Source organism: Rhea pennata, chromosome 7 (assembly GCF_028389875.1).
Source record: "Rhea pennata isolate bPtePen1 chromosome 7, bPtePen1.pri, whole genome shotgun sequence".
Lineage (NCBI taxonomy): Eukaryota > Metazoa > Chordata > Aves > Rheiformes > Rheidae > Rhea > Rhea pennata.
This window is the reverse complement of record NC_084669.1, coordinates 37,644,035-37,788,213: the sequence shown is the minus strand read 5'-3', so window position 1 is coordinate 37,788,213 and position 144,179 is coordinate 37,644,035.

Here is a 144,179-nt window from a genome sequence, read left to right as displayed (position 1 = left end):
ACATTACCATGAAGATTTAATCAAAGACACGCTGGTTATTTATTTTTCCTATTTCAGAAATACAGCCAGTAAGTGTAAGGGGAACCAGAGCTATCTAGTTTTTCGAAGGCACCTGGAGTACGCTCGTTGGAAAAGGCTTCTCCAAATCATTCTTATATTTTATGCCACCTAGTTCTTGAGGTAAGCAAAACCCAATGCATTTTTATTTAAAAGCTCATGCATTTTGTTGCTTCAACAAACCATTTCATCTACCAGTAGAGCTGATCTCGCAGCCAAACCAGCCTTCCTCAGGGTCTGGAACTACCAAGAGCACCGAGTTACTATTTAAACAGAACAATTTATAAATGCAACTCAAGGCTTTGAAGTTGTCCATAAAAGAAACAGGAGTGCTACTTGCTGAACATACGAGTGTTACTGAAATTGCAGTGATCAAACCAATCCTGAGCTGACAGTGTCACATGAGAGGATACTGATGAGAGATTAGGTCTTGGATCTAATTTGCTCTACATAAACAGTAATTCGACATTGCTGAGAGCATGGTAAATGATTTCCTAGGTCATTTATTTAAAAGGTCTTGGCTAGGATTGCTAGCTGCTTCTATTAAACTTTGGAAGGACTAAAACAAAATATATAAGAATTCAAAAGGATCAAAGAGCTACTATAAACGTTTAGGGGGAGGAAAGGGAGCAGTGAGCTAAACCTGCCCAACTGGCAGAGGGAAGGGTTGACTCAGGACTGACATCCACGTAACGGGAATAATTCTTACTTTCTGAGACCAACCGACCTGCTTTTGCACCACGTCGTGCAGAGCGTAAGCGAGAGAGCGTCTGCGTTCCCAGGGAAGCGCCTGCTGTCCGAGGCACGGGCAGGGAGCAGGGCTCTGCTCCCCGGCCCCGAGGAGCCCGTAGCAGCGGCTCTGCAGCTGGCGCGAGCCAGCGAGGCGCGAGCCAGAGCCGCGGACGAAGCGGGGACCTGCCTACGCAGGAAAAGTTAGCGGTACAGGACTTCCCTAAGCTAATTTCAGTTCAGACCCTTCTGCTCTGGGGCGGAAGTCGGTAAGACTCGAGACAACCCCGAATGGTTGCAGTGTGCACCTACGGCAGAGCGACTCCTGGGCGCCCGAGCCCGAGCCTTCCAGTTTTGCCGACGATGGCCAAAACTATCCAGGCAGGTGGCAGTAAATGAGGACAAGCCTCTACACTGCCCAATATGTGATTTGTGCTGCTCTTCTGGAAACCTTTGGGCCCAGTCTAAAACATATTAACCTGTGACTTCTGATGACATGTGATCACCATCTGCTGGAGATGAATGAACATCTTCAGCCCCTTTTTTTTGTTGCAAACATTTTTACATATATGAATTACAATGTACGTTCTACATTAAATACTATACTTTACTGTTTGTGCAGTTTAACAGTCAAGCCATATGGTACATTTCGACTTGAAAATATCCTATAAAAATTATGGCTTAATCAAAACTACTTCCTAAGTAACCAAGATCCAACCCTGGAAAATCCCAGCTATTTAAAGATGCCCCAAGCAAAGGATTAACTGCTTCAGTGTTTAGAGGGACCACAGGGTAGATGATCACTGGCCCTCAGCTACTGCTGAGGTAGCCCTGATGGTATTTAATTGGACTTTTTGTTTTTCCCAAAGTGATTTGAATAGTTGCCTTGCAACATTTCTCCTTCCAGTCATACCAGGAAAAATTCATAGTATTCAAGTCAAGAAACTGAGATCTAATTGGGAATAAGTGATGCCAAAATCAGGTCCAATGAAGCTGCTGCCCACTAAAGCACTACATCCTTCTTCCCTGCCTGCATGGAGAACAATAACAGTTCAACTCCCTGTTCCAACAAGAGATGCCCGAGAAGGAACTTGGCTTTGCTTCAACATAAGGCTGAATTAATGGTTTTATATTAAAAAAAAATCAGTTGGCTTCTGTAATAGAAGCTTAGTATGAATTCAGTGATTCAATGATTTTTAATCATACTTCTAGAGAAAAAGAAAACAACCTGAAACTGAATTTTTAAAGGGACAAATATTTTAACTTCTTAAATCTGATTATCAAAGCAGAAAATCTCCACGAGGATCTGAAACACAAAACCTGGTCCTCCAGCAGGAGTGGTCTCAGCAGAAAAGAATGAGGTAAGAAATGGCATCTGGTTGACATGACTACCCCCTGCACTCAGGACGAGCCGTGCTACCACAACAATCAATAAGAATGTATCAGTAAGAATAAATAAATAAATGTATACTAAAAAAAAAAAAAACAAAAAAAAAAAAAACTCAGAGATTGCTCTCTGTATTCGCCACACCTGGCAATTCCTTAACTAGCAGGAATTGAAGAGGATTGGCTTTTACGGAAAGAGTGAAGCAGCAAGCCAGTTCACTTTAAAAATACCAATAATTCAAGACATGAACAATAATGGAGATTTTTCAGTAAGAGGTAGGCAGGCACCCAACATGGCTTTTCAGATTTAAACTCCTCTGAAAACCCCAGACATATTTAATTCCACCTGTCAACAAGAAAGTCCTATCCAAGGAAACTGCTTTAACTTTTCTACGAGAATTTTTAAGAAATTTTATAGTTTTCCCCTTTAGAAAGGTGACTCTAGCAAAATATCCTGTTGATAGCATACTGTTGTATAAAACCACCATTGCAGAAAATCAAAGAGAAGACCAGCGACAACACGGCAGTTCCCACGGACTCCACTGTGGTCAACTACTCTGAAGTACGGATTTGGAAATCATCCCCAGTAGTAAAAAAAACTGGGAGGACACTACAACGAAGCACAACAAAATTTACTGCATCGTAAATAATCACATATTCCTGAAAGCAGCAAGCTCTGGAAATGACAGAGAATGAGCACTGTGCTCTACTTTATTTATACAATTATTTAGCACATTTTGAGCAGGGGCTAACTAAAAGCAGTCTCAAAGCGATCATTCCTTAGCTCTCTCCACATATTCAGCATCATATCTGTGTAGTCTAGTAAAAATATAATTGGCATTTTGCCACATTTTACTTTTCTTCCTGGAGAACCAGCACAAACGTGAGTGAAGAACTGGGTGAAAAATTACAACTGCAGAGTGAAAAACCGCACAGTTCCTGCAATATCAGCTTGTGAAAGCAGACGTGTCACACTCAAGCTAGCCCGAAACTTGCAGAGAATTTAGCAGGGCTCCTTATTAGGGAATATGCCAACTCCCAGATGGCATTTACAAGCTAGTAGATGGAAATTTTTCCTTTCATTAAAATCTGAGACCTACGTAAGTGACAAGGGGCACAGAAAGCTACAGAGAACAAGAACACCAATATTCTACTTGGCATGAGTATTCTGTGTTTCAGCTCCAAGCACCATCCAGCACTAAGCAATATGTGCCCTGATATTTTCCAGCGATATTTTGAAGTATATTTTTTCAATACATACATACATCAGCGACTTGATCTATATTTTAGTAATGGCAAAATTGAGAAACATAGCTTTCACTTTGATAGGAAAGTCATCTAACAATTTAAGAGAATTAACTCTCCTCCTTTCTTCTCATGGCACATGGCCACGCTTAGATTGCCAAATACCCGCCACATTTTGAAGTCAGCAAGTTTCAGCGTCAGACCTATTTGCTTCGCCCCATCTGAAGTTCCCAGAATTAATACAAAAGGATTGTTTTGGCTCTCAGCTCAGACACAGGGGCCAAAGGCATGAGGTGTTGCCGTATCTCTATAGCTTGATAGTGTTAATCCTCAATACAGGTTAAATACTAGAATGTAATATTTTAGTGAGTTGATATGTTAACTTTACCCTCTGGAATTTAAGAAGTTTCAAGGGAGAGTGGTTGCAGACCATATTTCTTCAGATGCTGAAAGGACTGTCCCTGAGGCTCCATCAGCACTGTGCCCTGAGTTTAGCAGATATCAAGATCTCTTCTCCAATCTTTTTTCACTTAAATCTCTCTCTTTTTTTTTCCTTCTCTTCTTATTTAGATTTTTTTTTTTTAATGCCTATGTACGTTCTTCTCTGGAGCTTCACAAACAAGTCAGGACAGTTTTCAAAGTACAGTTTTATTTTGAGCTTTCTCCTGTGTCATGTAAAAGGAGACCAAAGATGAATGGGAAAAGGGTTGCACAAGGAGAAAACAGCAAAACCCAGACTGATCAAAACAGGTTAAAATCTCCATTCTTCAGATGCTTTATATTGGCAGTCAGCAGTAATCTTCTATCAAAAAAAGCAGCATTCTGGTCACATCAAGCACAGAGCAAGGCAGAAAATCTCCATCAAACCCAGTTTATTCAGAAAAGACCAATTACCAGGAGCAAAAACGTTTTGTGGCACCTTCCTGGTTTTGATAGTTTTTTTTTCACCCCAAGACACAGCCGCGCTGACGGATTCCTACTTGCTAAATCCCCCATCAGAAACCTGTCAGGTTGCCTGACAACACGCAGAGAAAATGCCAAGAGCCAGGGAGCTGCGAGAGCCCTGGAAACGGGGTTTAGGCCTGCTTTCCTGCCTGCTTCCGCAGCAGGAAACAAGGCAGCTGCAGGCTCGATGCAGGGACAAAGCCCAAGCTTGATCCATGTTTCCCAGAGTTTCCAGATCCTCTTGGAGATGGAGCTCCAGCCACTCGTGGAGATGCAGGAAGACCACCAGCGCCCCCCGCGCTGGACACAGCGAGAAGCCCCGCGATGCCCGCGCCGAGCTAGGACTCTCCCGGCAGCCGGGCCGTACGCCCAGGTCGGGCTCCCACCAGCTTCCAGCCCTGGACCTGAGGCAGCGGAGCGGCTGGCCCGCGCCGTCTGCCCCGGAGCGCCCCTTCTCGATTTCGTTGTCGTTAGAAGCCATGACGATTACGCCCGTGGCATTAACTACTTTTCAGCTAAGTGTCTGGTTAATCGCTTGCTCCACAACAATCTTTTCCTCATTCATGCATTGCTCATGAGGCGTTTCACTGACTTCTTGCTTATTGCGATCTCATTTACTTGATTATACTCTCATCTATCGTTTACATGGAAAAAAGTGTTCTTCACAGTTGCTACTGAGCCTCAGCCATTAGTTGTTGCTGCTTCTAAATATCTATCTCCTTTTGCATTTTTATTTTACAAAGCCTTTTTTTTTTTTTTTTTTGCAAATTATCTATGACAGATTTGTAATATTTGCTTTGGATTATAAAGTAGAATGCTTGCAGAGGGCTATGTACAGATGAAAATACAGGAAAACAAATATCAGAACTAAAGGTACTGTGGTTTATGATACATGTACTGGTCTCTTAATTTGGCTTGCAGCTTAAAGAAATCACACAGATGGACAGATATAAAATCAGTGCTGAGCAAAATCCATGTTTTGAGGGCAAGCATATGAATAATAAAAATCATCTTAGGTTCCACCAAAGCAGAACATTCATCCGGTTTTCTAGGAAACGATGTGTTCTGAGTCAACCTAAGCATTTGATTACCTGAAACAAGGAATGTTTTCTTCTTTCTAAAAATATAGTTCAATTATGAAACTAAATGTTTCTGTTTTTTTCATTGAGTACCATTCCTGCAGCTTTCTCTCTACGTATAGTGAAATGGCAATTTCCATTACAATGTTCCTCTCATTCTTAACGTTTTCTGAAGAATGCTGGGGGAAAATGTTTTAAGTGCAATTATACGGTACATCTCGCTGTAGCTAGATGAAGGACGTCGAGCTGAGGATGCAGGAAGTCTTGCTAAGTGGCGAACACCTGACCTTGCAGCTGCGGTGGTCTCAAAGAGGCGTTTTCATGCAATTTCCTCCTTGCGGATAGAGATGTATTCTGAGGGATGTCACAACGCAAAGGATTTGTATGTTAATCGCTAAGTGGCTGTTTCTGTATTTCACCCCAGAGGGGACCAAACAGTGCTGCAGAAGTAAATGAAGCAGTCGGTATACACATGCAGATTATAAAGCTGTCTGGTTGAATATTGTTAAGGTGGTATCCTGAAGACACAAAGTAGCCCTCTGTGACTTTTCACAAGAAGAGGTTGACTTGCACCGCCAAGTTTTACTTCATTCAATCTAACCAAACAGGCAAAAAACACCTCCCGCCCACCACGCGGTTACAGATCCCAAGAGCCTGTATTGATGTAACTTCTCCTACCTGGTAAAGGAGGTGATGAACTCCACTAGCATAAAGCACCTTCACAATGATACAAGTGCATCCACACCAAGGCTTGTGTGTCCAGCTGCAGAATTATACCCACAAAACAGCACACACAGACACAAGCTTGAGTCTGTGGCAGAAAGGATCCATAAGATTCAGGTGAGTAAATGCAAAGGTTCTTACTCCAGTAAGATCTAACTCCTGGAAACCACAAAACACCAGCCAGGCCTGATACAATTTAACATATACTTTGCACACCACAGCAAGTGAGTCAGTACAGCCTGAAGGACAGAGCATCCACTACCTGCTAAATCACTTTAGGACCATTCCTAGAGAAAATTAAGGAAAACAGCTAGCTGAATTTATTCCCACAATATTTAAATCATAGCTTTGATGTGAATGGGGAATGCCTACCCTTTGGAAGCCAGTGCCAATGATGGTAGCTGGGATCTCCTCATTCCCTCTCTGGAGGAAAGTGCCCTCCACCAGCACCACCCCTCCATCATCACAGACTAACCCCCTTTGCTAGGGGCTTCATGTCTTGGCTAGCTTTGGGAGGGGCGATGCCCTGCAGCTGAGCGCTGGGTTACAAAATCCACATGCAAGAGATCGGATTTCTTCCCCGCATCCCTATCTTCCTTTAACCCACATTTCCATTGCGCTATCCAGACAGAATGTTCCTCCTAGCTTCAAGGTGGCATTTCCCATTTCTGACATTTTGCAAGGCTGTCACAAGACCTTACAAATTACATATAATTAACAGCATTAATTCTACTTCTGTCTTACTGACTTCTTCATTTCCATATTACAATGAATTTTGAATAGCAGCCACAGGTGACATTACTAATATCATCACCAGATAAAGCATGTAGGGTACTAATTTCCAATTTTTTTCCCCTACTCAGTTTCCTTCTCCTCTCTTTGCCTCTACAGTTCTTAACAGAATGGAGATTCCTTCATCACAAATCTAGGTGGATCTGAAAGCAAAAAAATCCATTACTGGAATAACTAATGCTGTTCTCGTATTTCATGTGAATAACTGTATTACCTAGCTGTCTAAAATACAGTCAGGGTAGAGTCAAGTACAGTATATCCTGAATTCTGTAACTCTGTTTCACAGTTAAAAACAAAAGAAAACAACCCCCCTGAAAGCCCACTTCCATAGTTGTTCTTTTCTCTACAGCTCATCTTAGCAGATAACGGTCTTAATTCTTAAGTCCCAGATCTCCATGTTAGAGAATGTCTGAGTTTTAAGTTAAAGCAAGAAAACCTCTAGGGTATGATTATCTGTGAGAATTAATACTATTAGCTATGGAAAATGAGCCAGCAACACCATAACACTGTCTTTCATTCTAGAAAAAAAAAAACTGTCGTCTGATTTTTGTCCCCTTTATTACACTTGCATCCAAGTTCGTAATTTCCTACCTACTAGCTATTAGTAATTAAAGAGGTCTCCTAATTACTCTGCATTTAAGGGAGCTCTTGAAAACAAATCTATAGTTAGTCTGGCGGAGAGAATCAAAATGTTACGTTTACAAAGACATTCTTTTTTGCTAAGGTAAAATTTAGTATTTTGCAAAACAAATAGTTTGCCAACACAGTTTGTGACTTACGTTCTGGGCTGACATTAGCCTATGTTAAACCTACATCCCATCGCGGGTTCATGTTTTTTGCTGCACTACATCTTGTTGAAAGTCTATTTTTTGATCTAAGTCAGGTTGGTAGGATGCAATACATAAATACAATGTTCTGCCCCAAGAGCAGAAGTTGACAAAGAACTGACTATGTTTTGAATGCAAAAGTGTTTATTCCGTGCAGGACACAACTGCTGTTTAAGGCAAATTGCCACTTCCATAACACTGCTCAGGACACCTGTGCTTGGGAAACCCTCAGGGTTCTTCCATTTACAAACACTACCCTCTGGCAGAAACAGTGATTGCAAATTATTATTTTAATAGACGTGCACTATAAGCATATGCATAGGTAATGTTGCAAAATACGTCTGTAATGTCCTAATGTCTGTAAAGCATTTGCAGCAAGAGCAATGTCTATCATGATCCCAGGAGCACCGTGAAGGGGGGCAATAATGGACTTGGAAGGATAAGGTGGAGGAGTTAAAGGAGGCAAAATTTAATTTTTCAGAGTCACTTAATTTGCAGCCACCTTGTAAAAGTTTCTTCCATTTTATAAGGTTTTACTGGAGTGACACTCCCCACTTTGAATATGAAGATCAGTAGCAAAACGGTAATACCTTTCAATTCAGAAAACATGATAGGAGTGCCTGTTTTACATCAAGTAAAAAGCTCCTGCAACGCTCAGGAAATACAAGATTCCTCAATACTCAGAGAGAGAAGGAAACCGTCGAGATGAAGAGAGCGTCTGTGTTTCCAAACCCAAGCAGACTGGGAGTGGACCGCAGCGGGCTCCTGACGGAGATGCCCATAAGCAAGGCAGCACTGAGCAATCAGGAGTGCGTAGCTCTTTAGGAAACACAGTATTGCCACGGGTCGTACCTGGCCACGGGGTAACTTTGCAGGGCCTCGAGACCGCGGCTCATCAGGCTTGCCTTCTCTGGGCTTCTCCTGGCCTGCCTGGAGCTTTGTTTCAGCTTGCTAAACTGTCACAGCAAAACTTTAAAGACCAGGTGGCTATGTATTTTTTGCTTAGCTTTGCGTACTCGTGGGGTACAACCATAATTTTGATACGGATACTACTAGCAAGTTCTGTGCAGGACGAACCGCTGTTGGTGCCAGCCTAAAGGTGCGGCGTGGAGGAATTTGGGCACAGGGTGACAGCTGGCACCTTGAAAATGGAGACCCCAGGGCTAAGAACAACTCGTTTATGGCCAGCTACTGAAAGCTAAACGAATGCAAAGGAGCTGGGCAAAACTGGGTTTTGGGGTAACAAGAATAACCAGGAACAAGTATCTAACATATGTAGCACCTCCACAGTAACTTTGGTTGTAGAGTGGTGTTGCAGACCATTGGAAAAAAGAGTAGTGTGTAAAACCGTGTTAGAAATTGAACAAAAATAGCCCCAAGTGGGCCCCAGGTTAAGAAGGAAGAAAACATCAACCTTAACCTCATGCTGCTGCCGGCGAAGAGGAAGAAGAAACCATCACAATCAGCATCGTTCTCCACTGGGAATCTTTTCCCACCGCACTGGGAAAGGACTTACGGCACGCTGTGACCATCCCTGCAGACTGAAACCAGCATCCAGACGGAGAATGCAGCAGTGAGCATAACAGCAGAGAACAGAAACAGATTATAAAGTCTTTGTGTAACAATTTTTAGCAGATTTTTCCTTCTGTTAATCACATGATTTGGATAATGAGTTACAGTAGCATCACTGTAACTGCAGTAACCACAATAACTGTCCGCTATAGATTGGTAAAATTTTCACCTGACTAATAATAAATTCTTGACTTTGCATATATAGCGTGTTTTCTTTGCATAACAAGATTTTGAATGTAACAAGCAGAAGTGACCATTTACATCTAAATCTGTAGCAAGGTACCCCAGGCTTTTTTCTTCTCTGGGCACATCCTCCATGTGTAGCTCTGAGCCTTGTCAGGTCTGCGGTCAAGTCTTGCCGGATAGATTTTATATGCCTGCCACTTTGTCCAGCTTTTCACAATTTCCTCGGAAAGAGGAACTGTGACTTTTTTTCATCGAGAAACCTGGTGCGTCTGGCCACAAAGGTCAGCAGAAGGGTGGAAAGATGAGCAATGGCTGCTGGCCACCGCTGGGAGCATGGAGGGGGCAGGGGCAGCCGCAGGATTTTCAGAAGCAAATAGGAATCAAATTGCTGGAGGCAAGTTGCTAGGTGTCTCTGTGTGGGGGCCTGCGGCAGCCAGGAAAGGAAGGAGAGAGGGAGTCAGCGAGAGGCTGAGAACAGGAGGAGGGTGAGAGACTTGCAGGCTCAAGAAAGGATTAGTGAGGAAGGGGAGGCAGTTCTTCTGGGCAATGGACAATGTGTCCAAGAAGGACAGAGCTGTGGGACAGGAGAATTTGGGAGAGGGACATGGAGTTGGGAAGCATGAGCAGGTCATGGGTAGTTTATGGAGGCACTAGACTTAAGCAGGAAAGAGCTGAGGTCTCTGGAGTGAGACAAGTCCGTGGGGCCCCTGCATTGGCACCTGCTGCTGCTCTGAAGATGGAGATACCCAGGGATGATTCTTCCCGGATCTCCTCCGTTCAGCCTACAGCGTCCTTGCTTTTGCCATTTTATGACGGTGGAAGCCTTCAGTCTGTGACTAAACAAACACCAGCAAAACCTCAGTACAGCACAGTACCTCCCTTTTGAATATGCATGTGCTTGCACACAGAGAATGCGACTTTTACTTTCCTTTTAATGTCCAAGCTCCACATCTCCTTGCCTGGGGCACTGAAGCACTGAAAGCTCGCTCTGCCTATGATTGCTAACGTTTCCCAGGGAATGCTGACAAGGGCTTTTCCTGGTGCGGACACCTCCCCTGTAGGTATGGCACTGACCCTTCCAATTTATTTCACGTGGGACACCCAAAAGTCATCAAATGGCAACAACTTTTTGTTAGCAAATGGTGTGATACAGACACCAGACAAATAGGCTCTGCATAGTCTATTCTTTCCTGACATCCTTTCTCAACTGTCTCTGTTGATAGAGCTTAGCAACAGCCACTGGCATCCTTTAAGAAATGCACATAAAGAATCTAAACATCCCATTTTCTTCTGTTTTCAACATTTTCCAGAAGTGTGCTGAAGCTGAAAAATGTAATCAAGCTATCTTCTTTGTCTAATAGCTTTTCTGGACCAGTGAGTCTATCCAGTCCTGCTGACTTCTTTGTGTAACAATATGTCGCAGTGCAGAGAAGCTGATGATTCCACGGACTCCTCTGCTAGCAAGTAATTCCCCCAAAGTAGTTATAAAGGTACATTTCTAGAAACCTTTTATATTACTTAATGTCTTTGCTCTGCAAAATCAATGGTGATGTGAAAGAGTTATTCAGTATCCCAAGAAAATGGTTCAAAAATCATTTCAAACAGAAATTTCTTAGTTCTTCTTTACTTCCAAATACTAATTGCATGGGGAATGAGATGCCCTCACCGAATTTTCTTATACACCTGGTTTCATTTATTTTTCCAACTGGAAAACGTAAGATCTTCATATCCTACATATCTATCTGTAACATGTGAGTAAACACGTCCCTTTCCATTGGAAAAGGCTGCTGCCCAAAAGCTCGTTTATAACTTTTCCAGCGCTAATAGGAAATCACCCAAACGATTTAAGAATTTTTTACTCTCATAATCCTCTCCGTTTTCTTCTTCGAGTCACACACACACACACTGTTCCTTGGTTTGGGTTCTGTGCAGCAAATACCAAAACGCAGCCAGCCCAGCGGGCCCCCGCAGGGAGCCCGTTCAGCTCGTGTCACTCTTGGATCCAGCCTTCCGCACAGCTTTCGCAGTGTGGCTGCATCAACAGGCGTGCGGGGAGCTTACCGTTTAAACACAATTACAGCCAGGGAAACTGGAGAGTGCACGAGGAGGCCGAAGTCTTTTTCATTTTAGGTATTAATGTCTGAGGATTATTTACAGGGAAGACCAAAAGGCCTGTGGATTGGTCAATTAAGAGTCGGAAAGCTCCAATGTAGAGATAACAGCATAGAAAAAATGAAGGCATAGGAAAGGGAAACGGTGGCAAAGGCAATGTCTGCGATTCCTGCATCCTCACTGGTGGTCTTCAGTCTCCACGAGCACCTCCTCAGTGCTGCCTTATGACACCGGGCAGGTACTCCCGTATCAGTCCACATGCTCCCTCCAGCCAACATCCTCTGACTAAACTTTCTTTTGTGGTCAATCAAAGAAACAATTTTTCTCAGCCTTTATTATTAGTCCTGCTTGCTTGTATCCCAGCAGGATTTGGTCCTCTAGACACCATAATTTTTCAGCTTAACTTCTTAGGAGGATCGTATCTGAGGGCTAGTAATTTTAAACTCCTCTCCAGCAGTTTATTTCTAGGGTTAACCTTTTCCTTAAACGTCATTTGTAGACAATTTTCTATCTGTTTCTAATTTATAAATACCAATTCAAAATACACTTGCAGAACTCCACATTTAAAACTGTTTCACCGCTTCTGTCTTTCAAACTGCAATTTACTTTCTGGGTTCTCTGCCCAGACGCACACCATGAGAAGTTGCAATAACCACTTCTTGGCAGCTCACTATGGGGAAGAAAAAAAGAAAAATTGGATGGAGTTCAGAAAATAACAACAAAAGGATAAAGGGCTAGAAAGACACACTAATGGGGAAACACTTTAAAAAGCAAGTATGTACAGCTTAACGGAACAGTGAGAAAAGGGGCTGCGATCAACTGGGAACAGGTGAAGGCTGTAAACACCAGAGGTGAGTGATACATCGCTCCAAGCTGCTCTAAGGGGCTATGACTGCAAAGACGGGCCGGAAACTCTTCCCAGTTAGGCAGAAGTCAGCCAGAGAACAGCAAAAAGAACATCATAGCAGCTACCCGTCAGGGAGAAGTGTTCGCGCAGTCCTCTCCTTAGTAAAGCACCGAGTGCTACGAACAGGATGGACAAGCGGCGGCGATGAGTGGGGTGGGGAGACCTGATCTGGAGCAGGCGAAGGGGGGTGGCCTAGGTAGCACCTAGAGGCCTTTTCTAGCCCTGTCACTCTCCAGCAAGAGAAGTTGCTTTGGTCCCTTGCCGACGTTTGATCAAGATGCTGCCAATTCATCAGCCTCAGGCTCCCGCCCCCCATCTTTCGGACGCAGACAGAGCCTGGAGTGAGAACCGGACACAGTTCCCTCAAGTGAAAACATTCTCTCTTGAAACAGGAATAAACAAAACTCCACTGACCCAAGCATTCTTCTGTGTAATCTTGTCCAACAACTTCCTTGAATTTAAGAACTGCAGAACAACTCGCTCTTTGATAGTCTTTTCCATAGCACACAGAAGTATGGAACTTCCTCTGTTCTGTCTTCTTTGCCTCCAGACCCAAGCCCAGGAGCCCACGGAGTCCGTGAAGCGTTCGCTCCCTCTCAACCCAAGTGCTACGGTCTTCTCCTGCACTGCTAACTTTCCTTTCATCTACTTCCAAACCTACAAAAAAGTGCCTAGCGTCTAAATGCACTTCCTAGCCCCTGTGCTATAGAAAGTGTTTTCTCTGATACAGATTTCTTCTTCTCTGTATTCCTTTTTTGTTCTTATTCTGGCCACGCTCCCTTGCTGCCTAAATTTTCTAACTGTTCAGCAGGAGATAACTCACCTCCCATCTGACTCGGCAGCAGCCCGTTTCACTCCAGGGGAAACGGTGCAATATCCTCTAAAAGAACCAGTTACTGTACGACATGGCCCTATCGATCTCATGCATGCTTAAATGCAGAGCCACGAAGATACCGATATAATTATATCCTAACTCACATTCCTAAAGTTCTTTGCTAACCTGGCCCATTCCTCTCTAAAGCAAGTTTCATAAAGCAGAAAACAATCACGAGGAAGACTCAAGAGGACAAACGTCAGCACTTAAATGAATATTAGGAATCGATTAACTTTATTGGGAGCTAATAAAAAAAAAGATTATAAATCACAGTAGACAGTGGTGGTAAAACAACGTCTTTACCCTGACAAGTACTTAGGAATCTTGCCAGGTATGAATTGATAAGAACTGCTCAGGATAATGCTGTAGCTAAGATCATTTAAAAAATAACCAGAGGAATATCAGGTAGAAATAAGGAAGCGTACTACTTCTCCATGAGGTATTAAAGAGATTGTTAATGAAATATTGCTCCCTTTTCTCAGTCTGCAATTCAGAAAGAACACTAAAAAAAAATAGAAAGCCTTCACAAGAGCAGTGTGTCAACGAAACAAGCTTTGGCAATCATAACAGTGAGACTCCTGTGAAGCTCAGTCTATTTTAGTTTGTTGAAGAAAGGTCAAGGAGATGACTTGATTATGGTTTACAACAGCTAACAATACATTACACAGGAAAATACCTCCTGATTTAAGGAAGCTTTCCTGTAAAAATAATATGAAAAGCACCAGTTGTTGGAGACTGAATCTAATTGCAACTATCAGGAACTTTTTTTAATGAGAAGTGGAACTGAACACTAGAAAAAACTTCTCATGTAGATGTGTTGACTGTTTATCACTTAGAGACTTCAAAACAGGATCAAATGTCTGTGTTAAGAGATGCTCTAGCCCACACAAAAGTCACAAGTTTAGTTCAGAAGCAGCTGAATGAAAATACTTGGCCTACTTAAAATCCTAACAGTCCTTATGCCCCTAAGTTTAATTAATCTATACATCATTTTTGGGTTGCATCGGGAAGAAATCAAATTAAATTAGTGGCCATGCACTCTATGGTATTTCCTCCAATAATTCATGGCTTCTTTCTTAATGAGTTAGCCGGGCAAAAAAGGCAAATACTATAATCACCATTTTCATCTCTTCAAGATTCATGGTTTATAGCAGCATAACTCAGCTACCAGAAGGAATCAAAACATAGAGCAGCGAGCTCCATAAGCTACAGAACCGAACCAGAAGCATACACCATGCAGGCTTAACTTTCCCAGAGGTCCCCTAACTTCTCCAGAATAAAATTAAAAAACCAGGTCCTTACCAAAACGGTTCCAGGCACTGAGTTCACAAGATAGCTCTTCATCACTAGAAAACCATCAAGAAGACCCACTTTTAGCCTACGGGGTGTACGGCACTGCGTTTTCAGCAGCACTAGCAGGAATTTCATAGAGCAAACCGGAGGCAGAAACGTGGAGATTTGCCGCACACTCCTTCCTGTTTATCTACAGACTCCTGATGTGTGCAGTAAATTCTAAAGTTTTGCCTGTCTTAAAAATATCCAAATGACATATTATTCGTATATTAAATGACATATTATTAGTATTGCCCCCTAGAACAGGTGCTCGGCTCTGTCATTTTTTCCCGGGGAGGCGCAGGAAGGCCACAGCAGGTGGACAATACTAGTTCACCCTTTGGTCAAATAGCATATTTCCCTATCCCGAAACTTCTGCATTAATGTTGCACTTTCTAGTGCTTTGTACAGGTCGTTTTTAAAATTCTTGGTATGCTCTGTGTCTTTCTGATGACTATTAACCCATTTCACGTGACAGTCTAATTTTAAGAGGTAAAGTCTGAGTGATGCTTTTACTTCCAGGTTACAGTCTTAAGGAGCTGGAACATCAGAAAAATCTCTCCCCGTGGACCTTCATAGTTTGGGGAGATACTATGACATACTGTAGACTTACTAATTCCTAGATTTACAGAGACATTTTTCCTCTTGAGGATATCACAGGTGTAATATCTGCTTAAGCCATCTAACCATCTTGGAGATGTGCTATGTTCATCATCTGCTTGCAAACTTTCTCCCTAGGTTCGTTAGGTCAAAATTTTACGTGAACACATCTCACCATACTACCTCCATTTTTTTTTTTTTGACCAGAACTACTATTTCAAATACCTGCGTTTTGTAAGTTGCCATCTGCGCCGTCTTCAGGGTCACACAGCATTTTATCTACTCCCTTAGCAGGTAGATGTAATTTACAGAAGGAATTTATGCGATATCTATGCAAGCAGACTCAAATTCATACTCGTACTCTTCGGAACACTTTTGCCACTAACATTTCATCCAACAGGAATTCAGTTTTTCATCCAAGAAATTGAATCTGAGTGTTTAAACACTGTTTAAGCTAATCAATGGAGCTGAATGCTCATATGGCGTAAATACACCCATTTCAATAGAAGTGTGCCAATTTATTTCAGCTGAACATCTGCCTGTTGCTGCTTTATTTGGATAAATGTTAGCGGTATCTTTCCAATGTTTATATAATCTACTTAGCAAGAGAGGTAAACTGAGGGTTAAACGAAACTGCTACAAACTACACGCTGCAAAAAAAGACAACATATTTCTGCCTAAGATCTCGCATTAGAATTGCCTGAGAGCAAACGTCCAAGCTCTGAGTTTCAAGAGCCCTTGAAGCAGAAGTGGAAAATCAGCTTAGGAAGTCAGGCGGATAAGGGTAATTTTTGTTCTTAGGGTATAATAGAAGATGTAATATCATTATTAGCATTGAAGAAAGATATAAGAAGAAATATACATTGAGAGTACACAAGGATAAGAGGTGTAATAGAAATGTTCAACTGTGAAAGGTATTGTGGAAAGCCTTCAGTTCAAGAAATTATCTAGATACCTATCAGATGCAAAAAACCTTTTCTCCAGCTGCAGGAGCAAAGACCTGGATGTTCTTCAGATTTAAAACGTATTTGTATGTGCAAAGGTGGGTGGATGTGTACAAAGGCTCTGATGTGCTTTATTTTGGTTTCATATATGATTCATCAACTTAATATTCTTCCACTTTATGCATTTCTACTGATGATTCACACCTTCAGAAAATCGTATTAGACACAAAATCCATTGTGTTCTTTAGGATTTACTACTGCTGTTTTACCACTGAAAACACCACTCTGCTTGTGAACAGAAAAGTTCCTATTCTCTTGGGAATTTACCAGAGTTTGCACAAAACTTCTAGTTTCAATTATTAAAATGCCTTGAATCAGCTGGCAGAACATGTACCAATATTTTTTTTTTTTTGATCTCCCTGCAAATCTTTTTATAAGCTCATTTTCCCATAACTCGCTTCCGGTGTGAAGCAGTAGGAGATATCTCACTGGTAGCACATCTGGGATACAGGCAACTGCCTGTCCAAGGAAGCAAAAAAAGCTTGTGAGCAGCAAAAACCCAAACATAGACCGTTCTTAACAGTAAGGCCCAACATATTTTCACGGGGTGAATGTTACTTACAGGATCTGTGGAGTTCAAAGGTATAATCAGAAGAGCCTGAAAAAGGAAAAAAAAATATGTCAGTATCTCTAAATTCTAGAGAAAAACATACAGAAATATGAAAAAAAACCCTTGCTCTAAGCTGTAAGAGCATTACTAGGGATACACTAATGTTTGAGCTTTTTTTCAGCTGGAGGGAAAAGGAGGAGAGCGGACTGCCTTGTCCTGGGTTTTAATCCAGGCGTGGTATATAGGGGAAAAGAGGGCTTGAGGGACTGTAGCCACCTCAAAGCATTTAAACTAGGAAAGGTTAAAAGCAGGGTCAGCATGTGTGGACCTAAGAGGAGAACGCAGCTCCTGAAAATGTAAAATTTGATACGAGTTTGATTTCAAAGCGGAAAGAAAGACCAGGGCAGCTGCTCTGGGCCCCTCAGCGGGGCGCCAGTGATTTCGCAGCACGGCTGAGGCTTCGCGTACCCGTTGCCTTCTTATTCCTGTAATCGCGTCGGGCGGGCGACGTGGACCAGCGCTGTGCGCGGACCTAGAAACGGAGAGCCACGAAAATCCCAGCAAAGGGTTTGCCATGTCTCTACGAGAGGGCACGGTGCCTCACGGCTGAGCTCACCTCCCCGCCTGCTCGCTCACCCTGGAGTCGTGCCGCCGAACCGCTTATTTTGGTGGAAACGACAGAGAGCGCGGTACGAAAATAAAACCACCTCAGAGCTAAGAGCATTCTCAGTGATTTAAAGCCGCTGTAAAGGGCGCTCAGAAGCTACGAGCAAATTTGTTGTCTTAATTACAATCTCATACACATAGAGGTGGGAACAACTGCTGGATTTAACAGCTTTTGAAACCATCAGCATTCCTGCTGAGGGCCGGTTTTGTGATCTCCCTTCTCACCCCGAGCGCAGCAGGCAGATCAAAGAGAGTCCGTCTGTCCTGATGCTGTGAGTGCCTGCTCGCCCCTCGACCTCAATCCCCAAATTTTCGCACCCTAGCAAGCTCAAATACATGCAATTTATTCTATAATGCTGATTTTGCTTTACTTCTTTGTAAGACAACCTTTTGCTGTGACGAGACAAGAAGAGATTAAACTATTTTTACAGTTAAGCTCACTTTGTCGCTGTTTCACTGTTCTTGTTTGGAGTAATGATTTGCTATTTTAATATATTACACAATGATTCTATAATACTGAACTTAAAGCTTTCTGTATCATCAGATATTTCCTGACTTTTCTGCCCTCAAATTATTGGAAATTTTCAAGTCTTTAAATAATGCAAGCATGCAGCATAAAATATAACATTCGCTGGGAGCTGAGAGTTCAGTACAGTCTAATATGTGTAATAATTGGCTTTATGGAGGTGGAAAAACAACCTTATTCTTAAGGGATTTTGATGCTGGCACATACTTAGCATGCAAATACAAATCCATGCACACTGTTAATTTTTCTGCCTCACCATTTGCTTCACATTATTAAATCACTCCCATTAAACAGACCCCGGCAGGTTGCTAACAGCACTTCCTTCCGAGAAAGCTGTTAATAGATAGATATTCTTGAAAAGCTTCCAGCAGTCTCCCAGCTATATTGGCATTTCCAGAATATTCACATGCGCGTAACAATTCGGTATTGGATGCAGCTCAAGACACAATTAACATCTTCAGCATTGAAATTCAAATTGCATAAGGTGCAACTGTGTTCCTCCGGTGAAATGGGGATGCCTCCTTCCAGCTCCGAAAATCACTTCTCCCTCCAGAAGCGCCTCTGTGTGGAAGAACCTCAGTAATCGGGAATCAAGGTTTTTATGGAAAAAAATAAGCAAATTCTACATATATATATCCTATATATATATATATATATATATATATATATAGTTATAGGGTTAGTTCTGGTTGGAATGAAATGTCCATTTGCCACATATGCACAAGAATGGATAAAAAATCAGAAAGCTGAAAGAATGGAGCCTGGTTAAGCTGAAGAGGAGAGCGAGGAGAGGTCATTACAGCAGCTCCGCACTACGTAACAGGCTGCTGCGACGAGAAAAAGAATAACCCCTTCTCCACACCCGTGATGGACGGGATGAGCATCTGCTGAAGGCAGATGCTAGGGAAAAACTCTCTAACACTAAGAATAGGAGAACGATTTCCATGGCCCAAAGCCCCGGGCTGGAAGAGTGGGAAGGAAGGACTGATCTGGTCCTTGATTTTTATCTCCTTTTGGTTTGCCACCGTGCTTTGCACTCTGCTTGTGCTTAGCTTGACGGTTGCTCTTCCCCTTCTTCCTCCGATCTGAAAGCCCATCACTGTTGGCCACCGCATCCCAGCCCCAGCTCCTTGGTCGGGTTACTGTCGGTCTGCCCACAAGTACAATCGGATCCACTAGATCCTCGGCGATCCCTTCCAGCCACATTCTTCTATGACTCCACAAATTTATTACAGCTTTTGTTCAAGATTCTAAAATCAAACAAGAAATCTAGCAGGCATTCTCAATAAAAGTAAATTATTACAATTAAAGGGTATTACGGGGCTAATGCCTTTGATCACTCTTGCGGCTAACTTAGGAATATTTATCAGGCTGACATGGTTCATGAAATTAGCTTTATCTTTGAGTAAAAATACTATTGCCATGCAAAATATCTCATTTTTACCCAAAACAACTCCCAAACATTTTCATTAGTTTCTCACAGCCCTTTGTTTCATGCATGATTAATGACAGCAACCTAATGAGGTTTTTTTCCCAAAAGAGATGCACTTTAGTTTTCTTTCTTACTGTCAAAAGAATCACCAGCTATTGACTTTAAAACATATCTTCTACATAACAGAACCAAGGTGATCGACCTTTTTGCAATATATTTTCAAATAATTTTTAAATATTATCAATCTGAGTAAGAGCTATAGGAAACACTAAAGTAATTTTTCATAGGATATAAAAAAACTCAATAAAACAGCACACTAGCAAAAAAGGCAAAAACTATAACGGACCATGAGTAACACGGATCATTGACTTACTAGAGTATATTACGGCCATTTGTTGGCTTTTAATGTCAAAAGGCTTAGAGAAGGAGAAGCAGTTTTGCTTAACTGCCAATTATAACAGCACTTTTCCAAAGTTAATGTCCTTTTTAAAGGACGAAAGTAAAACGAAATGTTCGGACTATACTTGTCAGTAGCTCAGTGGATGAACGAAGGAAGACACTTCAGGAAGACACCAGTGCTCAGCCGATACCTCTGCTAGTAACGTTCAGCGCTATTCAGTTCCCCGAAGGACTGGATGGCAAATAACTATTACCATCTGCAACAAACCGGCAATGAGAAGGGCAGAAAAATCGTATCATAATATCAATCATATTGTAATCAACTCCCATCAGATCTTAAGTGAAGCTGATATTCTGGTTTTTACCACCTCATTGAGTTCTGAAGCAAAGCTCATGCTAGCACGTGTTTAACCAGCATGGGAAGCCTGGAGAATTTCAAGACAAGAAATATCTTTATTCTTAGGTTTTAACTTCCTCTACTTTTGAATAATAATTTAAAGGGAGAAAAATATCACCGGAATTTTTAGCATGAACAATGACAATGAGATGAAGGCTTTCAATAATACATAGCATAATTTGCACTTTTAAGTGAGTATCAGCTATGGTTAATATTTGCCTCTTGTGCCAAAAGCCACCTGAACTGGTATCTGCATGTACGCATTATACTCATTTTATAGAGAGACTTAGGGGTTAAGTTATACGTGCCCTCCAGGAAGTGATGCCAGCCTTCCTGATTCACTCCTCTTTAAAAACAGTATTTGGAACTGGGGTATCCTCCAAGCAAAAATGAAGGTAATAATATTATTCCAAGGAAAAGCCTGATCTGAAAGAATTCATTAAGTGCCGCATTTTATCTGCCCAGAAACCCAGAACGAGCACGCAGCTTTCTCACTGATTCTGGGAGCGTGGGCGAGGGACAGGGCATAACCCCGCCAGGCTCTTGCACCTCCTCCGCCAGCTTGCACACGCAGCCCTGCAGGAGCAGGGCGTACAAGTGAAAAGCCACTAGCAATATGGCCCATGCTATGCACAGGAATAGAAAGTACTGCACACGAAAAAGGGAAAGGGTAACTGTGAAAATAATGGATGTTTCATCAAAAAAAAAAAAAAAAAAAAAAAGGAAAGTTTTGGAAGTACTGTCACCAACTCACAGCCCTAATTTGGCTGACACTTGCAGTGAGATTCCTCTTCCTAACAAAAAAAACCTGATGATTTTCATTGCATAGGCTACGATTTTCTTGCTGATCTTTCTGAGATTTCATACTGGGTGAGACATGCAGGGTAGTGCAGAGGAAGGTAGAACTGGAAGGCCCTTACTCAGAGACACAGACTCCTGTTCAGAAAAATCACAACCACTGCATCCACACTGATATTTTGCCCAATATAACTTCAAATGTGACAGTTGATGCCCTGATCTCCACGCATGCATTAACCTTATTAACCAAATGAGTATTTGCAGATTACAAAGCAAGCTCATCTGACACAGACGACTGCAATTCCTTAGGCGAAGCGCTAGCAGCTCCCTTTGGAAAGGCAACCGTACCGAGATATTACAGCATCATTCCCCTGGAGAAGACCCGCGGGCACCAAAACCGCAACGCTGCAACAGTGAACGGTTTGTCCGGCTCGCGAGGAAGGACCTGGCTCCCCTCTCTGCCGTTTTCTCCTTCCGCGCCGTACCTCCTCGGGCTCCCGCCCCGCCACCCGCGTCCCCTGGGCTGCCACAGGCAGCACGGGCTGCCCGGCGGGGCGGCTGCCGTCCGTACGGGTATGGACGTTCCTTGGGTATGGAAAACCAATCATATCCAAAGCTGCATTTCCATATAATTAACCAGATTCAGTGTATTACGAAAAAAATTGAGATACTACAATAAATGTAATATAATCTATGCCTTCTCTATGTTTTTTTTTTTTTCATGGGCTTCTGTGTCTCAGGACAAGAGCTTGTCGTAAAAGAGGATTTCCATTCAATGAAAAACTGCCATTTCCACGTTTGTTTCAGCTCTCTGGAATAAAATGTTGTCGCTGTTGCAGAACAGAACATTTAAAACAGCCTAAAAATCATTGGGAAGTGCGCAATAAGGACCCTTTATTTCACTACCTTTGAAGCAAGTTATACTTTCGAAGGCTAAAAATTACAATTAATATTTCCTAATTATGTACAGCAACGCAAGTAAAACAAGCGCAGTGGGTCAGTATCCACAATTTGGACAGAGTGAAATTTGCTTCCTTTCTGAGGCCTGAAGGTTCACAAGAATTTTCAGCCATTTTCCTTTTAAATGGTTAGGTTTCAGCCTTCTTAGGGCAGGTTTTTAAAGGACACAAGCTAATGAGAAACCTAAGAGGCTTCTCAAAATTGCCTTTGGACTTTGATAAATGAGGAACTACTATTTGCGGGCATTTCTCTTCCTTGTAGGCTAGCAAGAGCTTTTCTTTAACTTCACTCTTTCTAAACCAACCGGCCGGCCGACACCAGACCCTGCAAGTGCTCTTCTTACTGCTGAAATCTGGGGGATTTTTCCTTTTTAGCTCAACAGCAGAACCTGTAACATCCCATTCCCTTTGCCTTTCGTGTGCAGACACTGCGTCTTAGGGCACTGCTGGCGCTTCGGGGGTATCTCCTCTGAAAGGGAAAACCGCGCTGAGCTCCTCTTGGAAACCACATCAGCGAGAGAGAAACGGAGCCCCGTCCTCGGGCACACGTCAGGCTGCAGTTTTCCTTCATCCATATGCACAAATGCAGCCACGTAAATGGCAACGTTAGACCCGAACTAAGTAAGACCTGAGAATCCTTAACCTGGGAAATAAAACCAAGATTTCAGTGTGTCTTTTCCCTCAGCCTGTTGTTTCCACTGTCCAAACCCAAGGTGGTACCGATGTTTCCATTTTTTGAGATGTCCATGTGGAAGGAGCATTTTACCGCACTCAGTCTGGCTCCGTATTTCACCCCCAGGGATGGGCAAGACCCACTAGGACCTTCGTCCTCGCGAGGAAGAGGTTGCAAATTTCTGATTGTGAGAACTGAAAATTGGAACGGAAACTCTCCCTTCCTAGGACAGCGACCTTAGATGCACGGTGACATAATTTAACTCTAGATTTGAAATTGCCTATATAGATGCTTATTTGGAAATGACACTTTTCAGTTTTAGGGAAAAAAAAGAACAGCCAAAGGAGAAAAGAGTGCCTGCACCATTTCAAACAAACCAGCCCTCATACCTGTAATTCCTGATGCCTACTGCCACGGGGAATTCACGTAGGCAAATCTGACGAAATAATAAACCTCCACCACGTGGAGTTCTGCCCCATGTGATTTCTTCAGATATGGGAATTAATTACGGGCCTCCAAGTTATCCCCTATTTGCAGGGGTAAAACTCTTCTATAGTCAGTGGCTCCAAGCGAAAGCGTGCACGTGCTCTAACCAAACAGACGCTTCGGAGAGACCGACTTGCCGAGGGACGGCTGCTTTAGAGATCAGCTTCACCCATGCTGCCATTCCACTGGTATTTTTCTTCTCCCAGTGCACAACGCTATTAAAAATAATGGTTTAGAACATCAATAATATATTAAAAACAGCCTCTGCAACATGGCTGGATTGGCAGAGTAATAAAATCCATCGTTCTTTGAACATTTACAACCATACATCGTGCAGTTAATGATGTGGTGCAACTCCATGATCGAGAAATGAGGGAAGGAAGGAGTCAGAAGTTGAAAGCACGAAGCCATAAAAGCTCAAAACTGAGCCCAGAAAAATCAGAAAGCGCTCTAAAGTGTACGGCTTCCTACCCAGAAGTGCAAGGAAGTGCAAGTTTTCTTACCTGGATACATGAGTTTACCAAGAGAGAAGCTGCAACGCTGCCGGAGGAAGCTTGGCCTCAATGCTCATTTGAAAATCTGCCCGACAGCTGAGAAGCCGACACGAGGCCCTGCAGCAGGGAGACGACGGGATTCACCTGCCCTCGCTTTAACCATGCCAGATCAGCCAGTTAGGCTAAGCCCCATCTCTTTGCTTTTCCAGCGGAGAGAAACAGGAGCCTCCAGAAAATCACCTACCTTCCTTAAAGCCTTTCCTTAAAGCCTCACAGCTTTAAACCCAGACGCTGCTCTGTAAACCTGCCTCTGCTGGCAGCCACCGTTTCCATTAGCAGCACGGCAGGATCAGTCAGCCGCTGCGACCTCGTCGTGTGGCAGGAAGCAGAGTCGAGAACCAAGCCGTGGAAATCGCTTGCCTCAAGAGAAGGGAAAATCCTTCACTCCCTAACGGAGCCAGGAATGAAGAGCAGCACTGTCCTCAGCAAAAGGGGGCCCGATCCAGCACCGATCTCCATAAGGCTGGGAAAACAATCGGGAATAGTATGGTTGGACTAAAATATTCCAAAGATCTTTTAAAATTGTAAAAGTTGTTAATGACTCATTTTTGCAGATTTGAAACTTTTTTCCTCTGATATTGATGAAGATTTGACTAAGACTAGATTCATACGTATTCAAGAATGAGAAAAATCTCAATTTTTCCCTCTATGACAAAGTTATCCGATTAAAAAAAACAGTCTAAATAGTACTTCAGTTTCAGGGAAATCTAAACTGGGCCAACTGATATATCTTGAGATTTAAGTGTTCCAAAGAGATCCGTTTTGATTTCTTCTAACAGTTTGGCAAGTTCATATACTTGAATTTATTTTTAATTGCTATAATTCTTGTATATGTCAGTATTCCAAAAGCAATACAAAAATTGCATAACATATATTCAGTTCTCATACTAAAGATACGATGGCACTGTTTAAAGTATGACTTCACATTGACTCATTTAACTTGGGCTTCTGATGTGTGTTTAGCACAAGAAATCACGTTGGACAGATTGTATGATGATGATTGGTACTGAAGCATCTCAGGGAGAATTTCATTAGGAAAAAACATAAGTAAGAGAGAAATAGTTGTTTAAAACACTAAGAGAAGAGGAATATGCTATACGAATTTTCAACTTACTAGCTTTCTCAGGTCCTAAGAGATTGTATTTTTATTCTTTGAATTTGTAAGAACAGATCTGTGGGCCATGTGGCCTAATCCAGGCACTTACTGTTCTTCTGCATATGAACTATAGTGATAAAAGAGCCATTAACTTCAAATAAGAGTCTGTTCTTCTTAAGAGCTTCAGCTTAAAACTGCATTACAAGAAAAGAAATAACAGTATGTTGGTGACTTGGTACCTCCAAAATATCACTTCTGTGGTAGTACATCAAATAATACATTACAACTTCAGGTGCATTTCACACCCACCCTAAATTTATTTCAACACAGACCTTAGCAGAAGACCACAGAGAAGAGCTAGTTTAGCCGCCTTCTCTAGCTGCTAGCACTACGCTGGGTTAGACAAACAATGTGCAAACATCCTTTTCTTCTTCTTTCTTTTGTCCATAACTGTGGGAGCTGCGAAACAAATCTAAAAAATACAACTCTATCTTGGTAGTTTTGAAACAAATGGAAACGCCAAGCTAACCTCTGGCGCTGCCGCTGAGACAGAGCTCGCCTGGGCCCATCAGTGCGAAGGCATTCAGCAAACTCGGCTGCACGGGCCGGTTCGGGCTCCTCCCAGGCGTGGCTCCTTCACAGCCTCGAGGAAGCTGGAGCCAAGATTTATGCCACCCTGGAGGAGCTGGTGCTCCCCTTCAGCTTCTTCTCTGGCGGTGCTGCTGCTCCCACACATACAGAAGGAAGAGAGAGGTGCAACGGCAGAGGAGAAAGGCCTGGAGAACTCACCACGGGAAGAAAACGCGTGCATAGGCCTATCTTTACCTTCTCATTTCAAATTCACTGACTACTTTTAACGGATAAACAACTTAGGAAACTTGCCAAGGGTGAAATACTGAAAGAACAGTCAATAAAACCAATAGCAAAACTAGTTTGCAACCATGACTGGTCCAATTGACTAAAAATATCATTACGGGATCTACTCCATCTTACATAAAGCAATTAACCTGTGATGTAGGTAGACCATTGCTTGTGAATTTGGACATTGATTTTGGCTCTGGGTTTTATTTATGCAAATGTTGCTAAGGCATATTAGAACCACTTAGAGTATGCTATGCGGCCACAAGACACTTTCCCTCTGATTATGTCCTAACTTGCAGAGTTTGTTGTGATCTCTTAATTGCTGTAAAAGGCGCCAGAACAACTATAAACTTACCGCACGCGTATGTGCTTTGTTCCTTTACTTCCTATACTTTTTATTTCCTAAATAAACATGATCACATTTGTAGGGCTATAAAGGTTTCACAGAGACAGGTCAGATCAGAGCTGCAACAGGTTGGTTGGTTGGCTAGGTGAGATGCTTGCTGAAGCCTTTTCCTGAACTACTTCACTTAACTCTTCAGTCTAGAAAATGTACTCAAATCTTTAGAACAGGATTTTTTTGAAATGATTCCTATTGCTCTGTGACTCTGAAAGGACCAGAAATTAAGGAAGAGTTTCTGTCTTTTAAGATTCGTTTTTCTGGTCTAAGGATATTATGAGATTATGAATAAGAATGTGAGAAATAAACACCATATTCAAACTCTCAAAGTCAGGTTTTCTTTGAATTATCTATACGGATTTATATCAGCAATTTGCATGAGGTGGCTCTCATTTGACTTACTAAGGCAAGGCTTTCCCTCCTGATACCAAGTTACGAACAGGCCCTTCCATTACATCCATGTTTCTGCTTACAACTCTGTTCAAAGCATTTGTGCCATACTAAATCAAAACAGAACCAAAATTGTGTATGCCAGGCAACCTAGCAGTTCCTGGAAAAAGGCACAGGATCTAATATCTAAGATCTAAAGGCAATGGCCAGAACCAGTGCCACCTTTCTAACACGGAAGGCTAACAGCATCTTTTCCTCTTTACTTCTGTAACTTTGCTGTGCTGCAAAGAGACTAATCTGTTTGCCTTCTGCTTTAAAATATTGACTTAATCACCAATAAAACTTAAAAATCTACAGATTTGCTGAGAAAATCATAATAAAAGTGAGAGAGGAAAAGGGAGGGAAAATATCAAAGCAAATCTTTACTTAAGACCCCGGTCTATACATGTCTTACTACTTTTGCCCTATAGAGACCGGGCTGATATTTTGTTAAGGATCGTCTTCCTCCATAACATTTTTACTTTTTGTCCATGTTACACCTCCTTTTTCAAGCAGCAAGAGCGCTGCAAGGCAGAAGCAGCACGGTGCGGGGCAATCCCTGTCAATGCGTCCCCGTTCAAACAAGGAAGCTCCAGCTAGCTACGGGAAGAGATTAACAAAACAAGCAGCTAGGAAGCAAATTTGCTGGGAGTATTTCCGTTTTCTGAACACCGCGTATCCAAGCGCCCAGCCGGCATGAATTAACATTAATCCTGTGATTTCTGAGATCCCCCGAGGATTCGACCTGTGCTAAACGCTCCTGAACACGATTTCCGCAGTCCTTCTCTCCGCGCGCAGCTCTCCGGTTGACTGCAAAGCTCCCCGGGGCGAAGCCACGTGTTCAGCTCCACAGAAGGCGGAAAGCAGTGAGACCAGAAAAGTCGCCTAGCGAGCACGGAGCCAGGGGAACGCAGGAGGTGCAGCGGCCCCTCCGGTCTTCTCCGCAGCCTGCCATCGAGGTACGCCTGGCTGCAGGCTCAAGTCTTCCTGACTTCTCCAGGCCACTGCACACAAACACACACACAAATACACGCGCAGAAGAAATTTTCCGTAAGGAGAGAAATCCTACTGGCACCGAGGATCTCAAGTTATTACCTCCATCACAAAAGTCATTTCTACATTTTAAGACCTGAAAATTTCAGATTGATGAAAGTCAGAGATAACACTAGGACAACAGAAATAACTTCCCCCGAGCTGCAGAGCGAAAGCTGGTGTGTCTTACTGCCTCCAAATTTCAAGGCTGCTTCAGATCTGGTGAAAAGGTATTTTCAATAGCAAACGAAACGATGTGGTGGCAAGAAGAAGAACTCCCACCTTTCTTAGTACTTGCAAAAGTTTCTGTGTCCCTGTGAACTGATATTTACATAAAGGTAACGTAGGGTCATTTCACCCTTTGAAAATATACAGATACGGAAAAAAATCAGTGCATCAGAAAGCATAGTTACTTTTCAGATAGTATTAGGAATGAAGCCATTATTATTTTTTCCTTAAAAAAGCAAAAATCATCACTTTCTTAAAACATAGTTTCAAGACTTTTTAGCACATGTAAGAGGATCCAAGAACTTTATTGTGCCAGGGAGGCTTTTATTATTGTTTTATAAGAGGTTGTTTGGATTCCCAAGCATCTTTTGAGTTCGCTAAAAGCTGTTGGGTAGAGGATTTTGTTGATTTATAAAGTCACAACCATTCCTCCTGTCTCTGATGTTTACAACACCTTGTTGGAAAACAATGCTGGCTCTGCAGAAGCAGCAGGAGATTAGAGCAGCTCAGCCTGCGGTATTATTTTCTGGGAAGGAATAAGGCAAAAGAAAGAAAACTGTTCCAGAGAGAAAGCAACAGGGAAGGGTTAGGAAGATGGTTTTGGTCAAAATTTATCTCTCACAGCAACAAAACTTGAGGTTCACCTCAGTGAAATCAGTATCTGCTGAATTTAAGTATCGCAGCTCCTTGGCTCGGTTCACTTCGTCCTGTTTCTAGGATCCCACTTCAGTGCCTAAGATTTCAAACTCGATCATCACCCCCCCAAAACCGCCACCTCAACAACAGCTGCCCTTCGCTGAGCACCATCTCCCTCAGCGCTAGAGACAGGCAGCCCCCTGTCTGCCTGCGTCTGTCCGGCTGCCCCCTGCTCGGCGACGGGCTCGGCTCTCGGGTGGCACGTCCACGGCAGTGCAGCCTTCACGACTAATGCATCTCTCCTGGGTTTTGCAAGCTCTCCAGTTACTATCTAGAGAGGGAATCAAAGCAAGGGAGTCTCACCGCTGCAGCGGTAAATGTTACACGTTGGGCGGGGGGCACGCTCTCGAGCTGGATTTTCTGTAGCACCAAACCTTTATCTAAGCCACTGAAAGGGGCAAGGATGCCCGAGGATTTGCAGGAGCGCAGCCAAAAATAAGGCAAGAAGGATTAACAGGAATGTTGCTCTCCTAAAGAGCATCTGATAGATACTGGAAAAAAATGTTTGGCTTCTTAATTTCCTTGCTAATGCCTGGCTCCTTGTATGGGGAGAGTCCTCATGAGACTTTTTTCTTCCCCTTACCTCTGCCCCTGAGTGTTTTGCTAGCTCCTCTCACACCAGGAAGCTCACTTTAGCCTTTAACCTTCATCTCTCCTTCTTCCTTTGCAAAGTATTGCAGGAAACCTGTTTTCAGGTTTGCTAAAGCAAAGGATGTTTTGGCTGCCAAACTGCATCAAGAGAAAAGAAAGAATGTGCTTTCATTTGGCCTTATCTCAGAACTGATAATAACGTTATTATATATGCAAAGAACTCCATACTTGTTTATCTGCAACAACAGAATGACACATGCAAATATAAATATGAAAGGCCTGAATATCTCAAGCTGCCTATAGTTCAATCAAGAATATTCTATGCTCAAAATACAAACCCAATTATTTATTTATGTCAAGTTTACTAATACCTTCCTGATAATTTTCTGTTTTCCTGCCAACAAACCCCGTCAGGCTCACTCTTTGAATTTTAGGAAAATAATCTGAGAAAGAAAGACTCACTAAATACTTTGAAACCTTGATAACGGGAAGCCTAGTACAGCCTGGGATTGTTTATTATTTGCTGTGCTGTAGCCCTTCTACTCAGTTGTACTTTAAATGTCATCCAGCCTGTAAAATATTTCATCCTCATACCTTTTTATGCCGAAATAAAAAGTTTCAACAACACGAGCTGGTATTTAAATGCATATATCATCAAATCATGCCCCAGTAGAATTGTTTCCCATCGAGCACCTGAAGAAATGCAACTGTCTCATAACCAAAATTTGTTTTGTTTTGCTTTCAAGTTCCTAATTTTACTCCTTTTCTTTTTACCTTTGCCAGTACCTTCTGCTCACAGTGTGCATTACCTACAGCAAGCGCTTAGAGTATTCTCCACACGTATGCTTTTTTAGGACTCGGTCCGCTAGCAGATCGAGTCATTGCTCACACGGCAGAATAAACACAAAACCTCAGATACTGTTGAGAAGTCAATCCCATCTGAATTTCTCCTGTAGATATTTCACTGGACCATTTACATTCCTATTATCTCTCCTATCAAGTACAATTCCTCCAGCCATCCTGCGGCTGGATTTGGATAAAATACACTTAGATAATTAGGAGATTCCTAGAGCAGTGGGGTTGTCCTAATATAATCATCCATAAGCAAGGTGTCCCTACGCAATTTCCGGTAAATAGTCACACTTCAAATAGCATGGAAGAAAAAAATTACAATCCAAGTTTCAATTTCCTTCTGGTTCAACACGAGCCATTCAGACATGCTCCTGAGTCAGATCCATTTTTTTTGTGTTCACCAAGAAACGCTGCTGGCACCTAACAGAGGGCAAAACTTCTCACTGTGGCTGTAGCCCCTGGTGGAGCTCCCTGGTCCTCTTCGCAGAAGACCCTGACCCCAAAACATCCACCCGCCCAGGGACACCCTCGGAAGGGGGGTCCCAATGTAGAAAAGAGGAACACCAGCAAACAGGACAGGAGAAGCACCACCAGCATCTCCTGGAAGCTAACACCAAAGAAATACAGCAAGGGGAGGCAATTCATCTCATCAGGCTTCAACTGTCTAAAAGTCACCCATAAGAGGAGCAACTCAGGCACCTAACCAGCCTAAGCACACGTGTCGAGGGCCATCTGATACCCTGAAGGTTTCTGGGACACCCACGCAGGGCATGACACAACCACGCAGGACACCCATGCTCCCTGGAGCATCTTGAATAACACTAGGTACCGTGTTTACCCGTTTTTATCTGACTTTATCCGTGTTTATCTGAGTAAATTCAGGCCTCCACATTGAGGATGCTTTGCCAAAGTTGGAGTTTCCGAGCAGCTCGGCTCCCTGGGGCAGACGTCCTAATCCTCCTCTCAGTGAGTGGTAGGCACTGAGGCCTTCATCCAGCAGATGAAGATGAGCAGTGTGCCCGCCTTTAGACAAGAGCTTGCATGTTGGCACTGTACACAGTCCCCAGGGACGGAGCCCAAACACTGATGAACCAAAGCTGTATGTTAGGACTGCATTTAATCAACGGAGCCACCCCCAGGGACAACGGCAACTTTCCAGGCTCCCTCTGCACTCGGAGGGAGAGACAGGCACCTCCAGACAGTGAGAAGCCACATCTTAAATCCAGTTGGATAAATCTCTTTCCAGATGTGCCTGCCTCTTTCCTCTGTCTGAAAAGGGAGCCATGAGAACTACCTTGGCACTAGAGGCTTGGCTTTTAGTTAGCTAACGTGAAGTGAGCTGAATTTGGGACAGACTGTCAAAATGGTAAGCAATTCATTATTTATATGCTGAAAGCTGATGCCAGGGTTACAAAGCACGAAGTCTACACAGGACGGAGCTGGACAGCCTCCAGGACATAACATTACCTTATTTTTCTCTGGCTCCCAGTGATACTCTTCTGTGTTTCAGCCATGTCCTTCGTATTATAACTATTAAAGTGGGTGATTGGCAGGGTATGGCTCCACAGGACATGATAAGATGATGCATCAGCCCTGTAGCCAAAAAGGAGAGCCCCCCTCCCATCTCCCTCCTCCTGCCTATTCACTGCTGCTGCTACCTTCTGCTGGCTCTGGCTCTCAGCAAAGCCCTGCTTGAATGTACTAACGTGACGGCAAACAAAAATCAGGCAAAAGAAAAAGGGGAGGGGCAGATAATTTTCTACTATTTTATTGAACTGGCTCATGGAAGGTTGCACTGGGAGGCCTGGGCCAGTGCAAGGGGGGGGAAAGTTGTCTGTGGGAGAAGAGGAGGGAAGGAGCACAGGGCAGTAGGGCAAACACCAGCTCTCCCTCTCGGCAGCAGCAAATCTTCAGATTAGCTCTGCTGCATTAGCTTCCACCAACCCAACATATCCAGTTGAGTGGTTCCTAATTAATAGCTTGACTGATCACTATTTATTTGGTAGCTGCAGTTGGAGAAAATCAAGAGCAGGAACATATGGACACAACCGGCCTAGAGAGAATAGCGTGACATTTGGGGAGGCCAAGGCTGGTCTCTGCTTTCCTGGAGCTGCTCTACCTCGTACGAGTTGCAATATTAATTGGGCAAGAGAGGCTTTGCAAGAGGTGCTTGGTCTTGTAGAGAAACCCCAGACTCCTGCTGAGTGCGACTCAACTGCGTTGCCAGCTCCTCACAGCTTGGAGATGGACATCGGCTCTTCTCGGTAAACCTTCTCACTTTGCCCCCAAGCTCTGTCCTGAACCCCAAACAAGCCTTACCGTCGGCCCAGTTAAAATGGACACATGCCATTAAAAGCTTAGGCTCTGATCATGAGCTCTGACACGGGCAGGGGTGCAGCCACCGCTTTGCCCAACGTCCCACAGGAAACCGTGAGCGGTCAGAAACTGAGTTCAGCTCCCTTGGGTGCAAGGCCAGTGGCTTAACGAAAAGCTATTTTTTTCTCTTCAGAGCAGAGCGCTGTTAGGGTCAGCTTACGTTTGTGTTTCTCTCAGTACGGGATTGGGCCTTTTCCAGGAAACATCAGTATTTTGGGGCCTGATCTGAAGCAATCCACAATTACACATGTCTATAGTTTTCTCATGCAGTTATTTTCCTTTTCCTTGATTTTCTCTTCTTTCCTTCTCCTCCAGTTTGTGAATACTTTTGTTTTCCTCACTCTGTTAACAATCCCTTTTACTTACTCTGCTGTATTTTTTATTTCTCCCTGCTGTACCTAAGTAGGTTTGTAGCCATATACTACAACAACATTATTTGTTAACTGTGAGCTATCCCTCACCAATTACTTTGGTGGGATTTTACTACCCTGTCACTATTTTATCTCCAACAATGTGCTGCAACTTTTGGTTGGAAAGAGAAGAAACAAAATGCTGTATGGCTACTTTACTGATATATGCCCACCTGCACTCGGCTTCCTGCCCTTGGTACCCCGAATAAAGAAAAGCAGAATGACTTCCAACCAACACACTGCGATTTTTTTTTTCTCTCTACAGCATATTACTTTCAGTCATCATTACGTCTGGAGAAGAGTTGCAGAGCGTGGCATTTCCATCGCTCCCTTCTGTCGTTTCCCCCTCTCCCCTAGACGGGTACCCAGGTTGGCACCACGTCACCTCTCTGGAGCACCAGCATCCATTTTGCAGAACAGGGTCCAATTTCTTCTTTAGCATCTCCATCCAATCCCAGCTACCCCTGCATCGAACCCGCTCCTAAAAAGATGTCCACTGACAATTTTTCCAGCAATTTGGCTGTAAACACTTGAGCCAGCTGAGAAGTGCCCTTCCACTGATGCACTTTATAAAGGAATTGGCAATTTCCTTGTTCAAATGAGGAAAATTTTGAAACTTAAATAAATTAATTTTCTTGTAGGGAGGGGGGAGGGAGGCAGGAGGAAGCCACAGTTACCTCCTGCAAGGCAGCCAAGTCCTAGATTTCTAGGCCGCCTTTCATGTATTAAATATAACATCTGTTCCTGTGCTCTTTTCCATATGGAGCCAGGTTGCAAGGGGTATGGCTTCATCACTATAAAGCTTAAGAAAACACAGTGCTTATACAAATCCTGAACAGATGACAGTGGGCAGGGAGGAGAAAGGAGCACTGTCACCTCCTCGCTTAAGTGCGGATGATGCAGCAAGAGCAGAAAGTGTTTGCTCTTTCAGAGCAAGCCCCGAAAAACTGAGCAAAATTGCTTGTTTGCCCTAAGTGTGTGTTCTGACTGGTGACTCTTTCAAATCCCTTAATGTTGCTAAATCAAACCGATTAAGGCAAACCTAACGTGTTATATTTGTTATTTGGTGCTGCAAAATTAATCCAGGTTGAGATTAATTTCAGAACAATACAAAAACAAACATTAAAGGAATTGCAAAGAGGGCTTAATGCTGTGCCAATTCATAGCCCTACTTCTGGGGGAGAAGATCGATCAGCTTACAGTGCAACACCAGTACCATGCTGCATTTTATTAGGGGTCTTCTAGTGGGGGGTGAGAGTGAAGGAGGAAAGAAGCTGGTTTTGGTGCATTTGATAGTCAGCAAAGGCACAATTTCTTACTCTCCCCTGTCTCAGTAATGTTCTTGTGCAACAGGAAGAAAAATGGAATTTATATACTACAGCTTCTTTCAGATTCAGGGTAATCAAAGCATTTTACAAGCATTTGACTCACCATGCAACAACTGGGCAGGCGAACGCAGCATCCATTATGCATGCAGTAATAGTTAACGCAGCCTGGAAGATTTAAATATATTTTATCAAAGCAGGGAACGTTGGCTTAGAGAGGACACAGGCATTGCCTGAAATCTTTAATGAAATGACAAGGGCTCCGCAGAGTAAAAGGGGCTGAAAGGACGGCTTTCTGGTCGCGTGCCTATCGCGGGGGAGCAGCCTTGCCCGCACCTCCCTACCAACAACATGCGACGGAAATCCTGCGGCCCTTCCCAAGCGCTCGAGCCTGAAAGTAAAGAGTAAAAACTGGCACAAAACCCGAGGTGCGGCAGGGGAGCTTAGTAAGGACAAGTCTTCTCAGGATAGGAGATGCTGGGATGAAGTTCCCTCTCTGTATTCCCCACAGTGCTTTTGAGCATCAGCACTTTTTCAGTTTAATGAACTTCTCTTTCCCCTCCCAAGCAGGCAAGGCTATATGCATGAAAACAGAGTCACCTGTAACGCCGCAGGGCGCAGAGACAGTGCGGGGCTGCGAGGCAAACCCAAACCCGGCCCAGTCGCCGGAGCTAGGCAGGGCTGCTCTCCTGAGATGGGACGCAGGAGACCCGACTCTGGCCGGGCTCCCAGGCAGCATATCCACATTTTCCATCCTGCTGCCCGGGATCCTCTACAACAGACTTAGCAGAAGCTAGAAAACGGCTACTCCTTTCGCTCTGTTCTGTCTCTTCCCTCCGGCTCCTCTTTAATCGAATCTTGATGATCCCTATCTCCTTCCAGGCTGACTTGGCCTTTTCTTTCAGCTTTTCTCCCAAAACAGTTTTCAAAACTACTTAAAAGAGCTGCAAGTACCTACACGAGCGTGCTGTGAGCAAGGTATTGCAGTGTAAACCACCGCGCACCGTTTGATACCAGCTGAAAACCTGGCCTAGCTTTTTAATGAATGAAACCGAAACAACAGCATGGCAAGCTTTTGACAGAGTATTTAAGAAAGAAAGGCAGAGCACACGAGAACGCAAACCTCCCCGAGATATTAAACTCTGAATTACTCCACGTCAAAACACAACAACTTAGACCTGACGCTCATGGATTTTCCTCAGTTGATTTCCTGCTTCTGCAAAAGCGCAGCATTCGGTTATGAAATATTTGGGAAGCATCACATCTGCTCAAATTCGAAAGCAATTTGTGTTAATGCGAGCAGCCTGCGCTTTCGAAACAGCCAGTTACTTTTAGTGACCGCCCGAAACACAGGTGGCCAGAAGCAGGGCGCAGCACACGACGAGAGATCTCTGTTCCAGGGAGCCTCCCGGCTGCGTTTCAGTGCTGGCAGTTTCCGTGGTGTATCCCCCCAAAAGGTGTCTGCTGGACTCACTGGTATCAGGTGGAGAACAAGCAAAAATGACTTTTTGTATACATTTCCTCGGGAATGTTTGACAGCTGTGGCCTGATCATCTGGTATATACTCGGTTCCCTTGATCTGGCACCACTTTAAAGATATTTCTCAAATGAAGCTGCTGCTCCTGAATTCAACAGGGAGAAAGCAAATGTCTTTAATAAAGATTTTGTTCCTGTTTTCAAATATTTGCATTAAGGCAACTAATTCCTTTCTACAGGATTTGAAATACTACTTAAGTTTCATTAGTAACAATAATATGGGTTGCAGCATTTCACAAGGGAGCATAACTGAGAAAAACTACTCAGATAAACCTGCCCTAGTTTGGGCAGGAATAATTTAAGGAACCAGCTCTGCTCAAGTCTTTGGGGCTACTTGAAAGCTCTAACTGCCCGCGAGCCGCTAAGCCACAGGTGGAGGAGCACGGAACCGCAGATCTCCGCAGAGAGGGGTGTGCTTTTGTGAAACAGCTTAATATTGAAATAAACAATTACATGCTTATTTAGAATCAAATTACTGAAGGCTCAACCTCCTTTTGAAGGGGGGAGGCTTCCCATTGAAATAGATAACCACGTTTTTGCCTGCACTTTTGATGTTGAAAGCCATTCCAGGAAAATTCCATGCAAAACTGAAATTACAGTAGTGTGAAATTGCCCTCAAAGAACCGTTTATATAGCTGCATATTTATTCTGACCGTTTTGCTTCCTGAAATTCACACCTGTTCTCTGTCAGATGAGATTTTTAAAACATTCCCTGCAGCCTTCCCTAGCCTGGAAATCTCACTCGCCTGCTGGTGGTTTAGAAGATCAAGAGGAAGCAGCTGAATGAATTCCAGAGGAGGCCGCGCGCTTAATTGAATTCTGCAATTGCCCCTAAACTAAAGGAAGTCGGGCAGCGGAAGCAGACGTAAATAAAGAGGTGCATGAGACCTGTGGGATTCAAAAAACTCCTTTTAAAGTTTTAAAGCGCCAAGTTGAAGATACAAGTGTGCGTCACTTAACAAGTAGGTTTCAAAACGCTTTTAAGCTTTGCAAGAGAGGCCGAGCTCCACCAAAGACATCTGGGGCCGGACGAGAGTCGCGTCCGACCCCGGGAATCCCCCTAAACCAGCCCCGAGCCTGCGTCAGGCACCGCCGCTTGCGGAGGAGTGGCGCAGGAGCGGGGTGCTGAAAGCCGGGCTCTCTGTGCCGGGTCTGCTGGTGGCCCCGAGCTTGGGCTCGAGCCAGTTTTACTCCTCCTACAGCTCATCAACGCCTCCTCCTAAAAACGTCTCTTACAGAAGCGAAAAACCACTCGGAAGGACGGGCGTAACCTGCAGTCCGCCGCCTCGAGCCCTATCCCCGTCGAAGCAGCACAACGCCTGCCCGAAGCGGGGCAGCCAGGACAGGTCCGGACGAAGGCGTCCCCGGCGCCGAAAGCCTCTCCTCGCTCGTTTGGAGGGACGCCTTTCCCCCGCGCCCCAGCTCTGCGGTCGAGCCGCAGGCCGGGCACGGGTGTTGCGCGGCGGGCTGGGGGGTTGCACCTTGCTCCCGGCGCGCAGCCCCCATTTCAAGCCTTCGACTCAGGCTCTGAGCTGCCCGGTGGCTGCACGACAGCCTTCAGGGATTCTGCAACGAGCCCTTTTCTTTGGTAAGATTTTCTTCCCTGTGTGCAATTGTTCCCTACAGGCAAGGGCAATTTTCAGCCTGCGGATTCATCGTGCTGTGGCGGAGGACCCGCATGCACGCAGTGCGCTCTGCACGAGCACTTTTTAAAACCACCCACGACAAAAACAACTTTTTTTGTGCTTGCCTGGTTTCCTTTGTTCTCGGTGAAGGTTGCTAGCTATTATGGCATGTTAACATCCATAATGTTGATAATGAGCTTGTCTAATACGTGGTAATAGCTTTAGAAGCACGAGCAGCGTGATCATTAGCGATTCATTGTTTGCAAGAAAACTTAATGTGACCGTTGCATGTCCCTGATTGGAATAAATACGACAATCAGTAGTTTTCATGTATAACATTGTAAGAAATATATGTAGAAAAAAGACTTCACATTGCTTTTCTTTACTGACTTGAACAAAATTGCATTTATTCGTGTCTAAAGTCAGCTGTGAAAAGAATACGAATTCCTTTTAAGCCTAGGATTTTGGCTTTGTTGTTTTAAATAGTAATTTGAGTTCATTTCCACCTTCGCTGGCCCCTCTTCTTGCATATAATTTCTCATAATGGTGCAAACACTAATTGAGAATGAGACGCTGCTGCGCTCTGTATGAACAGAAAGAAGTCCCCGGCTCTCAGGAGTCCACAGAGCAAGTTTGTGCCTGCATTTTTGCTCAGAAACTTTTTCTGGTCACCTGCTGGGGGTCCTCTACTCAACTCCTGGTGGCTCAGCGCCGCTTCTGGCTCAACCAGCAGATGCGCAGCAGGGAGAGGTGGGTTTCACATACGCAGGAAACAAATTCAGACTGATTTTCAGCTGTCGGCCTGCCTCACCGTGCCTGGCTTCACAAGATTAAAGAGCACTTTCTCCTTCTGAGAAGCTTCTGCACTTTAATTATCTTAATCTCCAGCCATGAAGTAGAGAGAGGCATCTTCCTCCTGAGCCAAACCTTGGGAAGGGTTAATAGCTGGCTTTCTAACTTGAAAATAGCTTTCATTTAAAGCCTAATGAATAGGGACGGTGGAAAATAAAAATCATGTCCTGCAGGAAATTAAGGTTATGAAAGTTTGACTTGTCTTGGAAATAAGAAGAATTCAGACTTTTCATTAAATGAAATAGTAAAAAAATTTCACGTTAGTGGTAATCATAGTTGAAGTAGAAGGCAAAAATCAATTCTTTCAGTCTCAACATGCCACGATAATAGGCCACTGGAAACACTGCTCTAAGAAGCGCTCCTACCAAATGTTTCTATTCAACTGAAGTGCTATGTCGTACAAAAGGGAGCTTTGTGATCGACTTACGGCTCACATCATAAAAGCCTGCAACTATAGTTGCACCAAATGCTGATGTGCAAAACGTTGGAGCTCAATTTACAGCCTAGAACAACTAAGGATTTCCAATAAAATACACACAAATTAGCATTCTAGTTTGGTGACATGACTTACACTGGCATTAGAAGAGGAAAAAGAGAAACTGCAGATAAAAATATGCTTGGAGTTTTACAGTCTGCAACTCCTTCCTTTCCATTAATTGGAGCAGCTTTTGAATAGTTTTAATTACCAAATCATCCATTTTTAAACTCAATTCTTGAATCAAAGCTCTGAATACAAGAAGAATTTTAGGACCACGAGTCTGTGCAAACCTGGAAAAAAAGGACTCTTGCAAGATGCAGTCCAGAGTATCCCTTCACAAGCGTGGAGAAGACAGCTCATATTATGGGGGTATGTACATACTCTTTTCGGGGTACAAATACACTCTTAACTGCAGTCATTAGATTGTTAATATACTCTATCACAGGTTAGCTTTGGCCCTTTTACAGTATACTCACCTCACGCTGGAGATTTTCCTCTGTGATCACCAGGACTACTTTAGATTTTGCCTTTTTTTTTTCCTTCACTTCAATTGCAGGAAAGCCTTCAGTAAGACAAAATATATGTTGTATGCAGAGTGCCAAATTCCTCCCCACCCCCCCCAAAATCCATTTGGGGAAGGGAGGAGCAAGGCAGGAGCAAAGTAAGTAGATGCTGAAGCCGACTGCACCTACAGAAGCGACAGCTAAGGTGGAGGTGCCCGGTGGGGACCTTCTCCCTGCAGCAGCAGCTCCTCCCCATCCCTGCACAGCAAGGCAAAGCAGCTTCGCCGTTCCAGCCCAACGCCGATCATCTCGGTTCCCCCTCAATCCTCCTGTGCTGTTCCAGCCTTTTGCATGCCGCAGTCCTTTCCGTCGCTGTTTCCCCCAAGTCTTTCCTACCTCTTCCTCCAGCCGTGAATGCACTGTGCTGCAATTGCAATTGCCGAAGCTCCCTTCACGAAGCAATAAAGGAGAAAAGTAGACAGAAAGCTTTAACACTTACACATGTGTTTAGCTATTTTTCCTTCATTTCTTAGGTCAGATAAAACGTCCAGGAAGATTCGGGAAGGTGCTCGCTTAGAGCCGCTCAGCGGCGAGCTCCTCAGCCCCGCGGCCTCTTGGTTCCCGCGAGAGCAGCAGCCTTGCGGGCCGGGGAGCCGAGGCTGAGCTCACAACTCAAGCCTAGGTGGGCTGTGAGCGACCGTATCCCCATGCCTATGTGATGCCACGAATCCTCACGGGCAGAAGCCTCGGTGGTGGCACTGGGAACGGTCGGCATTCTTGCTTTTTTGGTGCATTTATGGAAACCTTCATCTACAGAGAAGCCACCTCAGGCTCCAAAGCTGCCTTATTCCAAATTATTTTACATCAAAACCATAATTAAATCTTTATGCTTACATTCCAATCCCAGGTTTGCTAAAATACACTCTGGCAAAATTTTCAATGGTGCTGAAATTTTGATTATATGCTGAAATACATATTTTGCTTGTAATAAATTCTGTATGTGGCTTATACAGCTTCAGACTGCTAAACAAGTTTTTCACAACTCTGCTAGTCATCTATCCCAAACAGCTGGCTGGGGAAACGTATCCTATATTTACTTAAAACTTGGGCTTTCTGGATTATTTTCAGTAATGATTTTCTTTCTTCTAGTTTTTTTGTTTCTTACTGTAACTCCTCTTTTCTTTTCCGAAGCGTTTTAATGTTCCGACAGCTGTGGGAAGGCACGTATCTTGGGAGATGAGACTCATGGAAGAGATGAATCTTCTTCAGGACACAATACAGCAAAAAAAAAAAAATGTTTTCTAAGACAGACATTCTAGACAGACTGAGTTGTGCAAGGAAACCCAGCAGTGTATATACATCTGCACCTAACATTTATGGGGGAGAAAGCAGGCCCCGGTGACGTTAAAGAAACCTTGCAAATCAGAAAGACCAAAGATCTTGGCTGTTGGAGCTCTTTTCCCAGCAGAAATCGCAATGCCAGTTCCCTTTCAATCTTGCACCTACAGCTGCTTCCATAATTCTTCTGGAAGTCCATAATACCAGGTCTCCAGACAGTATTAAGCAGCCATCTCACAAAAACGAAAGAATTTGAAACAAGATTTTCAGGTGTGTATCAGAGGAATTGGCAGCCAGACACCACCACCACCGCGGGTCAAAGAGCCAGACCAAAACAAAAACGTAACATCTTCAGCCTTCCCACCCATATCCCAGAAGACACAGAAACATTAAAGTAATTTATCATGTGCAATGGCAAAGCTATTCATTCCTACTGCTGAGGCCAAAATTCCAATTAGTTTTTGTAAGCGCAGTAGAGCTAGTTAGGAATTATACTTCATGAAAGCTTTTCTTTTTGGCTTTCTTTCAACTTTCCTAAGAGGCACTAATGACAAATTTTAAACTGAACATGTTTGGACATCTCCACTTGTTCATTGCCGTGTTACTCATTCTTTTTTTTTTTTTTTTTTAGTGCTAAGCTCACCATACTTTTTGCAACTGTCTAAAAATTTACTTTTTAGTGAGCATCCAAGGAAGGAATAATTACGTCTTGTGAAACAAAGCTAATTCTGAAGAAAAGCTAACTTCTGCCACAGCTGTAGAGAGGTAAGAATCACTCTTTATCCTCTCCCCCCCCCAAAAAAAAAAATATTGTTCTCTGATAGAGAAGAGAAACGCAGGTACAAGAGCCTTGTGCTAATCGTCTCCTGGAAAGGAAGTCTTTCAGTCTTCAGTTCTCTTCAGTCTTTCTGAGGACCCAAGAACATCCCAGAATTGCTGGCCAATATTTCTGCCACAAAAATAGACTAAATATCAATAATTTTTCTGAGCTTCTTCTCAGCTTATGTTTCCACTTCGTTTAAACTGTTGCTGGCAACACCTTGCTACCCTCCCACAGACCTGCTTCATGGATACGTAACACACTCTGAACTACCCTGAGCACAGAACAACGAAAAACGGGGAGTTTTGTTGCTGAGAAGTAGATACAAAATCTTTTTACACTTACAATATTCTCTAAAAATGGTTTCAAGACATGGCTAATGCAGAGACTTCCAAAAAACACTACCAAACGAGACAACGTGCATCACGAAAAATAGACGTTTATGTAAAGTACCCAAGCGTACCGCTAGCCAACTTGCTGGAAGCACTGTATGGCCAAACAAACAACAGCTTGCATCTTTACTGCAAAGGGAAGGAAAGTAAAATTGTAACTAAAATAAAATCTGGTGAAAGTGGTGAAACCTGATTTGTACAGACACACAGACAATATTTTATATCAACGTCCACCTGCACAAAAATGTCTGCATTTGCGCATGCAAAGCATATTCTCCAAACACACTTCATTGCCTCGCAGTTACTACGTCTTTAGGAGATTCGAACTTTTCTTGCATTTCCCATAGCTTAAATCTCTCTCTTCCTGAATCAGAGAGCACCAGACAGCTGGTCAACAGCCGTGTTTCAACGCAATGATGCGTCATGAGCCTGCGTCCCGTTTAAGGGAATGAAGCCATGCAATATCCCACTTCTAAAATACAACCAAAACCTTAATAATTGTTTTGAAGCTACGAACTGCAACATTGGAGTTTGCAAATACAAAAACACAGAGATACATCCAGTCATTGGGACATCTCCAGCAGGAGGGATGAAGAATAGCTCTGTACAGCTTTTAGGATCACCCTTCCCACTCCCGTTTCATCCTTGCTCGTGGGGTGGGAGGGTGGCAGGCCTGACCTGGACCGACAGCAACGCGGCAAGGATGAAACAAGAGTTTCGTCCTTGCCTCATCATCGTCCCCCCTCCGTGAGGCTTCAAGATGAGCCACTGGGATGGGTCCAGAGAAAAGCTAAGAGATGCTGCCTCAGTCCCTGGAGGTTCATTAGTCCCAGTTCTCCTCCGGCGTTTGGCTGTCATGTCCCCTCCTTTGGATCGCACTCTCATGAAGACTTAAAAATGGAGAAACTCTCAGCACGATAAAACTTACAAATGACTAGAATTAGCTATGTAAGTGTCTTGCCTTCTCAAGCAATGGAAACCAGTCAAAGATTTGCCAAGTCCAAACACTGCATTTCTAACCCAGTTCAGTTTTACCACACCATAACTAACTCTGCAGAATTGCAATAAATTAGTATGGTAAGAACAGTACGCTAATATTTTCATAAAATAAACAAATTTTGCTGTGTTAAAATCAAGTAATCAGCTTTACAAACAATTTCATTTCTGATTAATAGAGGTCTTCTCTAATATGACATGCTTTGATTAAGTATTAACCCTCTGCCTGGGGATAACCCAATGCCGGTTTTCAGGTAGCAGTATTTTTAATAATACAACAAATTGTCTATGCAGAAATACTGATTAGATGTCAAGGATTAATTTATTTCACATTCGCTTTGCAAGTGCCGGAATGAATGACAATTAATTAGTGTAACAATAGTTGATTGTTTCAATTAATATTTTGACTTTGTCACTGTGTTGCTGATCCCAGGCTCATATTTTCCAATTTACTATGACATTGATTAGTAAATGAAAAAGTAAAGCAATTCCCATTTTCTTCATCTTGGAAAGAATTCTCTATTTTATTGAATTACAATAACAAAGGACATCAGCCAGGCTACAGACAACACTATTCCAATCCCACAAAATATGAAAAAAATATTGGCAGAGAAAAATCAAATGGAAAATATAATAACCACAAGTCAAGATTTCAAAAAAGTGCAAAACTTATTGTTTGTATCAGCATTCCAAGACCTGAAGAACTGACCTAATTTTCAGAGGTCTTGTGCAACTGTCATTAACGTAAGGAGCTACAATGGGGTCTCAGCACTTGAGAAAAATAGGGCCACGCGATTTCAGTGTCTCAATGTGAATTTGAAACCTAATTCAAAGCGCTCTACAGGTTTTTCCTCTGCAGTCCAGCACAAAGTAGTACTTGGCTAATCGCCGTGTTAGATGAGGTGCCAGCAGCAGCATGGCTGTGCCAGCACGGCGCTCTGCCTGCAACTCGAGGCCCTGGCTTTTGGGCATCTCTAAGCAGCCACGTAATGTAGCATGTATAAAGGATTCACACTGCAGCATGACTTGTGTCGGGTACTCAGGCTCACACACATCTGGTGGCCGGGGCATTTTCAGGAATGTGTAACATGTCTCAGGTCCTGGAACAGCAAGAGGAGGAGAAGTAGAGATTTTGGAGCTCTCATGGACAACTGGAGGAGGTCCCAGAACCAAAAGAGTCTCAGCCAAACAAGAGCCCTTGGGGATAGTGAGGCCCTTATCGCGACTTGCCCTGATCAGGACCTGTGGAAGAAGGGGAACTGAGGCAAAGATGTGCAGCAGCCTCTCTGACCACAGAAGCAGAAACAATTTGGAAAGGGATCCTGAACAACGACCCTTTCTTGAGCCAAAGTGATCATGTTTCCTGTTGTTTTGGTACAGAAGATTCCCTATGGGCTGGTCTTGCTTGTGAGTGACATCAACTAGATTACTGGATCTCATCTCATATTTCTAATCTAGACTCACAGTCCTGTGCAAGTCTTACTGGCCTGTAGGGGAGGGATCTGTAGGGGAGCAGGGTGAGACACTAGATCAGAAGAAATCTGGGACCCCAGCATGATGCATGTAATGCATGACAGCCACCGTTCATCATCACTTGCACAGCTGAGGCCTCCAGATGGCATGTGTTTTAGATGCAGTGGAGTCAGCCGGCTCTCCGAGGGGTTCTCCAGCCATTAAAAATGATAGAGGGAGATGAGAAGGCATTTCCTGACACTCAAAGATGAAGTCAAACCACTGACAAATAAAAGTCATTCATGGATCACAGAAGGATGATCTTATGGATGTATGAATGGATGTCACGCTAGCCCACAGACAGGCACCAGCTTGGAAAAGTCCTGGAGATGCAGCATGAGGCGTCACAAACGTACACACGGTTACGCAGCTGAGAAAAAGAGCGTGGCTGCTGGCTGCGACAATATATGCTGAACCACAACTGGCCACCCTGCCTACCAGTCTAAGGGAAAGTAAATCTGTGTGGCAGAAGAATTTATATTCCCTTCCCTCCCCCCTCAATAAAAGCCACAAGGGGCTTCTGAAGGGGGCTCAGGCCTGAGCTCTCATCACAAGGCCTAGACCAAAGGCAGAGAGTAGTGTCAAGTGGAGGGAAGAGAAGACATTGACCTGTGATAACCCTTTGCTACCCAGTCCAGATAAGAAAATAAGGACAGATCTCTGCAGAGAAAGTAGGTCTCACCACGGTCTCCAGCCCACTGGATCCCAGTCGGGCAAGTGGAAGCACCCAAAACTGATACTGATACCACTGAACACTGAATCGCACAGAATCATGACAGTCGTGATCACTGTGGAGGATCTCTGAGGAGCGAGACAGCACCTCCAAAAGACACTGCAGCAAGATGCTCTCCTGTCCCTCGTAGGCATGAGCCTTCCCACTGTCCAAATACACCCGTGCAGTCACTCAGAGAAGCTCAATGTAGTTAGATATTAATGCTAATCAAAAGGATTTTATTTCCTGGGAGCACTAATATATGAAAGGGCCGCATGAGTACCGTTTCTTTCGGTCTGGATTATTTGTAACTCACGGTGGTGACTTGGCTGTCCTCCATCTAATATGAAGTTTCTGAATAATCTGTTATAAGACAGGGCAATTCCGTTGCCTGCAGTGCTTCGTTAAAGACTTGGCAAACATGAATCGGCATTTGAGGAAAGCTTCTTATCAGAAAAGAGCCAGGATATACCTGCTTACCAGCAAACGTATAATACAAGAACATTTTCTCCTATATGACAGATTTCAAAACACAAAGAGAGAATAGTCATCATTTTTAACATGCCAGTTGTGGCAACTCAAGAGGTGAAGCGAGACCAAGCCTTCCTATGTCATATTACTGGAAGAAAGAGAAAAAAAAGCAAAAATAAGAGGACATACCTTAATGCAATTATCTAAAAGTCATGGTGGCCTGGATTTCCAGGTATAAAATCTAAAATGGCATGTTTTTAAATGCACATTATGAAATGAATTGGATTCTTGATGTAACCTAGCGAGATTTTAAAAAGCCTGGTCTGCTTTTTGGGGGCTTTTAATCATAAATCTCTCAGGAAGGTGAGCGCATTTAGATCTGCTAAACACCACCACCTAACTTTTCTATAAGCACAAACAGCCACGAAAAAGGTTAGTGCAGAATGTCTTTGCAAACAGAAGCCCAGTGGCTGTGCTCTGAACCTGCCTTCATTTCTTAATTAGCTAAGCAGTAACTCCCTGCCCATAGGCGATGGAAGGAAAGGACAGTGTGGATGCAACTGTGAACAAACTTTGGGGAATATTCAAACCTTTCAAATATTTGCACCACAAATTGAAAGAAAATATGAAGTTCCTGCTAAGCCTCAGTTCTGCACAGGCTTATAGCAAACAGCTATTTCCTCAGCCAACACTTAACATTCAAAAAGGATGAAGAAAACATGCTAAATAAGAATTTCAGACTGATATGTTATACTCTCCTCACCAAATAGCACAAATAAAAACTGTCTCAGAGATGTATAACACTTAAATACAAAGTTACTAATCAAATGAGCTCTTTGGGCATCAAACCACCTTATGGAATCAAAACATTTTTTCATTAAATGCCTGTCAACCCTCCTCCTTGCACTGGTTTTCTGTCACTGCCAGCTAGAGCCTGCAGCTGCTAAGGAATCAGTGCCGCAGCACTCACTAGCACTCCCGTGTTTTGGAAAATAAACCATTTCAGCGCATCAACAATACGTTAAAATAAAAGTGAGTTTGTCTGCATCATAGGTAATGAAGGCCTACAGTCTTTTGCCTGCTTAAACAGAAAATACACAACATAGCCAGAGTATGTTATTAAATTTAAAGGATAGTCTCAGCGTGGGTGATGAGTAGGCCTTAGTATACTTCATAATTCACATGGATCTCATATTTAAGAGCCTTCAAACCACGTGGGCTAATCAAGTTATTAACTGAGGTTGACATAACTCATGATAATAGTAAACTGACTTCTTAAAAAGCCAAAGAGATAAGAAATTACAGAAGACATCTTCCCTTACTACGCTGACTAAATCTAGCATCTTTACCAAATGAATAAATACGTCCACACGCTACATATAAATTAAGGCAACTATACCTTAGTAGCAAAATAATAGGAGAAAACACCTGCCCAATGCAGTGATCCACTTGCAGAGAACCCTTGTTCGTGCTTAGAGCCCTACCTGCCGAAGGACAGAGGTTTTTACGGGAGGTAAGCACGAACACAGATAAATGCTGTCTGTGATTGATAGGCCGTGTATTATCGATTTTTAGGAGACAGAGACAGACTTCCTCAGGATTTAGTTCGCCTTTTGTTAATATTTACAACCATGAGACTCCTAAGAACAGTACGGTTTATCAGTTTGTCTTCCTCACGCATTTCTGACGTTGCATTGCTGTTAATTTGGTTGCTAAATTACCTAGTTAACAATATAACCGAAGACCTTTTAAACACACTACACTGAAGCCGCTATTTTTTCCTGCACGGGGGTTTCCTGAATTTCCCGAGGTCCTGGACGAGGAGCAGAAGCTCTGCCACCTCTTCGCCCCTGCCCAGTGCTCAAGGCCAGCTCCGACCCGGCGCGACCACGTAACCCGGGATCCCACCGCCGAGCAGGAGCTGCGGGAGAAACAGCTCCGAGACGCGACCTCCTCCTCCGCCTCCGGGCTCGGGAGCCACGTTAGTGCTCGGGATGAACGTACCCGAACGGTCCCCGCTCACGAGGCCCCACGGCCGGCGGGCAAGCAGGACGTTTTGGAGATGTGTGATGACACCAAGGGAAGCGGGGATGTTTTATCAGGCAGTGTCCATCTGATTCCCAGCCGGAGATCACTATCGAGCTACCTTCTCCTCATCCATCCTCTGACTAAGCTGATCTTCCACCACACCACTCCTCCTTTCCCTCTCTCCCAGAAAGATTTTAACTTTTTTAGTTCCCACACAATGAAGACTACACCTTGCACTAAAAAAAAAAAAAATAAAATAAATAAATAAATAAATAAATTTAGAATAAAAAGATAGAATAAAAAGAATTTCTCAGTTTATTAATCATTGGATTTCTCAGTCAGGGAGGGTTACTTTTTCCACTATAGGAAGAAAATATCCTTCCCTGTGTGGCCGTCGTGGCAGCAATGTCTCTCTAACCCTTCAAGGGTGAAAGGCATCCTTTCTACAAAAGACACACAAGTGAGGTGCCTTGAGCAAAATATCCTTTAACATAGCTATTATACACATTACTATGCTTTAACAATTTTGAACTACCAGAGGAACTTATCCGAGGCAAGCAACCGCACCGCAGCTCCGTCTCCAGCTACGTGCTCAGTGCGTTGTCCTTAACCGTGCCGCAAGGTAAAGGCTCCCGCAGGCCGCAAGCGCAAAATCACAAGTTCCCCTCTCATCCGGGGCTCGTCCTCCTGCGCTCTGCACCGCTGCTGCAGAGAGCACTATTTTAGCGAGATTTCCTTCTTGCCGCCCCAACCAGACTTTGTAGCTCCTGAATTCAAACCTAATTTCTAAAATATTACAGTAAAATTCTCTTGCTCTCACACGAGCTGTTAGAAAAGCCCTCACTGAAGTGGGGGGAGAAGGGGAACCGTATCTCTCCGTTCAGTGTATATATATATATATATATATATATATATATACACACGTAAGGAGAAAGCACCCTCTTTTTGGGAGCTAGCTGGATAAGCTAATACACTCGGAGCCCAAGCGATACGGGTAAAGGAATTAATTCCCTTGCATAAGGCCTGATACATTTTGTCTGGTTCTTTATGCACAACAGCGAGCAGAAGCAGGAAGGGAAAGTAAAACTGGAATAAAAGCAGAGAGAGGGAAGATGCAGTGCCTGTTTCTAATGAAGGAGTTCACCGACAGTGGAAAGAGTCTGAAATTTTTCAACAAAACAACTGATTTCTAAATTATTATTATTCCTGTTTTGCTCAGAGAAGAAAGACTGTGAGCATTCTTGCAAAATCCATGGCATCGAAGATATATACGGGACTCCATATGGATTTCTTGGATTTCTCCACGGAACCTGAAATGCTAACTCATTATTCCTACCAAACAGTATGCTACACATAAATAAATAAATAAATGCACACATATGTATTATATATATACAAACAGACACTATACAGTAGTACCGCAAACTGAGGAACCTAAACGCCCTCAGCAAAATCCTTCCGGATTTCATTTCAGGCTTGCTGGGCCGCCTGCGCTTCCAGAGGAACTCCCCCCTGCCTGCCCTCCAGCACGGGGTTGGATCCTTCTTCACCCAGCACGTCCCTACGAACTGCCCCAAGGCAACATCCGCATGCACATCCATACACAACGGCTCCCCACCACCCGCTGAAACCCTCCGAAGTAACTATTAGCTATTCCTACTCCTGTTCTTGCATCAGTTACATACGGGTTGTGCAGATCCAACTGCTTCTTAACTCATCGTTACATTGATTATATATTGATTGATTATACTTTGATCGAACTCGGTCCGTTCTCTCCAAGGGATTGGTTTCCTCCTTTCCCCGGCGCCTCTTTCTCCTTCTTCACGCAGGCTGTAGGGAAGGGAGAGAAGTCTGCCCAGCTGAAAAGACCTCGCTCCTGCCCAGCTTCACCCCGTGAAGTGAGCACCCATGGGACAGTGGATACGGGACGGCGGACGAGAGGAGAGCCTGGCCTCAGCCCTCCCACCGCCCCGGGACTGCCCCGGCAGCTGGGACCATCCTCAACCTGCCGGCTCCATAGGCTTCAACCTGCCCACGAGTACCACGGAGCTTGGCAACGCTGCCACGCACGTTATTAATGACAGTCCATTTGACGGCTTCCGTTGCTCTACTTCAAACCACTCTGCTTTCACATTGCTCCTTTTTTCCTGCGAAAGGCCCCTGAGTTGTCCTATTAACTGAAAACTATCTCACGCCTAGCCTGGAAGCCAAAGTTATTTATCGAACGTTTAGCTCAAGTGATTGAATGCAAAAAGTACTTCACAGGACCTTACTGCTACACGTAAAAGATAATATTAGAATTTCCATTGCTTTCCAGTAGAATTAACCACTATTTGAATCATTTGCCTGTCTTAGAGGCTACCAGTCTAAAAAAAAATATATAAAATAATATATACATATACAAATTTAATTAGCAGTCTACTGATTAAAAAGGCTAAATAAATGATGACGCTAACTTAAATCCAGTCGCTGCAGAAAATGAAAATGCATTTCACAAATACCTTGCTCACGAAACAGAATTTTGGAATTTGTTGCATTATTGCAAATTGCAACTACCATCGCCTGCCTTTAGTCTGATTGCCTCTAGTTATAACTAACACCATTAACAAGTCTTAAATTTTGCCCTCCAAAACCTGGATTTTCCCCTTGTTGTAGGCTTGTTTCTGTTAGTCCTTGCTCTCGCAGTGAAACAGCTGAAGCTGATAAGAGAAAGATTACTCATGAGTAATTTTTACTCTTTGCGACGCGCAGCCAGACACACGCACCCTGAAAGCAGGCAGGCTCACGTCTAGCAGGGCAAAGCCACTACTCGTTCCTCAGCACCGCTTGGTGCGTGCTTTACAGAAAAGGCACGGAGGGACACGACCACGCCAGGCAGACTCCTCGCCTGGAAGCAGCCTGGTCCCTAGCAAGCAAACTTACTTTCTTTCAGAGTAAAATTACTAATACATTCTCCCCGTGGATGACTGACTCCAGACGGTTGCCTTTCAGCACCCACCAGGCCTCCAGGAGGTCTCCACATGGCCCGTTGAGTAATGAGGGCAGCAGGTCTCCCAACAAAGGCTGTGTCAGCTCTAAGACGCTTCCAAAATAGTGGAGCATCTAGTGAAAGTAAGGCCAGACCCGAAGGCGCCTGCGTGGCTGGTACCTGAACGGACCCGCTGTGCCGAGGCGCTACCCGTGTCCCCCGCGCGCCGGAGGACGCTGCCGGGAATTCTGCTCGCGCTGCTCTCCGACGAAAGCATGGCGAGCCGCTCGCGCCCCTGGGGACAGCAGAACCTCCGCGCCGCTCACCGGCAGAAGCAACACCCAGAACATTTCCAAAGGGGCCTGGAGCTGCGAGGATGAAATGAAAGACTTGCCGAGCAGGACTGGTGTGCAGTAAGGACTCACCTCTAGAAACACCAGGGGTTATGGAGAGCAGCCTCCGGGTCAGACTGATCTCCTGGCACCACTTGAATTACTCTGTCAGCACCCAAAAAATAAGACTTAGGAATCTGGTTCCTTTAATTAATTAATTAATTAAACCGCCTTAGGAACATATACACTGGTGAAGAATGGGAAGGGAGGAGAGAAAATACAGAGATTAACCAGATGACGGAGTGGGTAAAATAAGAAGATATCTGTGTGCCTCACTAGGACGCCTGGCATTTTACCAGCGGGCTGATTACTCATCAGAGTATTCTAACAGTATCCCTGAATTCAGTATCCCAGTCACTCATTTTTTTTTCCTATTAGTCTCTCTACGGCCTCATTTTCCCTGTGCAACTTATTATTCTCACTAACTCTTGTTAATAGAGAAGCTAGATGGTGCTAATGATAAAACCTGTCTAATTCCCCTTTCATCTTGTTGGAAAAATGGTATTTTCTTTCCTCGAGGCTTGCACTTTTTCTTTCTTCCTCTCACGCCCACACATACGCACACAGATTTATCAGGCTGTGATAAAAATGTCCAGTCTCTGTCCTGCAAATGAGCTACATATCCACAGCTCAAACCCACTTAGAGCGACTTGCTCAATCCTGCAGTTTTGTGGGCCACGCTCAAAGCCACCGAAGCCAGCGGGAATTTATTTGCCCAGATGAACTCAGGTTTTTGCCGTGAACATTTACTGTGAATTCAGGGAAGCTATTGTCTACACGAAACGCACTGCTCTGTTGCGACGGTGAGTTCAGAAGCTGTGGGGAAGGGGGTGAGGGTCCAGGTAAAATAACTACACTCGCTGCCTGTCAGGCTGATTTCCTCAGTGGTGATTCACTGCTATCATCTGTTTCCTGGAATCGTTTGCAGACACCAGCTGTCAATGGGAGTTTTACATTTAGCCATAAGAAACAAATGCATCTGGACACCAGATTTCTTACAGCTTTCTCTGGCATCCATCATAACACTTCTCAAAAAAAAAAATATATATATCCAATTAGGTTTTTACTATGCAACTCTTTCAAACATTTTGTCTTGCAGGAATTTCCATCGTCCACCATTTCTCCACTCCCATTTTCTTTTATGCAATCAGAGAGATACTCTACACATATAACTTCATTTACTGGTATTTCACCTTAGGCTGACAGTTTTCAAATAAAATTCCTCAAGGCAGAACTTGACAGCAGAACCAACAGACATGCAGTTATCGCAGTGCTGCTTGTGGCTTTCCAAAATATCCAATTACCTTTGCTGCATAATAATCCAGAGGTTTACTTCGATGTTCACTGCAGCTGCCAGAAAAAAAATCACTCAGGAGTCATTACTGTTTGTGGGTCTACATCAGTTCACGCACGCAAATTCAGATCTGACTTCTTAGTCCTTGTTTGGGAAGAGAGATGTACGTTAATACACTGCTTAGACCTTAAATCCTTGAGTATCTAAGTAGGAGTGTCCTGTTTTTAAGGGTTAAAGAGATTGCAAGACAATTTCATGCTCCACTGACTTGCTTTCAAGAAGATGTACAAACGCTGAGGTGTTCACAAAGTCAAGTTAATTCTACCTTCCCATTGCCATCCTACCTGTAAGACCTCTGTCTTGAATACAGTGGCCTAGCACCTGCCTTGGACTACCATGATCCATCATTACCTGCTCATGATAATAAATAATACTCTACCAGAGCTCAGCAAAGCTAAAACAGTCTGGCCCTGAGCTAATGCTCATCAACCTGTCGCTGGAACCTATTCCCGCCTGCCTTGGGGGTTTCAGGTGGACTGGATGTTAGAGTATTTACACAAGAGCAAATAGCACCTGGCACTGCAGTTCCCCGGCATCCAAATTTTGAAGCAGATTTTATACTATGCAGGTGGAATCATCATCAGTGATAGGGCTTCATACCCCGGGTTGGATTTCCCAGTAAACCTGACCTGTGCACCTGCATCTGGGTGTACGTGAAGCATGTCCTGGGTTTTTAAGATAGCGTGCCCTTGCTCCGACCGCGTTGCAGGATGTCTGAAAATCCTAGGCCAACGTCTGAAGTCCTGAGAGTCCACCCAGACTCCTGCAAGCACACTGCCCGCTATTCAAAACTACCCTGCCAGGGCTCGGATACTGCAGTGCTCAGTGCCCACCTCCAACACCCACCCTGTCAAGGTCCTCTCGCTCAGGCAAGCTCTCTGAAAGACAAACGAAGCAATGACCTTACCAATACGACTTTTCTTACGCAGGACTAAATTTAGGCCTTTTTTCCCCCTAAGTTAGGCTTTAAGGAGCCAGGTGGAATGGACATTAGCAGTCTATTCAGCAGTCTTTTTGCCTCCTGAATAGAATTTAGAGTACACACAAACAAAAGCAAAAGCCTTCTGCATCTGCCTCATCTTATATTGTCTTCATCTCTTGGTGAAGGAGCTTTGGGGAAAAAAATGTTTTAAGAACTAACACATGCTGTTGCTCCCTCCTTTTCCTGCACTGTATATTTCTCTGTGTTGATGATGATGATGCTGACAGCAAATTTAAATTACAGTTGCACTGCAAAGATGCAGGGAATGACGCAGGGGAACGCAGAGCCCCTTCCCTCAGTGCCGGCTGTCTATTAAGACTCTCATCCTGTGATGCCGTCACACAACCGGCACGCACGGTCCCTTGGGACTCTGTAGGTGCCAGTGTCAGAACTGATAAAATCCACATTTGGTATATGAGGTGAGGCACAGGATAGCCGACATGCACTTTGCCAAGCCTGCTTTTTCTTGAGGGCATAAACGCTGTTGTTGTTTTAAGCAGGCTGCAATGCCGGAGCAAATCCTGAAGGGATTTCTGAAGGAAGAAGAATGCATACGGAGGGCAGCAAAGGGAATGAGCAGAGATCTAGAGAAATACGATGGCAACGTATCACACATAAAATGTAGTTATCAAAAAGGAGAGAATAAACTTTACTGCGGGTAGAAGAAGGAGCAACGGTTTTGAATTAGAACACGGGAGATTTTGGTCAGGGAAAAGAAAAACCCTCTCTCATAGCATGGGTGGTGAAGCACTGGCAGAGATGGTCCGAGAGGCCGCGGTACCTCCAAGAGAGGAGGGACGGATGGGCGCTACGGCCTTCAGGCGGACAGCCCCGTCCCTCCTCCCCTCCCAGCTCCGCTTTTATGATACCCCTAACCCCATGACGGGAGAGGAGACAGAGACGCCTGAGAGAAGGCCACTGGAAAAACTGATGCATTCAAACAGCAGAACCACGGCGGCATTAACGTCCAAATGTAAACACGCTGCAGAGCGACGCTAATGCTGTTAACTCTTCTCTGTTATAATTTGGCTGGAAACTACAGTTTTGTATTATATGCATGAGTACAGTTCTCCTCCTCCTCCTCCAGGGAGCATGTTATCGGTTGTATGATCATCTTTGCCTTCTGGTTGAGCTATGTAGCGAGTTAATGGTGGTAATTGAAAAATGAGACTACCAATAAAAGAAAAATCCAAATATAAACACGGTTTGAGTGTCTCACCCACTCCTTTCACTATCTCATCTCTCAGTCTTCTTGACATTTAGTATTCTACCCCCCTGGTGTACTTTAGACGAGACAAGGATCTGCTTTGTTCTGGGCTTATTGTTCACTGATAAACTAACGAGATCCTAACAGGCTCGCCACAAACATAAAGCAAACTGGGTGAAAAAGCAGAACGCTCCCAAGCTTCACTCTTTCTACTACAAGCACAGAGATATTTAGATAGTGACAAGTAAAAACAGCTGCCCTTGACCACGAGATACCCAAGCAGACTACATTAGCTAAGTCACATCCTTCGCTGTATCTTTGAAACTTAAAAATGTTTTTGAGATTGTATCCTACATGCCTAATTCTATCCCTATCCAAATATATCTATTTAAGCACATGCCGTGATTTAATTCCATTAACTTTGGATCCCCCAACCTCGGCAGAGACGATTTCATGAATCTAAGCGCTCGTATACTCTGGTGATCATTCGAGGTTACCACCGGTGGAAGCAAAACCCTGAAGCAGTCCGTTTATTTGGAAGCACACTCTTCCACAAATCCCAAGTCTTCCAGTAATGTGTCCAAGCACTTGTGTGCTAATTAACTCAAGTGATCTTCACAAATGCAATCCCAAACTAACTGAAATGTGGATCATTTCCTGTGCTTTCCCTGAAAACCAATTAAGAGAAAATGTATTAAGTTTTGTGGTTAGCACATATTTTCTCTTCCCTGTATTTAACTTCCAGTCACACTAATTTTAATTATTTCCTACCAAGGCAAGAATAAAACTTTGATCACTGCAGCTCAGCGGTGCAAAACGAACACTAGCACCCCAAATCTCTACCCTTTGAGCCCATGTTTAGTGATGCTGCCAGCAAGAACATCTCCAAAGATCCACGGACATGTCCATCGGCTCTAGCCGGCCAAGAGCTGAGCACTTACACCTTGTTCATTTTTAGAAGCACAGGAATTACTCTCAAAGCTCTCACACTTGTAAGTACTTGTCTCCGGACAGTATCGAGTCTCTGGAAACCAAGAGATAGTTTCTTAGTACAAGAACGAAGCACAATTTAGCACTTGCTATGGGAGGGTTTTTTAATAAAATGCAGCAAACTCATTAACAATGTACATCATCCTTCAGAAGAACATATGCTGGCAATTTACTTCTTTCATTATAATATTTCTTTACTTAATTTTAAGAAGCTATTTTTAAACACGTTTATATCGTTGACTTTTCCTGGGAGAAGGCCACAGACAAAACACTTTGATCATGTAGCGTTCTCCACCAGGGAGTCCAGCAGCAAAACCAGAGCAGCTACACGGATTTCTGTCTCAGCATCGCATAATCCAAGTTAAATGAAGAACTACTTTTCCTATTTGAAAAAAACTCTAGAGTTCACTATGTGCTCATAGTCATGGCAAATACAGACATATTTATAAATATATGTGGAAGTCCAAGTCTGCAGTCTATCATTTCAATGTGTCATTAACGTAAAAGAGAGACAAGTATTAGAGGAAAGACCTAGCGGGGGAGGAAGGGAAGGAGAGGAACCTCTATTTCTTGCCAGCTACCAGCACTCGCACTCAAAAGATGGTGAATGACTTCAATCAGAACATTTCTGGGGAAAGCTGACATTTTACTTCAAGCTTTTTAAAGACCAGAAGCCCTCACCACTTTCTGATGAAGAAAAGACAAGAACTTCCACCCTTGCTGGTGTCCGAACTCTAGGCAAAACAAATCTACTTTTCCTAACACTTTTTAATACAAAGCACTTTTCCCTCATGCATTCACTAAAGTCAGGTACAGACTTGCAGATACTTTGTCCCTTCTGTTAAAATCAGGGTGATCTTGAAAGATTTTGAATTTTAACAACCTGGAGTTTGGGGCCCATGAAGTCTGTGGCCCATCTGAATAAGCAACCTAAACCCACAAGGATGTTAAAACCTGAATTTCCCTCCTAGAAATATTTAAAATAACAGGCTTTTCCCCCTAAAGCCTGGGGAAAAATCTTAGGGTTAATTCTGACTGTTGTGGCAAGGGTACAGAAAGGCAGGAGGAGAATGAGAATGGCTAACCTGAAAAAAGAAAAAAAGGAGGGCGTTCAAGATGGGTACATGAAGAAGAAAACGGGTAGAAAAAAGGACACAACACCAACTCTGGCATGCACAAGGAGCCTCTTGGCCATGTTTCTCAGATGAAACACTGTCTTTTCTGCTGAGCTTAAAGAAGAACTGAATGAAATATGAGCCACTCTACCACAACAGGACTGCTGAAGGCACTGATGCAGGTTTAGGTTTGCCTTTATGGATATTTAAAGGACTCAAATAACAGATTAAAAATAAAAAGAGATTGATTTAAAATATATATATCTAGTGTTGTGAAAGAACTTTGGTACCTCGATGATCTTTTACTGCCTTCTATCAGAGAACGCATGCAGGGCATTTTCAATTACTTTAATTATGTGTCACAGTTATTGATGCACTAAACCCTGCCAGACATTCCACAACACTATCTTCAGTCGCTAGCGTTTCCTTATCTACCTTCCAAGCTAAGCCATTTTCAGTTATTTTACCGGATCAAAAGGGAATGAAATACTGCTTTTAGATTGAATTTAAGAAGATAAAAAGCTCAATTTCCTCACTCATCATAATAAAATAATTATCACGCTGGCATTATTTACCTTTGTAAAACTTTAAAAGCCTTTCTGGAAGAACACTAGGACTAAAGTCCCTGCAGTTTCTTTACTACCTTACTGTAGACCATGAATCCCAGAAATCACTGAGATCAAGGACCAAAGAAAACAACAGTAACACTAGCTCTCCTACCAATCCAGACTATATTCAGCTGCAAGTGGAGACGAAAGATGGACTGGCTATACGAATTTCCTTAGCTGCCCTCTCTCTGCTGACCTGCAGGAAGAAAAAAAAGAAAAAAGCCAGCCTGGGAATAGAATGCCATCAGTGCAAAGCAATATAGATCCACTGAAGTCGCATTGCTGGCATTGAAATTCATAGATATGATTACCAGAGGGTGAAACGTCACTCTCAAAGATTTCTGAATGCTCTTATAATGGCATCCAACGCACATGCACCTAACAGCATGCTGTTGCACGTAATTGAGTTAGACAGCAACAAAACAGACTTAATCCGCAAGAAACCGCGGAGACTGAAAAGGAGTCCTGGATTGAAACGTCCCTCCCCATCTCCCTTCAATCTAGTATAAAGGAAGAACTTGACACAGCAGAACAAGCGAACCGAGGGGACTGCATATTTTGATATAGGGATCAATATACTTCTGCCAGCTAGCAATTGGAATCAAAATTGCAGCTACTGAAAGAGCAGAGGGAGGCCAGGCGATGCGCGCGCCGAAAACGCAGTCGGGCGACGGCAACGTCAGCTCTGCGGCAGATGGCCTGAAGGACCGTGCCCTCCCCTCCTTTAAGGTATAATGTCCAGGATAGACTAGGAAATCGAGACAGAAGCAGGGATCGATTTAGGTAGCAGTTAATAATGCAATATTTTGATAGCTTATTTTTAAGAAACAGGAGTATTACAGCAATTGCATGTTTTAATACAAGATGGGATGTAAGCATATTGTGAAGGACACCCAGCGCATGACCACCCTCTGTTTGCTGTACTGGACAAGTCCCTGTCCACTGAGAGGTTCCCGGTCCCTGCTGCACAGGGCAGGCGTAGAGCCTGTTTGGGACCCTCCATAGAGGGCTGCACAGGATCTCCCCAAGGAATCCAAATTGCTTCTCAACCCTTCCGAGTCCAGGCTCCTTCCAGGTTCTGACCGGGAGGCTTGGATCCCTTGAGGGAAGCGAGACCTACTTGGAGCAGACTTTTCCTCCTCACCAGCCGGGAAGTCTGCTCTCTCTATACCTTAAATGATACAGTCGTGTTGCCTTTACCGAGAAAATGCCAAGGTGCTAAGTAACACTGCACTGACACCCTGCTCAACAAAAATTCCCAAACAATGAAGTCTACCCCTCCAACAGCTACAATCTAAAATTTTGCTTTATTACATCACATTTTTGTAATGTAATCTGTAATTTTCGTGCTCTAATGACTACAAAGTGTATTTTTGCTACAAAACAGATTTAATCTCATGTTATGCTCAATGCCTCCCCTCCATCAGTAACAGAACTGTGCATTCAGCAAGCATGTCAGGCACAACGTGGTCATGTTTAGAGCTATTCTCGTTTACAAGGGATTTTCCAAAATAACCAATATATCAGTGGTTTTCTGTGTGGATCAGCTAATCTACAGGCCCCTTGTTTTCACCAGCCTGTCAGCATCAGTAGTGCTCGGCTCAGCACAAAACCCCTGCAGTTGCCTCCCTGCTAGCTGTCAAATGCAATCTTTGCGCTCACTTACAGCCAACGGTAGGCTGCGAGCTGAGAGATTTGTCTTTTTTTCCCCTTTTCCAGGATGTCTGGCTTGTTCCCAGTCTGATCGACACCTTTGCCCAGCCAGAGAGCGGAAGGTGAGAAAATAAATATCACAGCCCTGATGGCAGGAGAGCTATTCCGTACCCCAAGAGCCACACAGGTCCCAGAGCAAGGATCTCCAGTCTGTGACGAAACCCTGTGTCCCTTCAGGCCCGTTTTCCAGCTGAAATTACGGGTAAAAGAATCGAGAAGCTTTTGCACAGCTGATGAGTTCAGCTGAAAGCTATGTTGCATCATTTCTCAATAGCGGAGTAAGGCCACAGGACGGACAGACCAGGAGCAAAACGCTGCTGCTGCCGCCTTCCGCGCCGCTCTGGAAGGGAATGGCACGTTCGCATCCCAGCGCCTCCGCTTCAATATTAATTTGAGTAGATCTGAATAACAGAACTACTATGTGCCTTTGACTCCTACAAGTTATTGCATGCACGGGTTGGACAGACCTGCCAGCGCGCGCGACCGCGAGTATAAGCCGGGTCGCCGCTGCTGAGCTCAGAGGCAGGCACGCAGGCTTCTCCTCTGCCTCCTCCACGGCGGCTGCTGCGAGAGCTATGCCCTATACACTCTCCCAGACGCACTGCAGTTGCCTTAAGCAGAAGAATGAGGTAGGAGTGTATTTTTCTATAAATTTAAAGAGGTGCAGGAGAAGAAATCACAGAGTTTCTGAAGCGTACCTAGCCGTGCAGGGCTGGAATTTCAGTCCCAGGTGGTGTTCCAAGAATGGCTAGGAAGCTGTAACTGTGTAAACTTCAGAAAACCAGAAGAAAAAAGCTGTCAGGAAGAGGCACCTGGTACGGAAGGGCAAACCAGCATTCAACCCATTGAACCAACAACCCATCTATTATACGTATTATTCAACCAAGTCATTGCCACTCTACAGGTAACTGCTCTCTCTGGAGCAGAGCAGAGTGTGGGGAAAGCAGAGGGCTCTTCTACAACCCTCAGTGCACATTTCCCCCTCAGCAGCAAATTATTACCATTTTCAGCTCTCCCAGCAGCAGCATACTCACCGCATGTATAGGACAGCAATACCTACCCACGCACAATTAATTGCCAAAATACAGGAGGACTGTGTGAGGCTGCTGCAAACAGCGTGGAGGAGCAGCAGACGGAAGGAGCCAGCGCTACAAACAGAAACTCAAGTCCGGTGCGATTTTGCACGCGGCCCCAAGAAAAAAGGGCCAGTGCTAGGCGTCTAGTTCATAGGCTGCATTTGGATTTTGCAACGTCACACACAGCCCGCATTCGCCACCACATCTTGTAGGCAAGTGGGATTCTGCAAATTTGAGCAAAAAGATCAAAGTGTGCTGCACAGAAGGGAAGCAAACCTCTATCACCTAACTTGCATGAAAACTAAACACCAAGGTGAAAAAATATTTCAGCTGTAAATATCTATGTGTGTACACATGTTTCTTTGCTTACAGAGCCACGTAAGACAATATGTTCTTAATAGCACACTGGTGTTATAACAATGATTAAAAAAAAAAAAAAAAAAAAAAAAAAAAAAGGACTTCTGCTGTTTCCAGAAGCTTTTGGCCACTGTTTCCAGAGTTATTAAGTATTGCTCTGGTCATCTGAATTCTCCTGGGAGCCATCAACACTTTCTGCAGCTGGAGTTGGCATTTCAGACCGTTTGAGCCGACACAGTAAGGACCTCTTGATCACATCCATTTTCTAATTGATGAAAACCACTAAGCAGCTGTGGGAGGGGGAAAAAAAATGGAAGTGGAGAACAAGCACATTCACTGGGGAGCTGAGGAACTGCATTAGAAAAGAAAACAATGACAAAAACAGGGTAAGGGGGAATTAGCAAGGGAAATAATTATGCCCATGAAATAAACGGTGCACAACTGATTGACACCACACCGAAGAGTCGCCGAGGAGACGCAACGTAACGAATGCGCCGCCAAAGGAAGTAACCACCAGCACCACGGGGTAGAAAACCTGCGTGAAATCACTCACAAGAGACTATTAATCATGCAAATAAATGCAAGGTATAGTTTGCAAAATTCAGTTTTGCATATATTTAGCTTATTTCTAATTAAGTGTAATACTTAACTACATACTTGAAAACAGTAACACAGTCCCAGCTTTATGCTCCACCAGTGAAAGCCATTCCTGAACACGAAGCTCCCTCCCCTCTGCTTTTGTGGTTACGGCATGTTCAAGTCATACAGGAGAAACAAGAACTATCTTTAACTTGGTATTAGAAATCAGCGCATAAAACCATCCTGGCCAAAGGTCCATCTGCCCCAGCAGCCTGTTTCTGACACCGATCAAGAGCAGATACCATGGGAAGAGAGCAGGTATATAACTTTCCCCAAGACTCCCCAGCCATGTGAGTAAGTCTCTGAGACTGGGTGATTAACTGAAAGTAGATCTTTTCATAGCAAGAAATAAAACCTATAAAGACTTGGGAAGGGGACAGTTGTCATTACCTCTCCATATCCTTTGGTGTCTGCAAGGCAGTTGATATTAAATCCAAAAAGAAGGGGCGGGGGGACACCTCTCTTTTTGTGTTGCTTCCAGGGCACAGCCAGGAGATATGCTTATTTCTGCACCAAATAGAAAACAGGTCTCTGGAGGAGCTACAACCAACTGCTCCTTGCGTTTTCCTGGAAGACACTGTTTCTCTCCCTCTCGGGTGGCAGAGGCTGGAAGCCAGGTGTGGCTTAAAACACAACCAAGGCAGGTACTTGCCTAGGACAGGAGTCTGCTTGAAGCAGTGAAGACACGTCCGTCCCGCTTTGAGGAAGGAACGGAACTACGACGTCCTGCTCGATGCTGCGGTGACTCCCAGCTCGCTGGGGCTGGAAGCGCTTGGGGCTCTGTCCCGTTCCCCGCGGCAGGGCCGGTGCCCTCTACAATGCCGCTCTTCATTTAAAGAGCTCTATACCTCCAATTTGGGTGTACGTATTTTTTTGGAAAAGGGTTAAAAAGAGGTTTCCTCCCTTCACGTTTTCCTCAGGCAGCTCTCCTTGTCTCACTGTTTGAGCAAGCACTAGCAATAATTACAAGCAGCTTTTGAATTACAGTAGTCACTTTATAGATAGACTTTTCACAGAACAGTAGCGCAATCTTTCTGGGCAACTTCTTCCTCTTCAAATATTTTATTATACTTGCAAGATGCTTTTTAAAACATTCATCTCCAGATACCCATGTTTAAGTTACAACTATTGCGTACCTAATTGTAGATGTTCAAGTCAGGAAACCAACTTTTTAAACCTCTTCTTCCTTACGATTGTGCATTGTTTCCGGCCTGCTGCTGGGCACGAGGCTCTTCTACCTGCAGGCACATCTGTCTGCAGATATGCAGCGTCCCTGATCATTTCACTTTGTCTCGTCAGTCAGTTTTGTTTTCACGTCCTTTGGCAACCCAGATGCATTTCATGCAGTCGCACTGAAGTCCTTCATCATGTACTGGATATTCTTCAGTGGTCTTACGTCCTTTTTATTTCTTCTGGTTTTATTAGGTGTCTATCACAGCTGAATATTTTACCCTGAGGAGTTTCAATTATTTATGAACACAGAATATTTGCTGGGTTTCACAGTATACGGTTTCCATTCACCATCTAAATGGCTTCGTACATGAACAGAATAATTTATGTTTAATTTTCCAAGTACTTTTGTAGATCTATCTGTTTAGAGTTCACAATTTTCCTTTCTCAATCATCAACTTAATAGAGTTTTGTCTTTTATGAGAAAAATTGAGCTGAGCAAGGTGGTGAGAGTTATAACCCCCTCCTAAATCCTTGCTTCACTAAACCAAGCGCTCTCATAAAAAAAAAAAAAACATATTAAAAAAATGGGGCTGCTCTCCAGTGACTTGTAACCTATCTGTATTCTCTTCTCGGGTAAACCAACAGCCTGTAGGCTTCTTGGTGCTGTTGCGGTTTTGGTGCCCTCATCAAAACTGGGAAGCTGTTTGAAAGCTGAATTTCTAACCGCTTACTTTCACTGACACGCAGCTGTTCACGTCAATACTGAAAACGATTTTAGCAGGACCATTCACAAGAGTGGTTGCTTATAAATTTAAGAAAAGAGTTCATAATATCTTGCGATCCACTGATCTTTCTCTTGAAACGCTGCCAAAATTTCATCAGCTTGAATGATGATAGGCAATTACAGTCTCTGTCTAGAAACAGGTAAGTAAAATGGTCCCAAGAGCTAATATCTATTTTAAGCTCTTTCATACTGGCTGAAAGAATTAAAACAAGGAAAAAATTTTTTTTCCTCTACCTGAGCAACAGAGTTTGCATACAGCTGTGAACCAGAAAATAAAGCAAGGTGATGTGGCCCAAAATTAAAAGCAGATGAAGTCCATTTATATGCACTTACTCTCAGCTTCACTACTTGTGTCAGTACAAACCGAGTAGTTTAGACCATGCCTTCTCTGTCAATCCTTCTCCCAGTGCCAGCTCGCCCTTGTTTCCCCATTTTTCTGGGTTGCACCCGGTCAAGTCGCTCCCCTCACCGTTTTCAGTCATTCCAGAGCAATTAACACGTGTGCAATGGGATCCTCATCTCCGGAGGAAATCGCTGACCGTCCACAGCCGATAATCCAATCTACTGCCGGCCAGAAGCGCCCACGTGCACAGGCTAGACCAGCGCACGCTTCTGCACGCGCACCCGGCAGCTCGGCCGATGACAAACCCGTGCCCGCTAACGCCCGGGGTTTCCTGTTCCTCAGGCGCACAAACACCTGAAGAAACGTTTATCAGCACGTTAGGCTGAAGTAACTGGGCTAAATCTCCCAGCTCGTTGTCCAAATCCCATTGGAATTTTTGGATTATACCGCTGGGAGCAGTGCTGGCATCGCACTACCTAGCACCTGGAAATCATCTCGGACAGTCTGTTCTCTTCCAGTACACAACCTGAGCTAAAGCAGAAAGGAGATCAGAAAGGACTGAGAGAATTTACAGCCTACTGCCCTTCCGCTTAAAAGCACTGCCACAAAGTTTTGATTCATTTTGAAACTTAACTATATCACTAGACATAATTCCCAGTTTTACCCGAGCAAAACCAAAAAATAATTAAAAATCCCCACACATAAACCATAACCTCTGTTTATCAATGCCCAAAATAGTGATGTTTGCTGATTCTATGTTTGCTTCTATAAATCAGCACAGCCACCATAAATTGTACTGATAGTCTCATATCTGAATCCTCGCTTACTTTGCAGAAGCTCGACATATGAATTTCATTTCCTGTACTTTTCTGTAGGAAATAGAAAAGAAAATTACAGGTCTCGCTGCTCTGCACACGAACAGTCGTGATCAGATAGACTTAAATGCATAGTTCATCTGGGTAAGCGCAGGGCCTCACGGAGGTAGATGTAGTTTGGAGCGACAGAGAAACACAGCACGCACAAAATGGTAACAGGGACAAATGAGAAAGTTACCTCAGCTTGCAGTAGTTTTGAGATAATCCTTTGTGAGATATTTTATATTTACCCCATTTAGTAGGTAGTGCTTCTTTTCATTCTCATGGTTCTGCAAAACGACACCGGCTTCAGGAGGGTCCAATGCGTAAAGGCCCGGTCAAGCATGGGGGACCTGGTGCCTCATTTCCCCTACGTACGAGCATCCCCAACGACACCAAAGCAGCGTGGAAGAAAACGCTCAACTCGCTTCCTGAACGCCCCACGGGTCGGTCACCTGGAGGTGGGGGAGCATGGAGGCACGAAGCTGTGGAACCGGCACGCGCTGAAGAGAGGGGAGTCCTTCCTGCGCAGCCATCCTGACCGCGCCAGGCCCGCAAAGGCGCCGACCCCTGCTCGGGAAGGCTAGGTGAGCATCTGGGGGTTATTAGCTGGATGTTACTCTTTCCTAGCGCAAGCGACGGAGAGAACCTTTCCTTTCACGGCCTTGTCTTTGTAATCTTCTGTATATTTTGGATTTTGTAATGATGTTCCTTTTTACCTTGGCGAGGCTTGAGCGTAGGGGGGTTTTCAGATCCGTGACCTACACGCAAGGCACTGGAATTTCTTGAGGTTACCGCTGTTTACGGCTGTTGAAAACCGTCTGAATCCGAGGGGTCCAGCATCAAAACGTCCTGCCTCAGGCACAGGCTACACTGAGAACTAGAAAAGCTGAGAGCAGCAAGCACCTTTTGGTGTCCAAAAAGATCTCCGGTACACAGCAAGAGAGTAAGTGAAACCCCAAAGATGCTCAACAGGGCTCGTAACAAAGGCCCTCACTAATTTAATGCAGTCACTAAATAAAAAATGAACACAAAAAAACAGTTCAGGGGAAGGAGGAATTCAGTCTGCCATTGTACGTTCAGAGAATGAGCCTTGCAACATGCAGCAAGTGGCGAAGCCGTTGGGACCTAGCAGTCTCACCTTTTCAACATCTGTTTTCCTACAGACCAGAAGACCTAGTCACTTGGGCAGAACTGAAGATACCAAAGCAAGTAGGCATCTTTTTTTCTAGTAAGCCACAAAGCTAAAAACATTCACTGCTTAAGAAACCTAGTTAGTATCTAATTTATGAAATGTTTCCTGTTTTATATCATGAAATATCTAAAATGACTAAAATACAAGTATACAAGCAGTGAAAAACATGTTTAAGGTTGTTGTCTTTCTTGTGTATTGATCACATAAAAAACAAATTTCAACTTTCATTTAAAATAATTACTTGCAATGATTAGCACATTTCTTGTACCAGTTAACTACATTTTGGCAAAAAAAACGTATCACTTCAATCTTTATGCTGTTAACACTTCGGGCATACTGAACTATTTAGTGCTTGCAAAACACTGCTTTGCAAGAGAGGAACCTCATAAAGTTCAGTAAAGGGAAGGGCAGAGTCCTGCAGCTGAGGAGGAACAACTCCATGCAGCAGTACGGGCTGGGGGCTGAGCTGCTAGAGAGCAGCTCTGCAGAGGAGGACCTGGGAGCCCTGGCGGACGAGCGGGCCACGAGCCAGCGATGTGCTCACGTGGCAAAGGCCAACGGTACCCTGGGCTGCGTGAGGAAGAGCATTGCCAGCAGGTGCAGGGAGGTGATCCTCCCCCTCTGCTCAGCCCTACCGAGGCCACACTTGAAGTACTGTGTCCGGTTCTGGACACAGACATGGAGCTACTGGAGCGAGTCTAGCAAAGGACTACTAAGATGATTAAGGGATTTTCATATGAGCAAAGGCTGAAAGAGCTGAGACTGTTCAGCCTGGAGAACGGAAGACTGAAGGGGGATCTCAGCAATATATATAAACATATGTGAAGGGAGAGTGTAAAGAGGATGGTGCCAGGGTAGGGCAAGAGGCAACGGGCACAAACTGAAACACAGGAAGTTCTGTCTGAACATGTAAGAAAAAACTTTCTTACCGTGAAGGGGTCTGAGCACTGGAACAGGCTGCCCAGAGAAGTTGTGGAGTCTCCATCCTTGAAGATAAGCTGTCTGGACAGGGTCCTGGGCGATGTGCTCTGGGTGACCTTGCTTGAACAGGCCGGTTGGATTAGATGATCTTTAAAGGATCCTGCCAACCTCATTCGTCCTGTGATTCTGTGAAAATTGACAGGTATGTTGTTTATATAAATCTCATGAAACTGCTCCCTTCCTCCAGATAGATGGCTTAAATCACTACAGTAAAAATCTCAGCAAGTACAACTGCGTGTGGAGTATGCTCTATTACAGATTAACTATGAATCCATTGAAGGCATACTAACGCTGTTGAAAAAAATTGTAAAGCAGGAGAAGACGACCCACAGGAGATGCTACAGCGTTTTCCACACTAGTTTATGGTGATTGGTGGGAACTGTTTTGCCATGATGCCAGAGTAGGTGGTCTGTGTGTTACCAAGCAAAAATTCAAGGTGTCAAACTAAAAATTTGTATTTGTGCAATGAATCTTTTCTAAAAACTCCTCACAGCGAATAAGCTTCACTTTATCCCTACAGTGGCATCACCTGATGAAGATCAGAAAGGCAAAGAAAAGGGGAAATAAACACAATCTAATCAAACTGGTTCTGCTGCTTTTTCTTTAATTTAAGCAGGAAAAAAAAAAATAAACCAGCGATGAAGTGGTGCTTCTGAAGCAAGCGAGGCATGAAATATCTCACTGGTTCCCAAACTGCTCATTCTCCTGCTATTTACCCAGCTAGCTGGAGACAGGAAACACTCTGCAGAGAGCAACCAGTTGAGAAACCGTCAGCTAATGTCTATATTCAGTGCTGTGAGAGGGGGGATTGGCACTTTGGCACAGTTTCCCTCTTCCCACAGCCCCCAGGCAGCTTGGGGCCAAGCGCCGCGGTCTCTCTCAGACCAAGTTTTCGCTGGTACTTCCTTGTCTGCGCGGATCAGGCCGTAAATAGCCCTTTCTGTCGGCTAATCTTGTACAAGAGGAGGACAAACAGCAGCTGAGGATTGATAAATTGTGTAATTCTTTTTTACATGTGTACAGTTGACAAAGGAAATAAAACCCATATGCTGAACGACTGCAGCTCAAGCGTCCCCAGGATATTTGGCTTCCTCATGTTTCTGTCAAGCCTGTCATTTTTAGTAAAACAGTGCTGTGAGCAAGTGACTCAGAGAAACTATATTAAATTAACTCTTCATGCTGGAATAAAACTCCCAGCCTTAACATAGCACAAAGTTGTTTACCCATCTGAGCTCTAAGATCAGAAAAAGGAAAAAAAAGGTCTTTCAGCAACCAAAACACCTGAAGGTTACAGAAATGATGTTACTATGCACGAAAAATATGCAGCACTTATATATATACAAAAAAAAAAAAGAGCAGTAGACCTTCCTGTTCAGAGACATCACCAATTCAATCACCAGAAAGATCAAAAGCAGCTATTTTACTCAAAGTAATTGGCTTCTTCTCTAAAATCCTCACACATCAGTGATTTTGCTATTCCTACACCTCCACTCTCGAAAACCCATCATTGGACCCGATGATCATCAGGACAGCTGAAGAACGGATTATTGTTTGCGTATAAAGTATCCGATCGCGGCCTAAAATATTCCGCGCTCACAAAAGTGATTTAAAAGTATTTCATTTGGTCAGCAGCAAGTATCTTCCTGGAATATAAATGGTGCCTACAGCTTTTTGTAATCTTGTAAGTTCAGTATTGCTTTTGCTCAGAAATGAAGCGTTGTAGTGGCATACTAAAGGATTTGTCATTCTCCAGTGTTTCCTTTTTATGAATCTCAGAAAGATTCCCAGCATTGAGCCTCTTATCAAGGAGCTGCAGAAATATACAGCTTCATTTTAAAACCCACGGTTGTCTCGTGCCTCAAAGTTTCTTGCAACGATCACAGATTAGTGTTCATTAGAATAAGGGCCAGCATTCTGCCGGCCAAGAACAGCAGCTTAACTACGTGGGAGGTTGAAATAATCACCTACAAAGCAGAGGACAACGTTCTTCATACATCCAGAAGGTAAAGGTTTGGGGGAAGAGGAGCTCGGAAAAAAATTCAAGCGTTTACTTAGGTGGTGTGCACAGGTTTTTAAGTTAAAAATTAAATAAATAAAAAAGGCTTGTGATTAAAGAAGGGATCGTAACGATTGCAACAGGCAAAAAAGGGGATGGGGAAGGAACGAAAAATTCAACAAGACGGGTAAAGATTTGCCAGAACGTCACTGACCAGTGATAGCACACAGGCCTTTAGCAGAACTGATTTTTTCATGCCTTTTAAGAGGAAGAAACCATCCTAAGCACAAGAGAAACAAGAAAAAACAGAAATGAAAAATTTTACTTATAATGGGAATAAATGCTGCTGTCCACTGCCAGGAGTCCAACCCACACACCTCATACAGGACTGCTGCCACAACAGGTTAATGTTAAATGTGATTTTCAGAATTTTTGCAGTTTTCTAAGTCATTGTCCCCTACAGAAAACATGTTTAATAACTCAAATGCTAATTTCCCCACAAGCAGCATTTAAAAGGGAACATCAAGCCACATTTGAAAGCTGTTACTGCTTCTGCCCTGAACCAAATTGCTGAGACACTCAAATGCCAGCATTTGATACACAAAACAATTACGATTCAGGAGAAATCTTCCAGTTTAGCAGAGACTATTTTCAAAAAAAAAGAAAAAAAAAAGCTCTCCCAGTCTATCACCTAAATCGCAGGTCAGGGTCATTTCTTCTCCAGATTTGCTGCTCTTCGGATGCCCAGGGTTTGAGTTACGGACTGTCCAGCTCCCTATTACGCTGGCAGCCTTGCTACAAGGGGTAGGGCTCGGCTTCCCCAAAATTCAGGTATGGGCCAGGTGCCGCACGTCATACGGGGGAGAGCGAGCTGCCCGGAGGCAAGCGCCTGAGCAAAAACTTGTTTCTCTTCCTAACCTGGCAACTAGCCTTCAGGATCTTCTCTCTTCCCCTCTCCCACAACACCGTAAGATGAAATAAGAACTTAAAAACGCATGTTGGTCGTCTCTCTTGCGTTGTTCAATATTTTTTTTCCCCAGTTCTTTTTTTTTTTTTTTTTTTTTTTTTTTTTTGCAACTTGCCAGTAGGCTGCTTGGCATTATTTATTCCTAAGGACTCCAGTCTTTATTACTGCCTGGAGTTAGCCGTTGCAGTATTGAACGCATTCTTTTTTGGCAAAAACAAAACATTCTTCTGCTTAATTAATTTTATTAGGTCTTTGATTTGTATAAAAATAATGAACAGCAGCAGCCGATGCTGAAAAATATTTTCCTTTCCAACAGTCAACGGGCATGGAAAAATCCGGACCGGAAAATGCGCTTGGGCCCAGTTTCTACCCAAGGAAAAACTTCTTGAGAGGCAGAAAAATGCATAAAACAACTGCATGTAGCCAAAGGACTTTGAATTCTTTTGTAAAGAAAATCTTTGAAACTGTCATTCTCTCTGATTTAGAAAACATGTAGGAACAGAGCATTTGCAAACTAAGCTAACATATTCAGAATATTTCAAATTTTGTTTAGTTTCAACGCGTAACTGATAGTCAAAGGTTAAGATATAAAAGTCAGTTGCCTAGGAAATGACAGTTGTGCCTCAGACATTTATAGGGATTAATCACATCCTCAGTTCTCTTGAAACTCTTACTGGTGTCAAAATTACACGTCTATCAAGGTCAGGGAACACGTCTTCTAATTTCAGCTAGAACTGCAGTAAGTACCAGAACATAGCAAAAGATTTATCTGCTCTCTTGCCACCTCCCACCTGCAGAAGGTCATGAGCATTATGCATGCCAGAAAAAAAGAAAAAAAAACGCAGACAAAAACAGAAATAAAAAAAAAATGAAATGAAATTAAGACAGGGAAGAATCTGCACACCAAGCGAGAAGGAAAAATTTAGGTTCAGCTGTAGCTTTATGCAGAAAACATCACTGAAAGGAGGTTAAGTTCATTAAGAATCCCTAGATGCTTCTTAGGTGTGCGATCTGAGATACCTCACCTGTCCCAAGGAGCAGTGTGGTTGATTATTTGCCTCATGCAGCAAGCAAGCGTATCCATGACTCACCCATCAATGTCTGGCAAATTCAGTTTACAAGCACCGCTACAACTGAGGAGAAAGGAAAATTCAAAATAATGATTTTATCTGCTGATTTCTGCACCGCACCTTCAGAGAAAGCTCTGTGAACACCTGTGGGCTCTCACCAAACACAGGCAACATTTTGTTTTCACTGCATTGCTGGAAAATATCCAACCGTAACGTATGTATTTCTAGGAAGTACTGAAAGTTGTTGTGCTCTAAAATCCATTGTAGTAGTAGGTAAGAAAGCAGGCAAGAAGAAAATGTTAGTAGTTATGATGCTGAAGCAGAATATGCAAGACTCAAATGTGGCACAAGGTCCTAGGGCATTTCACTTCAAAGAAGTAGAGAACTTCATGGTGATGTCAGCCTACTTCCTTTTTTGGCTTTGCTACAGAAATCTATTTATTTTACTTTATTTCTTTTAAATTAGAAAATAAGGAAAACAATCTCTGGAGCTTGCTGTCACGGATGAGAGGGGAAGTTTTATTGACTTGCCAAGCAGTAAACTGAAAGGCAAAAATATCCCAATTAACACGACTTGACTTTAATAAATGGCTTCCTCTGAGCACCAATTTCCTCGTGCAATCTCCCATAACCAAAAAAGATAGAGAAACATCATATTTTTTTCTGATTCACTACAAAAATAACTCTCCAAAAGACTCCTGTGTTGTTTACAGTCCCATCTTTCGGGTTGCTTTTACCTTTCTACCTAGAACGGAACATATTTGTTCTCAGTTGAAACTGAATCTCCATGTTTTGACAATGACCAAGGTTGTTCAGCTAAGTGCAAAAAAGCAAAGTGCAACTAAAATTGCAACCTCCTTTTGCACAGCTGCAGCTGGATATTAGTTGAAAGCTGGCAGTCGTATTTAAGCAGGGAAGCAGACAGCACCATCGCTATGGATCCGAGGGGTCTGGCTGCGATTAGTCACAAAAACATAAACATTTTAAATGTGTTTTTGTATGTACATTAGAGCTGGGAAACAAGAGTGGCAGATCACTGGGCTACAATGAATTCGGCACGTATGCCTGCAGCCTGAAGAGCGCTTGCAAACAGTGCTGACTTTTTCTCTTTGCCAGAGGAAATCGGTTTCCCTCGCTGTAAGAGTGAAACATCACTGCTAACGATGCACAAGGCTGCAAGAGCAGCAGCCGCCGGCTCCGCCGGACCAAGGCTTGTCCAGCAGGCCAGAAACCCAGGAGAAGGTTTTTAACAGCCAGGAAGGAGAACGGAGCGGGGGAAAGGCAGGACACACTGTAGGGGAGGTTTTTCCCTCACTCCTTCCTGGAATGGAATTAACTTCTCACAGGTCACAAGCTGTCAGAGATAAAAGCACACAAAAATAAGGAGCGATTCCTTTCTTCAACAAACGCGAGCAAGGCCACTGCAATTCCTTCTGATCTAGAAAGGCTTCTTGAATTTCTAGTTCAAGAGATACAGAAAGCGGCACGCAGGGTGGCTCTGCTGGAGGGCTGGATGTCTCCGTGCCTCCGTGGCGAAGGAGCACGCTCTGCACGGCCCGGCAAAAGGAGGGGCGCACCTTAGGCTGTTTTACGATTCACGTTACCCAAAGACCTCGTCAAGGTCCTTCAGTGAAGCGAAGAAGTGAAGAACTAGTATTTTAATGTCAGTGAAAAAATCAGAGGAGAAGGGAACAGCACACGAAAGGATGTCAACTTATCTTAACACATCGTAACAATCCGAAAAAGGCCACGTGCATTTCTCTTGGCTTCATACTTCACCCTTCAATCATGTCACTGGAAAACCATGTTCAGCCTCTCTACAAATTTATTTTCTCCCAGCTTTCAGTTGTCTTGAACGTAGCTGATTATGGATCTAGCACTTCCACTCACGCACCAGAAACAAAATGCTTCTTTGCAAGTTAATGGAAGCCTGCAGGTCTTCAAGTCTTAGTGACATCTTTTGTTCAGCAACGTTAACGCCAACTTGGAACGTGCATGTGTGTTTTCACACATCACTGAAAGATTTAGTCATCCATGGAGAAAACATCTTAAACAATTCTTCTGTAACCTCATTAACTCGATTGAGCTAACAAATAGCCAAGCATTCCCTCTCTCTTCATCTCCAGCAATGCCGTGAAAGCTCGGGGCACAAAAAACGAAGAAAATGTTTACATTAAGAACTCTGACATTTTGTGACGTGTTTCAGCAATGTTGAACGCTCTCTTTCTAAAATGCAAAATACTTGTCTGTGCTGACTGACTACAACCTTGAAAGTTTTCTCACACGGGTAGAAAATAACTGTTCCCCTTATTTCCTTTAACACAGAAACCCTCAGCACGCTGGCAAAAAGAGAATGTTGCCAGACTGATCTGCACCTTTTCATTCCTCCAAATCCACTGCCCTTCTTTGCTTTCAGTTACTACAGAATAACCGAATAGCTGGGGTTGGCAGGGAGCCCTGAAGATCATCTGGTCCCAGCCCCCTGCTCAAGCAGGGTCACCTAGAGCAGGTTGCCCAGGACTGCATCCACGTAGGTTTTGAGCATCTCCAGGAATGAAAACTCCACAATCTCTCTGGTCAACCTGTTACTTGAGGTATGAGCCAGCTCTTAAACGTTCTCCAGGAGGAGGTAACCACCTGGAACCGATAAGTTCATACGTGCTGCTCATCAGTACGGCTCTGCCAACCCTCTGCCACGGCCTCGCGAGCACATATCTGATGAGCTTCCAAAGCAGGCAAACCTCACTTCGCACTGAGCCACCCTGAAGCTCCTGCGAGCCAGTCCGTACAGCAGCCGAGCTGCGAGCTCTTAGACCAGCCGGCGAGTCTGACCAGCAAGCGTCAGATACAGGGAACACAGAGGATTTCTCTCCCTTTTTTCTGTCCTTTCCTGTCCATCTGGGTAGCAAGCATAAGGCATTAAAAAAAATTAAAATAAAAAGCCAGCTACCATTGCCAGACTTTGCAGCTTTCATTCTCAGCTTGTTTTCTTTTCTGCGCATTTCATAGTGTACCCTATCAGCTTTGTTTTTCACTCATTTAGAGTGATAGAGGTGATATAAAAATGTCACCTAATGTGATATTTTAACTATTATAAAGTTGCTTGCTCCTTTGTGCAAGACAGGAAACTCCCTCTATATGCTGCTTTACTTTAAACTCTCAGGCATTAGTGAGCAGGTTAGCAACAATGGCCACAGTCCAGAGCTTGCTATAAATAAGGTTTTTTAATGATGAAAATTGCCATCGAATCTGGATGCAAGTTTTTTTTTTTTTGGGGGGGGGGGGGGGGGGTCAGCGAAAGAATACTGGGAGAAAACAAGATTAGGTGTTTATCTATCCAGGACGGTCCTAAAAGGTAATGACTCTGTATAATCTATAGAAAAGAAAGATCTTAGTTTTTCTCATGAATATGACATGGGATTTTAACAGCCACACGTTTGTCACTTTGATATGTGCATGGTCTCCAGAGCTGACTGGCTGACAAAACCACATCCATTAAAATACATTCTAAATAAAAAGAGACACAACAGTACATTATTCTTAGGGCTGCTACGTGTCAGACAGATTTACAACAGAAATGTAATATAGTCACAGCCATACCTGCGACTCACCATTAGCGGATCAGAACAATGAAGATCATGTTACTGTATAATAATAATTCAGCACTATATTGTATCATTTTTCATTCTCCTGCATGTATTGTATTATCAGAATTTCTTCTGAGGAATGTAATTTGGTTTCCCATTATAGATAATTGGAACGTGTTTTATCTCAATCCAATGACCAGTCAAATGAAACACAGACGGACATTAAAAAAAAAAAAAAAAGAATCAAAGCATCTAAAAGGTTTTTCTTTCACTGCTGGTGAACCTAATCTGCATTCACTTTTTTCTACTTCACTATCCTTATATGTGCAATTTGAAAATAACTCAGGCAATGCTTACTTAGAGTTTCTATTGGGTACAGTATGCCCTAGAAAGACAGAAGTAACAATGAAGGCAATTCACGAATAAAATTTACAAAAGATATGAATGATATACAATGTCACCACACCACGCTAAGCTTCTCCGAAGAAATACATCTCCTCCAAGAAGAAATAAGCACTTCTCAAATGTTAAAATGATTCACTCCATTACAGTGACATTCCAAACTGGTTTTAGCTATCACAAAACATACCTCTCTCTTCCTTTCTTGCAAGCCACTTCTCTGCAAAATCTAATCTTATTTTTTTGAGTAAAAAGTTGCTTCAAAGATAAAAGCATGCATTTCCTCACCCCTACAGATACAGGCCAAGGAACTGAACTCCCCAGTTCAACTTCCCACATACGGTTCAGAATAAGGTTCCTGCTCTTAATTTGTAAAATCAAACCAGTTCTGGAATATTTGCCGTATCCTATCTTCTGGCCCAGTCTTTTTTTGAAAAGTCACTAAGAAATATCAGAGCCACATTCAGAAGTGCAGTGTACACCAAACCCTGCGCCCGACCTCCAGCCAGCGTGGGCAGAGGTAATGCTGCCATCTTTAAAAAGAAAGGCAAAGCAGCAAAAAACCAAAAACACAACCCCAAAACGCACGCTAGCCACTACTCCTCTTATCTCCAGCACGTACGGGAAACCAGGATTAGAAGAGCAGCGTGTCCAAGTCTTCTTTTTCAACACTGCATGCTCTCTGCAAGGTCTCAGCACTCAAGTATCTCTTATTTCAGAGTGTTTCCTTATCACTTTAAGAGCAATCACGCACTGCACGCTCACTAAACTCTAATAAACACTATCAGAGCATAAGCACCAATAAACGATAGCCATGCTCTTGTCACAAGCGCTGTGCAGATCACGACTGTCTTCATCTGACGATCCCTTGAATCAAACGATCAAGTTGTCATTTCACAAATACAAGACACGCGTCTGCTTGTAAATGCATTTAGCCTGCTTCTGCAAATACACGTGCACGGTGCCTGGGCACGCATTTGTACAAGTCCTTGCACACGGAAACAGCAGATTTAGCCCCAGACACAGACTGAGATCTGAATGCGAGTGCTACATCGGCACCGCCGCGTAAACAGAGCTGTAAGGTTAAAGGCGCACGCTGCTTTGTCCGCTTGCTGCTTGCTTTCCACGAGCGAAGCAGCATTTATCAAATATGCTACATATGTGGCTGCAATCATCTGACACAATTCTTTCCACCTCAATGTTTTAATTTGCAGCCCAATTATAGGTGATAGATTTGTGAAGGAAATAAGAACGTGATCTCATCATATTAGCAGAATATCTTCTTTTCCCTTCCAACTTTCTCCACAAATGCAAGTCGGCGGTACCCAAGAAACAGTGCTATTCTATTCGTAAACTGATGGAAATTTAATTAGTTTTCTTCTATTTCTACAAAAATATTTAAATACTATTTCCTGTTTATAGAATATAGTCACAGAGCAGAGGCCTGCTGCTCTGGAGCAGTATGCCAGTTCTTTAACTCAAGAAACAGCTGAACATAGCAGCGCCACCTCAAGAGGCTGGCTATTTGATTCTGAAGTTATTCACCGGTGTTCAGTAAGGGTCTTAGAAAATTGCTTACTAGCATGGCATAAAAATCATTTTGATGTATTGAAGATAATCCATGATGAAAGCGAGCTCCTCAGTCTCAGGTATTACAGTACGGCCTGGGTTACTATGTCAAGGGAGAAAGAGTCGAGATGTAAGCTCTAGAAATTTTAGTTGTTTTTGGCTACAAAATAATCAGTCTGCATTAGCGTTAACAAAGCACCATTTCCTAGGATTCTGCACGTGCAGAAGTATTTGCAGGAACAAGAGAATCTGAGAGCAGGCGCCCCTCAAAAACACCCACGTGATTTAACTCAGTCAATCTCCCTGCTCCCTCTATTTGAGGGCTGAACATCTAGTTAACTTGCCGGCTTAAAGTGAACAATGAAATAAAACTAAGCTGTGGCATTGAGTCTATAGTCATCTTTAATAATATCAAATAAATATCCTTCAGTCAAGATTTGCTCAAGAAACACTAGGAGAGTCGGCACAAATGTGCAGAAACTGCACAGTAGCTTTGGAATTACATTTTGGAATTATTATTAGCACAGATATTCAATAGTTTGAGTCATAAGATCAGATATCACTTATCTTCCGAGTGCTGGAAGATGTTTACACAGTATAGACTGCTTGTCCTTCAGGAAAAGTGCCAGGCAAATATAGCTATTACATGGTAGTTTAAGGGCAATATAAGATTTGTAGTCTAATAAAGTTACTCCTATTTGCCAAATTGGTATAACTGGAAAGACACCACAAGCGTTCGGGCACGTGAGTCCTTTGTAAATCCGTGACGGGAACACCTACCTTGTGTGCGTGAAGACAACACTCATCTTTTCCATGTATTCTTTAACTACATAGAATACCCGTACTTCTGAAAGGTTTAAGGAAGTCCAACTTTCCTCCCAAGTCCTGCCTTCTCACTCATCTGAGAAAAAGATCTTTACACCCTTACGTTATTCAGTATGGCCCCACCTAGGTTCCCAAGGATCCTGCGTCCTAAATTTCTTGCCTTCAAATAGAGCAAGCCCAAGACCAGTTGTTCTCTGTACCCAGGATCTGGACCCACCTGATGTTAATTTGGCAGCTCTGGGTTCAAGAAGCATTTGAATAAACCTGACAATTCACCTCATACTTGCAGCCACGCTCCACAGTCTGCTCCGGAGGAACGCGTGCACTCCCAGATTTTGAATTACGTGAAGTTGAAATTTATGGACCAAGCAGAAAAGTTTAATTGAGAAATATCTATGAGTTACTATTAAAAAAAAAATGGAAAAAGAAAAGAAAAAAGGAACTCTAACTCAGCAGCCCCGCAAGCCAGAGAGGTGCGGGGAATCCCACGGGGAGACGACCCAGCAGTGAGGCCCCTCTTTCCCACTAATACCTTCCCCGCCTCTGCCCACGGCTTTGGGCCCTTACATGAAAAGGCAATTCTGGCAAACAAACAGCACAATTTACACTGGACACTGAGGGAGCCAGAAATAAAAGGAGCCAGAAAACCGGTCAGTTAAAAAAAAAAAAAAAAAAAAAAAAGAACAATTAAAAAGGACATCTTTCACTGATACCTTATGCACCTTTTTTTAACTCTGCCCGATAGAGAACAACTCAGTAGGAGCTGGGGAGAGTTTGCATCATGTACACAGGATGTCCTGAACAAAAGCTTGAGCCCTGGCCTCTGGACAGTGCTCCTCTACAAGGCATAATCACTGTAAGAGTATATTATTAATAAGTATAAAACAAAACTCATATTTTAAATATTAAAAACTCCAAGATGCAATATAGCTAAGGGGTGAAGCTAGCCCAGAAAGAAAAAAACACTGGACAGGTTTGTTATAAAAACTCAGATTAATTTCTTATATACCCTTTCGTTAATTTATTGCTCTGGAAGCCTAGAGACAAAAATAGATTAACTCAGACATTTCTACTGTTTATTCTAATATCAGCAGCTTGGCTGGATTCTTAGGCAAGCTGATGAGAACAGTTTGACAAAAGGTAGGTGACCTAGGTGGGCATTTCTCTGTTTTGCAATGGTAGTTTGTATTTTGAACCAGTTACTACTGTCTTTGTGAAATAAGTGTTTGAAACAAGGTGGTCCTGAAATTGAAACAGCATTTCTGAGGAAGGATAAATTGCAGGCGAAACCTGTGGTTCTAAATGGGGAGGAGAGCACCCAGTGAATTCTTCCGGATAGCTAGGGAATGCCAGGGAATAAAAGAAAAAAATACCAATTATTCAAAGAATATGAGGACACCACAAATTTTTGTATTACAGTTGAAACACAAGAATCAACTCTTTTACTGGGGATGTGAAGAATTAAAAAAGCAAGTATAAAATACTGTCCTCTAACAGCTACAGAAAAAGTCTTCCTGTATGCTGTTACCAGATCTTTTGACTGTTAAGAAAACAAGCGAGGTTGCTGGTAACTTTGAAAGACTGGTTAATATCAGAGACAGCAGACAAACTTATTTTCTTCTCTCCCAAAAAGAAGGAAATTTCCAAGGACAGGACCATTGGTCTAACATCGAACACTTAATAATAAAATAGCTACCTATTAGAAAAATGTCATCATAACCCTGCTTTGGTTTTCAGTTCATATGGAGTACTCTATTTTGCAAACCACGTCGGGATGACACGAGGACCATCTCTAACTGCACAAAACCATTTGGCTCGCATACGGGCGAACGTCAGGTTTTTGCACAAGACCGTACCCATGCCATACTGCAGGAATGCGTTTGTTTGAGAAAGTATTTTTTTTCAGTCTTTTTTCTCAATCTCTGCTTCCACACCGAGCTATTCATGCTCAAAATGAACTGTTTCATATTCTGGCCAGCCACTTTCAGGATGTTATTATTTCCCCGTTCAACCCCAATGACAAAACGCAGGAAGTTTAGTCGAGACAACAGCAAACGGAGGTTGGAGAGGAGGTGGGAGAGAGATTAGATATTTCAAACTAAACCTGTAATGGCTCTCTGCACCCAGACTCTGGCACGCAGTAAAGCTGAACTCAGACAATCGCTCTGACTTTGTCTCAGTCACGTGAAAAAGAGAAGTATTGCCCCCGCTATTGCTTTCCAACACCTCCAGGACCTGCCGCGGAAGCTGTGCTCGGCGACCGTGCCGGGGGACGCGGCGAGTACCGACCACCGCCTCGATCGCACGAGCGGGACGACGCGGGTGAGCACGTCCAGGCGGCCACGGGATTTCATTCTATTTTCAAGAGATAAGACGCTGTGCCAAGAGATTCAGAAATTTAAGCCCGTTATTTGGGATAAGTAAGGATATTTCTGCTCACTGACCCAGCACTGACATTAATGGAGTTTTGATTCCTTCTGTCATTGCAGGCGACTCAGCTCCTCTTTACCGACTCTTCCTGCTGAAGCCTTTTGCCAAATACTTTGAGAAGGGATTAGTAAAGTTTTCCCCAAGAGCAATTTCAAAATATTATTGGAATGCATTTCGGGAAGACTAAAGGAGGAGTTACTGGCGATTTCTCATCATTCGCTGCCATCCGGGAGCACAGGTCAAGGCAGCGTTTGGCTTTGCAACATACGTGTCACACTCAGGGCATTATTTTTGCTTTTTATGATCCCTAGAAACCAGCATTAAGCACTCTAAACCAATGCAGCGTTTACAGCAACCTAAAACTTCTACAGATCAGGAGACGGCTCTTTAGCTTGAGGTAGAGCTACAAAACTTATCTGGGTTCTGAATACAGCAAAATCACACCGCAAAGGTGACACGAAGAGGTTGATTCCGTTCTCTCCAAAAAACATAGTAGTTGTTGGTTCTGCTCTCTACAGAAAAAGATAGTACTTGTTAATTCTTAGGTATCTCACTATAATTGAATTACTAAGAGCGCAGGGCTGTGAACAAAAAAGCATTTAAATATAGAGAATACAAAACATAATGTTTTCATTAAATGGGGGCAGTAACCAGAGCAAACCAATCTCTTCCAATCATCCGTTTGTATTACAACCTGCAATAACAACATCCTCCTGCATTTCCTCGCAGGTATTTTTACAGCGTATGTCTACAGCTAAGTCCGAGATGCAGCAAGCCTTGAACCACCTGCGAACGTGGCAAGCTTAGGACAGGAACTGAGCAGTATGATATGGATATGGTTTTCAAGCTGAAATATTGACGTAGATGAAACGACTTACATAAACTATTCAAGTTTCAGGTAACAAAGATTTTAAGGCTATCAGTATTACTATTATTGCAAACGTCAGACTCGCAACATTTAATGAACGTGAATGACCAGACCTTTTTATTAATACCATTAGTTCACTACCAGTCCTCTGCCCCCAAGTCAAGCCCACTAGATAAAATGCGGGGCTGAGTCTACTTCAAAAAACATCCTGATTTTTTTCTTTTGAAGTTCAGATGTCGATTCTGACTCTAGTCTAACCGTGCCATCTCAGGAGACGGTAAGGCAGAACGTGAGGACCGCTTTCGCTGCGAACACCCTCACCAAGGGGGCAATGTTCGTAGCCACGGGCTTGGCATCTGCCTGAGCAAACACAACACTCTCTTACAACGCACGCAGATATCCTTGCGTCCGGGAATTTATTCCCGGTTTGGGAACTAACAGAGGAACCTGCTAAGATCTACGAATGAAAATATGAGCCAGCATTAAGGTCACTTGCACCAAACCCCAGGAAGCTAGCGAGAGGTCCCGGCGGGCGCCGCTGCTCGGAGGGAGCCGCCGAGCGACCCACTCGGAGGCGTGAGCCCGCCCTCTTCGTTAGCCTGCGCCCGACTCCCCAGCGCTGCCCACGGCGATGACCAAAGCGGCCCCAGGGCCCAGCGCGGCACGCGAAGCCCGGCGCCGACGGGGGCGTGCGGCGGGGAGGACGCCTCTCCCGAGTTTTACCTCGTTGCCTGCTGCTTGGCGGCTCCGCGCCGCGCACGGGCAGAACCTCCCGCTCCTCCTTCTCCCACTCGCTTCTGGATTTTAACGCCAGAGGAAAACACACCAAACGTTTGCCGGAATTGCGCTGAGACACGACGTCGGGCGGTCGCTGGTTCACAGAGCGAGGCATTCAAAGGCATTCAGGACGCTGCACCATAAGAATCAAAACACACACTCAAAAGAGAGGATATTGACAGTAAAGAAGGGGATGCTGCACTCATCCGCACTGAACACTGGCATACAATTCACAATAAAAATACAAAATGTTTTATAATATAATCCTAAAATTATATATATAAAATAAATATATGTAATTTTATAATAAAATGCTGCAAAACCCTATATATTTATTACTAAATTATGCTCTGAATAGTTATCCTGGAGATTTCCAGTACTAAAGTGCGCACTTCTCAGCTGTAAAACTATTGATAGCTTCCCACAACAAAAAGAGTAATTCACCTATCTGTGGAATGGCTGAAAGAAGCACAGGATGGCATTGCTATTAAAATGTTAATTTATCAATTATGCATAGAGCAGAAGAAAGGAGAAATAGATATTTAAAATCTAATTACTGTTTCATTCACTACGAACAGACTTGGATACAAAAACCCTGGCTACACTTAACTTTAGAAGAAAAACTTTTAGAACTGTAACAGCCTAGCTATGGCACACCACAGGACAGTGGCTATAGTAAATTCAAATAACTATTTGATCTAGAATTTATAACTACGACTAGCAGAGTGAATTTTTCTGCCTTAGTTTCAAGTCTTTTATCACAATGTTTTGTGAGTTTTTGTCCTTTGAGTCTTGATGATGTAGCTTCCCTGCATGCTGGAATGGAGTAAGAGCCTGAAGAACAGAATTTGCTTTTATGTCTTTAATACCTAAGGTATTCCAAAGCACTTTAAAAAATAATGAATTAGATGCCAGTAGTGCCGTGACCACAGGTAAATATAAAAGTCATTACATACTCAGCAGCAGTTCTCAGACACTCTAACAGTATGAACAAATAGAAAAAAGCCCTTGTTTTGTAGTTCCAGCATTTGGACTAGATAACATCTACTGTGTGTGTCATATTTTTGAACAATTTCTTCCTCATTCGGATGGTCTATACTGTTATTTCAGCTATTTTTCTCTCCCTATTTGTATTGTCCCATCACGAATACATATTTGCTCTCATTTGGGTGTTAGGCATCTTGGACATCTCCCTCATTACTGTTCCCCAAGACACAAATCTTCTTTATTATTTCTCCAGTTCTCATTAGATACCATTCACTGCATCCAACTAGATTTGCCCCTGGTGTTTTCCCCTGTGCTTCACAGTAGATAGTTTTCCATTTGCTATTAAAATGACCTTGCCACCTGAAAGCACTTTGCAAACCTAGCATCAACATTACCTGTTCAATCAACACGTTCTGGCAGGGCTCGAGGTGTGAACCTTTCCGTTTCAAGCCTCTTAATCAACATTTAGGACACTCCACTCCACACGAGGATTCTTAATACTTCCCACGGCGCTGTGCTCCAGACGGCGCTGTGCCAATGTGCATGGCGAAAACTCATCCCGGAGTCATTCCCAGCATCTCAGACGTGTGTCACTGCACTCCGCAAGAACATCCCTCAGGGCCGAAGTCTACACAGCCCTAAGTCTGGCTGAGCAAAAGGCACCACGTGCCCCGGACATGCAAAGGCCATCTGGCTCCCTGGCTAGGAGCTACAGAGATTCCTCTAAACTCCTGATGTACGGTTTCTACAGAAAGTTAGTATTTTTGAGACATCAGCCTTCTGTCAAATGTTGCTGCAGTTAGTCAACAGATTCAAAAGTTATTTGGTGCTGGTAGAAAGGGATTGAGAGCCAGACAGATGGAAACACACACAAAGCACCGTCACAGAAAAGTTATTTCCTTCGGAAACCCCACTAAATCCTCTTTTTTTCCCAGTTTTATGAAAAAAAAAAAAAGTTTTATTCTTTTGTAGCTCTGTTTCATAAATTTGCCAGGGAAATTTTGGAGCTACAAGGATTTCAGCTGACCAAGATCCCATTCAAATCAGCATAAAGCTGAGATTCTTTTTTTTAATCGATGCAGTCTAAAACAGGACTGACCTCTTAACTGATTTTTTCCAATTTTAATCCCCATGCATAATTTTCCCTGCTCAAATATCTTGAAGGAGAACAGAAAGCTTCATGACAATCCACCTTCACAAGCCCCAGGCTCTGAAGATGCCTCCGTGAAGCTGAAGAAGGTCCAGTTTTTCCAAGAGCAATTGCCCAAAGTTTTCCCTTCGTTTTTCCAGTCAAAGGTTACAGACTTCTCTCATTTCCAGAACAAACAGCTGTTACTGGTTTTCTCAAGGACTCACGGTGGATAATATTGTTTACCTTTCACACATCCTTGGACTGTTTCCTCTAGTATTTGAACTATTCTTACGCAGTTGAATTGCATCTTTTTCCAGTTGCTGTACATTATTTTAATGTCATATACTCTTTTTTTTTTTTGCACTGCTTTTAACAGGACACTCCCACTTTACTCAACTTTGTTCCGCTTTAAGTTTTCTTTTCTTTTTTTTTTTTTTTAATAAGCATATATAATAATATTCATTCTTGGCTGCACTAACACGTTGTAGAAATTTTAGCAGAGGATCTACCCACGTAACAGCGGAGCTACCAGAAGTCCAGTTTAAGCACATTTTCATTATACTCTGAGGTCACTCCTGTAAAATCTTCACTCCTAGATAGGGAAGTTTAACTTTATCACTCAAGTGCAAAGTAATTGATAGTCTAGCATCAGGACGCATTAGCTAGGCTTTTAAATGTTTCCTGATTTTATTAATTTTTATTAGCAGACTGTGCTAAAATTTGAAAACTGGTAATTTTGGTGATCTACAATAAGTAATTAAATAAGAAGAAAATCAGGTTAAAATAGCATTAAAAAGGGAGAGTCATTCTTAACTGCAGACTGTGGGAAGCTGCAAGCAAAACTCCCATTAACACTAAATACAGTCGATTAAAAAAAAAAAAAAGAAGCCTACATACTTGCTAAAGTAGCCTCAATGAGATTTCCTTGCATTAAGAAGGACAGTAAGAGCTCAAGTTATTTTCTCTTCCTTATTTGCCTTGGCTTACAGTTGTTGCTCACATTTATGATTTTAACGCCATTAATGCAAATCCTATTTGAAATTTCCGACGTGCCATGTATATAAGCCTGTGTACACAACAAATTGCACTGGAGAGTTTATTAGCTGACGGAAGAGTATTTAGGGCTGTATCCTATGCCAAAGCATTGCACGGATTGCTTTACGAAGCTGTCAGGAGGGTAATTTTAGTAGCTGAACCGAAGTCTCTATGCCAAAGAAGTTCCGAATTGCACAGAAAATTCAGTGTTTTAAACTACAGGACGTTCAGCTAAAACGAAGAGGTGACCTCTGAAAGAGCATTAATTAGGTGCTTCAGGCCTGCTAAGAAGTCAGAGGTTTTCTCTTTCAAATCTCTAGCTCCTGCTGCCTTTAACTACTGCAACGTCTGCAGCATGCTGAATTTCAGAGAAATGGCCGATCCCGTTCCCCAAGAAGGAACGACCGTTACCGCCCTTTGGAGGCTGCTTTCTCCCGCAACACCTACGGTGCCGTGTGTATCCTGCCAACAATGTAGCTGCAAGTGCAAATCTGGGGCTGACGTCCTTCCAGGTCTGCGCAACACCAGAGCCCCTGCGGCAGGCAAGGCTGTAATCTCGTTAACGACGACAAGACTCACAAAGAAGAAGGGAGAAGGAAAATCCCCAGATCCCGTGACATCACGCAGCAGCAGATTTTTATCTGCAACAGTGGAAAATGCAGGGGAAAAGAAGATGAAAGGTATATTTTTAGATGTGATTGAGTGATATGGGACTATTCGACTCCCTCACAATGACTCAAAGGTTCCCTACGTAGACACGCTTGAGATTCTCTCCAACAAAATATTCCTGTCGGGGCAAATATAAAGGCGTGAAGAGCCGAACTTTCCGTGAAAATACACACGGTAATTTCAACAAGGAGCAGCAGCATGATCCAGTGTGGGTTGAAAGCCCAGCCTGGAAATTTGGAGGTGGAGGGCACCCGGCTGTTGAATTCACACAGAACGGAGAAGTCTGAGCACGACCGTGTCTCCTACTAACCCCAACGCCAGGGATGACTCCCCCGGGGGGCTGGCTGGAGCTGGGCAGAGGGAGAATTGACCTCACACACCTGAGTATTTACCCACCTGAAGGCAGCGTATCCCTTTTCTTCCTCCTTACCGGTTAGAAATTATCTTAGTTTTTCCCATCACAGGAAAAAGGAAGCGTTTTGGAAATCCGAAAGCCTCATCCCAATGAGTTCCTCAGTTCTTTACACTCTTTAGGCACTTCTGAAAACACCTTTTAGCAGCAGACCGGAATAACTATCTTCAGCCTGCCGCTGCTTGTCTTTATTTTAATGTACGGCCGCGTTTAGCGCATATATTCAGCCTCTCTTTTCAGAGAGGGAGGAACTCACCTCTGCCAGAAGCCAGCACAACTACACAAATTAAATTCCAGTTGTAAGCGAGACTCCGCTGAGCCCTCGGCTCCGTGCTCGCCTGCCGAGGAGCTTCACGCAGAATGAATTTCCCAGGGAAGCCCTGATCAGCAGACAATCATTTCTAGTCCTAGCTCTCGACAAGTATTTTCACTGACAACAGAAGATGACAAAAAAAAAGAAGAGCCCCTAAGTGTCAAAACAAGCCATCTGTCGCTGCACGCTGCTTCAGACATTTAGTGATCTGGTAATGGTTACTCCGCTTTCCAGCATTTCACTCCTACGGAAATATTCTGACAGTTCTTCTCCCATTATATTAATGGATGAACAAGGTTAATATTTTCTGAAGACAAAACCCAACTTCACAGTTCAATTTTCTACTTATTCGTTGGCACATATCCTCCATTCCAATACCTTAGATTAGAGCTAAAAATCACTGATTAGCTGGAACGGTCCTGAGGGTTCTTGTGAGAGCAAGCTTGGTTTGTTTTCTAAGTACTTTTTAAAAATTCAAATGATGGATTTCATTACAATACAGTCTTTTCCAAAATTCCTCGTCCTCCTTGGTGCCAGCCTAACCCATGCACATCGTTCCTTGAAAACTTAACTCTGCTTCCCTAGCAATATTTCAGGGAAAAATACTTTACAAATGAATTCGTATCACACATAATATAAACAAATTGCTGGAAAATCCTGTGAATTTATATTAAATAGAAGCTTAAACCCTTAGGTTCTCCTTCGGGTTTCTTACCTTTGTAGCTGTTCACAAAAATGAGAGCACACACAAAAACAGAAGTTCTGAAAGCTACCAAGGCCTGTATAAACACAGCCCAAATTTGCCCATCTTATACTGCTTATGGGGACAGGAAGACCGGTATCCGCCAGCAAAATTTACTTTTATCGAACAGCTTGAGTGAAGTCCTTCCTAGGCTCGAACAACGATCAGGTATTTTTTTTTCAGTGCTTCATGAAGTGCCTGAAGAACCGCGAACGTTCCTCACGTGGCCCACGCGACAGCTAACGCCTCTCCCCAGACCCGCAGGTGTACTCAGGAGAGCAAGCCGCGTACCACGCGCACGTTGCGGCTTACGTGGCAGAAAAGCTGGAACGGCCTTGGCTTGCAGGTCACACGTACTTCACCGGTTGTCCCCAAGTTCTCAGAGATCTGTTTGCACTTGTAGCAGTTTTCCTCAAGAAACCCGACGTATAAAACCACAACCTCGCGCAAGCGGAGCAAGAGTGAGGAGCGTCCTCGGCGCTACTGCCCTAAGCGGTGGGAAAACGACCCTCTCCTCCTCCTCTCCTAAAACCAGGATCAACCGTTCCAGCCCCCCACCGGCATAAGCGCGGCATCACACCCACAGGAAAACTCGCCCAAGGATTGATGCCTTTCCCCAATTCTCCTCCAAACGCCTCTCAGGCCCAAGGATCCTCCACCCAGCCCAGCACCCTGCGGAGGAAACCTGGCCCTTCCCCGCAGAGACCAGTGCCGGGACCGCACCGCGCCGAGGCCGCGGGGCAGAGCAGAAGCTGCTCCCTGAACAGCAAGCCTGGCTCTGGGTGTCTGCACCTTCACCCAGCGGGCGTCTAAAACATAAGCAAAAACGTCTGTGATGCTTCTCCGTGCATTTAAAATCAAAAGAAAATTGTACAAGCTCTTTTATGTTATGACATGAAGACACTTGCTGCTTTGAATTTCAAAGGCTTCTTTTCTTTCACTTCATTTATAATCTTGTAACATGGAACTTTCATGTTTTGTGGTCACGAATTTCTTTCAGGGGTATTGGTTTCAGTTTGCTTTCATCCCCAAAGCAGAACAGTTGTTCGCCCACCCTGAAAAATTTATGTAACCTGTTATGTCTATGGAGTAGAGTTTTTAACAGGAACACAGACACAACAGCAATCTCGCCTATATTTAATTATACATGTAAAAATATATTTTTTTCCATCTCTTCTGAAGAGTTTTTGGCACATCAACCTGAAGAGACTCTCTGAAGGAAACAGACTGAATGGCATTTGCTTGATCCAGGAAAAAGTATGTATACTTCCCCAACATCAGCAAGTCAACATGAGGTGAGAGAATGTGAAAACAGGAAATCTCATCCCTGAAAAGCCCCGTAATTTATCTGACCACTGAAAAACGCCCTCATTCCTACTCTAACTCCAGGAGATGAGAGCTGTGGTTGTGAGGGAGTGATAGATGAAAGACAGGGAGACTGCAGATCTCAGAGGATTACCGCAGTAATTCAAGATTACAGACAGCTTTTTGCCCGGGCGCGTCCATCCCACGCAACCCCTTCTGAGGGATGAGCTGGAGAACCAGCCAGAAAAGGGGCAGAAAGCTCCACATTTCTTGAGGGCTGCCACTGCAGAAAGACAACTGTAGAGAATTACAAGATTTCAGCTCATCTGCAGATTTGGCTGACAATACCCTTGGTCATCCTGAGCGGCAAACAAGTGACTTACTCTTTGCTATAGCACACTAATTAAGATCTGAAGCAATTCCTCTTACTGCAGCAGAATGAAATACAGAAATCTGGCAATGCCTTTAAAAAAAAAATAAATAAAAAATCTCTCTTCCTCCTATCCATTTGCTTTCACAGGAGGTTTCTCTCAGTGGCCTGTGCTAGCTATTCTACTGTGCATAAATAAAAGAATATATTTCTAATGAGGGATTTGAACATGGGCTTCCTTTTTATCAAGCCTATAACTATCAGCAATTTTAAGCCAGCCTCTGTGCTACAGAAGAGTTGTAATATATACAAAACCGACAGGAAAAACAGATGTGAGATGCTTCTCATCATCCTTATCATGTTACAGTAATGTCTATGTTCATTTTCTCTTCTCCAACCTATGCTTAGAAAGTTTCAATAATGAGTGCAGGAAATGCAGATAACAAATATTATCACAATTTAGGACACCTGCAACTCTAAATGGTAACAAGGGGCCCCTAAGCTGTGCTGTCCAGCCCACCAGCACTCAGCATCCCCCTCCTGCACCAAGGGACAGTACTGCCTGCTCCAGCACCAAGCTCAAGTCACGCTAGTTCTCAAACAGAAAAATACAAAAGCCAGAAGCTTACATACTTTATGACCTTACAGTCACCGCTACCAACCCCCTGCATCACAAACACCACAGGGTAATTTTTGCACAAAGCCAAATTCAAGTTAAACTTAAGTCTTAGGTCTTTTGAAAGACATCTAGTCTTGATTTAGGTGCTTCCACTACCAGAAAATCAGCAGCACCCAAACACAATGGCTTCATAAGTTAATTAGTTTCCGATTGCACCCCTTCTCTGTTTCTAATTAGGTCGTATCAACTCCGAGTTAGCTTATTTTGTTACTCCTTTGCCAGCTCAGTGAGTAAACCTGAGCCTACTATCTTCTCCTTTTTTTGCTACAATCACTTCAATGAGAACCTTTCAATGAGAACCTTTCAAAAGTGGAAAAGCTAAAGAACAATTTCTACCTTAAGGTATGCAGCTACAAGCTGCACATCACGAATACAGCTGTTCCCTAGCCCTGTCGAACTTCCCATATTTTCTTTAAAATGAGACAACCGGAACAAGTCACAATATAAAGCTTTTCTATATAGAAAATACAGCAGGATTAAGATGAATTCAATAAAAATTTTAACATGAAGAATACTAAATGTCACTGCAATCCCTTTAATGAAGTAGTAAATGGTTTGCATTCACTTTAAGTTAAAGCATCATACTGCACATCCTAACTCATCTCAGTTCATCTCATCTCATCTCTGGCTGTTCCCTATGGAAATAAACTCCATCACAGGCCACAGAGTGCCACCAACAGCAGCCATATCTAAACCCCAAAATACATTTATACCTTAGAAGAGCAAAATTTATGTCTAGTTTGACCACAGCAGCATAATCGCCACCATCACGGAGGTCTGTGGCAGAAAGAGGCATTGGGTTTGAGAGGCAGAAACACAATTTATACGGGCTACGCAGTATATTGGCAGAGCTTCATCAGCACTCCGAGCATGCAAACATACCCAACCACCAAAGATCAGCAAGAGGAAGAGCAGCAGCAGCACTTCACTCTGCTGCCCCTCTGCATCAATGGGACAAACCAAGGATGTTATAACAAGATGAGGAGACATGGAGAAGGAGCCTACAATATCTCGGGAAAAATTCAAAACAATTTTTAGATGAACTGGAAATAATGCGTATGTAGTTATAAAACAGGGGAAAAAAAGGGATATCTGCTACTCTTCTACACTGATTCAAACAAGTTTGTTTTGCTTATCTTCTGTTGGGTTAGCCAGTGGAAAGGACAAGGATGCTACGGGCTCTACAACAAGGATTATAAAACTTGACTGTACTTTTTAATAAAGTATGATGCACATCATCTGACCTTCATAGGGTGTTTGCATAACAGTTTTGGAATTGTCTAAGCTTCAATTTGAGAAAAAAAAAAAGTCTTCCATTTTCAAAACAGAAGGTAAAAACAGCAAGGAAGATAAAGGGCACGAACAAGCCAACGTGAACCATTTATGAAAAAACTGCGACTCCTCAGTGTAGACACATATTCTCTATCAATCTCCTCTCCTCCTTCCCTTCTCCACAATTTCTTGTGTAGTCATGGTATAATTTTATGAGAGGCCGCCTCAGTGCTGCAAAAGAGAATTCCACACGTATGAAGACATGGGGGAGCACGAGGAGGAAAAAGCGAGTAACACAGGGAAAGAAAGGGCACCTGGAAGAACGAGAGAGGCTACAACCAGCACAAACCGAAGCCCCTGAAGAGAAGGCCAGGGCTGGGCCGCAGTCCCTGCCGCTCCACAGGACAAGCTATAGGGAAGGGAGAGTATTTGTGAGCTGCAGTCAAGGTGCTTGGCGCTTGGTGGGCCATGCAGGTGCACCAGGCAGGTGCCCCTTCGTTTGGGCTGTAGCAAAGGGGACAAGAGTTCAGGAGACAGTAGCTCCGGGTAAGCTGTTAGAAGAGGCAGGTGGTAGAAGAGGCTAGTTTCCACTTGTTAATTAATTAGTGAAATGTGGGGAGATGATCCTTTTTTAACCAAATAAACATATTTAACGGGAGTTATGTTGAGGAAGCATTTTTGGAAAGCTGCCAAGATACCAAATACCTGAAAGACTAAGCTGGCAAAAGAAAAAAGAGCCAGTTATAAGAAGCTGGTTTGCCATTTTTTGTTAAAATTGACAAAGAGCTAATTTCACTGCATTTATGTACAGATTTTCAGCACAGCTGCATTTATTGGAGAGCCATACACCACAGATCATTTAAAACTGGCTGACCTTAAAATGCCTTAAGGACTTCATTACATCCTCTGTGTAGCAATCAAATTTTGCAGCTTACGTTTAACACCGAATTTCTAGCTTAGTCTCTGCTTGAAAAATCTCAGTTCCCGGAGCAATGAACATAATGTATCACCAAAGTTACGGAAGGAGGGGAAAAATCCTCACTCCTCTCTGTTACTCCACTTTGAAAGAAAGCTCTTCAAGCTGGACGACAGTTGTGTCGTTGCCTCCTCCTACCTTTACTTAAAGAAAAAAAAAAAGAAAAAAATAAAGCACAACACAACGCCCGTCTTGCGCCCAGGAAGCGCTTGTGGCTTTGTTCCTAGCATTTTTTCAGGGTGCTGTGTTCTTTATTCACACACCAGAATTTACAAAGGACAAATCTGCAGCTAACACAGCAGCGAATCAACTGGCAGACAGCTGACAAGACAAACTAAGACCTTTCGTTGTCCCCAACAGCTCGAACAGACACGTGGTATACGGTAACTTTGATCTGGTTTTCCACTCCGTGCATCTTTGGTAGTTTGCAATTCCTATCAACTTCTGAGGCCTCTTTAATGAAAGAACGAACTCTGCGTACAAAGGAAAGCCTGTGCAATACAGTGGAGGCTTCAATGAAAGAGGAAACCCTGCCACAGAACACCGGCTGCTTCTTCTCTTCAAATACTTCCAGTATAAAAGCTGAGGTTTTATGGTCAAGAATTCAGACAGCTTAGGTCTGTGCCTTCTAAATAAATGCTCCTTGAAAGGCGGTTGGTAAAAGCGAGCGTGCACAGCAATATGCTGGGAGGTTGATTATCACCAAAGAGCTGCAGGTTTACGCTGTGGCTGCACTTCATGAGCTTTGCACCATTTTCGAGTTCCCAAGCTACGTTCACCTGAGCAAGGTCATTTCTGAAGCGCAGCCAATTGCTCTGCGCCATGACTTCAGCCTAGCAGGACTTTACAGAAATTCAGTAGTTTAGCTTAAGCAAACTGAAAAGAATAAACGTATGAAAGTTCAGAGTCTTTAGAGAACAGATATCAGTCCTTCCCCTGTATTAGTTTTGTGAGGATGGCAAGTTTGTGGGGGTGGGAGGTTGCTTGCCTGTTTTAAGACCCTAGCATACAACGGTGCTTGCTTACCCAGAGAGTTACAAAGGCAGTTAAGGAAGCTTTGATGACCAAATCATGAATAAATCCTGCAAACCCATGCTCATAAAACACTAACAATCCTGAGTTATTCCTGTTTTGTTGTAACGCCAGTCACTAAGCGAGTACGACAAAGTTTAGCGCATAATAAAAACACAGGCTTTGCACCGTAGCTGCGTCTCTGCCGTATGAATCACGTTAGCAGGCACAAAGGCAGAAGCACAGGGACACCTGCAAGACCACGTACAGCGCTACCCTCACTAACCTCCACGGTGAAACACCCCGTGGCTTCTGCGAGCCCACGGCGTCACCCTCGCGCGTTTTGTCGGAGCTTCGTGCGAGCCGATTCGGTCGGGGCTCTGCCGCGTGGGAGTTGACCTCATCTAGCCCCTCAGAAGGTTTCACGGACGTCTTCAAAAGATTGCCCTTCGTAAAGTTTTAAAGGTGTCACGAGTGATTCTGACACACGTATTTCTTTGATTTCAGGCAATTGGGATTGTAGCATCATTTAGCAGGTATTCGTAACAAACCAGGAGGCAAGGATGCATTCTTACGCTCCCGTTTCTAAGCCTAATGAAATAGTGTGGCAACCCTCCTTGCATTTAAGGAGTGACTCAATTTCTTCAAAGCACAACCATGAAACACTTGTGCAAAAGTGTGCGACTGGTCCTACCCGGACCTTCTCATAACCTGTTCTCGCAGAGGCCGCTGGTTGCAATGTCTTCTGCCGCGTGATTTAAGCATGCTCCCCTCATGTTCGGTCAGAAGTATACTCCAATACGAGATTACCTTTCAGCTTATTTTAAAAGCTCATTTCTGTGCTTTAATACAGCAGAAACATCTGGGTTTTGGAGGTCACTTACTAGATCCATGTGGCTACTCAGGAAACAAGGACGGAAGGAAGGCTGAGAATTCATCTTTACTAGTTGCAATTGCAGCACAAAGGAAGGAAAAATACAAAACTGATCTTAATTTTCCAGCAAGAATTTTTCCTTTGTATGTAATAGTTTAATTTTACAGGCAGAAATTTAGAGCAAGATGTATTTCACTTCCCTTGTATTTTAACATCAGCTGCTTAAAGGAAAGATACTTTAGCTCCCTGATGCCTTAACGCTCACGCGGTATAAACATGAAGGCCTCCTCGCACTATCAATCACAGTATTAAATATCTGATATGCAAACCCACAGGGCTCGCAACTCAACATTTTACATTATGCTCCTGCCTTGAAGACTCACAACAAGCTCTTACACTCAGCTTTTGATGTCTTTCACAGTCGATGAAGGCTGCGGGTGAGAGCTCCAAAAAAAAAAAAAAACACACACCCTCCTCCGTAACTGTAACGGCCTCTCAGAGAAAATCCGCTTTCATGTTCCCGCCTCGTTGCGGTTGTGTTTATGCCTCTCTAGCTATACGGATATTGCTGATTCCTCTTTGAAATCATTTTTATTGTTTTCCCCAGGTAAACTAGTTTAATTCTGGACAGGATGAGAGAAGCAAAGAGAGAAGGGAACAGCTTACCTTCATAACCAGAAGTTTACCAGGTGCATTAAGCTCTTCCAGCCTTAAGCTGAAGCTGACAATTCCCACAGCATTAAAGAATTACATCTCCTCTGGCATAATGAATAATCTGAGTGGGAAAAGTTTTATTTCCTTTCTTTTTACTATATCTTGCTGAGATATACTATAGCAATAAAAGCAACATAAAAATAAAAGATCAGGTGAATCCACAGATATTCTGGAGAGCAATATATCTATAATGCCCCTGAATTCCTGCATGTAAGTTCTTCTGCACCACAAGTTGAATTAAAGCTGAAGTGCAACACACAATTAGCCTAAGAACAACACGTGATCCAGAGTTCATAGGATGAACTTCATGAATATGAGTAGCGTTTTGAAGCTTGCAACTAAAATTGCATCCTTGAACCCTCAGCGGTAGCCAGTCTTCCTCTGCAGTGGCTTTTACTGCCACATTAATGCAGTTTTCTGGACTCTACTCTGAAGACCCTCTAACATAACTTCCTCACCCTATTTGATCCTGAAATCACCTGCGATAACATCTCCCACCCTCACCGAGGCTCAGCCTCTCAAATACACTATTTTCTTGGACAGCTTTATCCCCTGTCAGGAAACAGCCAAGTAACGGCTACCAAGTCCCCAGGGTATCCCTTCTTGAACGGCACTATACAACGCAGTCACGTTAGCTCAAACTGCTGCTTCTAACGAGATATCTTGACAGACCACAGTCATTTTTTAACCCCTTATCCCCACCTCTGACCTTAATTAATTATAATAAACAACACAAATAAAGACATGCACATAGATACACACTGCACCTAAATGCACTTAACACAGTAATGGAGTTTCTCCCTGAGATATCCATTTCCTCAGTTCACATTTATGCTGCAAGTATTTCAGGGATTATTCTTCCCCTTCATCTTTATTATGGCACTCACACCTAATGGCATAGAATCGGTAAGGTTGGAAGGGACCTCTGGAGATCACCTAGTCCAACCTCCCCGCTCAGCAGGGTCACCTACAGCATGTTAGACAGGGCTGCCTCCAGGCGGGCCTTGAAGATCTCCAGAGAAGGAGACTCCACAACCTCCCTGGGCAACCTGCGCCAGTGCTCTGTCAGTCTCTCAGGGAAGAAATCCCCCCTCACGTCCAGGCAGAACTCCCTGTGCTTCAATTTCTGCCCATTGCCTCTTGTCCTGTCACACGGGACAACTGAAAAGAGTTTGGCCCCGTCCCCTTGACGCCCTCCCTTCATGCTTATGCATGCTTATTTGAGACAAGGCTTTTAGAATAGGGCGATCATCGCGTATAAAACTTACAGTCTGGGATCTCTGCTCAGCTGACAGTGCTGGACGTCGAGCGTAGCAAGTCCGCTTATGACTTACATCTTTAAGCAACTTTATCCAAAGGATAAATATGAAGTATCAATTATCACTCAGATAAGCATTTATTCATAAAGTGATTGACTTCTGCAAACTTCTCCTTACATTATCTCCTCGTACGTGTTAAAAAGCTACATGGAAACCTGTTGTGATCAGGGCAAATGCAAGAACTCAGAAATCTAATGATGTGACAAATTCTCAGCTCTTCGTGTAACCTTAACGTGCCCATAATGCAGTGTGAGGAACTCTTTAATTATATTACCATTTTTTTTCTTCCCAAACCCAGACTTCCTAAAGATTACTGCAAACCACACCTGACCTAATAGGTGGGAGGCCTTAACCACGTCTCCTTGAGGATTAGCAAAAAGAATATTAAGACAGAGAGGCTACAGTAAACTCCCAAGAAAGACCCAGCAGCTATGGAGCCACTGCAACCTGATGGATTTGGGGAGGCAGGGGAGGTGAGGACGTAGTGTATATATATATATATATGTATAGATTAAAAAAAAAAAAAAAACACAGAAATGCTGAAATTAAATAAAGGTCTTGTTTGCTTGGATTAGTGTAATTCCCAAAGCTAAATTTTATCTTCCAACACAAAGAGCCTTAATCCAAAATTTGGAGCTACAAACTCCCATTTCGATTACTCCTATTTCTTAATTGCTTCAGAGATTAGTGTTATCAACCACAGCATTGAAAAGGCTCTGCAAATTCATTAGTCTGATGAAATTTTAAAATAAACATTCTCAGAAAGGATATGAGAAAGGATACAAGCAATGAAGCAGCCTTTCCAAAGATCAGAGGACTATTGCTATACATTTCTTTAAATGAAAAAGGAAAAATAAACCAAACGTGCAGAACACACACACTAGTGCAGAAAGTTAAGTAACATTTTACTTATCTGACCATTTTTTTTCTCTTTCAGGTTTTGTGGAGGAGAGGAATAGAGTTGTGTGCTGCCATCCTGGCTGTCTTACTCACATATTAGATTTTACTTTCATTTCTTTTGTCTTTTCAGCTACTAACTCGTTAAGAAAAGAGTAATCAATACTAGGTACTATGCCTGGAACAGACATAGCAGGGCCCAGTTAGGGTCTCTGGGTAGTACTTGAATATTAATAACGCACAGAAGAATCTACAGTGTGTTTAGGATCATCACACAAGCACTCAAAATACAGAAGACTATTTAAAATAAAATGTAGAATATTAGATAGTTGAACTCAGATGGACTACATGTCTCCCAAATTGATTTAATTTTAAGAGTTTAATTTTACTTTACATTGAAGAATAGCTTTTAGATTTCAGCTCTATTTCCTTCTCTCTTCCAGTCTCCTTATTAATCATCTTCCCTTCTGGAAAAAGTGGAGAGGAAAAAAGGAGGAGGAAGAAAAAACCCACATTCATACTTTGCAATGGTGCAAAAATGCAAACGTTTCAAATGCAATGCAAACTATATTTTTCAACAGACACTAGTAAAACCAAAGATGGAAAAACAGTCTTAGCAGAGATAGCTCTATTTCAGTTGACCTGATGTTGTAAATGAGCCTCGTCAGGCTTCTAAATCATGTGAGTGAAGCTCTCATCAAGGTGATTATCATAGCTAAAGTTTGAATGATCAGCTAAGACCAAACAGGAAAGTTCAATATCTGTAGCTTGTTTGCACTATCAATTCTTACTCCTATTAATGATAAAAACTCATTTCTTCCTTTGCCTCTTAATTTGTTTCTCCACTTCTATGTATTATTTATCCCTATAAATATGTTATTTAGCTCTGTAGTTCTATTATTCATCCTGCAAAGCACCCAGTGCTACATGTTTTATAGAAAAGACACTACACAAAGTTCTACCATACCGCGCTCATCCTCCAGTGAATTTCTAACGTGCCTAGGTGAGTCAGGACAACTGTACCGCATACCAATGTGTCAGATGGAAGGAAAGGGTTGGGTGCTGCAAGGTATTAACCAGACTGTAGCAAACAGGCTTGTGTAACTCCATCATATTAGTCTCTACAAGCTTAGCCATGTATAGTTTCTTTACACACCCTCTTAGTCCTTGTGACACTTTTCTGTGAGGACTGAGACGGTATATTTGGCTGGCAGGCTTCCATCGAAAGACAATTGTCTTTTACAACCTGCATGCTGGTAAAGCAAAATCCAGTTGCTGTGCTACCTGGACCACAATGAATATGCAAGGCAAGTACGGAAAAGCAAACCCGTGGGTGAGACAGAAAGGTAGCGAGAAGGAAGAACCAGGCGCCTGCCGTACTCTGGGACGAAGGGAGACCAGGCTTCATGCGCAGCGAGAAAGACATAACCTAGTCCTGAGCCGAAAATATCTAGAGCTGCTCCACGAAGCAGACAGAGCCCCAAACAGACCAAAAGAAATGAAACCTGGAGCAATCTAACTCCCGATCCCTGAACAGAACCAGACTGGCCAGGAATCTCAGCTCGGTTTTGAGAGTCAGCTTCCCATGATTTCCATTCTGATCGCGGCGCCTTCTCCTGCCTGATCTCCTTCCCAGGGACCCCTGGTCCTACTGACCCGGGCGCTCCGGGTTGTTCAGCTTCCATTACAACTCATGGACCTCGAGTCAAAGGAAACTCTCCGTGGGTCTTGCCACAGGTCTGACAGAAATGATTGCTGCAGAGACACAAGACAGAAAGGTTTGCAAGGAACTAATGACAGGGTCGTGAAGTCGTAAAGACTGGAGAAAAGACTCTGAGGATGAGAGCAAGTACCTAGGAGAACAGATAAAAGATATTGCCAGAAGCGCCATAATGATCAGTTTTGACCTCTAGCCATATAATTCTACCCAGTAATTCACGCATCAAGCCCAATATCTTCTGGAAGAAATAACTGGCTGTCTTTGTAAAAGCATGCTATCTTGATTTAAGCATAATAGGGAGAGTAACTTCTCCAGTGCTTGTAATAGTTTCAATTGCTATTTACTTTCACTCAAGAGATGCACCTAGTTCCCCATGTCTAGCTTTGATATCCAGGCATTTGATCTTGCTAAAATTTTGTCAGCTAAAGCAATGAAATTCTTCTAGTAACATCCATCAGCAGTGCAATCAATATCAGGTTCCTCTTAGTACGGGACATTGTACGGTTGAGACAACGAGTTTACAGTAGAGTCACAATATTCAAAATAGCAGGAATATTCCACTTCAGCAACGGAGAGCTAAGGAACAACAGAACAGAGATTTGATAAAAATTGTTTAGGAAACATGTAGTGAAAATGGAAACAGAGACCAGCGTCGTCTTCAGTCCTTTCAGAAAAGGAGGACTGGAGCTACATGCAGAATAGTTGAACCATATGAAATCCTCACCTCCGAAAACTGATTTAATTGCAAGCTAATGATACAAAAAATAGCGTTTTCTGGCTTGGGATACTAGCAAACAATCAGGAAGTACCTGGAACGCTGCAGAAAAGAAGATTGATGGATGTTCATAACATCCTTTTCTCTCCTCTTTGCAGAATTCCATTAAACTGAAAGAGCTGACAGACATTTATTTCATCACTAAATATCAAAAGCCTTTGCTCCACTATTTTATAGTTTTGCATGTTGTCAGCATTTTGACTGGCAGCTTTTTTGCATTTTAATACTGTCATTGTATAAACAGCACATATAGATAGATTTTATATACAGCATCCATCTTACCTTGTTAGAGGCTACAGCTGTTCTTGTATTACGGCATCATTCCCTAACTTGCAAAAATAAAATATTTAATACATTTATTGCTCTGTTTATAACATAACAATTACAAGCAAAATACTTCAATAAATCCCATTTTCACCAATACTTGGTGACAACAAGTGAACACGGGATTTGTGTCCTGAAGTCTTTACTCAGATAGCAGCAGCAAGCAAACGTACAGATTTCTACTTAAGTTCTGTAACAGGCTTAGTACAAATTGGGACAAGAGTCATCCCCTCTCCTCCTATATACATCAAGGACTTCACGCACACGTGGTCACCCTAGAGCTTCTGCTGGATTTACCCCTTCGAGGGTTTATTTGCAGGCCAAGAAATCACTAGACAGTCCAGACCCAGAGAACAGAACTCAGTGTACCTATGGAATATAGCTGGCATTTGAGCTGATAGTGTTACACAGCGCCTGTAATTCAAATGCTTAACTTCTAATATGCTGCTTTCTTGTTGCAGCAATTACTATAAATAGAGGTACAATACCAGAAATTAAAAGCAGCGTTAACAGTCTAGGTTCAGTACCAGCATACCAACCTCCTGTTAGAAATAGTGGGGATGCAGAAATAGGTCTTATGCGTAACAGCTTATTAGATAAAGTTCAGAGTAAAAGGCATGTATGTCAAGAAATGCAGTAACCTACTGTTAACCCTGAGAATTCAACGTGAAAAAGGAGAGGAAGGCAGAATGCTACTCTCTAGGTAGAAAGACAAGGTAAAGCAGCAATTAAAGACAAATCATTGTGTCATAAGTTTGACTTCAACAATTTCTCAGCCAGCTGCAAGCACTAAAGGAAGACACAAGTAGTAAAAGTGAGTGTGATGAGAGGGGAGCAACACTCCCACCAAAAATTCACACTTAAAAAAAAAATACTTAAGTCACTGGATTTACAAACTTAAAAAGACATCAACACTACCCTATACACAAAAGGAGTGTATAGCCTTATTCAAAAGATCAGATTAGAAAATACCTATACAATTGATATCAGCTGCTGAGAATTAATTCCTCCCAAGCAGGCACAGCACAGAGATGCCATCTGTTTTCCCCTTCACCTCTGGCCTAGGTGTGAGCAAAAGAGAAAATTGATTTGAAAAAGTGCTTCTGGGGTGATATTACAGACTACGCAGCTGGTGGTAGTCGCTGCAATAAACTTAGATCCTAAAAAAGTTCATGAGCAAAAGAGTCTTTTTTTTTTTTTTTTAAGATTAAGATTTTAATGTATTTGGAATACAATCTTTCTTGCTGTTGCTACAGGAAGAAGTCCAGTAAAAAATAAAACTCAGCAGAAATGCCTCATGTTAGAAAGAGAATTCATACATTAAGGGGGGAAAAAAAAATCAAACAATTATTTTTTCCTTCAGAAAACTTTTTTAGAAAAGCTTTCAAAATGAGTCATCTCAATTCAATTTATTTCCAAATTTGGATTCTTTCAGCCCTACAGGCAATCTCACCTAGTATATTCAATAATATTTATGCTATAGGAAAGCTGCATGAATAATGTGACAGTTATGTTTTCTATGTTTACTTGTTAATTTTTATTAGTTTGGTAATATAAGCACTGCTAGTAGTACATTTTCCATTTTTGGCTATTCCCTATTGCTTCACTATGAGATTTTATGGTTTCCATTAATGAATCAAAATAAAATTTAAGCAATATTATAAATGCAGCGAGCAACCATCTGCTTTGCCTTAATTACCAAAAAACTTTAATGTGTCTGTGTGTGCCTTTCCAGAATACCAATATTCTCATTTCTTTATGAAAGCTAGCTACTATGAAAAAAACAGATCAGAAAAAGGCAGTCCTGTCCCATGATAAGGGATATGAATCTAATCTAATTGTTCTTTTTTAACGCAAGAAGTTCCAGTAAAACTAGAATCTCTACTATAAATATGCATTAGTGCCTCAGTGAGCCCACGAAAGCAAGCACAGGTTTACACTCCCCTTAATTTCACTGCATCTCCTCAAACTGCAAGTTTTGAGATTGATGACTATATTTACAGCTCAATCAAGCTAAGCATCAACTTTCTAAATGGATGGAAGAGAGCAAGCTCAGAGTGTTTTACATCAAAAGCAGACAGCGACAGTCAAAGAAGTCATGAGAATGAGAAAGGATTTTTTTGTCTGAATGGCTAGAGGGACTTGCATTTTAAATTAGTCAGCAAGATTTAGAAACAACGGGAACAGACTGAATGACTATCAGACACGCGTTACCGATGGAAGAAAGAACGGGGAGAAGAAAAGGCTTTGCCTCCATTTTAACCGCATGAAGTTCAAGGCAAAAAATTGGATGTCTACAATGAGGTGTTAAAAAGGAGGTCCACGGTACCTCACTGGATATAAGACAGCTCATAGCACAAAGTGATAGTTTATGTGGATAAAACTAACTAGTTTATAAAAACTACCTAGGAAGCGGATGAAGCAGCAGATGGCCAACTTGAAAGACGCTGGCAGAGAAGTGAAGACTAGACTTCTATACTTCCCAAAGATTAATTCTCTAAAATCATATAATGGGATTCTGTAGGTAAAATCCAGTTTTCAGTTAAATAGTAAAGGACAATTCAAAAGTTGGTAATATTTAGATGGCTTCCATAATGCAAGAGCATGTGTGATCAAGCTCTAAATTATACACCCTTCTAAAGCTTAGAAACTCCAAAAATCTACAGCTTACTGAGACTTTACTTGACTGAACCAATTAGCCAAGCAATGGGTAAAGGTAGCAAGATAAACTTAATACTATGAGATTTTTATAATGAAAAACTCTGCCCATTAGATTTTTTCACATTTCATCTCCCTTTTTAACCTTTTCCTTAAATATTAATTTTACTGTTTTTTTCCCCTCCTGTATATTATCACTAATCTTGCAGGGCAAGAAAGTCTATTTAAATGCATTGAAGTGCACTAGCATGAAAAAATAACGAGCCCTTACAGCATTCTAATTTGGGAAGGTGCACCTAAATTACTTGCAACATCTGCTGTCAAAAAGTCTACCCAAACAGGAATCTCTTCAATAGAAATTCGATTTTCACATTTCTGGCAAAATTGCCCTAATGGGCTTTCCTGGCTCTAGTGTTACAGGACCTAAACAGGAGTCATGAGCCAAAAGCTTCTGTGTTTTGCTCCTTTGCCTCCCTCTCTCCTTTCTAACAAGCGAAGAATTACTTTGTTCTCTAAGGTCTTCACGGGGAGATCAGCTCACTGCGAGGTTGCAAAGCTGATCCAAAACACCGTGTATGGTGAAACAGATGTTATCGACACACGGGCAGGACTCAGAGGTGCATTTGCTGAACATCTGTCCAGCCACACAAGCCTCTCCAGCAAGACATGCCTTAGTCCAGTATTTCGTATAAATCTTTTTACATCATCCAGAATACTGACTTATTAACTAGAGAGAACATAGCAAGCCAAACAGACCTAGCATTCAGAGGAGTAGTTAAACCAGGACAGCTGTTGGGAGGATCAAGTTGTGTTGACACCTGTTTTCTAGAACAGCCTCTGAGGATTTCCAGTGATTACCTACAAGGTGTGAGGCTCTGCCCTGAGGCCATCACACAATGCTCGTTTTTTCCTTTTTCTGGAAGAGTGTGAAACCACATTAAAAACTTCCATCCTAGTTCTGCATAGTTCAGCCACCTTTTCAGACTACGCAGAGTCAACCCTCCAGAGCACCACAAGGTTTATTATTAATGCAAATTGAAAGGCCCCTAAGTATTGTCAGTCAGGCAGCCAGATGGCTTAAGCTTGGACAGATTGGGCACAAGAACATCAGCAGAGAATATGGAGGGAAGCTAGCAGTTATTTTGGCAGGCATCTTCCAGGAGCAACCTCATTCAACAGAGCACGGTTGCTAGGTGAAGTTAATACTTGCCAGCAGGACGGAGGCATTGCAGACCTGGAACAACCAGCAGTAGCGGCAAATGACAAAGATTGTGCAAGGGTATGTTCCTCCCCCCCCACCCCTTGCAGAAAGCAAAGGAAGAAATGTGAAAATCAGAAAACAAATTAGCCTGGTCTGAGGTCTGCCACAGCACAACAACAGCAGAAATGTTTCCTTCAAGGTGCACAACCATCATTTGACCAGTACAAGCTTCTGATCTGCAGCTGACCACTAGTGGTGCTGGCAGGTCACCTAATGTGGTTCTCATAGAAGCTCTTGCTACTATATAGAGAATATACTGGATTGCATCTCACTGCTGAAAGTTCAATAATGCACAAAGGCTACTGCTGGATCTGCAAAGCTGATTTTCTGAATTGCACTAGAACCAATGACGGATTTCGTTTCCTCACTCCAAAAGAGATCCATCTCCAGTGCTGGAGTCACAATTTGGAGGGCAGATCAATATTAATTGGGTGTGCCCTAGTATACTTATTGTGCTAGGAAAAAGGAAAACAAATAAACAAAACGGGAAAAACAACTGCTCCCAGAACTATTAAAGACCATTAAGAACAAAGCCTGAAAGGTAGATGTCGAGATGAGGGAGACTTAATGAATTCTTGTCTTCTGGCTCCAAGAAGAGAAAAACAAACACCGCTACAGAAACAGAACAAGCACCTAGGACTCTCAGCTTCTAGAATTACAGGCTATTTGTTACGACCACAGCTAGCCAGAAGGATAACATTAAAACTAGTAAGCTAATACAAAAAAGATTATTTTTTAATTTACTCTCTAGTCTTTTTAATATATTTTAGAAGTTTTTTTAAAAAAAAACAAAAAAAAACAACAACAACAACAAAAACCAGCATTTCACATCTGAACCCTGTTTGCTTTCTGGTGCCGCAGGATTCAACACAGCACGTTCCCCACATATCCCCTGCACACTGTGGGATTTTGCTGCCTGCTAAGCCCTATCTGCCCAGCATTTATCTTGCAAATCCTCACGCGTGCAAGCAGCATCGTGTTTAATCAGCATTCCCTCCCGAAGAAACTAAGGTGGAAGAACAACAGCGGCTATCTGTACGCAGTTGTTGCTGTCCCTACATGGGCCTCCAGGCAAGGGAAAGCATGTCTGAAGTAACCTCTAACAAAGCATCATGCTTTGTTGCAATAAACGCTCCCCAAAATTGCCTATAAAAGCACTGTGATACAATCTTCAAGAGTTTTATTTCAGAATCAGTGGGAACTCTAAAGTTTGGCTTCAAGTGGCAAGGGGTTTAAAGGCATTTCCTACATAATTCCTTCTCTTTGGAAGAAGATACATACATAACACAATCATTACTCTTGACTTCAAACCTTCAGTGAAGGTCAACAGATACTATATAATGAGCATTTACTCCGTGCACGTTGAGCCCGAACAAACACATATTCTGCTGAAGTGTAACGAATGCATATGATCTAAGGCATCTCTACCCGTCTCTCAGAAGAGGGTAAGTCACTCTGTTGTGACCCACCCTTGCTTGCTTTTTCTGTGGCAAGAGCTAGCTCTTCCACCACTTAATGTTTATTTAAATCCTGTTCAGTCACAGAACAAAGAGGAAAAAATGCTTATTAAATCATAGAGGGGGAAATGCGATAGTACACTGGAACTGCGTGTCCTAGTCACAAAAACACAAAAAATATGTTTTAGTTCTGAAGGAGAAACTATCTGGTCCTTTTCAAGAATACCTTTTAGTTTAGCTTTTTATCTTTTGCTGCTTTACCACTTGTCATTTTTCTCTCTCTCTCTTTTTTTTTTTTTAAATCTCACACTGAAGAGACGTTTACTGTACGCTGCTTTCTTGACACGGCCAGTGCACGCACAGAGCTCACTCCAGCAGTTTCAAGAACCACTCTGAACGCCTTTTACCCAAGCAAGGTCGCGTCAGAAGCATCCCTCCTAAAGGGCTTACTTTGACTCACAAGGATCTAGTGTTTGATTTGGCTCCAAGAATTCTTGGCTGCCTTCTATAGCTTTTTCACAAGCCCTAAATTACAAACTCCCCAGGGAATGCCGGGCATTTGTTCCCAGTTACCAGGGTGCCCACGTAATTGCATCTTCATCTCCACCTGGGATGCTCTGGGGCTACTGCTATGTAAATAATATTCCTCACTTTTTGGCATGAAAGAGCCTCCAGCAAGATCAGAAGGCTGAGCAATGACCCTTCTGGAAGTCAGTACTGGCTGTGAACCAAGAGAAAATAAGATCAACGCAGTTTTTCTTGATACCACATCATAGGATTAAGGCAGCTTTCCAGAATTAGATTTTGTTTTTAAAAGTCTTTAAAAAATTTTGGATGAGATATTGCTTTTTCCCTCCTTTTACAAAAATATTTAGTATCTGTAGTTCTGGTATACAATCAATCAAAGGGAAGACAGCCTACGTTCGTTTCTAAGCCTAGGGCAGCAGCGCCGTTAGACACAGCAACACCTGCCACCATCCTCAGGCCCCCCAAGCAAAATAAGTTCCTGTCGCCGTCTTTCACCATCTTTCCTTTCGCCTTATTTCACCATCTGCTGAACGCAGCAGATGAGGCTGATTGGATCACTGAATTACACAAAAGGACAAGCAGTCCTACAAAGGATGTAAACTAAGCAAACTAAGAGATTCGAGCTGCTAAATCTCCCAGGAGCCGCTACACCAGATGGTCACTTCCTCAGACGCTTCTTCACAAACGAATCCCTCCGGGACTTCAGAGCCGCTTCGACAAATTCTTATGACGACAGCAACGGAGAGGTAACCCGCGCAGCAAACACAGAGTCCCTTACCCATGTAATGTTCCTTCCTAAATTAAACTTTGTTCTGCTTACTCTGCTAACCCCATATATCTGTTCTGTAGCAAGCTGCAGCATGACATATGCAAGTACATTAATTACCAGGTCAGGGAATAAGCCTGGCCGTACACTGTAAGCCCTGCACATAATTTGTGCTTCATAACTAATTTCTCTTTCTCCTTTGCCTTCTGGTACACAGCTTCTAACTGTAGTCTCCTTAGACCTCATAAATTCAGTATCTTAACCTTGCATAAAGGCTTTGGTGGGAGTCCAGTATATTGAAATTAGTTCTTACAAAAACAGCTGATCGTTCAGTAGATGGTAATAAACCATTTCTCTGCAACCTGGGAGGCAAATGCACCTGCAGCCTAACGTCAGGCAGTCTGCTGGTGTAAAAGGTGACTTCTTCAGGAAAAAATGCAAAACCCTGACTCAAATCACTTACAGTTTCCAGAGATCCCACAGCACTTTTCCACAGGCTGAGACACCTGCTGCAAACCCCAGAACACACTCCATCTCAATGAATATCCCGAGGAAAACCAACTCCATGGCTGACTGAATAACAACAAAACTGTTTCTTCAAGGATATTGCAATTTTGAAGTGTGAAATTGGAGCCCCATCTTTCAAGAACATTCATTTAAAAAAAAAATGCTTACTCCAAACTAGCCATTACCCAGTACTGTTGGCCACACTCACGTCGGGTGCACTAATCCAAATTCAAACTGTTGCTCCAGATCCGGTGCATTAATTTTAATTTCCCACATCCGAGGCACACACGATGAAATTTTTAACAAAAATATTCTCAACCACTTCTACCCAGCACAATACTAAGGACAGGATACAAGTCCCTGTGCATGCAAACTCTCTCGCTTTCCTTTTGGAAGAAGATACTCCCAAGATACCTATATTGGGAAGGAATGACTAGTTTCACACAAGCATCTTCTACAAAAAGGGAGGGAAAAAAAAAAGTAGAGCTTTTAGGTACCACCGGAGGGGATGCATTAGCAGGGCAAGGAATAAGGTTTCAAATATACAGTCTCCCTGGAGAGACTATAGAGAGTTCTCTCTGGAACTTCAAACTGAAGGCAGACACAAACCAACCTTTTATCTTAAAAGTGAAAAAAAAGCATCTTATGCTGTTTACCAACGTGGAATTTCCAGCAAGACCATAAACACTAAAGCCGATTCCATTCCCTGTGGAAATTAAAGGACTTTAGTTTCTGTGAGATACATGTGCTCATCTCATTTATTGCCTTTTGAAAAGTCTTCCAGGCACAGAAAAGAGAAGGTTTTGCGCACAAGGAAAGTGATTTCTTTCCCCCATCCCATAAGATCATTTAAGTCAGACTGCCAGGGCTCTGTAGGTCAGCCTGCCTTGTCACTATACATAGGGCTCAGTAAAGCAAAGCATTATTTTGTATACTAAACCCTCTATACCAGCTGATGTTTCTAGACTGATTTAAGGTATAGCACAAGTTGTAAGGATGTAAAACATGGATAACGACAACAATGCCTGCACCACAAGGAAAAACATTTACAATCTCGAGGTCAAACCAAGACGGAAAGTGCTGCTATGAGCTCATCCATGAGCATGCACTGGGATTCAACACCTTGAGGTATGGAGTTGATCAGTACTTGGCTAAGAAGCCTATATTCGTCGTTACGGTGAAAGAACTGCTAATTTCCCATTAGTTACCTTTTATTACTCACAAACACTATATTAATCTTTTATAGGAAAAATCACCTGGAATTCAGTCTCGTCACTAAGTTGCCATAAGAGCTCTCGAATAAATGAAAAACAAGTACTGCCTTCACAGAGCAACCAAACTCAGAGTTCTACAACAGAGAGACACACTCTTCCTTTATTCATGTTTCATTTCAGAAAAGTGATGGTCCTGCTTTCAGGTGATGCACATTTAAAAGGAAAATAGCTTATATTTTAATCTACTGTCTTTCCCCTGCCCACCTCCTCCAAGGAGTAGGAAACTCTGTTATGATTAACCTCTGCATGTACTAATAGACAAGAGAAAGGGATTTTACCTGATAAATAGGAAATAACAGTAGTATTTTATTTCCCCAAGAAGCGAACTGCATCCTTTGGAATAATCCTAGAACGATCATGACTTCATTGTACTAGAAAGCAGCTGAATTTCAGACTTCTCTCGAGTGGTAAAATTAAGGCATCAACTTTGGGTAAGACGACAAGGAAGTTTAAAGTTTCTTAAAAAGGGGTGGGGGATTTGAAAAATCAGTCTGTAGCTTATAATATCTTGTTGAAGTACAGATACATTGTGAAAATAGTCATATATCCCAGATCTAAGGATTCAGCTGAAAGAAATGAATCCTAAAATTGAGAAACCTGCTTTTCCAGTCTTATTTCTTGCTAATATATTGATAGGTACAGCAGAGATACAATTCAAAACTTAATAAATGATACAAACCTTATTACTTAAGAGCAAACACAATCCTGGTGCGTCAGAAAGAAACTTCTCTCAGAAGGACAGATATTCTTTGAGCTTATGCTTTTCTAACCTTTTCTATCACAGCTACATACATTTCCAAGTCATGTTCAATGGCAAAAGGCAACTAAGGTTACAGAAATCCACAGTGAAGATCAGGCTTATAACTGATAGCCCACAAAGCCAGTCATTATCTCTGCTGTGAAACTTATGTGTCTCTTAGTTCCAGTCTCAGGAAACAAACCCTGAACAGAGTTCTCTACTTCTGCCATTCACAAGACCCGAGGAGCATTTCGAGGGGCCTTCTGGGATGTGAAACAGAAGCAATAAGCATTTTCAGTCATTATGATAAATGTGCCGAGATAAAGGTGGAGAGAGAGGATGGCAGCGTGCGCTTTCCACCTCCAAAGCCAGCCTGTCGGGAGCAGAACAATGCAAGGAACCTAACTTTGCAGCTTCCTCCTAACTTGGTAGGAAGCAGGAACTTGTGGACTCACCATGCCAGCTTGAGGAGCCAGTCTTTCATTTTGAGTGCAGAGGACCAATGCAGACTGAAGTTTCCTCAAAGTTTCATTAGCTCTCAAATTCTTGCAGAAAACTCCACTCTCCGTAGACTAATGTCTCAAAAATAGCTGCTTCTTCAGGGGATCTGTTGGAGGAACATGGGCAATTTTTTCAAACAGCCGTTAAAGACGACGGAGTGGAAAAGAAGTTTGGATATTGAGCAGTAGAGTCAATCTAAGAACATCCTAATGGTCCTTCCTGAAGTCCCAGCATTGATCTGTTAGGCATCCCCAGGCAAACAAAAACAGCAGCTAATGAAAAATATTCAAAAACAAAGCACTCCTTTCAGTCGGCCTGAAAACCATACAAACTGGCAGCATGTACTATTGGCAGCATGCCCAAACAGTGAGGGACAAGGTTACGGCCTCAGTCCCTGAGCGCTTGCCAACATCTGGCAGCAGATGCTAAGGGAACACATGCTTCCCATTACACCAGCAGTTAGTGGATACATTAGGTAGCATCCTGCTCCCAGTACTATCAAGCATTAGTACAAAACACTTATGATCAAGACTGTCAAGACAGAGAGGGCAAAGCATCTTTTCTGTAAACCTCTCTCTAGCAGCTGCATTTAAATGCATTCCAATTGATTACAGACTACAGTAGAGTTTCAAACGTTTTTTCTTTTCTTCTTACTACAGCAAATTTTTTCCTTATACACGTAAGAATTTGAATCAGGTAAAAATGCAGAGCATTAACTTCAGATAACCAAATAGAGCACACGGTTGTTCCTCTGACATTCTTTTGTGACTGAACTTACACAAAAACACTGATGATTTGGTAGAATCAATTCTAGAGTGCAACACAAAGAAACAAGTTCAGAACAGCTGAGCTTTCTCTATCACTAACTGCAGATTTCCACGAATACTGACACAAGGTGCTCTGTCGTTTGGCACATACATCATCCTCCTCTGCATCTGACCAAAAAGGATAAGGACAGTTAGATTTACAGAGGCACAAAGATGCAGATGCTTAAGCACTTAATTCCCATAAACACTCATGTTACAAATAAATATCCAAGCAAGACAGGCAGAAAATATTTCAAGCACCACACTCAGCAGATGAGCTAAAGCTAAGCAAGCATTCTGCATACTCCTGAGATACACAGTGACCAAAGTCTCCACTGAGTTCTACACCCTACAGTTTAAACTTTCCTCCAGACTTCACTACAGTAAAGATACATTTTATATTATTTTAATTTGCAAGAGCACTCGGTACTCGAAAGGAGTAAGTTTCATTACCACTTTGCTTGGCATCTGACAAAAAGATATTAGTCTACTGAGCACTGACATCTTTTTTCTCTTCATTCTCTAAATCAAAGGCAGAGTAAGTACTGTTATTGAACAATGTCTGTAGATGGAAAGCACCTTAACAGACACATGAACAGTATGAGACTGGTACTTAACGAAAGAGTCTTTGCTAAAATTATAGCTGCAGAGCAGTAAAATACAGTTGATGATGGGTGGACGAGACCAGGAAGAGAAAACGATAGATGATCTACTCTAGCCCCCATTCCAGGATGCACCTGCACTAATACGACTTGTTTGTCTAACATTTTTAAAATCCATTAAGGATGAAGACTCTATACTTTTCCTGGCAACCTGTGCAAGTACTTCACTATCTTTAACTTAGGTAGCTGTTCTGAATGCTTGCCTGTACCTCTTTCGCTAGAATTTCTGTCCATGATTTTACATCCACTGAATGACTATGAATAGCAGTTTATTTTCTTCCTTTCTCCATCAGTTCTATATGCAGTTGAAGACTGCCATAAGATCAGTTACCATCACCAGTTCAAGAAAATGCAATGCCACTGCTCCAGAGTCATTCTGAAAAAAGTATCAAGTTATACTTGTCCCGTTTTTATATTCCTCCCTAGGCATCTGCTACGGGCCACCATAAAAGAGAGTTCACTGGGCCGAGCAGACCTATGTTGTGACCCGTTACATTTGTTCTTTTGCTCCATCTTTTCTTCTATCAACTGGACAACTAAGTTCCTTCTGAGAAGAAAGCATGCTCATATTTTCTGGATCTTTTACCTTTCTGCTGCTCTCTTCTGGACAAATTCCATCTGATTCATGTTTTTCTAAGGCATGCCTATAACTAGATACAGTAATCATCCTCTTAGCAGTGCTAAAGAGAGCAAAAGGATCATTTCTATACTTCTTACAGAAAATATTCCTATTACATTATATCCTAGCACAATGTTTAGCTCTTTTCTTAACAAAGTAATATTGGTTCATGTTTACCTTCTGACTGATGGCAATGTTGTTTCTTCACTGCAGAACTCTCTCCAAATGTTCCCCATCTGGTATTTCTGCAGGTTATCCATCCCGCTTTAGCCTAGAACATTGCACATCTCTTCTGACTTCTCCTAAATGGTCTTCTCAACTTTGGCCATATTGTTTCAGATTCCTGCAGGGGAAGAGTGAAAAAGCTGCAACATTAAAAACAGAATCACAGAATCAGCAAGGTTGGAAGGGACCTCTGGAGAACATCTGGTCCAACTTCCCTGATCAAGCAGGCTCCCCAAGAGCATGTTAGACAGGGTTGCATCCAGGCGGGCCTTGAAGATCTCCAGAGAAGGAGACTCCACAACCGCTCTGGGCAACCTGTTCCAGTGCTCCGTCACTCTCACAGTGAAGAAATTCCCCCATATCCATTATCCATTCCAAATATCTGACTGTTTCTAAGAGCAGAGTTAGGAAGCCAAACACTTTCACTCTCCATGGTTGGACTACACCTCTCATAAACAAAACACCAGCAGCTGATGATTTAGCATCAACACCATCTACACATTCACTGGTTTAGTAGGTGCTATGTTGGTTTTCAGTAGTGTTGCTTTGAAAGCAGAACACAATGCAATAAGAAAACAACTGTTTTAAAAGAGCATAAGTATCCTCTGTTCGTACAACTTCTGTTGTTAACAACAAAAAAAAGGGGGGTTCTTTAATAAAGTTTAACAAAAACATCAATTTTGCATTAGTTACACAACATTTCTTCACACCTTTACTGCAGGTACTCTATAACCAGCATTTCCAAGCTTTTACAGCTCTTTTCAGTCAATAACCCATTCTTTCCTCACTTTGTATTAACTGGATGTGAAAGAGAAACAGGAAGGTTCTGCACAGCAATAAATAGGAAGAGCAAGCACCAGGTCACTGAAACATGGCCTGAAACCACAGAGTTTGTTAAAGCTTGAGGCACAGCTGAAAATTCAGGCTGGAAGTAAAGCATGTCTACACATCTTCAGCCGTCTCCCTGACTGCCTGGCCTCAGATCTCTATTGTTTACCTAGCTTTAAAAAAAGTACAGCAAAGCAAAACTCCTCAAAGCACGTATCGATCCCTGGCTCTCACGCGCAACTGCATTGAAAGCCATACTCCTCTTGCTGTGACCTACCAGCTATTTTCAGAGCTGCTCCCAGCTACACCACCAAGCTCGGAGAGGACCTGCAAAGCAATGTTACAGTACTACAGACCAGAGCTCCTCGGTATGGAATGTAAATTCCCCTCAGCTGCACCTCGTTACAACACAAAATGAGCAAATCTCAGCTCTCTCGCAGTAACTCACGCTTGTCCCCCTCCCCTTCCACAGCAGTGTCTGAGCAGGTGCTGCTCACCCTCAGTGCCACAGCTCAGCAAACGCACCACAGATGGTTTCTGACTTTCCATGGGTTTTCAGTTAGGGAATTACTGTGGCCAAACTGCAGGCAGGGCACAGGGGCACGGGCATCCCCTAAGCGAGGAGGGGTGACCCTCACCCACCGCTGAACCAAAGAGATAGGCTTTTTTTTTTTTTTTAGGTTCTTATCTAGTAGCATTTAATCTTTGAATAATTTCTTGAGATGATCCTGTTTTTGACTTTGGTATAGTTGTGTTTGCACCCTGGCTATTTTTGATGTCAACTAGTGATGCTTTTCACAAATAGAAATGTCACCTAACTGAAGTGAGAACAAAGTCATTTAAAGAGAAACACACCGCTGAAGCCCGTGCTGTCAGCGAACAACCGATAGCGAGCTTTCCTAAAGAAAATTGCATAATCCTCCATTACCCTTTGACAGCCAGGCACAACTAAGCAAGCGTTATGACAAAGAAGCTATCTAGACCTTTAACCAATTCCTAGTAAAGATTTCCTAAGTGCCAAACGAACACAGCCTGAGCGTTTAATTGCATTTAATTAATACTGTATGGTCCCAGGCTGACTCTAGTACACAGTCAGTATTCTTCATTACATTAACCAGGGATTGATGTCCTCCCTCCAGCCAACTGCCTAGATCATCCTGACACTAAGCAAATGGGATGGTCGTAAATCCAGAGTCCGCTTATGAGTCTTTCACCAGTTAAACTCAGCAGAAGAGAAACACTATGCTCTGATTTATTTTTTTTACAGTAATGAACATGACTGAACTTTACTCTCTTTTGAAAAACTGGTTACTGCCTACTTTCATTTATTTAATTCTAAATCTAGAAACAGATGCGCTCATTTGCAATCTACCTCCTTTCAACTGGAAAAAACCCCACCAGCTTAATAAAGCTCAGGGAAACAAGGTCAAGTGCAAAGAAAGCCAAACAAGTATGATCGTTTACAAATATATATGATACAGCATTGAAGACAGCTTTATAACTCCCATGTCTACTTTAGGAGGACTGTAATCTGCAATACATATCATCATTTGGACGACTAAGAGCCAAAGCTCTGCAAAGTCCTCAGGAATCTTAGTGGCTACATCAGTACATGTTAAAAACCTGTTCATTTTATGCATGCAGTCAGCTAAGAACCAGAAAATCTGAAGACTTAGTTTACTTTCACATACATGCCAGTAATCCTCAGGACAAAGAGCCACTGCTGTAGTAAAACTTGAGACTGAGAGAAAACCACAGCAAGGGAAACGGAAATTGAAACCTTAATGTTTCTGTTTTCCCTCACTCACAAATATTGGATCCATTCTCTCCATTCTTCACAGAGTAATTTCTGTTCCTAGATTCTTCTGAAGCTCTCAAATGCATGCACTGTTTTTCTTCCTGATTATCATCACTTGTATGTACAAGGTTTATAAACTGGAAGAAAACCTCAAAGTGAAAGCATTCACTTCTGCCCTGCTGGAAGAGACTCATCAGACTCCTAAGTTAAAATGTTTTCTTGGGGCGCCCTGTAAATAAGGGCTTTGCCATCGAAATACTTTCAGTCTGGTGTCCACAGAAGACATGAACCCCTTCCACTCCGCGCAAGCTCAGCTATTCTGTGCTCTTCACTGGCTTTTCCATTTGTTCCCCAAACGCCAAACCATAAGAGAATACTCTTCTCACTTAAAGAGTCACTTAAAAGTGGCAGACACCAGCCAGTGCTTGCAGCTTGGCGTGTTCTTTCCTTTGCTGGAAAAACTTGCTAATCGTGTGTTAAAGCATTTGCCTTCTAGATCTTCCACTTACTGTCCAGACTCTCCTTAGTATTCAGTTCTTGGCTTCTTGTTGTCTGTTCCAGGCTTCTTTATCTCCTTAATTTTGCAGGACCTCATCTTCCAACATCCACATTCTCATGAACAGGACGTGCTCAAGGAGGTCAACATAAACATCTCTTGCGCTTTTGAGCCCAGTCTAAACTACTTGCAATACAGTTCCAATACCTCATCATTTGTGCCTGACAGAAAGGGGGACGAGTCTAATTACGGAGAGAGTAACAGATGGTCAGGTAGGACATGATAGCCCTGTAAGCCTGTGCAGTGACCTGGGCTAGTGACTCTCTTCCTCACAAGCCCCGTGTATGAAAGAGAAAGCTGTTACCATTGCAGAAAGCTCCAAAACGTCCCACCTGGCTGTAGGACTTACTGCAATGCTGTGCTAGTGTGGCTGCCTGTGGTGGCTGGAAGAAGAGGTAACGCACTCCGCGTGCAATCAGAGCTCCGCTGATGAGAGCTCTCCAGAGCTGAGAAGGTTTCAGCGGGAAAAAAGACACCTGCAAGCCTGCCGCAGAGTAGCATACGACAAATCAGGAGCAGAAACAAGGGGCCTGAGCTAATATCTTAGGAGAGACCGACCCCTTCCTGTGTTTTACTCCAGATTTCACCTCACGGTCAAACCAGCAGCTGTTGGAAGAACTGAGAGATGTTTTGCTACCAGCTCTAGGCAAGAGATGAAAAGTCTCCCATCCACCCTGTTTAACAACGGAAAGGAAGAAAGAGCAGTCTTCCCAGATCAGACGACTAACGGCCATGACCGGGGTGCACCTCCACACCGCCGGCACTCAGATACTGAGAGGAGGAAGGGCAGGTGGGCTCCCTCCAAAAGATGGGACTCGCATTGATTAGAGCAAGCCTTCCTGTGGAAAGCAGTTTGTGTCTCCTGCAGCTTACCAATACATCACATGTTCTGCATTGACAGTTCAAGCATTCAGAAGCTACTGGTGAGAAATACCTGATTTTTGAATCTATAGTCCTCATTTTCAGCAGATTTTCTTTTCCACACACAAAAGGGCCTGAAACCAAAAAGCAAAACTCACAAAATGATACATTAGGAGCACAAAGATTCGAACTCTTTGGGTTGTCAAAAGTTTCCAAGAGCAGGTGCGTACAATGTTTGGGGAGCTGGCAGCACTTCAGTGCAGAGCTGCATGCTTGCAAGAAAGGAAGAAAGTATTCCCAGACGAGATGAAAGTATTCCCAGACGAGATGAGAAGGTGGTAAGAGGAAAGGACTACTGTTTTCAGACAAGGGCAAAAAAAGAGTATTTTTCACTGTCATATAATTGGGTACCAGGGGAAAGTAGTAACAAATTCAACATAATGGTACAAGTTGGAGGCATGCAAAGGGATTTTTATAGCATCGTGACAAATCAGAGCATTTGTGCTTCCCAATTGGCTACATACTTGCTTACCAAAAAGCCATGTATTCAAGAATATCTTTCTTTTTTTCCATATTGTGCAATTATTCCACACTGCGAAGCAGCTGTGCAGTTGTGGGTTGATGCCTATATAGATTTTCAGCTAAGTCTATTCCATTTCAGTATAACAAAACTAGTTTCTGTATCTGCAGGATACTTACTACTTTAAAAATATAATATCCTCTCTGGAGTCTTCTCAAAATATTTTAACAGTTCTACTGAATATGGTAATCCCTCAAGTATGGGTAAAAACCATTCATCAATATTTTACTCATGCCAGCACATCGTCATTTTCTTTCTGCTGCATTTCTTGCTTTCTTGTACTTCTCTAAGGCATAAATATACTTTGTTCGATGGAAATTAGGCAAAGCTCTTCAATACTCCTGTTAGCACTTCGTTATGACCTCCCTAAGGGTCAGCCCACTAAAAGGATCTGTTACAGGAATTTAGGAGATTTCTAGAGGTTATAGTGACCTTGCTTCTCTCTCATGTTTCTGGGGGAAAGGAACCAGATGGCCACAGAGCAGCTCCAGCATGCAAAATACTGGATTTTCTGTGCTTTTCTAACTTGTGCTTTCTGCAACTAAAACAAACATTTCCCTGCACCACATGAGGGCTAATACCCAAACGATTTGATAGTACAGAGCCTCGGTGCTTTGTATCACATTTATATAAATATAAGGGAACCTGCTGTGCAATCACCCTCACCCAGGTTTTTCTAGAAAGTAAATTCACTCGGTTTCAGTGCAGACAGACTTTCAAGAAGTGTTTAGGCTGGGGAAAAGGGCAAGATTCAAGAGGCCAGAAGCAGTTAAGAAGAAACAAGAATGGATAAAGTGTGATCAGGGCATCAAAGCAACAGAGGAAAAAAAGATCAAAATAGTCCAAGGTATGTAAGATATATCTCAAACAGCTAGTGGCAGCAGGAGGTAGAAGGCCAAGAGGGACACGAGGAAGGTCGAAAGGGAGGTGAGAGGCAGATGCATTTGGACGGTGGAGATCGTGTACCGAGATCCAGGGAGGACAGGAGGCATGAGCTGTCTTCAGGGTGTCTGAGAAAACTAATGGAGCTGAAGGAAAATGAAATGTTAGGGCCAGGAGACAGCGTTTATGCCCTAGTTTATTCAGGTGAAAGAAGATAAAAACAGTTTAAGGGATTTCATTATTTGAACTTCTCAGAAAGGCCACAAAGCATCAACGCAGTTCTTGCCATGAACCCGACATGATCCCTTGTGATGTCTGTAAAGCTTTTGCTATATTGTCAATGTTTTATAGTGGGACAAATGATCATTCTTCCAGCTTTACATGCCAAAAACGACAATTCAGTCTCAATCCTCGGAAGGACAGTGTTACTAGAAAAGGTCACTGATTTAGGCTGTGTGGTTTGAAGGAAAAACACCATCCGGTAGACAGACTTGAGCAAAGGTTTGGCACAGAGCCTCTGTATTACCACTTTGTAACATGAAGATGTTGTGCAGTGCTGAGACTGCAGCACAGGGTTTTCCACCGAGAAATTAAATATCTGTAATAAAGTATTTCTGTAGGAAGCTGGCCCGGGAAATCGTGTGTGTATTTAATTCAGTGGAGAAAGTGTTTAGAAGTAGTTCGGCCTTGCAAAAAATATCGCCCTTTGGTGTAAGTGAGGTCAGCAGGAGCCTGAGTTATCCAGCACATAACAGCCGATGAGCCTTTATAATCCTGACAGCAGCTTGGTTTTGTTCTTCTCCTGAGAGCACAGGAGATGCGTTAGGGTTTAACATGCAGCTTGTTTTATTAGTTCCTGGAAGGAAGGATGATAGTGCTGTAACTCCCTTTTGTAAAAATGTTTTAAATGCTCAGTGATTCTGAATGGCTTTGTTAGTCACACTATCCCTGCAGGGCAAAAAAGGGCATATTCTTCCCATTTACTTACAGACAGCAAAATAGCATTTATTTTTGAGCTCCTCAAGGTTGCAACCTCTGCATAACCCAATGAAGAACATTTTTGTCAATTGTCATTTTAATGTGTATCTTCTACACTTTCAACCTTTACTATTAATTATTCATGTAACTAAAGGTTCTGCATGCCAGTCCTTTAGCAATTTTTCTCCAAGAAGAATGCGCTTATAAGATGTAAAATCCCAAAGTAAAAAAGAAAAAGGTTATCATTTCAGTTTCTCACTACCACTTCTACATGGAAAATGCTAGAGATGACGCAACGTGTGCAAGCACACATTATGAGGAAATGTACTTACCATTATATTAGAGATGTGTGCATGTGTGCATACATATTTTATGCAGATATTTGTCCTTCTTTCTTGCCATGGGAATTACTCAATACTTAAAAATGCACTGAAAATACTTTAGAAAATGGATTCTTATTTTTGATGTAAATAGAAAATACATTTCCTAACGGAATTAAAGAAACCGGGGGCCAGCACATCTCCTATCCCACATCACCACTACGCTGGCGTCTGCCCCTTGTCTCCCAGGTTCGCCTGGCCTTTCCCTGCCATGATCTGATCGCAGAGTTTCTAAACTGGATAATTAGGAAATGGTGGGGGGGATAGTTCACTGTGCAGGGACCAACAGGGCCAGGGAGGCCTGAATATGTTGCTTTTCACCAGCATCTCCAAGCAGCCCTGCAGCTCTGCATTTCCTCTTCTTATCCGTTCAACCACAGATACGAAGGCTCCAAGAAAGCCAAGTTAGGAGCCACGGGGTACTGCTCTCAGAGCAGAAGTATCACTGTTTCTTTCCCCTGTATTTACAATAATCTAAGCAACGGGGTTTTTTCCTATCACTTAAAATTCAAGAGTGATCCCAGAATAGTGTACTGGGGAAGAGGGAAGAAGGGGAACTGTCTGCCACTGAGTAGTTTGTGTTTTCAGCATACCGGAAGGTGTTGCAAGTTTTCCCGTGGCCCCCATGTGCCGAACAGGAAGGCGGTGGGAATATGGGGTGAGAATACCGGGTGGGAATACACAGGCGGCTTCCTCTGAGCATGAAGGAGCAGCTGATAGTGTGGCACTCGCTAGCCACGCAGGTGCTTGGGTTCACCGCAGAGCTATAAAGGCTGATTTTGAGGAAATTTCAGACCTTTAGAGGAAGCGGGGTAAATTATCTCTGCTTTGTCCGGGAGCAGGAGCAGCCACGTGCCGTAATTGCCACGAAACAGCTGCCAGGGGTAACATGCCTTTTGCTTCTGCCGCCGGCGTCAGTGGGTCCGAGTGACATGCTGCAAGTGTATCCCATGATGACTGATGCTAATGGAGTGGAAAGATAAAGGGGAGGCCTCTCAGCTCTCTTTCTCCTCCCTGTGCAGTTAAACTTGCAACTGTCCAATAGGCAATTAAAGGTTTCAGTCTGCCCTGGCTTCATGTGACTTGTGCAAACCATGCTGTGAGCACTCTTGTGAGGCTTTGCCCCGTCTGTGCTGCCTTTCCTGCTCTTTGCTGCACGGCTCTGGGGTTCTGCTGCATGCACCGAACATCAACACCTTGGGCAAGCGCAGCCAAAACAGACAAACCGCCAAAGTTTGACGTCGTCGCAGCAATACGTTTAAAGTAATTGCTGCAAAATATATGCAAAAATGGTAACTCTCTGCATTGACTGTGGAACAGAACAAAAACAAAGATAGAGTCAAGTAGCACATGATAGCAGTTGTTCACAAGAAACAAAATGAGAGAATAACCATTACATGTGAGCTGATAAGGTTGTCAATGCTATAAACTTCTCCATAGCTACTATCGTGAGTACGGTCCAGCGCACCCTGGAGCCGTGCTGGAACAAAAACTGCTATCCATCTATGCCAAAAAATTAGCTGACTATCACCAGGATTTTATCGGTCCACCCAAACTCATGCATATTTATTGGGGCAAACAAGTAGTCCTTTCTGGAATACCATCAAATACTGCTGTGCATAGTAAAAGCCCCAAATCAGTCCACAGCGAAAGTACTGCCAAGAAAAGCAGAGAGTCACTGTTACACTGGGGGTCTTAGCAGATGGAAGAAAATTACCCCCATGTGTCATCCTTATGGGAAAGATACTTTCGGCAGATGTCAGGAGAGAGGAAACTTGGCACAAAGTAATGAAGGAAGGCACGTATGTCTAGAAGAAGCAACCAGCTAACGTACTACAGCAGGTAGCAATACTTTGCTCAGTGCACACTGAGGGCACAAAACAGAGCAAGCCAAAAAGAGATGGAAAGAAGAAACACCAGACTCCTGACTGCTTTTGGAACATGAAAGCAGCTGGTTCTTGAAGAGACAACAAACATGTTTCAGCTACCGCTGACAGGAGCAGCAGAGTTGTCTGCCGAGGCCAGGTGAGCTCCAGGAAGCTTACCAGACCGGGAGGGCGAGAACAAGCGGGCCGCCAGCCGGTCTGACATCGAGATCTGCTGCACTTGGAACTCCGCGCGTGAGACTGAAAGTAACTTCTGTGAGAAGAGGCTGAAGAGCAATGCTATGCCAAAATAGGGAGGAAATGGGGAAAATAATGAGGGGCAGTGGCTCAAGCACAGAGGGAAAAAAACGTGACCATTTATTTTTCCTTTGATCTGCAAAATCAGATTCCCAGAGGTTTTACCATTTGTTTACTTTTATTTCAGGAGTAACAGTTTGATGTTTCTGAATTGCACAGTTGCACGAAGCGAGGTTGGGATTTTGCACTATCTAGCCATTGCACTTCATCTTAAAATATGTACCCTCTTTAGAGAACCTCGTTTAAAGTGCAAGCTCCTATCAGACCATGTTACAGTTGCTCAGGATTTTTGCCAGCATGCCTTTGTACTTTGCAGCAGTGGCAGAACAGTTTAGTCCTGTTTTTCCTCATTGTGACTTATTTAAATGACAACATTTAAATATTTTTTCCTGCTAGTGAAAGCAATTAAGATATCAGACTGTCCCTATCTTATTTGCTTTGAGTTGTCTTTTCAACAGCATTTCTGTTCCCGTTCCACTGCTTATGAGCAAGAAGAGCTGTGGCACTATCGCATAAAGTCCACAGTGAGCCAGCGTATTATCACAGCGTGTATCTCCGTCGTGCTCAGCTGCAGGATGGAGAACTGGCTCATTGCAAAAAGCCTTTCTGAGGGGGAGGGAAGGTTAAAGCAAAATGCCATACACATGGCCAATATTCATGAGCAAGAGAATCATACCGAGGAGAGATGTACATCCTACTGGTCCCTTTGGGATCGTACCATCCTTATCTTGACCCCCCCCCCCCATTTCATATCTGTGTCACTCAATCTGTGCTTCATTCCTACAGAATTTCTAGTCTCCGTGTTAACTCTTTTTTCCTGTCACAGTATCCCTTTCCACAGCTATGACAGACATCCATAAATTAATAGCAAGCCTTCACAAGGCTACCCTCCTCTAAGCAAACAAGGGACACAAGAATGCACCTCAACTAGGAAACGCAAGTAAAATCCTTAGCCTCTGCTCCCAGCCCTCCGCCTTGTCTAGAAACACTTGTGTCCTCAGGTTATGGTACCTCGTGCCTGGAGCATAAATTGCTATAAATTGCTACAAATTTCCATATTGCCCAAAAATCTGTTCTAATTCACATAAGTTTTTCACACTGAACGTAAGCAAGAACTGTATCCGTCCCCACTGCATGCGGTCAGGGCAGGAGAGATTCTCAATAGACAGTGAAAATTACACCTCAGGTGTACTAACTGATTTCTAAAATACTACTTTTGCTCCTAATGTCTGACTACAGTCAATGTGAACTGAGAACAGGAACAGATTTTGTAAGATGCAGAATATATCTGTTCACACTGCAAAATGTCTGCACAGATTTACTGTAGATTCAGTGAATAAGCAGGCTTAAAACCAGCGTGAGTCTGTGAGAAAACGCTGTGGCCAGCTAGGCTACATTGCTTTCTGGAGCTTAGATCAGAGGAAAAGGCACTGATACAGCTTGTCCATGACCTGGACCCCCCCGATAAGCAGAGCAGAAGGAAAAACAAGGCTGAAGCAAGATGTAAAGCATTCTTTCCTCTTTCCAACATACAGATTGCAATTCAGTTTGGACCCTCATCGAAAACCAGGGGCAAATAAGATCAGGATCTTTTCTTGTTCATAAGGCCAGCAACATACGCTGCTTCATCCCAGTCTCTTGCTAAAAACCTGTAATGACTTTCCCAACAATTTAACTGATGAGTATTCATGTTTTAATTGCACCATTAGCAAGAAGTATGACTGGATATGGAGAAGACTGGGCAGCCAGCTGCAAAATCATATGCAAAATTAGAGGAAGTGAGGCATAAACTGATTCTACAAATCCCTGGCAGTAGGTGCCCTCCGAGTTAGCAACCTTGCAATCAATTATTTAAGCAATCTTACTAGAAAAGGAGTTGTGCTGTGGTAATAAACATGTAGGTATAATGCATACAGTTTGTCCAAAAGCAGTGTATCGTTCTTACTGTGTTCACGGCGCTTTCCAGGTATCAGCGGGAGATGGACAAGCTGCCTTCTTGCGTGGCACCAACGCGGAGCTGAAGTCTGATTCACGTTTGACTTGTGACAGTGGGAATAAACAGTATGGCCCAGGGCAGTCAACCCTCGGCCACCGCTGCAGCTTTCTAAATCATCACTGTTTCCACCCTCCTGTAAGTGGAAAGATTTTACTGCGGAGCAGAGGAATGGGGTTTGGATCCTTGCTGGCATGAGGTGGCTTTGGTGTATCTTATGTTAAAGTGGCTGCACAGCCTGCTTCACCAAATTTTCAGGGATCACCAGCTGGCCTCAAAATTTCACTTGTGCCGGCATGGAAAACTCAGTTATTTTCAGGTTTTTTTAGAATACATGTTGACCAGCTTTGAATGGCCAAAGAAGATCTGGACCAACACTGCACCAATGATGATGAGGGCTGGTTTGCAGGACACATCTGCTGAAACATGGGAAGTTCACAGCAGCCTCATATTAAGCAAACAAGACTCCAAATCAAGCAATTTCTGATTTGGAGGAAAGAGGGGAAAAAAGAGAGAGAACTTAATGGTTCAGTAAAACCATTCCATATTGTAGGTTGGAGAAATTGTTCAACTGCAGAACTTTGGAAGCTCTTGAGAGCCCTGAACACTGAGAAGTTAGAAGGGATAATCTTTTTCAAATATATAACTGAGCTCTGAAAATCTTTAACACATTCCACCAGCATAATAAGATGTTAATACCCCTTTGAAGTTTCATTAGAGTGTTGTATTGGTCTTTTATGAATAATTAAACTGCCATTTTGGTGGTAATAAATGGCAGAAAACAAACAAGTAAACAAACAAATACATAGACATCTCTACAATTAATTTTTGAAAAAAATAACCTTTTCAGCTACTAAAAAATACAACAACAACAAAAAAAACAATCACACTTAAGACTAAGGCAACCTTTACTGTGAAAAAGACAGCAACTGAAATGGCCAGCCAAGTAAGAAACCAGATGCTTCTCTGCTAATATATTTGTATCCACACAGGCAGCACAACGCAATAGGTTTAAAAAGCCATTAGTATACAATTTTCTAAAGAAAACTGTCCTAAAGGATAAGACCATGCCAAATTAAGTCAGATTTTAATTGCAATAGACTGGTTCCAATTAGAGCTAGATTAAAAATGCAGATCAGAACAGCCCTATATATTATTGAAAGTTCAACACATTGTCTCCCTGTTTAAAACTGTCCTTTCCTAAAGTGAATTATTTTATTCCAGGACAGTGGACATGGAAGGAATACTGATCAAAACTGTGGTTTTTAGCAATGAAAATGCATGTAGGGCAAACATTAAAACCAGAAGATTAGAAATTCTTCCCACCTACTGCCATTTACAGAATGTTTATTAAAAAAAGAATTCAGATGTTTGAAATAAAACAGAAGTTTAAGGAGATGACTACCTCAGGTTTAGCTCTTCCAAGGCACAGAGCTGCTCTACGCTTTGCGTGGGTCAAAGGCGCAGGGATGCTGCAGGCTGCTGTTCATTGCTACATTCAAACACACGTCCAGGTAAACAGACTGCATTTTCCAACAGCATCGGTTAAATTTTGTTAGTAAACAACAGGAAAACCTAACCTGAAATTTGGAAGCGGATACCACTGTAAAGTACCTTACAAAATAAAATCAATTTCATAATGAAGCGTTATCTGTCTCCTCTACTGCTATGTTTTCTGTATCGTGCACATACACACACAGTACGTCACTAGAGTTAAACTAATTCCCCTGCAAATATTCCTCTAAGTTTTCGCTTCTGTTTAATCCACGCGAGGTTTTCAAAGCCTTAAAAGGCTGCAGGTACTGACCTGCCTCGGCACGTGAGGAAGGTTAAACCCTGCCGGCATCCACCTCCGCGCAGTTCTCGCCTCGCGCTCTGCAAAGGGGCATCGCTCGGAGAGCTTCCAGCAGGAACGCCCCTTCGGCCGCCGGGGCGCGAGGCCGGGCGCCGCGGACGAGCCCGCGCCCGTGAGCCAGGCCGAGCAACGAACGCATCACGCGCCCCTTTAACTCCGCAGCCCTCCAGCCGGCAAGCGGGGCGCTTGTCCTCCCCGCATCTCTGCAGCCTGCGCAGCACCCGAGGAAGCCTGGGCAGAGCGGGCGCCAAGATCTTCCAGCACTGTCCCTCCCTGCCGATGATGCAGGGGGAGATTCTGCAGCGTGACCGGAAGGCGCCAGGTTGCCCTTTTCTGCCTCAAACCACAAGTTATTTTTAAAGACCATGCTGCCTAAGCGGTACACCCGTTCTTGTGGTTACGAGTGGATTTCCAGGATGTTTCTAATTCAAGAAGAAAAAATGAAATACAGATAGCCCAAACCGAGGTGCACGTGGACCAAGGAATAACTGCTACTCGAGAGCCTCTCTACTCAAAAATCATCCTAAAAAATAAAGTGTCAGTTACACCTGACAAGGCATTTGAATGCCAGCAAAAATCTTCTTGCAGCGTATGTCACACTGTGACAGGGTGCCAAGGATTTCATCGACTACAAAAAGAAGAGTCGTCTTCTCCCCGCCAGTTCGAGGCTCCCGCGGCGGAGCAGCTGGCGACGCTCCCGGGCCGCCGAGCGCTTCCAATGCGACGACGAAGAGCCTGAAACCTAGTCTCGTCGAACACTTACCCAGCTGGACAGAGGGGTACTTTAAAAGGGGATTTCATTTCTTCCCCCCTCTTTGATCGGCGAGGAGAGTAACACGCTGAGACGTTCTCATGGGGACCCCTCCCCTCGGCAGCCGCAGCGCAGGCCCAAGGGCTCTGGTATTTGTGCCAACCCTTTTATAGATCGTACTTTGCCTGCTGCAAAGGCACTGCAATTTGTCTTAACCCTACCCAAGAGGAAAACATTAATGTTTTAGCTGGTTGGCAGAAGTACTTCTGACACGTTCCTAAAGCCAGGCGTGGAAGGCAGGTATCCGCTATGGAAAGCCCGTGGCAGTCCCCGCCGGATCGGGGCCCATGCTGTTCTTACATTGTGCGCAGTTTTGGCTGTCTAGCTGAAGTGCATTACGCTTGCACAAGCTACTGAAGAAGCAAAGAAGCTTTTAGTTTTAACACAGCTTTTCTTTGAAAGGGGACCAAACACTGCGTACCCAGAGATGCAGTTTAGAGAGGAAAGTTGCCCGCTCACGCAACCCCGGGAGCTACAGGCCGAGCAAAAAGCACAGAAGTTATGATTTAATCCACTAGCTGCGAATTGTTACTTTCAGTGACAAAATCTGGGCTTTCTGGCAGAAAAGGTGAAATCTGGATTGAGTTGGCAAATACCAACAAAGAGGGAAATTTCAAAAACAAATCTGCCGCCAAGGAGCAGGCAAGGAGACGCGAAGAGCCCCACTGCCGTCCTGCCGTCCGCAGCTCTTTGGCTAGCGTTTCTCCTAGGGCATAACTCACGGCGGCTCCGGCGCTTACAGCAACGCCTCCTGTTTACATCCCCCCACCTGCCGGGGCGGAGAAAGCGGTCGCCGGCTCCGACACGGCGCGGCTGAGAGACGGCGCCCCGGGGGCTGCCGGACCCTCCTGCGGCTGCCAGCATAGAGCCTGCAGCTCTACGGAAAACGCCTCCGAAACACAGACTGGGAAGTCAGGCTCGTGTCGAAAAACCACAGTTCAATAGCACCTTTGGATATTTTTCCATGCCCTGCAACTTCAGGGATCTCTTCCAAAGCTCGAAACTCTGAGTAAGCCAAATGAATGACCCAGAAGCTTCACATATTTCCCCAGGCACTTGGGGTTCACCTCTATCATCACGAGCTAAATATCAATCCTGTGGTTTTAATACAAAAGGGATTATAGCCAGATTCGCTCTATAATCTCTTTTATAGAGAGATCATCTCCGCCAAGAGGGTTATTATTATCTAACCACCAAAAATAGTATCTCTGAAGTTCCTATTCCTCATGACATGTTCAAGAGAAGATGGAGAAATGGATCCCATTTACCAACTTTCCAGAGCTAGCTGAAGCCCTTCCACCACTCACCACGGGCTCCGGGGCTTTTGCTCCCAGCCAGAGCATTCATCAGAAAACTTACTTGCTAATTACAAAAGCCTAGGGAAGGTCCATATTCACCAGCTGCTGAGCACGATTAGTGTGCTATAATGGTATTTAATTTTTTTCCTGGGACATGAGGTGGCCTGAGTATGCACTGTAATAATTACTTTTAAGTGCTTTATTTTTCTCCTCGCCTAGTTTAAATTATTATGCTTCCATCACTGTAGAAAATGATTTATGTACAATTTGTATGTCAGCTACTTTCCTGTTCGGTGTGGCACTAGTAACCACAGCCCTGAGCGCGCCCCTAGGAGGTGAAACAACACCAACAGGTAGCGCACGTGAGAGCTAGGAAGGAGTGCCAAGCTCGGGCAAAAGCCACGATTTGTTATTAACTGCGTTCTTACACGGGAAAGGTACCACGGCCACCACGTGGGCTCCGCGTCAAGATCTCCTTGGAAAAAATCAACATCAAGAAAGGTCAAATATCTTCCATCACTGCTTTAGATTTTCTGATTACGCTGAATTTTAGATTGTCCCAACAGACTGGAGAAATAGATGCATTTCGCAGTATTTTGGCCAGGCCATACTTCCAGGTCATACGAGGGTCTTTTTTTGAGAAAAAGATGTTTATACAGTGGTTAAAAAAAAAAGAGGTTTTATAGGGAAAAGTTCTTCAGATTTAAATAGGCATCACTCTAAAGAACCATACGATGCAAATAAAATCTGATGCTAACAAGCAATGTTTTATCTGAAGACTATCTTATCTGCTCCAGAAACCATTTTTCAGTTTTCTAATATATTATGATATTGATTTATTTTCAGTTTCCTCATATTTATATGCTTGCTTTTCACACTGCAGTAATGCGAGGATTAAAGAGTGTGAGCAGGTTTTGCCCCCTTCAGACTATTTAACTTCACCAAAACGAGAAGTGGAAGTGATTATTTTTGACAAGCCTTCACTCTGCAGGCTACCGATAGCTAGATAACTACCCTTGTGAAATAAATGTCGATATACAATTTTTATGCATGACATTTTTCCTGTCCAAATGAAGATGTCAGCAAGATCGAAACACTTCAAGTTAGTATATAGCAATTAATCTTGCAGTTAGTAAACTCAGCAGCCTAAAATATGCAGGACACATCCACGTCACGGCAGCGTCAGCTGCAACGCACGCGCAAAGGGCAACCATGTGCCTCAGGGGCAAACCTGCCCCGGTGCACTAGATGGTCATTTACTACAGTAAACATGATTAACAGCGACTTCTGTGCCAGAATCAAGCCTGTACTCGTCCACTCCGTCAGCTCCCCAGATTTGCAAGGCTGGACTTACAGTCCAGTCTTAACAGGTTGGACTTCTCTCTCATGTTCCTTCCCAGACGCACGTCTCCTCTCCCGTTTGCCCTTTTTTTTTCAGTGCCACCACGTATACTTTCCTAGCAGCGGGATTTCAACAGCCCTTGACCATTACTTGCTCCTACAAAACACCCAGCCCCACTCTCGATGAGCCCCGCGGCCCGATGCAGAATTAGTCTGGACCCTGCTCCTTCCCAAGTCATTTCTTCCAAGCCAGTGCAAAACACAGGCGTGCGTACAGACCTGGACATGTGTGCGGGCACGCACATGTGGTATGAAGTCCAGGCTCAGCAGCTTTAGGGTTGGCTTGGACTTCATCTGCCTTCACAATTACAGTACAAAAATCCACACAGTTCAGAGGAAACTTGGACGGCTGATGACCGGCTTGGATTTAATTGCTCTAGTAAAACACAAAGCACAGTGCGCGTCCTCCACAGCATTGGTTAGATTTTTTTCCCCCAAAAACTACTCTATTCAAGTTTTTCAGTATTAAGCAAATTTCTTGCGGAGAGTACCCCAGAAGCCCGGAAGCGGGAAGGCTGCCAAGATCTTCGTGGAAAACTTTTAGCCTGCCTGTGCTCCAGCCTCCCCTCGGCATCAGATTGGTCCTCCGTGAGCTCAGCTGAGAAAGAGGCACAAAGCAGACGCCTTAAACCACATCTCTGGCCACACAGAGAAATATCATTCGACATATGCTCCTTAGGGAAAGGCTGCTGATCATTTCTCAAGGAAAAATGTGGTGTTTTCCGTTCAAGGTGTTTCCCATCCAAAATGTTTCCAAGCAGAACCATGGAGCATCTGGAAATGGCACTTCTCCTCTTCCCTTACATACCTTGGAGCTCTGGTTAAAGAAAAGTACTTGCCTGCTACGACGCTCTTTTTCTTTCTGCTACTTCAGAGAGCGGTTAGGCCTGCTCCAGCGCACCGGGGCCGTGGCCACGAGGTGTTACGGCAGCCAGGGGAGCTCACCAGCGGTCTGCACTTTTTAATGCGCATCTTCAGCGCTCTCTCGCCGAAGCTGTCACTGCGATGAGAGATGCTGCCCTTTTCAAGCCGGCTGAAGGAATTACAGCACGCTGTCTTGCCGCTGGCCACTCCTGCACGAGTGCGAAGTCTGAGGTAGAAAGCCCGCTGGGTTTGCTTGGCAGAGGATACAAATCCACTGCCTTTTGCCCGTTAGACAGCACAGGCAGTGAAAACCAGGATCATGCTGACATTTACACGCTACGAGAAGTTACCTGTGCACTGCAGAGCCTCACCAGACACCCACTGCTGGGTTTTTTTTTTTCCCTTTTTGCACACCGTGGGATGCCACACAAAATGCAGAATGACTGGGAATTAATCAATACTTTAAATACATTATTTATGTCTGAGGACTAGCTGTTTCAGAAAGCAAACTGAAAGCTTGAATAATTCAGCGTTCATGTCTGCTGAGAAGTGTTAAACATTATTTTTAATTAATCAGCAAATATTAAAATAAACTTTTAAAATCCACTTAATCAGCTGGTAACTCTGTGACCAAACAAGCAGCGCATTACACCAAAATACAGTCCCCGACAGCTGCAATACGCTGCTTAACTGCGGAGGAGGCAGCGGCAGCGCCGTGCAGCCCGGGCCTGCTTCGAAGGCGCAGAGGAGGACGGAGGCACTGCAAAAGCCTCGTGCGGAAATGCTTGCCAATCCTCTCACCCTCAAATCCTACATATTGCATCTCTAAACTGCCCTGGGACTGAAAAACCATCTGAACGAGAATCCGTAAATCACAGCAATGGGAGCGATCAGCAAATAGCCACCTTCCCCCCCACCCTCCCCTTTTGCTTTTTTGGAAAATTGGCTCTTGGTGCCCATCCTAGCTCACGAGCCCCCTGGCACCGCTCACAGAGAAAGCAACTTGAGGGGAAAAAAATGGGTGACACAGCAACGCAGGGGACCGAGGACCCAGCGACGGCTCCACCGTCCCGCTCGGCCACCCTATCGCTTTTTTTCCTGCTCTCCTAGTAGATACAAAGATACCACCAAGAAAAGCGCTGCCGCTGTCAGTGCCCAGATCTCCGGGGACCGCTGCAAAACGGCTCTTGCTGCTAGTAAACATTCGACAAAAATATACGCTTCAGGTAAAAAATGCCGTCGCTGTTTCAATCAATCATCTCCGAAGGAAGGTAATTTCTCTTTCTCCCTCACTCGCTGTTGTTCTTTCTGCCACGTAAACAAGTGCCATGGGGGAAAAACACAATAAAGATCCCTCTGTGGAGAAGCAGAACAAATTCCTTCCTTACTGCAGAGATTTAAGAACAAAAAAAGAGCCACATACTGTAAGAAACAATTTAAGCAAAAATGTCAAGAAAACATAAAAACATTTTTACTGAGTTTTATATTTAACCTCAAAATGCTTCAGATGCAAAGACAATTCTAAATACTGCATTGTCTTTATAACATATGGATTGTAATAATTTAATGCTATATTTGATTTTATATTTGATGGCTGAGTGAAGCAGCACTCAGCCATCATCTGAACAGGGCGTGATTTTTGTTTAACAGATAATTGAGTTTATAAGTCGAGTTTTCCAGTATCTGGGTCTTCAGGGCTGAGGATCTGGACTTCAGAATTAAAATTAAGTTTTTCTATGTCAGCATAGTTCCTGTTCGAACACAAACCAGCTCCGTAGCTCGTTAGCAGCTCTGACCGCAACGGTTTCAGGGCATTACTATGGCCCTAAATTGTCTGGAGCAACTCTTAATTCAGGGGCGGCTGACAAGGACGGCAATAAAAGATCAAATCAAGGATTTAAGGTTCGCTCCTTCACTGTGGTCGCAGCGGAGGAAGCCCCTCGCGCTCGACGGCGCCGCTTCTTCGCACGGCTCCCCCCACGCACGCGGCTCGTGGACACACTATCGCAGGGAGAAAAAATCGCCCGTGGTCTGTTCATCTCCAGGGCCAAAAGGCGAGGGCAGCCAGGGCCAGTGCTGCAGGAAGAATACTCCCCAAAGCACGTAAATGAACATCAGTCAAATTGCAAGATTTTGTACTAGACGTGAAGGGGATTGGCCCAAAGCGGCTTTACATTACAGTGTTTTCACATGCATCGAGTGTGATACTGTTTATTATTAGCGAGACGTAAGACTAAAGCTATTTTGGAAGGCTAATTGCTGTCTGATTTGAAGCGATGATCATATATGCCAAAAATTAAGTGAGGTTCGTGTACTTGAACGAATGAATGACACTCGAAAAACTTGCTACTGTAATTATACGAGCTGAAAATGTGAACATTTGTTCCGGTGCAGGCATTTATCGACAACTTAGCTGCATTTTCTCTTCTAGCATCTAGAGCCTGGCTACTATCTCGTACTGCCATGTAAAGTAGGAGTCAGCTTTTCCGAGCTTCCCAAGACCTTGCTGCTGTGATCTCCGAGCGCTTCAGAGCCTTCAGCGCATTTGTCTTCCAACAAACCTGAAAGCTGAGGAAAATGTCATTGCCTAGGACAGACAAGAAAGTAGAACTCCCTATCCAGGGAAAACAGCAAAGACGGGTTTTTGAAGCACATCCAGCCCCAAATCAATGCCAAAGATTTTTCTTTTCTATTTCTTGTTTGGGGAAGAAAAGGATCCCAGAAAATATCAATTTTGTGAGAATCAATAGCGGTCTTCTACCTCGCTAGCCTCCCCAGAAGGTCTTCTGGGTGGGCTGCAACAGAGATGCATTCTCAGTAAAAAAAAAAAAAAAAAAAAAAAAGTGATTTCTGGATTCATTGAACGATTTTATTTTTCTGCATGGAAAATAAAAGTATTCTCTGTTCTGCAAGAAAAAGAAGAAGCTTTTTCCCCTTCAAAAAATCATTCTCAATCCAAACTAGCAGACATTCTGCTGTAATTCTTTCCAGATTGCGGCAGAAAAAGAGGAAAACCTGGATTTACCTAAATCCTCAGGTCTGGGTCACCTAATTCCAGCCTCTGGAAGTGGGTCTCACAGCCTGAGTGCTGACTTTTGCATTTAAGCTCCTTCTGATCAAATTGGTCAAGTCAACTCTCTGGCAGGAGATTCAGAGCTAAACCGAGCAACGGAAAACGCGGAGGAAAGAGAGGTGGCTCAAATCCCAACTTTCTTGCAGGGTTTGGCTCTGAATTCAGCCCTAGCACAAAACCAGGGTTTATATCAGGCTACAGGGTTATAAAACATCGCATCAGCACCTGAAAGCCGCTCCTGGGCTTCTGCATTGCAGTCACGGATTTGACAACCCAGGAGCAAATCACAGCTTTTCTCTGGCGAGGACAGGAGCAAGGGAGGGACTTTCAAACGCATTTTACACAGCGGTTCTCGTACAAAACACAGAGCTGTCTGCTGAGAAGCCCTAATTTAGCAAGCAAACAAAACTCCTTGCAGCCAAATGAAGGCCAGGAATGAGCGTGCTGGCACTCGCTCCTCCCAGAGAAGACACGGAGAGTACAAAACACAGCGAAACCGCGTAGAAACTCATGGCCATGCAGCTCCCAGCCCTGCAAAATGCCAGCAGCTGGGCCCTCCCGCTGCGTACGGCAGCTGGAGATGAGATGCCCCCAAACCCTTTCTTTCTAGCCTGATATTGCTTAGATTTTATTCCCAGACTTGGAGCATTTTTTTAATTCACTTTCAAACACTAGCACTGAATCTGCATCGGAACATATTATGGCTTCGCTTAATGTGCTTTCCTGCTTTGTAGCTGCGTGTTTTCAACTGTTTTGCCTCCAGAAGGACCCCACAGTGGCAAATCCAATCAAGCGTCAGCGCAGCAATCGAGCTTTACTGCCGCGGTGATTCCAGTTTGTTCCCAGGCGCAGAGCTGTCACCGCAGCCTCTTGCGAACTCCGCGTTGTCAGATTTCCTTGCAATCCCGACGCGCGCAGGCACAGTTTCAGACGAGTCCTTCCCGCTAGGACATCCCTTCATGCTCTCAGCAGAAAAGGCAGAAAGGTTCAGCAGTTGCTCGGCTTCTCCTTCCATTGTGTTTTTTCCCTTTCTCAGACCCCGAAATAATTAAATATTCTTGATTTTAAGAGAGAGTTGAGATCTAGTACTGCCTGCCTGCACACCTGGCTCTGCCAAATGAGGGCTGCAGGAAGATACGTGTTCTTGGGGACTGAACAATGCTGCTGTTACAGTGTAGGAAGTCTACGCTACTATTATCTTCTACACGTACACCCGTCTGTGTAGTGCCTAGAGGCTGCAGTGCAGAGTAGGCCCTTCCCCTGCCAAGTCTTGAGGAAACACAGCATAAAACCTTGTTTCTGCCTCCCAGACCTTGCAACCTAGTCCTTTGATCTTTTTAGTCTCACATCCGTCCCCGCTGCCGTATCGCCTCTGCCTGTGCCAATGAAGTTTTAACCACTCCTAAAGCAGGGACAGAAAGTTGGAGAAGAATTTTGCTGTTGAAGTTACTAGCAATAGATTTTATGGTCTCTCATAAAAACCATATACTTCCTGCATTTTTTGAACTTAGAAGTAAATAGTTATAGGAATGCTTGGTAATGGCATAAGGAAGGAAAGATCGAGCAGAGCTTCTCTCTTATTTCTAGAAAAATGTTACTTGAAGCTATTGCATCAAAAGTTGTTTATAAACAAGGTATTGGCTGCTCACAGGCCTATTTTCTAGAAGTTTATAAAAGGCCTAAGAATGTACTTCATCACTGAACTTACAGCACCGAGCTGTACCCTGCAGCAGAATTAAATCGGGCTTAAATGGTTTATTTCTTCATTCCTTACATTTTTGCAGTTTGAAACGCTCATTTTGTGCCTCGCTTTCTAACCAGAGCCGCCAGCTGAAGCTTGTGCACTTGGCACCGCACTTAGTCCATGGTTAGGATCACGTCTTTTAAGCTTTTCAAGCAGAAATAAAAACAGCCGTGATTCAAAATGCATTAACTAAGAGACTGGAATCAACAATTTGGACTGCATCAGCAACATTGCTCCAGGCAAACGCTGCACGAACGCTGCTGCTACCTGTGAAATTCAAGACTGTGCATTTGATTTCACTGCTGCGCTCCCTTCTATTTGCAAAACATCTTCCTTTTTTCACTTAAAGCCCCGCGATACGCCCAGTGATACTGGTGCACGGATAATGGCGATGGGGAAAACTCGCCCATATTAATAAAACGGGAATGACAAGACAAGGAGCGGCCCTGAGCAGCATGCAATACCGTCAGACGCAAGTCTAGGCGCAGCCTAAGTGTCACTATTCTAGTCCTACTAGATGTGACACACCACAGGAACATTTAAAAAAAAAAGGTCTAAAGAAACAAAAAAGAAAAGTGAAAAAAACAGAAAAAAGCATTCTCCTTCTGCAGTATTACAAGCACTGGACCAAACTGGGAATAAACATCTGTTGGTGTAGGTTTTCACTGGAAGCGAATTTCTGAATACTCATTTCTATTTTGGATCAGGATCCTCTCTGTAGGAATTCAAAACTGCTACCTGGATTTGGTCCAAAGTCCATTTGAGAATCAACGGGAGCTTTTACACCAGTTTTGGTGCCTGATGGATCAGCTCATTGGCTTCTAAAGCACAGTTATAAAGATGAAAAACATCATAACACCAAGTCATAGTTTTATTGATTCATAAATGGGTTTTATTGCATGCTCCAAAAAAAATGTTTAGAGTGGCTTTTACTTCTTTATCTGGCTTTTCCCATATCTTGACACACTTCGTTTTCTGACTGAAACATGAAGCATCAATGACAGGATCAACCGCTGCACTGGATTGATAAGGGACCAATTAACACCTTGGGAGGGCTGCTGCTGCTCAGTCTTTGCTAACCAAATTTCTGTGGCCATGAAAGAATTTTGGCCCTGATAACGCCAACCACCCAGGGTAATACTTGGTACGATGCACTTTATGGCGCCGATTGTTACCTCTTTAATTCCGACACACACATTTGCAAAAAGAGAGAATGAAAAGTTTGTGTTTGCTGATGCATTGAGCTGACGCTTCATTTTTTCGGTATATAAATATCAATTGCTTCAGTACAGCACAGCCAGGCTGAAGGAACTCCGAAATGCATGATAAAACACCCTTGCATTGTGTGTACCTGCAGCCGGGACAGTCTTCTTCTTCTTCCATGCTCTGTGTATCTAGTGGGTGCTAATCCACACCCTCAGATACATAGAGGATACGTAGATACGTATGCAAAACTAGATGCTATTTCACGTAACAGTATCTAGCCAGTGGTCTAGACTAGGACTAATCACAGCACCATCAAATAGCACGTGGGCTGCTATTAACCAGGAGAGAGGGGTTTCTTCTTCCCACAGCCCCAGAGGCTGTGTCTACAGACAGATGTTTACCCCAAAGCTCCATACTAGCGCTGTTGCCGATCCAGGCTGGGAGTCACAGGTGCAGCAGGGCTGCTTCAAGGCTGGTTGTAGCCCCACAAGGCGCCAGCCACTTGCCCTGCCACCTTCCCTGCCAACAGTCCCAGGATATAACTGAGTTCTATCCTGTGCCCGGATTTTAGCTCAAGATTTTGGGAAAACCTCCATCCCCGCCCAATTTGAAGTAAACAGGAACACAGATTTTCCACAGCACAACAGTTGCCACCCAGTAGCCAATCCTTACGGTGGTAACGCAGGAACATACTTCTGAAACCAGGCAATATGCTGCTCACACTTGCAGCTTTATACTTTTCCCCCTTTATTTTACTCTTCCTTTATGAAGAAGAGCAATAAAAAGGCAATGTAGAGGAAGGATTTATAAACATACTCAGTGGATTCTGACTCTAGATCTAAGGAGTCCTCCCATCGTCCCAGAACTAGCATGACACCAACCTTCCCCACTTCTGCAGCTGTTTGACAAGACGCTTTGCAGTTTACCATTCACCTGGCCCTACTGCACACTTGTACAGAGATTGGTCATCTCGTATGATTTCCAGCACTGCCACACACACAAAACACGCTTTCTCTCTCTTTCTGAACGTTTTGCTCAAGTTAATGAAGCTGGACAAGTCTCAGCTCTTGCACCCTGGTGAATTCACCGACCTGCTTAATCACGTCAGAGATGGAGGTGTTTTGACACAGCAGGTTGATAAAATGCTGCATATGCCTGAGCATTTACTTGCACACCATTTCCCAGGTTAGATTATGGATGCTTACTTGAAGGTTTAGCTATTAAGGCATTTTAGTGATGCTTTTAATTCTGCTTCACCACTAGCAGATAATCTTAAAATCTTTATTCATATCAGTCAGTCATATTTAGTGCATCACATCCTGGGCCCAGCATAGTTTTGGTTTTGCGTTACACTATTGAAGACCCAGCTCCTCCTCCTTCCATCTTCATGCAAAGTCAGTCTACAGAAGTTTCAAAACTCAGCCTTGGGAATGCACCTTTCTCAATAATGAAAGGAAAGCCTTGCAGATAGGGAAACACCACCAAAAGTCACTTACTACTATGAAGACTTTTGCAAGCAGGACAAAATTAAAATAAGACTGAGTGGACAAACCTAATTGCTGGATGCTACTGACACCATAACCAGTTGCATTCATTCCTATGTCTCTTTAGGAAGGTCCTTCACACTCACCTCACTGTGGTTTACATCTCAAGTAGCTGTGCTGTACAATGTTTAGTTACAACATATCCCCCACGTTGCTCTACTAGAAAGGGATAGATCCAGATGAATAAAACCAGTTTGCATACATATACTCATTTTCTTTCCAGACCATGTAGATTTTCATACAGAAGTATATATAGGTAATGTACAGTAATTCCTTTTCACAACTTCTTGGGCACAGCTGAAGACTGGAAAAGCAGAGGAGAAGTAGCAAAGAGATTTATGAATTTGTTCAGAAATGCCCATTCCTTAAAAACGGACTTGCCAGTTTTGACAAAGACAGCATTTATCTTCCTTGCCAACGTGTTATCTGTAACAAGGTCCTGCGCTTGGCAGCCATGGGCTATCGCCTTCACTTGACTCTCTCAGTTTCTCAGTTTCTTCTCTTTAGAGATCTGGATCCTCCTCAGGAAGAAGTAGAGCCCTTCCCCTCCCAGCCCAGGGCATGGGCTGCCACACGCCCTCAAACACGTGGCCCCGAGACCTGGGTTTCTCAGCAATCCCTCCCTAAAGCCTCCGTCTCAGTTTGATCTGGGGCAGAGAAGTATTTTAAGCTCTTGTAAAAGCAAATACAAGAAAATCATCCCTCCTGCGCTCTAGAGGAAAGGCAGAAAGCCCAGTGGGCCCCATGGTTAAGGCAATCTGTGCAGCCCTAGGAAAGACAGTAGCAGAAACACAGCTGGCAACGTCCATCAGCAAACAGCCATGAACTGCAAAACCAAGGTCTCTCTCCCAAGCATCCTCTCGCTACCGGTAAGAAGCAGGGACTGGAGCAGTTTTGGCAGCTCCGCGCTGTGCAGACAGGTGTCAGAGAGGATGAGGGAGCTGCTGTGGCCCCATGAGCACATTACCCATACATATGTGCCTCCATCAGACCCCACACATGTCCGACCCTGGCCAGCGCAGAGCAGAAGCAAATTAAATGTCAATCAACTACTAAAGCCCTACAGTGCCCTTCTTCTGGCAGAGAGCTCAGAGCAAAGTTGTGAGTTGAGTCCAGAAATTTAGCACACTAAGTTCATCTGATTTTTCAACCAAATTCCAAGACTCAAGTCTGTCTTCAGCACAACCCCTTGCATGAAGCTCTGTTTTCCAAAGCAGTTATGTTATTTTAACTAGTAAAAACACTCTCTAATGTTTAACAAATTACTTCTGGCACATGTGTCAGCAAACTTGAGGCCAAGAACTAATTGGATAGGAAAGTCAAAAGTACACTTCACAAAAACTTGTGCTGCGGCGCATTATAGTCATTTTGAATCACAGTTGCTTAAACTGTTTCACCAAGGACAGCAAAAAGCTTTTAGAAGTGAAAAATTTCTGACATAACTAACTTGGATGCAGACAGAAGTGATAAAAACTAATAGCAATTCAGGAGAAAGAACAATAATAGTAAAATGTCAAATAAGATATGTGCTTAAAAAAAAAAAGAACAGTCCCGCACAACCCCGTTTCATCCTTCTCCTTTGGCTAAGACCCAGCAATATACAGCCTAATTAAAGGCACCAGCAACGCAGTCAGGCCTGGAAGTTGCCTTGCAAGCTCCTTCTGGTAAAATGCTAAGTTGAAAAATGCCTTGGCTGATTTTATTGGTGCTACTCTTAATTTTACATCTCCGTACAAGCTTTTCTCTTGGTGGCAACACCTTATTTCTTTCCCAACATCCCTCCCTCACCAGAATAAAGCAGCTGTACAGAAGGATGCTCTGCCCATGCCAATGCTCTCAGTGAGGCTGCTAGTAGTGAGCTCCAGACTAAAACTGCTTCTGTGCTGGGACAGACAGATGTCCTCCAGCACAGCAAATGTTTCAAGGCTGGATGGAGGCAAAGGCAGGAGATGAGCCGGGAGTCGGGTTCAAGAGAAAAGCATCTAGCACCATGAACCTGCCGTCAGAGCAACTCCCTCCAGGGACAGGCCAGTGGTGGCTTATGGTCCTCTGCACAGATCGTACATCCTGGCATCCCATTTGGAACACAAGAACCAAAGAGCCTGGAGTTAAGGGACGCTGCCAACCTCCACAAAAATCACACTTTGGAAAGTGATGCTCCAGCAGACAGGAGGCTGTTGGGGAGCAATGCCCACTCCCTGCTGCTACCCCAGTAGCTCCATCAGAAGTCAACAGTCATTTCCGTGCTGCACAATGAGAAAATGGCACTTACTGCAGGCAGGCTGAGGTGTCCGAATCTTGGAAACGCAAAAATGATGCCTGCACAGATACTGCTGCCCTTTGCTTGAGCAACAGCAGAAGGCCAGACCTTTTCAGTTGCAGAAGGGAAATCAGTTTGGGGGAAAAAAATCTCTATTAACACAGTTTGCTTCAAGAAGTCTTTTATACCAACCTCCTGCCACACACTTGCAGACATACACATGTAGAGGCAAGGAGCTCTCAGCATCAGGTGAGCGTGGGAGGCAGAGGGGAATGAAACACCGACCCCTAACCTGAGGAGCAGAGTCCAACCACAGAGACAGCACCCATCGATGCACATCTAGATAGGTAGAAGAAAAACATGAGCAACTGCTGGCTTGCTTTAGAGACCGGACTAAAAGATGATATTGTGAGCAAATCCTCAAGGAGGCCTCAAAATACTGGAAATTTTTAGGAAAATGTGGTTGAGTCTACAAGTTCAGCCCTGGGGCTCCTGTTCTTCTTTTAAAAACTCCTCTGCTGTAAGAAATGCTGCTACTGCAGTATCAAAATAATGGAAGAAAGGTGGGAAAAGGAAAAAATCCCAGTGGTGCTACAGCTTTCAGCTTTTTTTATCAAGCTCCAGAGTACCTCTGTGGCGTGCTGTGCTGTGGGGTGGCTGAGGGACGGGGGACATGCAAGGAAAGTCCCAACAAAGTAACAAAATAATAACAAAAATGTTATATTAACTTAATGACTCACCCTGAAAATCTTCAATATTGAGGGGGGAAACTGCATAGAAGAATGATCCCTGCAAGTTAAGCACCTTTTTTGATGAAATGCAGCTACATTTTCATATACAAATCAGTTATTTGGAACAAGAAATGAAGGCTGCTGTAGCCCCCAAGTAGAATATTTTATTCTGAATTGGTAGCTTTGAAAAGGTATGAAGGGTTACTCCAGCAACTTTTCCTATCACAGGACCTCCACATTTGTCATCTCACATCCGTGCTTCTGCCAAACGCCCCTTCAAATTGAGGAGTTCACAAATGTTTGCCAGCGTTCAGCCGAACAAGATGAATTCAGCAGTTTTATTTGCCTGTTTGGTGCACTATTAACCTGAGAACGATCCTTTCCAAACGTGGAGAGAGAAGGCTGATAGAGTCTATTCCTCACCCAGAGGTGATGCAACCCAGAAAGCTCCATAATTCAGTTCATCCTTTCTGAAGGTGCAAATAAACAAGGTGTTTCACTGGCAGGCTGCTTTGGGCACAAGAGATTTGTTCACGTTTTGCTAAGAGAGGATTGTGGCGGTTTTTTGGCAACACTATCTGTTTTAAATAGCCATACTCACAGAGGAGTTATTTGGAGACTTTTTTTTTTTTTTTTTTTTTAAATATTTACACAGGGGAAACTTTGTGGCCAAGCCCTTCGCAGAACTCACTGATGTAATTAGGGCTCCAATGATGCCCCAGTGACTTGTGCCTGAAAATAACTGCCAGACCTGGGAGCTGTCCTCCTTCTCTTGCAGGCACACGTGTCGCCACCCGACCTTCACTCTGACAGCCAACTTCTCCTCTTCCTTTCTTGACAGCCGATTCTATCTGCTTCCAGCTTCTCGGTGCATCACTGCCTCCCCTGAGATGCTGTCAGTCACATCCACGTCATCTTATGACATTACTCTCTTCACGAGTGTGAAATCGAAGCACCTCCTCACGCCCCTTTCACCACCGTCTTCCTCTCGGGCAGCGTTATCCGCCAGCGCTGCAGGCAGGCCTCCACCCTGTCGGTGCTTCTGGCAGCTGCTTCATTTCTTTCTTTTCTATTTGCAGCTTCCACGTGCCTACACTCACTTTTACGATGTCTGGTGAAGTCACATTTACATTTAGAAGGCAATTCCATTTTGCATGCAAAAAAGTGTAATAAGATGTGCAACTTAATGCTCACTGTGAATGTGAAGTGGTTGCTTGCATCAAACACAAACTGAAGAATTTAAATTAAATCCAGTATCTCCCTATATATGCTATCCTTATGCTAACAGAGAGCGATTGTGTCTAATACAAGATTTATCAAAGTAAACTCGATTCATTTCAGGAAGCGACTCAGCCTATCTGAACTGATATGTTCTGCCAAATACACAGTGTATCAAAAACAAGCTCTTAGGACACTGAACATCCTGATGGCATTTACCGAAAATAATAAATCTTTTCAATCTTACTGATTGAAACTGACTTAATTCCAGCTTGGTCTTCAAATAAAACACTTGGATACAATAAAGTTCCCCGATGTCATCTTAATTATCCTATTTCTAATTCAGTGCTCTAAGGAGACATTCTATAACAATAAAATGTCTTCAAAATTCATACAAAACATGGTCAGGGTCAATCTACAAAGGCAGTAAGGCAAGATAAAAACGTACTTGTATTTTCAATCTTGTAACGATAGCAAAATATCCTGAGCACGCTGACAGAGAAGTCAACTATGATCAAATGTAATGAAAGGCATACCGAGCTGAACTGTCCTATGGATAGTTCTGATAAGCAAATACCGCGTGGTATGTGCCCTCAAGAGCTAAAATGCATTCTGAATATTGTATGTATACCTACATATGTCTGGTGCAGTTTTACACGGGAAATAAAGCGGTCAGCAAGTGAGCTGCAGCCCCTTCTAATACATCAGACTTGTGACACTACACTGTTCCCCTCCACCTTCTTCACCGCAACGCAGCTAAATTCTGCAAGTTGACTCCAAATAAGGTAAAAAATTACACTGCACTTTCATGTTAAAAGTTATATTCCAGGCTTAGACCTATGTATTAAGCTCTTAATGGTTAAAAGAGGGGGCGCAAGACAATTCTCAGATTAGTATCTAGCACCAGCTAGACGGGTGTAAATGCCCATTATGTCTTGAGCAACCTCTGAAGCTTTATAGCACTGTCAGCCGTGTCAGTCTGCACCACCACCACTGGACTTTTGGTGGCATTGCCTTCACCAGACAGGCAAATAAATAACAACCTTATTTTTAATCAGAAATCCACCCTAAGCTATTAAAGAACTCAAAGTTGAAGAAAACATACTGGTATTTGTACACTTAGCTCTTTTTAAAAACAGCTTCTTTAGCTTAAATCACACAAAGGAATCAGAACAAAGACTCCACTTGGGAAGATCAGCGCCAGGCAATGCCAGACTCACAGCATATACATGGTCACGCAGTCCTCAAGGTCATTCACGCTCTGACATCTACACTTGTGGATATGGTTTTTCTAACCCTCTTTTCAGCAGATGTGCTCTGCATTTAGCCTATGAATATTCCTTGGTAGAAGCATCATCTCAAGCACAAGTTACAGTGCCTTACAAAGTCCAACTGGAGGTGCGGTTTGGTTTGAGATCAAGGCACTCCCATGCACACTAGGTGTTTAAGATCCCACTGTAATCCATAGACACCCAGTCAATGCACCAGAGACCAATTCAGATGACAAAACAGTTGGGGTGGGATCCAGCTGCCCCTACACGAGTACCTAGCACCATTCCGGATGCCTGAAGGAAGCCCCTTGGCCTTCAGCTGGTGCTCCAGAGCTGCAGAGGTCCTCCCTGAATCACATCATACCTGCCAGCTCCGTGCAGATGTTGCAGATACTGTAGGACATTCCAAACAGCACCAGACCACTATGCTTCAGCAACCAAATCGCCCCTTCAGTGCCTACTTTAGGGTCAGCTGAACTGCTCTATAGGTCTGCTGTCTGTAATGGGAACCGAGATACTTCAGTCTCATGTAGACACCTACTGTGACACCTGTAGTGTTGCCCCAGAGGTGAATCTCTCTATCTCGTCATGGAGAGAAGTCCTGCTACTTCCCCGAGAAGGGGCATGGCATGAATGAAACCAAGAGCACAGAGAGACTCCAGGAAGAACTGCCTAAAAACCACAGTAATTTTTTCTTTCTTGGAAGTTCAAAATGTGTTTTTCTTAGTTTCATTCTCTGAACAGATTGAAAGAGATGACAATATTCCCCTTGGCTACTGCCCTCAAAAATGAGATTGCCCTTGGAGACATGACATTGCCGTTTTCAGAACAAGTTCTGATTAAAGGATGAGAGTACGATCCACGGAAAGAAAACGGTTTTCTAGCAGCACACAGCCATAGGCAATGACAACTTTTTGAGGCACCATTTAAGGCAGAACAGAGCACACAACGTCTGTAAGCTGATTATAAATCCACTAGTGATCACTAAAGTTGATTAACACCAACCGTTCAACAGCAAAAAGATCTTGCAGTTTTGCAAGGCTGCCAAATCTAAGACGCACACACATTTCGCAAAACATCTGGTGCTCAACCTTGAGAAACTCTTTGCAACCTCATGGAAAGGGGTAGAGTATTTTACAGAAGCGTCTGTATGCTGCATGCTGGAAAATGAGATGTCTGTAAATTCAGTTTTACCAGGTAAGCTACCTGGGATGGAAGTCCTGCACCTGAACACGTGTATTTGTAGACTCAAGGCTTTTCAGGGCCTTAGGAATCCAAAGGAGAGTTACGACTATTGGCCTGGGCATTTGCATTTCCAGTCTAGTTGTAGGATACATACAATTTCACAAAATCCCATTGAAAACACACCTTGAGAAAACTGCATGAACAGTTTCTACCTGAAATTGTTCCCTGTGGTACAACAGGCAAGAAAACCCTAGCTAGACACCTCAACCAATTCTTTACTGAACTACAGCTTAGTTTTCAAGGGTCTCAAGGACATATTATGCAGAATTAAAGCTCAATTTCCTATGCAATAGGCTAAAGAGCAACAGTTCCCAGTCATTTTTCCTAACAGAAAAGAAGTCATATCATTTCTTCCCTAGACTTCAATACTTCAGTATTTGCAGTATGGAGGAAAGCCGTGGAAATAGCATTGGTAGCAGTACCCTGAATCACATTACTAGAGTGCACATACGCTGGCATTTTGCTTACAGGCTTCCCAACTTTACTGCAATTTATATGCAGCATTAAGATTTATATATATATATATAAAAATATATATAAATACATGTATGCGCCAGGGCTGCCTGAAAGGTGCACTGTTGTCCTGTGTTGTTTTCTGTCCCTCGCAGAGGTATTTCTGCTGTGACCCCTCAGTGGGGAGCAGAGGTACTGTCTGTCCCCTGTCCTTCCCCGTGACACCATGTGTTTTAGGCAATTATAGGTCTGCCTAGGTAATAAACTTGGTGCACTTTATGCACTGTCACTGCTACACTTTGCCACTGAAATCCCAATATTTGTGCTATTCCTTCAATTTAGAGACATATCTTGACTGCTTTAATAGAAACCATCAAACACCACAGCTCTAGCAAGGAGACTTGGGAATGTTTAATTTGAAGCCAGCAGTTTGAGAGCCTTCCATCTCAGCAGCTATTTGGGGCTTCATTTTTTGAAAAGTGTGTGTTTGGACAAAAGCTGTCAAAGCAAGAGCAAGAGCTTTAAGCGTAATCTTATTCAAACAGCAGTACATATCAATTACAATCATATAGTCCACCCTGTCCTCCTGACACCGCGCAGACCTAAGTCACTCCTGGAGCAGAAAGTGTGTACAGACTCCCAATCGCTGCAGCAAGCAGGATCCATGTCTAAAGAAACGGGTGAAGCAGCCAAATTCTCTCTGCTAGGAAAACATCTCAAGCTTTACTCAGATTGTTGGATGTCTGAAGAGAACATACACAATGTACTGGAAGGGCAAGATGCATATTTCATAGCTTCACTAATTTTAAATATATGCAAGGAAGTAGCAGTTACTCCCACGTGACCTCGAGTCAGAGAGAAGCACTACGCTGCTGAACATCATATTGGGGTGGTTTGGTCAGATTTATTCTTTCAGACACAGCTAAAGAAAATAGCTGGCGAGGGAGCACTCCAAGAACTGGGGCACGTCGGGCAGCGCCACATCAGTAGCAGTCAAACCCATCCAGGTGTTTGCTGGCACGCTGTGAACCACACTTGAACTGCAGACTTAACACATCCACAGGTTGCAAATAAAACACCCACCCACAAGTTTCATTAAGAGCAAGTAGCAACACCACTTGATTTTTCTGATTATCTTTGTGGCAGCCAGGAGCCACTTTTGCATTTCTGATTTTGGCGCTCTGCCTTTGGATGGCCACACGCTGGACGGAGAAAGCTCTATTTCCCCCTGCCACCACAATCCCTGTTCTGCGCTTTGAAAAGAGATGTCAAGGATTTTTCATCTTTTTTTGGTCTTCTCCTCAACAAGAAAACTGAAAGGTACCACTTCCACCTAAGGAAGCAGCAGAGGCCTCCTCAGAGGACTTCCAGGGCATACTTCATCCACTGGGCCAGGAGGGGAGAGCTGAAACACATTTGTCAGAGATGACAGACTAGGCAAAGAAGGCGAAAAAATATATACTTTCGAGTCAGCTAGTGACAGGATAATTAGTTTCTAGTAGCCTTGTTGCTGCTGTTCTCCTCCTAGCGCTGGAGAATTAGCTCTCCTCTGCCGAATGCACGTTGTGAGCTATCAAGCCAGGAGCTGCAGGCTGCCTTTTGCCACCTCAGCCTAGCCTGCAGCAAAACAAAACACGTGAGCAGCCAAAAAAGGTGGTAAATGCTGCCTGAGCTGCTGTCTCTAGGATCCAGGCAAGATCTGACCTGCTTCCCAGCCTGGGCCAGAGGAACGTGCTCCCACCCAGAAGCACTGTGACATTGCAAATGAATTTCTTTGCTTGAAATGCTCCAGTGAAAAACATTTCAGGAGAGGAAGATAATGCAGAGACAGTTAACTTAGCAGAATTTTATTTTCAAACCGATTTGTCTCTGGGAATGCATACACCTGGAAAAGAAGGACCACCAATTGCAAATGCACTTTTTACAGTTTAGTGCAACAGGAACGCAAACCCAGAAGCGATACTGCTGCCTCTCTTGGTCTTCAAAGGCCAGAGCAAACAGAACAGCACTGCAGCACTTGTTTGAAGCTTAGATACCCGGAAGGACTCC